Consider the following 144,179-nt stretch of genomic DNA (forward strand, 5'->3'; position numbering starts at 1 on the left):
GACAACCAATATGATTCACAATGGATTTTATGGGTTAGGTAATGCTGCACATTACATGTAATTGGGTTATTACCTTGTGCCGCCACTCGTTAAACAAATTCAAATACAGAATGGGAGCATTGGTGCAGCGGTTCATGAACTAACCTCAGCGGCAACTGATCAAATACTGATCAAAAACCCACGCTGGCAAATGTGACGTGAGGTGAAAATAACCCCCATGACCGGGATGGCACAGAGAGGCCTTCATTCAGCTACGAATTGACAAAGTAAACTGTGTTAATAAGTAATGCCTGGAGCGGCTGCAGGGGGTGCCATGAACCCATTACATATCACATGTAAGAACATTACAAACGTTTGATTCCTACACATGGCATGACATTGCATGCACCGCGAGCTTAGGGATCAATACATAAAGCAGTGCATGGTTACAGCCCCGAGTTTACACATGAGAATGCCCCCACCCCCGTGAAAGAACAGAGAGCTGTGGGAACAATTTTTGAAACCGAGGAGGAAAGTAGCCACGTGGACCCGCGTTCAGTAACCGAGAAGGCCCATGACGCCATTGATAACACTCTGTAACACAATTTTTGTTCCTGGGTACTAAGTGTTATTTTTTAATTGCTTATGCCTAAAAAGTACAGAAAACGGCTATTATTCCCCACAAACGTTGCTTTCGTAACCAGGACTTTACGTGAAAGAATGACACAGATGCACACCACGTTTTCTCATTGAAAATAGGTACATTTCAAAATATCACTGTCCTGATCACAAAAGCAAAGTTTGTGGTGGAATAATAGCCATTTTCTGTACTTTTGAGGCATAAGCAATTAGTAAATAACACTTACTACCCAGGAACAATTTTTTTTTCACACAGTGTAATGGAAGGGGCATTAGACCATACCGCTCCTCTCATGTCTAAAGCTCTGTGGGGGGGGGGGGGGGCTGATTGCCCCCACCCGTTCCCTCGATTCCCATTCGTTAGCGGCACTGCGCATTTCTTCACTTTCGGGGGTGCGGGGTGCGGCCAGACTTTACTGCCCGAGTTGCGGGGGGGGGGCAATCGTTAGATTTCAAAATCCCCCCCCCCCCCCTCGTTTGAGTTGGGACGCACTTAGCATTGTGTCACGTAAATGGTGGAGGTAGCAGAGAGAGAGAGAGACGTGAGAGACGAGGCACTCGGCACACTGTACGTTACTTAGTCGAGATATACGGCTCCGTTAGAATTATGCACGCGATGAGAATGATGGGTCCGACATTTATCGGGCTGCAATCGCCGCGTGACAGATTAGAACCACTTAAAGTAATGGACGAAAGTGTGGTGGGGTTTTTTTTCTCTCGCTCTCTTTCTCTCTCTCCACAATTTCTGATTACATTTCATGATATAGTAAAGGCTCCTGTGTATGCATTCCTTTATTTTCAACATTATTGTGTCGCCCCCCCCAACCCCAGCAAGAGGCTGGAGTGTGCCTATTCCCCGCTTTGTGATATATTGCTGACTGTGTTTGAGGTTGTATAAGGGTCCTACAGAAATACCGTTACAAGGCTCATGCATAGGTGGTGATTTCAAGGGGAAGCATGGACCAAAACATTATTTTTGTTGTATTAAATTCTGTATTATTACTACAAGAACCAATGTATTCTAAAGAGGAAGCGTAAATACCGTATATCGTAATGCGAAGTTAATTGGTATATTGGCGTACAATAATTGACACTGTATATTATGTACATTGAGATTGCTTTTACATGATCGACTTATCTCAAACCTCAGATTTGTTGTGATATTCCAACCAGCATCTCCAGAATCTCCAAAGCTTATGCAGTAATGCTCGATGATAAGTGCTCATCATCATTATCAGCCTTGGGCAGTCTATTTTCTGAAGGCCTCCATCAAAGCCACCACCATCTCTCACGCTCCTGTGATGTAACAATCCACCTGGCAGCTGCACGCGAGTTGATTTCATCGTCCTCTCGGCTCCGTCCCATTACTTTGCCACCATGGTCACCAATCTTTGACGATCGACCATCATCTGTTCTAGCGACGCGTTCGGCCCAAGTCCACTTACTTTACTTATAGGTCTGAATGATGCCAGGCTCGGTGGATCACACACAAATGTTGTGAAACTTCCTTTTCATGGGTGTTGCAGTGCCATGCTCTGGCTTTCCAGGAAAAGGGGATACGGCAAATGTAAACTAATCCCCATATTTCGATTTAAAGCTTTCGTGACTGCAGGGATTCATCTTCTTGGTTCTTTCGGTAAAGTCACGTAGAAGGGAAGTAATAAAATAATAAAAATAAAACATAATAAAATAATTGAATTATTATATTTTATTTTTATTATTTTCTTACTTCCCTTCTACGTAATAATACAAATAAAACATAATAAAATAATTTTATTATTATGTTTTATTTTTATTATTTTATTACTTCCCTTCTACGTGACTTTACCGAAAGAACCAAGAAGATGAATCCCCATCTGTATCAATCTGTACGAGATAGGCTATTGCCCCCTCGCATGTCTGGGTTTTCACCGGGTGGTCTGATGGCCTCCCACGTGTATAAACACATTAACTGGTTAAAAACATCTTATTATATAGAGAACCACAGAGCTTTGGCAATTGTTGGTGTTGGCTCACCGCCTGGATGCGCTTTCCATTGCCGTTCCTCACGCCTCCCTGCGTTACGAATTGTAAAACTTTGTGAGATGTATTTTGCATGAATGATGCAATATAAAACTAAAACATTGTATTATCATCATCATCATCTCATCTAGCGACGTGTTCTCCCCAAGTCAACTTGTTTTCCTTCTTAGCAGACTGAATGATGCCATGAACAAAATACCTCTACGGGTGTAGCAATATTGCACAAGGTATAATTTTTCATGACAAAATGTACATATTAAAAAGAAGGCAAGTGACAGGGTTGTTCAGGACGCTGGGATGCACAAAGATGTTTTCAAATCGCAGCAGCTAAATGCCATTATTATTATTCTGTCAAAATCCTGCACAATTCGAGGCATAAGCAGGGTAGCTGCTCATAACGGAGGCCCTGTTGGTTGCAATGAATCACACACTTACATTTTATACATGAGAACGTTATGAGGCAGACTGGAAGGCTTGTTTACAAGAATGCCCCTAATTGTTTTCAGGAAATGAGGACTTTTTTTGTGCCAAGTTAATGTGACCATGAGGCCCTGATAGCAGAGCACACAGCAGTCTCGATTGTGAGGCTGCTGTTAGATTATTTTTTTAAATTCGGGTGTGCGTGCCATTTAACGACGGGCAGGAAACATTAAATCGCACGAGCGCACTGCCGAGTGGTGAAAAATTACACGATTTCGGCGGATAATTTAAAGGGGGTAAATGCGGTAGCGAACCACCTGATATAAAAAAAAAACACATTCATCCATCATCAGCCATAATCACCGCTATTGGATGCAGGCATCCCCAACGCCGTTGGCTCTCATTTCACAAACGCTTGAGGAATCATTTACAGCTCTTAGAAAATGCAGTGCAGGATAAAGAAGGCATCTCCCAACCCCGTGTCACCATTGTTTGACCATGTTGCATGTGGAGGTGCTGTCTTCCGAGTGGCTAAGATTAACACAAATAATGAGTCTGTCTTAAAACGAACTACTTAATGATTTAGACGCATGCACACCCACTTTGTCACAAGCATAATGAACACCAATGACACTCCACTTGCCTGCAGCGGCCCTATGATTACCGTGTTTAGGATGAGTCACAAATCTACCTAAGCAGACCTACACATTATGACGATTTTAATTTCTACCCGACTTTCATTCCTCCCACACTAATGGGCCAATTTTTTTGCTTTGTGATGAACAGGCGAGGTCTCATTTGTGAGGGCTTAATTATAAAGCAGCATACATGCCCTGCCATTCCTAACCACAGTTCCCTTTTTTCCCCCTTTTGTCAATCCACTCCTGAATGAAGGCCTCCCCACATCACATTCGCCACGGGGGTTGACGATGCTTGACCATGCTCGTTTTTTTTTAGAAAGCATGTCATGAGTAGTTTATAATACTATGGACTAGCCTGTAATTTAACTGGCCTCGTCTGGTATATCAGCGGGAATACCAGGTGTTGTAGCTGTGGGGCTGTGAGCTATCCCGATGATGGCAGGACAGCAATACTTTCAATCTGCAGATTCGCCCTGTCTGTGGATTGAATCTATCTGTGTGGAGCTTTGACCGTTATCCTCTTGTATTCGTGGTGGGTTTTCTTCAAAAATTGCAGTTTCCTTTCACATGCCAAGTAGTCATGAACAATTAAAATTAATAAAAGTAAAATAAAATAAAAATCACGACGTTTCGGAGGCAACACAAGCCTCCGTATTCAGGTGGAACCGTCACAGCACGATTGCTGTATCAAGTAAGAGGAAACGTCATGATTTTTATTTTATTTCAATTTTATTAATTTTAATTTTGTACCTACGTGACTTTACCGAAAAAACCTAAGAATATGAATCCTTGCAGTCACGAAAGCTTCAAATCTAGAGTCATGAACAAATTTGGCCAAACATCCAGATGCAGGAGCACCTGATTGGAAAAGTCTTCAAAAGTCAATGAGAATGTCTGATGTAAAATATAGGGCAATTTTACCACGGTTTATGACAGTATGTTTTTCTTTCGACAACTGCACATGTATATATTTTTTTAAAGTACACACAATGACTTCGAATCAGTGTTTGGAAATCAGCTTAGAATCTCATCGACGATAATGTTGGAGCCAACAACGGCAGTTGAGATAGACGCAACGCACAAAACACGCACCACGAGGACGCGAAACTTGCGCGAGTTTAAGTTCACTTAAGTTTATTTACAAAAGGTGTTACACGTGTGCAAGCACTCTCTGTCCAGCCATGCAGAGCCAATGTACACATGCCACAGACATCCTGGCTCCAATTATGGAAGCACCAAGTACAAAAATAACATGGCTACAAAGTCTGGGCACAATGGCGGCAGCGGTGAAAGGTGTGACACAATAATGCTTGGCAGGTTTGCACTACCCCCCCCCGTCACACTCGAAGCACACCGCTATAGCAATACTATCGTCGATCCAGCAGCATCAACAGCCTCGTCCGCTATTTCTCTTGCAACGACACCGCAGGGTATGCGTGTGCACACGACGCTCGCAATCGTAGGCAGCGTCGGGAACTCCTTAACGCGGAGAGAGTTGCCGAAACGAACCTCGAAGAGGTCACGAGATGTAGCCTTCGAAAAATGTCCCGAGACAATTTACAGAGCGTTGAGCAGAGTAAACCGGTGAAAAATCCTTCATACCCACCATGGGGAATAGCTCCTAAATCTGCATCATGTCCTCATCTCAAGAAGTCGCTAGATATGTAACGTAGTCGTTTCGACAAGCTTTCCACGAGAGAAACCCAACAAGTAGCTAGATCTAGCAACAAGATCGATAAGTTGGCAACACTGAATACAGGCCCCTAAGTTAACGACATCATATTTATGTACTGTATTTTTATCCTGTTAAGTTTCCTACTTTTGGGATTTTATTTATATTGCATAAACGGTTGTTTTATATGCTGTATTGTGTATATGTATACTATGAGGACATGTGTAATATGGGAAATAGATCAAAAATTCTCAGTAACATAATGTCCTTAATTGAAAATGAAAAAAAATTACAGTTGTGGACTATGAAAAGCATCATGTACGACGATCAATTCAACTACAAACGGCGACTTTTAAAACGCTCAGAAGTGAAACATAAGATTGGCAAATTGCTTTGTATTAATTATTGCTAAAATATTAATACTTAAATAAATAAAAAGGGAACACATATTCCAACACGTTGGAAGCCTCAAGGCAGGAGAGATAAACAATTGAACCCACATTTAAACTACAGCTCAGCTTAACACACCAGCTGTTGTCTTAGCCATTTACTATTTGAAACATGGGTCAAACATTACGAGTTCTGAGGGCAGTGGCTCTCAACCTGTGGGATGCACCCCCTAGGAGGCCTAGAGGGCGCAGGCTGCGGCGTGGATACCGTGCAGGATGCATCGTGAATGTGGCCGGGGAACGTCAGCGTCACATCACATGATGTGGTAACAAAACACTAATGCAGTATGGGAGTCTGAGGCTGAGGGGGCGGAACAACAAAATGGTTGAGAACCACTGTCATACAAAAGGTGTTATGTGTTTACACCCAGTCGCCAATAATTAGCAAACTATAAAACCCAAGTAGCCACAATCACATGACACAGACATTTTACACAATCACCAGCTGGAAACATTCTGTGAGATTTTGGTACGTACAAAATATGTAATTTCTGTAGTTAGCCTCGAGTGGACTCTTTTGAAAAATGTTGAGTATGAGGTACTGTATATACCAAATCGAGTCCATATGCAGAGTCCCCCGTGGACTTTGGTGATGAAGCAATTTCTATCGAGTGAAAAACAATAAGCAAACATTTACCGTACAGTGTATATAGCAGTGCACCAAAATGTGTACGACGTCTTTACAGAGCTTTGACTAGGCGAGCCTGAATCCACGGCACTGTAAATGAGCAGCACCACGATATTGAAGGGTGTGAGAATCATGGCCTTCAAAACGCATTTAAAGATATTCACGACTGGCATTTTTAGACGTATTATTTTCACGTACAAATGCGAGTGGTCATTAAGCCGCGACAGTCGACGATTATACGAAACACGCTCGAAGCCGCATAAGTACGGCGGGGAAGGATGTAGCATGTTGGACAAGACCGCCGTGTATTCGAGCGAGCAAAGCTAGTCAGTTAACCGCCGAACACGGAGCGCGTCTTCAGCGGGGATTCGGAATTCTTTGGAAACTCGCACATATGGCACCGACGACAACTTCGTCTCGTTCATCGTTGACACCGTTTGCGGGAACACATGCACATTTACACAACGTAATGGTAGGTTTTTACCCTTTTAACTGGTACAAAACTGACACCTTTATTCAAGGCATCATGTTTGCAATGACCACAACACAAGTAGTCAATAAAGCAAACAAAAAGAAGCAACTCTGATAAGGATAATATATTTTGCCACTGTTAAAAGAGATCTCATAGTGTAAATGTTTACCCCGAACTCTCAATACTCTGATATTGCACTGTTTTTGAGTTGTACGCCTTCTGGTGTCATCTGGCCCTACACCAATGGGGACTAGGCTCTAAAGAAAGCCGTCTCGGGTGTGGGCCAATCAACTTCAAGGACAGTGCATATTATCATTCTTATCAGAGTTGCTTCTTTTTGTTTGCTTTTTTGACTACTTGTGTTGTGGTCATTGCAAACATGATGCCTTGAATAAAGGTGTCAGTTTTGTACCAGTTAAAAGGGTAAAAACCTACCATTATATTTTGCCACTGGTAAAAGAGATCTCATAGTGTAAATATTTACACAACGGTTTGACGTTAATTCAGCAACAATGGGGTAACCATGCAAGCACGTAGAAAAAAAACACGCACAAATATTCACATTTTCGTCATGACGGTGGTAGAAACATGAATGTCCACGTAACCTCTACAACGTAGAAAAAGCTACATTACAAACCTACACAAGGACATCTGCGAGGGTTTGACAGCCATCACCAATATATACAAACCGGCGAGCTGCAATATGTACACGTATAATGGCGGTCATGTGCTTGTCCAAACCGAACTAGATGTGCTTATTCCACTGTCTGTTTACAGTAAGTGCAAGCGAACACTGATGAATAAATATTGCCTCGGGTTATGGCAAGAGATAAATACTGTACTGCAGAGAATTAACGAAGTACAAGGACAGACAGATACACACACACACACGCGCGGGTCAGGAAAGTAATTTTCACAATGAACTATCTGTAGCATTTTGGGGGTAGAATATTCCATCCCCCATCACAGCGGGCATCCCGTTTACCAGGAAGTTGAATTAAAGTCATCTCACGGACTTTGCAATGTAAATATTTTGCAATGTTAAAAAGAAAACTGGTTTCGGTGTGACAACATTCTGCTCTTGGCCATAAGGTCAATAGAAATCAATCATTAATTAAGGCTCCATTCTTCGTGGTGCACATTTCTCAGGGGCAGAGATGGCGACTGGTCGATTGTCTGTCTGGCGCTCCCTTCGTAAACAAACGCGCCAAGTCCCTGCCGTGCAGCACAGCCGTCGAGCGGTGCCGTCAGATTTCAGTCGGAGCCACCGCAGAGACCACGGCGCCGGCAGTCGCCGCGTTCTTGTAAGAAAACTCGCTGTGAGCGTCCACCTCCTCCATGTCCCTGCTCTCCAGCTCGGCCGCCATGCGCCTCACCTCGTCCTCCAGCGCGCGGTTCCTCTGGAAGGTCTGCAGGTAGCTCTGCTGCAGCTGCCGCTGGTAGCGGATCACCTTGTCCTTCTCCTCGAGCCACACGCGCCGCTCCTCCTCGAACGCGCCCGCCTGCTCGCCGAGCTTCTCGCGCAGGGCCTCCACCTCCACCTGCATCCTGCTAACGTCGCGCCGCAGGCCCTGCAGCCGGCTCTCCGCCTCCGACCCGTCCCCCGCGCTTCCGCTGCGGTCGTCGCCCTCGGGCGGGAGCTCCGTCAGGCCCCGCGTGCCGACGGGTGGCTTCCCTGGCCCCGGTTGCGCTCCGTCGGTCCTGTTTTCCCCACGGCGGTTTTCGGCCTCCTCCGCCTCACCCTCTTCGTCGTCCTCCTCCTCATCCTCGCGCACCCTTCTGTCCGCGTCGTCAATGCCACGGCCGCCGCCACCGCCGGCGGGGGGGGCGGCCGCGACGTCCGCCAGCTTGCGGCGGAGCTCGGCCGCCTGCGCCTCGTTTTGGGCCAGCTTCTCGCGGAGCAGCGCGGCCTCGCTGGCGCGGCGCTGCAGCTCGTTGGCGCACACCTCGAGCTCGGCCGTCTTGGCGTGGAGGCGGGCCTGCAGGGCGCGCGTCTGCTCGTCGCGCGAGGCCAGCTCGGAGCGCGCGTCGCGTGCCTGCGCGCGCACCGCGAGCAGCTCGCCGAGGCGACCCGCCAGCTCCGCCTGGGCCTCCTTGAGCTGCTGCTTGAGCAGAGAGATCTCCCCCGACTTCTGGCACACCTGTGGCACGCCGTCGTCAGAAACACACCGAGGACTCTGAAAATTAAAATTTTTAAATTCGAGAAAGGGGGGGAAATTATATGAGGGACGAACGAAACCCGACAAAAAAAAAAAGGGGCACACGCGTGGGGGAAGAGACGAACGTGACGAGTCAGGGTTTTCCAACGTGTTTACACCTGAGATGGACCACGAGAACGTACGCAGTCGTATTGTCGCACACCTGGAAATACAGCCATACAATTACCGTAGCTTACCGTAGGTTACAACGTTGGCATGCAACATCTCTTAACACTCTGATATCCGTGATTGAGAAGAGAATGTAAAACATGAAATCGTACTGTGCCCACCCACACGTGTACACATTGCACATGGGTTTGCCTGTATCTGGATCTGATAAACCCACGCTAATATTGACACTGCCGACACTCATTCCCCTCCACGTAGGCCCCGAGCAAAACATAAAAGGAGCTATGCTCTGATTAAGGGATACTGGTCGCAAATGGACTCATTGTGTCCTGGACGGAGAGAGCGAAAACAAAGACAAAGATCCTCTCCGTACAGCGCTAACAGACTTTTGGGGCAAGTGCTGTTAGCGAGTAGCACCGATGAAGGCCGGCACGGCACACGAGGGGGTGGGGGGTGGCCAGCACCACACAGAGCAGATGGCAACACTCACTCAAAGTGCGAGTGGTCACAACAACAGTCGTCTCCATGCTAATGGGGTGAATGCAACTCCTTCCATCGCTACAGTATATTTATTATCCATTCCTCCTAAAATCAATCAGTTCACGTTCCTGTTATCCTGGCCGTCAGCTGCCGCACGACACAAAGCTTTTGACCGGATAAGTTTTCCTCAATATATTCGTTTTCTTTGTAAGGCAGTGTTACTGAGGAATGTTTCGAGCCGTTTGTCATTTCTGCTTGTGCACCGCTGCGCCAATGCAGGATCGCCAAATAAAGTGTCCGGGTAAGATGGGTGGCCGATTCGTTGTGGCAAATGTTTTTCTATACTCCCAGTCTTCGCACGGACGGACGAGTGCTAAATGCATCTCATTATCTTCGCCTCTCGAGTTTAAAACGCACCTCTTCTCCATTGCCCATTCTCTTCCTCTTTCCTCCCACCCCTCAATACCCCCCCCCCCACCATCCACTCCCCTAACCCCAAACTCACCCTCCTCTATCGTGGTCACCCATTCCGTATAACTTGAACATCCCGCGCCATCTAAATAATATATTTATACAGCTTTATTTTATTATGTGAAGTGCCTTGAGCTGAAGTGTTCTATAAATATAAAATAAGGAGTCAGCTGGAGGTGATAGCACATTCTTTCCTTTTACGTGTTCATCTGCACTCTGTGTATACATATACTGTGCGGGTCACTCGGGTTATTTGACGAGACTTCATCACACTGGTCAGTGCAAATTGGCGAAGGCGGGGAGCATGAAAGTACAGTATAACGATGAAATGTGTTGCATTCCCTCCGACTGCTTGCCACGTAGCCACGGAAACTTGTCGATCCAAGCAACATCCAGATTCACCCCTGCTCAAGCTTTTTAAGCCTAGTGAGATCGGACGCGTGTCAGCCGATTTGGTCAAACTGACGTTTCACCGTTTGGATGAAGAGGAGCAATCTGTGCGGACACACACACACACGTGACAGGATTCGCACCGAACACGCCCGGAGAAGTGGCGTCTCTCTTTACTCGTACATGCGCGGCCGCTCTTAATGCGGCGGTGCGTTAAGCGATGGCAGCGACGCGTTACGTCGTAGTAGACAGCAGCGGTGCGTTTCGCCGAACTTCTTTGCGCACCGTACGTAGGCCAACCGTGCTTAAATTGGAGGTGCGGGAACACGGGTGGCGCAGCTGTGCGTTAACGTCACCTCCCACTTGGTCTCCTCCAGGCGCGGGGCCAGCTCGTTCTGCTGGCGCTGGAACGCGGAGCAGTGCTTCTCCAGCGTCTGGCAGTTCCCCTGCATGCGGGCCACCTCGTCCTGCAGGCGCCCCACCTCCTCCTGCAGCCGGCGCTTCTCCTGCGTCAGCTGGAACACCTGCAGCTGCGCCATGTGCTGCGCCCGCTGAGCCTTCTGCCCGGCCTGGCGCAGGCGTGCCCCGTACGCCTGCCTGCTGGTCCACGAGCGGAAATTGTGGCATTGGGGTGGGGGGCGGGGGACGGGGGAGGCAAGGGTCAACAAGGAATGGTCGGGCGTGAGGCTGGTGGTAGTGTTGGGTGGCAGAGAGACGTACGAGAGGTAGAGGGTGCATGTTTGAGTTGAGATGGACAGCGGCTTTTGGCGAGCGATAGAACAAAGACGGGTACTGCATAGCATCCCTTTCAGATGCGCTTCTGCGGCCGTCTGGAATGCTCTACCTTCCGATGTTAATAAGCCACTTGCAGCTATGCAATTTTAAATCTAGAATGAAAACGAATTTCTTTAGAACTGTTGTGTTTGTTGTCCTTCCCCCGTACCTCTGATTAGCACGGTTGGCTACTTACAGTGCAAAAGAAGTTCAACATACAGACACAATAAGAAGAGGGCATGAAAATACAGAAGGTGGCAGAGTGAGCTCCTAAGAATGAAGAGGAGATGTGTGCATGGGAAACAATATGTATGTAAATATAACAAGTTACATAATGTCACACTCATACATTATATGAAAGCAGGGTGGGAAGTGGCATTAAAATAAAAGCATCCTCTACACATACGAATACACAAAGATAAAGATCCCCCGTGTAGCCTGAACAGATTTTTGGGTGAAGTGCTGTTCGCGAACACCTATGAAGGCCAGCATGGCACGTGAGGGGGTGGGGGGTAGGCAACACCATGCCCTGCAGCCTTTGTATCCCCAGTGGCGATGTTTACACACTGCACCAGGTACTCATTTGAGGCCAAGCCGACCTAGAGGAAGCCCAGGACCGGTTTAGATAATCGTCACTGGTGTTGACCGAGCGGGAATCGAACCCAGGCCACCACTTACTACCAACTGCCTACAGTATTGAGTTTGTCTTAATTCTTTCGCAGCAGATGTAACTATTGCTGCACACATTGTTTTTTTGCATATGATCACACAATTTCGTGCGGTGATGGATAAATATTAATTAAACCTTTCCTTGATATGCAGAGTGCTACACTATTTTCCAGCTTTAGGTAATCCGCATCACTTTACTATAGACTGTACTTTCAATTGTGCTGGAGTGATGTTGGAAACAGTGAATATACAAACTTTGACATAACATTCCTATTTGTCATGGTTTTTTCTTGCATTATCACATTTTTGGGAGATCCCCAAAGATCCATATCAGCATGATGTTACATTTTCCTGCTACAAGCATCCTCCCAACATTTTCCAAGTATTACATCGTTTAGAATTCTGCCTCTACCATATATTGTAAATATATTTATAACCATGTTTTTTCTTCCCCATAAAAAACTTTTATCGCACCAAGATGTGGCACGAGCCGTGAGAAGCAAAGACTGGACTTCCAGATGTATGCAGTGAGAGATCTGGAGACATTACAAGGAGATCCATTAAAGGTTTTTTTTGGGTTAGATCGCGTGAATATAAAAGTGTCGTTAAACCTGCCACCGCCCGACACAGCCAATTACTAAGGTTTGTCACGTAAACAGAACATGCCAATTAGTTACTCGTTCAGCACACCAATTAGTTACGAATTACTAATTGGCTGTGCCGGGTGGTGGAGGGTTTAACGACACATTTGTATGCACACGATCTAACCCAAAAAAACCTCCATTATGGATATTGTTCGAGAAAGGCTACTGCGTGTTAAACATTGCAAGGATGTATGGAGGGAGACAAATACAGCATGAGAGGTGTGAGAGGTAGAAAGAGACGAACAGGTTTAGGATAAACAGACAGCATGAAGTGAAGTGTGTTCTGGGAAGAAACATTATTCTCTGGTCCATGATTTTCTCTGGTTCATGATGTAAAATTTCTCTGGAACTCCTGGAGAATCTCGGAATGGGGTTTCGCTGTAATTATAATGCGAGTGCAATTGAAGTTTCGCTTAATTACACTCACAGCCAAATAAAACCAACCGATTTGCATTACAACTGAATGAACAATATTTCCTGATGCTTATATAGCATAAATAATAATTCTTATCGTTTGAGATGGTTTAAACTTTTTATTTTTTGCGATATAATGCTTTGGCTTTGGTGCATTCAGAACAATAACAAAACGTCAAAACATCCATCAATAACTCTGCCCTGAAAGGAACGAATAAAGATATGCATTAGCCAACATTTCAGCCAATGGCCCTTCATCATACCTCTCTGCTTTGTGGTTAATTTGGATAACAAGCCTCATAACAAGCCCCATAACAAGCCCCGATAAGAAAACCAACCTTCGGTTGAGCAGCCATTGCCGTAAATTATCCACCCCACCACCTACACACATTCCATGTGAAGACAGCGGCAGCACAAAGCTGCGCAGTTATTTTTTGTGGGTTATTTAAGTGCCCCAAGGGTCCAAGCAAATCCAACAAATCAGGAATGACGAGAATTCCATGCCAAAGTCACTGACATACGAGGCACAAGTTTTAATGAACATCCCTTCTTTAATTGCATCATGCCACCTAATTTATCACTTGCCGACCATATTTTATACGGCGCGGATGAGGCTGCGGAGGCATGTGTGGAGCATGTTCGGTGGCCGCTATTTTGGGCTTCTCTGAATAATATATTTTTTATGACTGCTTCAATGGCCAGATATAAATCGTTACACGGGCGGAAATTCTCAGCCGCGTCATACCTCAGCTCAGCAAGCCTGGCCCTCGACAGCACTCGGCCCTTGGTATTTGCAGATTTGCAACCCAGAGGAGCCACAATAAAAAAAAGAAATACTACGTGTGAAATGGAAGGATCCCGGACCCAATGGTGCACTGACCAGACAAATTTTTTTTGTATTATTAAGAGAAAAAAAAAATTTCCTTGGCAGCTATCACCACCCACAGTCAACGGCTTATAGAGAGAAAAAGTAATGGTGGCGAGGTCATGTGACAGGGTGCCTCAACCAGTAGAGGTTGTGCATTTTCGTGTTTTCTCTGTACACCTAAAGAATTCAGCTACGGGGAACTTGCCAAATGCAGGAGACAACAACGCGGGAGACAGTCGTATCAACCAAACAACGCCAAAAAATCCATTCCCTCAGCGTCGTACCTCAGCTCGGCAAGCTCAGCCTCCGAGGGCCCGGGCCCTCGGTCGTCGCGGGCGTAGGGGACGGTCGGGCCGCCCTCGCCGCCCGCCTGCCGCGTCCACCGCCGCCGGAACTCCTCCTCCACGTCGTACGGGTCGTCGGAGCACGGCGACTGGTCGCACGAGCCCCCCGCCTCGCTGCCGCCAGTGCCCGTCGGCCGCCGTCCCCCCCCTTTGCCGCCGCTGCTGCTGGAGGAGGAGCCGCGGCCGCTGTCCAGCGTGGAGCCGCCGCTGAGCATCCCTGACTGCGCGGAGGGGTGGGGGGGGGAGAACCACGACGCGAGCGGGGTGAGCGGACGGACGGGCAAACGGACGAGCGAGCGAGCGAGCAGAAGAGGTGGCAGCGCACGGGCGAGCGCGGGGTGCGAGGATAAAGTGTGCGCGCTAGCGTGGGCGGACGCGCGCGGCAAACGACTCGCAGAGATGATGCGTGCGCGCTCTTGCAAACGTACATCGGAGAGAACAAATCATGCGGTCATGAGAATGGGTCCACGTGCCTCGTGGTTTTAACAGCTCTGAGTGTGTGCGTGTGTGCGTGTATGTGTGAAACGCTCGTGAATGCACGAGCATGGATGTGTGTAATTTCCCCAAAAATAGACGAACAAATGGAACAAGAGGCACGTGTGAAACAATTGTCTCTTCCGCTCACAAGCTACGAAAAGCTATGGGATCTACAGTCAGGTGTTATGTGTGGATTTTCAGTACAATGTATTCAGTTGATAAGACATTTTTGAACATTGAATTTCCATTCTGCTAAATATATAAGGCACAATACATCACACAGCCAACTCCGCTCGTTCACAGTTTGGAAAAGCGTGCACTTCATTGTAATAGTGCTCGTGATTTTATTGCTACGTACTTAACAGCTCCCCCGATTGTGTTGTTGGGTTTTGTCGCTTGCTGTTCGGACAGTTTACTTTATGTTCTTCTTGGTTCTTTCGGTAAAGTCACGTAGAAGGGAAGTAATAAAATAATAAAAATAAAACATAATAAAACAATTCTCACGACGTTTCGGCCACAACGCAAGCAGCCGTCCTCAGGCGAATAATGAAACACCACCAAGCTTGGAGCGTATATTTAAGCTGGGTTAGAGGGGGGGAGGTGGGAAGAAGAGCGCCTAGACAAAATAATTTGCATATCAAGAGGAATTCAGCATATGGAAAATGCGTAGGAGGTGGGCTGGGGGGGTTCCAAATCAATACTATGCCCGTGCATTATGCAGGATTAGCAGCATCAAAGGGGGGGGGGAGGGGGGTAGCATTAACAAAGGAAAGGAATGTTAATAGTATGTAGCTGCAGTTACTAAACAACCACGTAAAAAACTAAAGTATAAACTGCATAACAAACTAAAGTATAAACTACATAGCATCATCAGTATACTTACTATATTCTACAATAAGCTGAGTTACTAACAGTAAGTAATACATACAAAATTCTACGTTGTAAAAAATTATATAATATGCTTCCATCTAAACTTTATTCTCTTACATCACACGCGTCTATACCGTACTATATACTGCCATAGACAAACCCAACATTAAATTACATACTGTATTGCTATAAACCACCCTATACCTTATACATTTTAATGTTGTTTAGCCATGTGGGAAATCAAAGAGACCAAAGATAATCCGATTTGCAAGAGTGACTCGGGTCACCAAAATGACGAAAAAAAATAATGCAACAACGTAAAACCAACTTCAACAATGGGGCAAATAACCAATTAATTTCCTGAAGCTCTCGGCACGTGCAGGGAAAAAAAACATCATGCCAAACAACAGGCAGTAAGACCCAAAAACACGTCAGAGAGCAACGAAGAAAGGCATTAAACAGTGTGGGAAACAAATCCAATTGTCGTGTGCGTCACAAACCTCAACGGCCGAGGCCTTCCTGCCGGATGAGAGCCCATTGTGGTGGTGATGGGACATCATCGTGGCAGGCGGGGGCGGTTGCAGCGGCGCTCCGCTCGCGATGTGGTCGATGTGGCCCGTCGAGGCACTGATCTTCCCCACGATGTGCTGATGATGATGATGTAGCTGCTGCTGCTGGTGCTGCTGCTGGTGCTGCACCCCCCCGGGCCCTCCCACCACGCACAGCCCGTCCACCCGCCCGATGGCACCGGCCACTCCGGCCCCTACGGACGTGGGCAGACTGGACAGCGAGTTGCGGCCCGAGTCCGACAGTAGGCACTGTCCTGCGGCAGCCGCGTGCTGGCCCACGTTCTGGTAGAGGCCCTCGGTGGAGCTCCACTTGCTGGGAGGCGCGATCGAGTTGGGCACGGCGCACTTGACCTGCTCCAGCGGGAAGATGCCCTTGAGGGGTCGAGGCCCCGAGGTTTGCGAGGGCCGCTGGGAGCTGCTGCCGCCACCACCACCGCCGCCGCCGCCACCGCCGCGGGAGGAGCCGCCGCCGCTGCCACCGCCGCCAGACAACGTTGTCGCCGCCGGCTTGAGGGCGATGGGACGGATGAGCTTCTTCTCCACACTCTGAAACAAAATGGGTGGTGGTGGTGGTGGGGGGGGTAGAGGAGGTACGAGGGATGAAGGCGGAGAAACGAAAACAAATAAATGTCAGAGAAAACAAAAGCAACCTTTGTGTTGCGTGGAAAGACGCTACGCAGTTATTGCCAAAAACCTGGGTTAATCTAAAAAGTATTTTTTGCCTAGAGCCCCTCACCGTTATGAATGTCACCGCCTCGTGCGATCCTTCTGAATGCTGACCGATCGGATAAGCGAGTTTTAACTTGCCCCACACCGCCGCGGCCGAGAATTCGGTCATTTCATTGGAATGTGGGCGGCATTGATAAGCCGAGTCAGTGAGGCGGCGGCGGCGGCGTGTGGCCATTGTCTGGGTGACGGGTGACACCTGCGAACGCCCACAGGACTCTGGCTGTCTCCACAGCGCATTCTGCCCAAAAAGGAACTCGTCCCACTGCAGTGTGAACGCCGCCACAACAACGTTGGCCACTGCAATTAAGACGAACGTTTGGCAAGCAGCCGGGGTGAAACGATTTTAAACGCGACGGTTGTCTTCTGCCCGTGTTCAAGAGTAATACTTCATGGTGTTCATATAACTCTGAGCTAAAGTATTACCGATTCGATTAATTGAGTATTTGTATTTACGATATTTGTACTAACAAATACTTACACATTTTCATTGTTTCTGTGCAGGGTGGTCTTGACAAAGAAATGTATATTCGCAGCCAATGAAATGGGCGAGCGTGTGTTTCTGCATGTAAGCAATCCATTATTGCTGACAGGCGAGGAAGGAACGCATGCGATGGATGGAATTTATGAAGACGCCCTGAAGAATTTCAATAAGGGCTTACACAGTAAGTGCAATGGCTTCCTTCACCTAGGTGAATTAGCTTACGTGTGGCTTCGTTCACTAAAAGAAAAACCCAGGAACACCCTGGTGCATGTCCAAAATACGTAGGATGAATAATGAGACAAAGTGACAAATTACCTTTGCATTTAATCCAAAAATAACTTTTAAAAAAACCTGTTCGGCTCACGCTGTGCTTATTTATAAAATAGGAACACACGGTATTGTTATTAATCTTTACTCAGGAAAATGCCCGAAAGCTTCAGTCTTAAATACGTTATAGTTATGTAAGTATTGCTTGCAACGTTACAATTTTTTTATTCATCAGTAAAAAGGGATGGGGCGGGTGGTGGTACAGTGGTTCGAACTCCGTGATATACATTCAGTGACCCGAGTTAAATTTCCGGCCGTGGCTAATAACATCAATGACGAGCGATATCTGAATTGATTTGGCATCGGGCATCCGTCATCACCAACCCACACTGACCAATGTAGTGCAGTAAGGTCAAACAACCCCCACGCTTGAAAGGATGTGCGGGAGAGGGGGGGGACTCCATCCAGCAGTGGCATGACAAATGGCTGTAAACTACAATTCTTAAATAACTTTGATGTACATTAACATGCATCACGACCATCAATGCAATCTTCCTTAGTTGTGGTGCATTCTGGTTTTATTAATGTGGGGGGTGTGTCTGTGGAGAAAAGTTTGGGAAAGGCCCTTCATGATGAATCTGTTGCAAAAAAAAATGTAAAACCTCAAAATGTACCAGAGCTGCCTTTTTCACAGAAACTGTCAAGGTGATTTCTAAAAAAACATGTTTTTATTATTTTCCGAATACAGTACTCCGCGCTAAAAATAACCTGAATGTTTGTTTATGCAGATGACAAGGATGTTTAACAAGTTAGGGCAGGCCCTCGTCACAAACAAAACAGTGAACTTAAAGTCCTCCACCCTAACGCCTTCGGTAAACACATTTCTGAAATGCTATTAGAATTGAATTAAATAACGTACTACTTACTATGAAATTACACCAAAAACACAATGAGATTGGTTGACTTCACCTCTTGGTTATTTTGCTCAAGGGGACCGTCCATAAATGACGTCACGCGATTTTGGACGATTTTTGACCCACTCTCCATCGGCACACGGCGTCACAAAAGTCAGACCCCTCTCAAATATGACGTCACAAAGCTCTGCCCCCCGCCCCCCAAAATAAGAACATGCTTCAAATCGCTTTAAACTATTGTCATTGTAGTGCGTATTTAATGTGGCGCTGCACTCTGATGTTGTAGGAGATCGTCACAAATGTCTGACCCCCCCCCCATAGGTGTGTGACGTCATTTATGGACGGCCCCCAAAATCTACTGGCACCATTGTGTGTGGCACTGTCACCCCCTCTGAGCAAGTGCACATGCTTTAGCACCCATCAGTTTGTTTTTGTTTTTCCTGCAAGGAGATATTTATTAAATAATACATCAGAGATCTTATATAATGTAAATCTATAATATCTGTATCCTGATCTTCATCCACACCATTGGAGAGGGAACGCCGCTGAGGCGAGAGGGAACCACAGACACGCAATGAAGGCAGCCTGGGGGCGATGAGCCGGTACCAGCAATTGCCAAAGCTCTGCATTCCTCTGTATATTAAGGTGTCATTGGGAAATTCATGAGTGTTTAAATGTGGGGGGAAACTGGAGCATCCGGAAAACCCCATGCGTGTGAGGGGAGAAACACCAATTCCAAACAGAACAGGCAGTCTGCTGTACTGCCCTCTCCTGGCAAGCCAGAGGATTAGCGCCTCAACGCCGACGGGAACGGGGTACGATTCACCAATACTTGTCTCCACAGTGCTGGACAATAGGTGTGTGCCACGACTGCCCGCCTAAGGTTGCCGTCAAATGTAAGCTCACCAACCATGGACACGAGCATACACATAATAATAACTAGCACTGCCACAGCTGGCGTGGGAGGTGTCACATCAGCGTGACACACGGACCGTTTCAAGGCTGTGTGATTTAGGTGATGTCACCGCCATGCACTTGCCCGCCGCCTGTGGGCTAGCCAGCCAGCAAAACTTTTTTCAAATAGAGTATGATAGAACTCCGCGTAATCAACCGTTCAAGATAAGAGAAAATAAATACCTTCACAACTAATGCATTTAACAACCATGGAACATTGAAAGTTGCCTATATTATACCAGATCATGTTAAGGATGTCAGTCACTATAAACGCCAAAAAGGCTCAGTCAAACTGAAGCGACTTGTCAAAAATTCTAAGAGCAGCGTGAGAAACCTCGCAAGCCGTCCTTGCACAGCCACCTTGTTCAAATATATACTTGTTCACACATTTTTTTAATTTAATTTATGTAGTTTCTACACAATACAAGGAGTAAAACAGCCTTGTGCTGTGCCACCTTTTCAAGAGCGTCATGAGGCATTTGTACAGACAAAGAGGCAGCAGCAGCATAAAAAGCAACTTGCGATGATAAAGGAAATCTAAATTATGCATTAGCAGACACGATGGATTGCAGCACACCACAGCGAACATCCCACTCACACGCAGATAATTGCGCACTGATAAAATATTATTTAACTTCCATTCACATGTTACGAATGTCACTTTTGATTTCCCACACCGCAGTGGCTAACCCTATTTATTCTTTAAGGCAGGGTTCTTAAACTATATTTTATGGTGGGCCACATAATAAGATTGCAATGTGCTGGCATCGCGTACATGTGCCTTCTAATCTATACCCGTGTCTTCAGGTCTCTCAGATATATTTTGTTAATCTTTATCTCTTGTATACAGTGCTCTCATCTCTATCTATTGTTTTCTATTTTTAATATCCGTATATCTCCGTCCGCCTGCGAGCCAAATCTCTTGCTGGGTCACAGTTCGATTAGCCACTCACAATAAACAGCCTTCACAGGCCACATCTGACCTGCCGGCCGCCCAGTTGAAGAACCCTGCTTTAAAGGCAGGGCAAAGATGAATACACGTCTCTTTCTAAACTCCCGTTTGTGATAACGCATTGCCAACCGAACTGTGACCCAGCAAGAGACTTGCATCCCACTGGGATTTTTGCACACAGCATTGATATACGGTGCTTTTTTCCGGAAAACGTTGCTGTTTTTTCCCTGGATTCTTCTGTTTGCGAGTAGTCACTTTAATATGTTTCTTGTTCATGTTTTTATTTGTTGCAGTTGCACCCGATTCAAGGAGCCGAATGGCTCACAGGGCTATACCAAATAAATGAAACTGAACTTTTCTGCTCACCTTTTCCAGCCTCCCAGAGATGGGCACGATCTTGGGCGGAGGCCCCCGTATGTCCTTGATGAGCGGCACGCCGGCCACCTGCACGCCGCCCGCGCCGCCGTCGGCAGGCTCCATCGCGCCCCTCTCGTCGCCCCCCCTAAGGCTGCCGCTGTTGAGCTGCACGTACTCGCCCTGCCCCAGTCCGTTGGCGCCGCCCAGCCTCTCGGCTGCCGACCGCTCGTCCTTGATGAGCCGAGCCACGGCCGGTTTGGCGGCCGCGACGCGCTCCTCGCTCAGCAGGTTCGCCACTGACTCCTTGGAGGAGAAGCCCTTCTTGAGCAGCCCGTTGCGCTGCAGCAGACCCTGCTTGAGGTGCGGCGCACGGCCCGCGTTGCTGCGCAGGCCCTTGGCTCCGGCGTGCTGGGGTCCGCCGCTGCCACCGCCGCCACCGCCACCGCCGCCCGAGATCAGGCTGCTCACGCTGCCCATGTTGCCAACACCGCAGCCGGCCCCGGCACCGGCGCTAGCGGCGGCGGCACTTTGCGCGAGGCTGGGATCGGAGGCCGAGGTTCGCAGGGGGGCGGCCGGTGGCGGTGGCCAAGCCCGGGACTGTGTCTGTGTCTGTGCTGGCGGTGTACGCGGAGGTGGAGGCTGTCGCACGCCTTGCCGGCGGTCGGAGAGCAGCGGCGGTGGAGAGGTTGGGGACGTGGACTCAGCCGAGAAGAGAAGCAGAGCCTGGAGCATGGCCATGCCGAATGCTGGACGCCACCGGGGACCACGCCGGACTCACTGGCAAGGAAAAGACAGGGTGGGGCGTTATTGAAGGGGTAACGTAAGAAGAGCAGCAAATTACACCGAATTCAGCCTTCAGAATGTGGAGGGAAACTACAGGGTGAGTGCTTTGGAAAGTAAAGGTATGCATCGCTTTGTTGAGCACTCCGAGTTCTACGTTTAAACTTACACATTCCCCTGAATCTCTACTATACCTGTAAGACGAGTTATTGATACGTTCGAGTTAAAAGTATGACGCTGTGGTTTGGCCAGCCTAATTGAATAGCAACATTTTTTTGAGTTGGTTGTCTCCATGACCTTTCGTAGCCTATTTATTGTACACATGCTGTAGAAATAATTGGCAAACGATAAACCTATTTATGAAAAACTGATGTAGAATGTTTAAGATGGAATAAGGGTGGAATGTGGTACATGCTTCTCTGGTAATGAAAAGACAACTCTTCCGTGAGGTTGGTAATTGCTCTCTCGGTTAAGAAGTCACGACTCCCTGCACATTTCCACGTTGGCAGACTATGGCCAACAGTCGGCTCTTGTCTCATGCCTTTATCCTTGGCCTCCTCATGGACAAAGACAAAGATCCCCCGTATAGCCTTAACAGACTGTAGGGGCAAGTGCTGTTAGCGAGCACCTATGAAGGCCGGAACGGTACACGAGGGGGTGGGTGGCCAGCACCACGCCCGACCGCCTTTGTCTCCCCAGTGGCGATGTTTACACACCGCACCAGGTACTCATTTAAGGCCGAGTCGACCTAGGGGAGGCTCAGGACCGGTTCAGATCATCGTCACTGGTGTTAGCCGTGAGCGGGAATCGAACCCGGGTCGCCAGGTTCATAGCGCAGCGCGCTAACCGCTACACCACCGCTCCCCCTCATGGACACACACACACAATTTATAGCATGCTCCTTCCATGAGATCCAACTTTATTCAATAATCTTAGTGCCAGTGCTATAAGCAAGTGAAACTAAACAATTTTTTTTAATCTTACCAAATAAGGCCCACTGAGCTACAGCAAACTCCAAATATACAGGCGTCAGGATCGGGATCGAACCCGCGATCTCCTGCATAGCAGGCGAGGAAGTTAACATCTCCCAACCACTGTGCCCCTTTCGTAAACAGACAAAGTGTGGGGGGGCAGGGTGGCTACCCTGGACACCCCTCACTCCCGAGGTGGGCACCGCCTCAATGCCCAGGCCTAATTGTTGGATACTGAAGTAAGCGGTGGCGGCAGGTGGCTCAAAACATTTGGCGAGGTGGTGCTGCAGGCGCCTAAACAGCCATCTTGCTGTGCGCTGAACCCATCAATTTGAGTTCAATTCCTGGCTATGGCTAACAAAAGTGGGAAGCACAATCTGACACCGGTCCTGGGCCACTCCTTCACCAACCCATAATGGCCAGAGTGGTGAAGTATGCTCAAGACCGACACGGCATGGGGCAGACTTTTTGCAGCAGTAGTTAGACGAATGGCTTAATAATTAAAGGATAGAAAGACGATATTTGCATATGAAATACAAATAACTATCAGCATAAGGGCCTTTCACACCAGTGCTTCACAGCAGCATTTGTTTAAACAAGCAAACTCAGGACTGGCTTTTACTTCTTGTTCTCAAATCAGCGGAATCAGGATTATTAAATGACAAGTGCTGGGTTAAATTTCGATTTAAAGCTTTCGTGACTGCAGGGATTCATCTTCTTGGTTCTTTCGGTAAAGTCACGTAGAAGGGAAATAAAAAAAAATTTGTATTTTTATTATTTTATTATTTCCCTTCTACGTGACTTTACCGAAAGAACCAAGAAGCAGTGCTGGGTTGCCAGATATTACATTCAAGATCTCTGCACTTTGATGTTTGGGAGTCCGGTCACCACTTTGACAGTCCCAACTTCGTTGTGGTTCGTGTGCATTGTGGTTGAGAATCGTGGGAAAATAAATAAACTAATGTTGACCGAATAATGAGTTTTGTACACTTTTGAGGGGCACAATTTTCACGGAGCGCTATTTACTGTAACATCTGGCAACCCAGCACCAATGTGCTGATGAAACTCGGTAAATCGAAACGGGCTCGGTTTTTCTGATGGAAAACACTGGTCCGCCCACTGGCTGATGAACAAAAAAAACACCGCAAAGAAGGGTTTCCTGTCCGTCCATGATTTATGTGTTACCCTTGGATCTCCACCACAACGCACAATGAGTTTCATACATTTATTCAACTTATTGTTCTGGACCACTGGAATTTAGACGTAACATTTGTCAACCCCAAGCAAGTGTGTGGATGTTTTGAAAGCTGGACTGTCATGTAAAATGTCCAACTGTCCTCACATCGTGGGATAAGCTTGGATATGCAGCCATCATCACCAATGACCAGTAATTACTCAAAAGACATGCATGGTATGATTTTGCATTATTTGACATGAGTTTATATGTTTTATTTAGCTTCAGGCAAGACACAGGCTCCACATTTCGAGTATATAAATTGGAGGGTATTAAAATGCTTTAATATTACATAATTAACAAAAAAACTGGCACAGAGATTGAGGGAGTCGCGGAGGCATTAAGCACGATTCATTAAAATTGATGTAAATAATTAACGCGAAATCACTCGCCACAAAAAGAGCTGTTTTTGTTGAAATAAATGAAAGCTGTAATGCATAAAATTACCCGTCGCCAGACCCAAATAATAAGTATTAACTTTGCATTTTTTTTTTGCCGAATGTTGTAGGGGTTTCCATGTCTTGGGTTCATTGGCTTGCCATATGGTGTGAACGAGCAAGAAGGTGCGACATCACAGGCCAGCATCCTCGTACATGCGTGTGCGTGCACTGTGACATCCCCCTCGATGTAACACAACACTCAAAACCAACATATGGCCTCACGCGCTACTGCCACCGGCAACTGTAACTTCGTTACTACGACGAGGGAGGTGCATGGGGGTGGGGGTGGGGCAGAAAGCACATGGCACTCAGTAAGCATGTCACTGTCACTCTCCCTGCAGGACAAAGATCCCCTGTATAGCCTTAACAGACTGTTTGGGGGAAGCGCTGTCAGCGAGCACCTATGAAGGCTGGCACAGTAGACGAGGGGGTGGGTGGCCAGCACCACGCCCGGCCGCCTTTGTCTCCCTAGTGGCGACGTTTACGCACTACACCAGGTACTCATTTGAGGCTAAGTCCACCTAGGGGAGGCCCAGGACCGGTTCAAACAATCGTCACTGCTGTTGGCCATGAGCAGAAATCGAACTCGGGTGACCGGATTCGTCGCGCAAAGCGCCAACCATTACACTCCCGCCTCCCTCACATGACGATGATGAATACTAAACCTAAGAAAACATCCGAGATTTTAGTTTCTTCTCCACACTCTTGCTCTTATACCGGGTTGTTGCCATGACATCATCATCATAAAACCTTTCCAGAGCTTTGCCTACCCATCGATGGGGGTCCCATGCTGTGTCACGGCCATGGGGGTTTGACCATGTTTCACCACGTAGGTCACAGTGCGTCACCCATCACTCACGTTAGCAGCTCTGGCTGAGAGTCAAACTCATGCCCGTGGGATCAGAGCGCAGTGCGCAAAGCCTTGACATTATATGCAAGACATAATCGACCTCATGGTACTATTCTGTACGTATTACATTAATAATTTGAAGCTATAGAGCATAGGGGTTGAGCCGTGAAACGATGGGTAACCACCGGACGTTTGCAGGTGTTGTACTTTTGCAGGCGGCGAGTTGTCCAGGTGATGATAGTGCCGAGGGTCATCCCCTCATATCCACGTGGTTTCTCGAGGTACGCCACTTGCCTCTAACATGAAGCCACTCGTTAAATGGTGCTGACCAAACATCTCAATGCTGGGCCTCCCTGATTTTTCATACAAATTTGCATTTGCGAGGTACTGTACTACACCTTTTAGAGAAGAAATCAGTGCACAAGTGGTCACAGTGTGCAAAGGCGCCGAGGTGGTGGGCCGTTAACTACCTGGGAGTTTGCATGTTCTCCCTGTGGTTGTGTGGATTTTTCTCCTGGTTTTTGTCTCAACATTAAGAAACATGCGTTTAGAGTTATTTGGCTGCTATAAATTTCCACATGATAAGCTATCATTTGTGGCCAGGTCGCTTCTGAAAAAGAGCTATATAGCTCAGTGGGCCTTACCTGGGATAATAAAAAAAACTGTTTTTTTAGTTTAGTAAAAAAAAATTACACTGAGAATATGTCCCCCACGAAAAGTGCGCAATCACAGTCACACGAGGCGAGCACCACCCGATGACTGCCAAGGCAGCTGGTGCTGTCCCATGAACATCCCCGTGACTTGCACAGGTGCAGGATGTGAATTCCCTACGGTGCCACCACATCTCACTCGGGGAGCTCCGTCGCACAAACAAAATCTCACAAGCCACAGTGGTGGAAGAGGAATGGGGCAAGTCCAGGCCTCGTGGGGCAGGGCCCAGGCGGCCTTTTCAAGATGGCCACGCTTCTCCATTCACGTGTGAAGTGGCTTGCAAGTAGTAAACCGCGCTTCCTAATTGGACGACATTGAAAGACTGAGCTGTGCCTGGCCCATGGGGCCTTGTGTGTTGCCTATTCATGCGCTCCACAGTCGGTTGGGAATTTTTACGTAGCTATAATTACGTGCACTGTACATGTTTTTTTTTGTGTTTTCATCTGGGAAATTAAATTGTTAGTAAATGTACAGAACCCATTTAAATGATACCACGTGAGACGTGAAGTCATGAATTGGATTATGAGTACAGTAGCCTATCTGAAACATATATGGTAACGGACTGTAAACAGTATACTGTTATTATAACTATCGAACATGGGCATTAATGCTTAACACTTGTCAACCTTAAAAAAAAACCTTGTCAGCGTTCTTACATTTTTAACGGTTGAGCTAAACATTTTGTCCAATTTTCTTTCTTAAAGCAGATCATATTTAGGTGATCGTGTTGAGTCTTCTTCCGACCCCAAGAATTAGTCAGTTTACTGGCCTTTAAGGTCTCCCAACTAATATAAGCTAGCGCTGCAGGCTCAAGTAATAAGTATGAAACACGGGATTGTATTTTGAATGGCTACAACCTCACAAAAAAACACAGATGAAGGGGCCCCATTTGTTGGAACGAAGAACCAAATGTTCAGACCTCAAACAAACAAGACAAAACGCACACAAGTGCATTGGAAATTGCCAAGACACTCTTCTGCCAAGCACTCAAGGGGGCACCATAAATTCTACTTCAAAAAAGGTTTGGGGGGGGGGGCTAATTCAACACAAAGGGTACAAGGAAAGGGATGGAAGCCACCCATTGCCTCTCGTCACTACAAAACCGCACAGGTCACTGCACAATATTTACTCCCCCAGGCGTGGATGAGAAACTGTGCCCTGATAAAAAAAATGACAACGTGAGAGTTTGTTTCAAACTTAGGGTCATTTTTTGGAGCAAGTTAACTCGAGGTATTCACCAGAAACAAAGGCACGCGCGCAATTTAAACTTGCGCGTCAACGGGCACAGCAATAGGCCTCATAAGAGAATCTAAGAAAAAAATATAAGCATCAACAACAAAAAACACTTTGCCTTCCCTGCGAGCCTACAAAGGCAAAACGTTCCAAAACAGCACACGCACAAAGCAGCTCTTGTGAGCTTAAAACACAAAAAAGCCCCTCAACCCAAAAACTTGGACACGGCCCTCTACCCTCTTTCACTAATGACCTTCCACAAAATGGTGCCAACAACTCAGGTGCGATATCCTCCTCCAGCGCCCCCACACACCACACACCCATGTTCTCCCCCATCCATCCCGACTTCCCACCTCCCATCCACGTCGACAGGGACAATCGGAGCCTTTCATTCACCCCCCCCCTGCCCCCCATGCCCCATGCCTCCCTCCCTCCATCTCCTCCCCAGCTCCCAAAATCATCCAAAAACATTCCTTTAAAAAAAACACACACACACAAGCAAGCAACACACGCACCTGCCACGTGCCAAATGAGTGCACCCGATGGCCGGCTCCACAGCCGGCATCGGCAGCAAGTTGCCAAGCCGCAGGGAGAGAGTTGCAGTTGCACAGTCAAAGCGCACCGGCCGCTCTCAAGGTTAGGATAAACTTGTGAAGGTGTTACTGAAGCGGGACTCTTCATTTAGGTTTCACAGATTTTAGTGTCTTTTCCATTTCATTGTGTATTTCAACCGTCACCTTGCCAAAATAAGCCACGCACCGAATCCAACATCACCACTGTAAAGTGACAATGTTTTATTTGCAGACTAGGTTTGGTACGGTTATCCATCTCACATTTTATGACCAGCTATAAAGTGTGTTTTAACGTTATGGCATCGCAGTCATTCCACCACAGTACAGTACGAGTGTGGCTCTGTACTTTGACAAGCAATTCCATGAGAAAAGAAGAGAAAAAAACTGAACTCGTGTTGGTATATATAAAACAATCTGAACATCCGATCCAAATCACAAAAAGCTTTAGAGCAAAACTGCAGTTTGATGTAACGACAGTAATAATTACCATAATGCCCATGCACTATGATCCACTAAAGAACTCGGCAGAGCTGCCTCAAAGTATTGGATTACCGAAGAAAGATTTCGTCCTTTTGACAACTTAAGCAGTAACTTGTTGCAACACGAGCAAAATAAAAAAAATATAAACTACGATGCCGCATTTCAGCACTGCACCTCCATTGGCGCATACCGATGTTACTAACCATTCATTTCCAAGCAGAAAACAAATTCCTTGGAAGCGTCACCTCTTTAATCCGCCGATCACGAGCACGTCTGTTGCCCCGCGTGTCCCGTCTCCGGCTGCCCCCCTTCCACACGTGAACATCTCAAGGCACAAAGCCCAGCGAGGCGGCTTGGGCTGTGTTTGTCCACTTCCCGTGCAGCCACGCAATCATGCAATGCCCCTACAGGGCAACGAATGAGAGAGGAGGAGGAGGGGGGAAAACACAGCTCCAGCCTTCTCGCCACCGCCGCTACTTCTCCCTGGCCCCTCTCAGGCCAGCCTCCGCATGGATTTGGTTGACTTCCTGATTGGCCAGGCCACGCAAGGGTTCACGAGGGAGGAGGGGTGGCCACTTGCGCTGGTGGCCGCTTGTGCGGCAGAGGTTGCAACCGGGTACCCGATACCCGTACCCTACCCGATACCCGGCTACCCGTACCCGCCACGGATACCCGTTTGCGACCCTGGTGCGGCCGGGTACGGGTACGGGTAGGCCGTGAGTCACTGGTGAGTAACCGTTTGTCACTCATTTCGGGTAGGGTACGGGTAGCGTATGGGTACCCGTACCCGGCCGGGTAGAGGTACGGGTTCTCATTTGCGACCCTGGTGCGGCCGGGTACGGATACGGGTAAGGAATCAAAACCCGTTTGCGACCTCTGTTGTGCGGGCCGTCGAGACGGCAGCGTCGTGCTGACGGATCGAACTAGGATGTTAAGTTCTCCTTTTTAGTTTATTAGGCTAAAAGGTGTGCAAATATGAGCAGGGTGCATTTTTTTGTTTCTTTCTCTCCAACGCTTGGGAGGCAAGAGTGACCACTGCGCTGGCGTGTCAAATAATGTCAGCTTTCAGAAACAAATGTGCATTTTGAGATAATTATAATGTGAATGTTTTCAAACAATCACATTTTCAAGAACACCTCCTGGCTTCGCATTATCCCGGCAGCAGTTATTGATGATAAACTGCATCAAACCTTCCCATGGGCGATCTAAAATGTCTGATGCACAAGTGGCAATTAAAAAAGAATTCCCATCACAACTGTGGCAAACTTCATGCAATCGAACAGTCGCCCCTCATATTGACTTCTCTGGCAGACGACACAAATTGATTCCACATCCGATGTTCTTGACTAAAACATCAAAACCTGATCTACCCACGTAAATGTTGCTATTGCCATGCGACAGAATAATCTCATCATTAGTTGCTGTTCGTTTTTGTTGTTGTGTAAATTCTAAGGGATGGACAAACTTGGCGCTGGCGACTGGAGTGGACAGCTAAACACGTGAGCTCTTTCGAATGGCACCAGAGCCCCAACGTAATTAGGCTGATCAGCACTGATCGATTTTGGTAATTGCCCACTGAAACCACACTCCTTTTGCTTGTTAGGGTCCTAGATTGGCTCAAGCACAATTACCACAATCATTATTGTTGCTGTGGTTCTCTCCAGGTGCCTTTCGCTCATTATGCACCCATACACTCATGTGACCAATTCCTTGTACATGAAGATGCAAGTAAAACTGATTATATATATTTAAAAAACGGTCATACGGCGAGTGCCGATGATGCACGATGGTGCAATGACATGGGCACGAAAGAAGAGCACATGAAAGGACAGAAATACGACGCTGACGATGGATGTTGGGAATATATCGCAGGGAAAGAAGTTTGAATGAAGAAGTTAGAGCCTTCACAATGATCTCTAATATTGTCAAGAATGTAAGGGAGGTCGAGGCTTAGCATGCCGAAAAGAGAGAGAGACGACGGTTTGATCGTTGTGTTGAGAAGAAATGAAGGAGCTACAGTTTCCATGGAGTGCGAAGCTACCAGCGCAGGGCAGGAGTAGAGAGACCAAGGGTAGGATACTAGGATGTAAGCATTTGGCAGAACGATATTGGAGGCTGGTGGATGTGACGAGAAGAATTTTAATTTCAAGGGATATAGACTTGTCATTTAAATTAATTTTAGCATTATAATGATCTCCGAGTGCACAGCTAGTGTAAAATAAAATAGTTTCGTTTTATTTGTAGATTCTTTAAGCGACTTACTCGCCTTTCCTATACTTTGCACTCCTATCGTGTATTGCTTGTTGTTGTAACGTTCTGACCCACTGCCACTGGACATCTGCGACGAAGAACTTTATCAGCTCATCGGATTCCTCCAGTATAAATAATACATATCCTGATTCTAAATGTAATCAGCATACGCGGAAACGCCTCTACTCAAGACTTAAACGGACTCAAAATGACCGCTTTATCATTTGCGAAGAAAATGCTCCAGATCAATAGACTACAATCAAATGAAATGTTACAATGCAAATTCATTAATATTTAGCCCCCACAGCGTAAGATTTTATTTCTGAATTAATCATCGTCAGTATTCTAGCTTTAAGATGTGGTCAATCTTGGCGATTTGGGACACCCACGTGCAGTGCCCTTCTTTTGTCGAATGACGGCACTCTAGATGGCATAATTTTAGTAACAAAAAGTGTTCTGCAGAAAATCCAAGGCAGCAAAGAATCCAAACCGCCAAAGCCGACCAAAGCGGCTCATTGGCAAGCAGAGTGACTGCTTTTGTTTTCCTTCCCCCACACCTTCGATTAGCGCGATTGGCTGCGTAGGGTGCGAAAGAAGTTCTATTTACATACATAGGATGCTATCTCCCAGCCACCGATGTAGATTTCAGCCAGGAACAAATGTGTTCTATGTGACCGAGTTGTGTATGCATGTCAAGACCAAAATACACCTATAGATACGCATGTATGCATGCATGCGTGCAGGAAAGGGGCACAGCTTGCAGCCTGTGCGGTGCAAGTGATGCGCAGGTTTGTGCCAATTGGCAATCTCTCTCTCTTAGTCTTAAGTTTGCACCACCAACGGCGGTCATCGTGCCAATGATAGCCGAGTGTTATTGCTGGGCGGCAAAACAATTACATTGTATGCATGCTTTTGTTAAAAACAAAAAATCTTGTCGCAAGAGTGAAATGCTGTTTAGCGACGCAGCTTGAAAGTATACTTGTTTTAAAAACATCAATGCAGACTAAAAACCTCATTTCATTCTCAATCTTCTGATAATTACTTAATAGGCATTGGAACATTTTACCTTCCGGTGATTCAGTCGATCGTCACAATTTGGGGCCACGATTCCAATCAAGAGTTGGTTACATTATCACGATTTTAAAACGGTCTCGTTTGTATTTTGTAGTTTTTTTTCCTCCTTTACACAGTTTTCTTTTGTTCCAATGGCCAAAATGTCAAACTCCTAGAATAAGCCATTTGTATACAGTATACATACATTTTACTTTTTGGTTCTTTCGGTAAAGTCACGTAGAAGGAAAATAATAAAATAATAAAAATAAAACATAATAAAATAATTCTCACGACGTTTCGATTGCAACACAAGCAATCATCATCAGGTATAAATGAAATAGAAACAAAAATCTAACCAGAAAACTATAGACAGACATGTAAGTATACATACATTGTAAATTATGGATTATCCCACTTATTAATTGGTGTGTGCATTTTAGGAAAAACAACTGATTACGATTGACTGTAAAAGACCAATTAATTAGTATATCCAGCACGCATACATGTTCTAAACTTGGTACATCTGACAGAAGGACAAGTTACCATCAAAGCGCAACAAACGTAACCAGAAGCACACTTTAGCATGATGCTACCATGCGTTTTGGAGCTGTAAGTTTAAACATATTTCAGTAAATGAATGGGCACGTTTAGAAGCAAAAAAAATCAAGCATAAACCCATAACCAATCAACGAGCGTGTGAACAACTTTCAAGCATTCTTTATCTCCACTCGTGCCTGCATGCATACTTGGCACGATTTATTCGCATTCTCGCAAAAAAGCCTCTGCCACCTGACGTTTGCAAAGCTCATGGTGATGATTATCAGTTGTTGTGCTTGACGATCAGTCGCCATGCTCAAACACTGTTCCTCTATTTCGATTTAAAGCTTTCGTGACTGCAGGGATTCATCTTCTTGGTTCTTTCGGTAAAGTCACGTAGAATGGAAATAATAAAATAATAAAAATAAAACATAATAAAATAATTCTCACGACGTTTCGGCCACAACGCAAGCAGCCGTCCTCAGGTGGAGAACAGGTCTGTCGGGAAGACAGAGTCTGAGGACGGCTGCTTGCGTTGTGGCCGAAACGTCGTGAGAATTATTTTATTATGTTAAATTTTTATTATTTTATTATTTCCATTCTACGTGACTTTACCGAAAGAACCAAGAAGACTATTCCTCTACTCATTGCCTGCGCGCTGCATAAAAAAAAGAGGCTAAAGGCGCAGCCTTGAACTGCTCGCTCAAGCTCCTGCTGGCAGAAGGGTCTCCGAACAGGAGAAAGTTCTTGAAGACGCACTCTAAAAAAGGTATGTTGGCCTGCTCTTCCACGCCGGGCAGATGTCTTGGAAGAGGTGGGAGTACTGCACCTACACATACCTCCACCATACACGACAAAGCCAATCGACCAACTGTGGTGGACCCATCTTCTTGGTTCTTTCGGTAAAGTCACGTAGAAGGGAAGTAATAAAATAATAAAAATAAAACATAATAAAATGAAATAATTCTCACGACGTTTCGGCTACAACGCAAGCAGCCGTCTTCTTCACCTGAAGACGGCTGCTTGCGTTGTAGCCGAAACGTCGTGAGAATTATTTCATTTTATTATGTTTTATTTTTATTATTTTATTACTTCCCTTCTACGTGACTTTACCGAAAGAACCAAGAAGATGAATCCCTGCAGTCACGAAAGCTTTAAATCGAAATGTGGTGGACCCATTTATGCTGTTGAGTGGACAGAGGTGGAAAGATTTAAGAAACTTGCCGATTATTTCAAGTGCCACACCGGGAGGTTGAACTGGTGAACTCTGCATTGCAAATCCGCTGTGCCAACCCACTACACCGTGGCTGCATGCCTCAGTGACCTATTCAAATGGACTACTTGTGTTTTGACATCGCTCTTATCGGTAAATGAAAATGAAACCTCCCCAGTTCCATTATCTACAGGTGGTGCACTTCACTTTGCGTGACGAGCGAGGGCAGACACAAAGGTCTACTTGCTTGATATTAATTCAGAATCTTGTCTGTCAAATGGGATTTATAAGTGAAACAGCTGCGCTCTGCAAAACAAAAGAGCTAGCTCTAAAAAAATAACCCCGGGGTATGTACTCTCACTAAAACTTAATTATAATTATGCGCCATTGTTGAACACTGCAGGTCCACGCGTAAACATAACTGTTGATCGGCCTATGGGCCCATTCGGATTGTACTTTCACGACGTAAAAATTAACTCCCAAAAACGCCTCCTCACCACCCCACCCCCAATTGGTCTGCCCTGAGCTTGGTTGGTGAAGATCCCTGGCAACCCAAGGGATCTCCAAGGACCCTGGTGCTGCCCCCGTTTGTCCCTGGTCTCCCGTTGCCGTCAGCTGGGCCCTTGGCAGTTTCGGTAAAGTCACGTATAAAGAGAAAATAATAAATAAAATACTAGCATACGACATTTCGATTGCAACACAAGCAATCATCATCAGGTATAAATGAAATAAAAAGACAAATCTAGTCTACTTAGAAATGTAATGTAATACAACAGAGAGTCGGATAACATAACAGTAAACACCCTACCTGGTTGATTACGTTCTTCCTGAGAATTCTAAATTTGAGAGAGAGATAAAACACAGAACCAGAGACATATAGGCAGACATATAAGCAGACAGATATCACAAAGATACATAGAGAGAGACAAACATAGGCACACAGAGAAACCACGCCTCTGTGTCGAGGCATTAAATAGAGAGAGGGGGCTAGTATTTAATTTATTATTTTCTCTTTATACGTGACTTTACCGAAAGAACCAAAGAGTAATTCCTGCAGTCACGAAAGCTCCAAATTAAGTTTGGGCCTTGGCTGCTTTGTCGCAGTGCTGAACCCTGTCCTCTCTCGCGTCTTTCTCTCTCTCACGACCCCAACTCCAACCCCTTACCAGCAACAAATGTAATGTTTCACCTTTGCAATGCGTCTCGGGATGCGGTTGCATTTAGCCACTCTATAAATTGATAAATGCATTTTTTAAATGGTAAACGAACCATTATTACAGAAACTGCCCTCTTCTAAACCTAGCAGGTGAAATCTAAACTCACGCCAGACAACCGCCTTCAAAGGTACGCCAATTTTCTGCCAAAGGCGAGATGGATTGCTGGGTTCTATCAGTGTGACCACAAAGGCAAGCAGTTAGAAGCTACTTAAAACACGAGGGTGTGGAGGCTGTGGGGAAAGTGCAGCTTTTGTAGATGAACGACATTCAATTCGAGACAGCCCCGTGCCCTGTAGCCTTACCTTATTCACAAGTTAGCTTTCAAAATCAGGTTAAAACGATTCACCGCTGTACACCTGTCATACAAGTTACGTTACGTTCATGCTGTAATGTTAAAGCAGCGAGCTGGTGAGCAGTGCACAACCCACGGAAGCAAAATGTGCAATGCCACGAGGGATTTAACACACACACGCACAGCAAACGTAAGTGGCATATTGACTTTCACCAGATCACCAGACAGCTCGTCTAATCAGTTGACAATCTGCATTATAAAATCAGGCTCACTTGCTGCACGTGCACTCAGCACGGCTACAATTGTTGCACATCAAGACAGTCGATTGACACACCAGAGCAAAGGAAAAAGTGATCTGCAGAAAACGACACGCGGGAGTGTTTCAAAAGCATCTGCAATGGCCTACGAAACCTCGGCGTTCATTATGGAAGTTGTCAATCAGCACTTACTAATTAGCACTTTCGTAGTTGCTACATTTCTAAAAAAATGTTTCAGCCGCAAAATAAATGACGACAGACTTGAGTGAGTGACCATGTCATGATACTCATTGGAAAGATAACGCAACAATATAACTGGTGTGTGCGTGTGTGTGTGTGGGGAGCCGTAGTGTAGTGGTGCTCGCTAACACCACTTGCCTCAACAGTCTGTTCAGACTATGCGGGGGATCTTTGTCTTTGTTTGTGTGATTGCAACACGAATTCGATGCCCGCTCACAGCCACTATCGGTGACGAATATCTGAATTGGTTCTCACCTAGGTCGACTCAGCCTTAAATTAATAATTAGTGTAGTGTGTAAATCAGCACTGGGAAAACAAAGGTGGCCAGCGTGGTTTTCGGATGAGTGCTCGCGAACAGCACTTACAAAAGGTATTTGTCTTGTGCTTGCAACTGGTGTGTGTGCATGCATGCATGCACGTTGTTGAGGCTAGTGTGGATTTAAGTGGGATAGATTATCTTGTGTTGTTGCATTGCTCCTTTGTGTAGAAGCACTCTGCTGATAACACGGAGAAAGTCGAAACCAATCAAAGAGTTAGTCTGCTTAAAGAAATGCATGAGCAATGGTTTGCAAGGCCCATAGGTGAGAGGCGAAAACAATAATGCACTTTTATTTTTTATGCAGAGATTAAATATTTTGTCTGATTTATGTGCATAGCACACGTTTTTAAGAAGGCATCATCAACTCTCTCTCACCTTTCACTCACGGTACAATCTCAGGTGTACTATGCGTGCGGGGCCATTATGTTCTCTCTCACTCTCCAGTGGTGGCTTTGAGATAGTGGAAATTATACGTTTCTAATGCCAGGGGCCATTCTCCACTGTGGCAGAGACCACCTGCGACGTCCCACTGTGCAACTCACACACTGGGAGTAATTGAACAGCTGCCTAACTTGCTCAAGTCCATTAAATGAAATCCAGGATTTTCGATCCCCCCACAGCGGTGTAATTTTCCTAATGGCTGTACCTGTTGACTTGGCACAGCAAATTACCTGAAACATCACCACAACTGTTTTCCCAAGTGCCGTGAAGCTAAATGTATGTATGTTGAACGTAGCCAACCGTGCTAATCAGAGTTGCGGGGGAAGGACAACAAACTGAACACAAAAAGCAGTTCTAAAGAACCAAAACAATTTCGTGTGCGTGGGCTGAGAAACAAACAGGTCAGCGCAGATAGGGCAGGCAGGCAGGCTCCCATCACTCTCCATTGACATTCGTTGAGCGAGTAGCAGAGATCACGACCCATATGGCTGGGAGACAGCAGGATAGCGGACAGGACGGTGGGATAGATAGAGGAGGGGGGCGAGCAGTGTTCACGCCTGCGGTCGTCATGCACAGTTAACAACAACAAGGCTGCAGACACAACTGCAGCCTATTATAGGCCTGGCTTTAGCAAGTACTTTCGGCAGCTAGCTGTGGTGGGAATTTTTTGAAGAGATGGCGAAATGATGGAGGCAACAGTACTGGCTTTAGTGGGTCGATCCCTGGGGTGGCAAATAATGAGAGTGTGAAAAAAAAGTGAATGTGAATAGTTATTTAATTATTACAAGCTGGTGGGTCTAAGTGCCAGCTATACTGCCCTCTTCTCTAATGGGCAGGCACTAAACACATATAAAGGCATGGCTATATTGCCATGATGTAGGACTTGCCTAAGGCAATATAAATAAATCACAGTCCAGTCTTTTGTTTATCATGTTTAGTTGCCTGCAATAATTACAACTGGGTTCACCCTCTCTCCGTACCATTGTGCTAAAGTGAATCAATTAATGACAGGCCTTCCCGCCGAGATGTCCGCGATTTAGAATCGATATCATTTGTTTGAAAATGTTGCCCGCGAGATGTATTCCATGCGTGCTATTGATGTCGTGTCAGCTCTGCTTATTGGGCACAAGCCGCGATGGTTATTCCAGCTGCTGCGGCTGGATCTCTTGTGCCAAAATGTCACAGGCGTCGCACGCCACCCATGTACTTCCCAGTGCTCAGAGCCATCCAATAACTCTCTCGAAATGACGGCGCTGAATGATCTGTTTAACAAGTCCCATCTATTTATGAGCTGCACATAAACACTACTGCCCTGTAGGGTGGCACGGAGGCCACGCTTCAGTGGCCACACACAATGGATTTGATGCAGCCCTGTTGCACCTTTGTATGCCTCTGTATACCGCCACAATTCCTGCTTCCTTTTAGGGATAATCTCCGGAACAAACACACTCCATAAACACCCGTACTTAACACATATATATTCATGATTATTTTTTTGCAGACTTTTCATAGCATAGTAGTATAAAACGGTTCAGAGTGCAAATCTATTTCATACAAAGTTAAGCAAAGAAGACTCCAGTGGTTTGAACGCGGTGAGAATGAGAATCCCAGGCTTGGCGACGGACACACAAGTAGAACGATAAAATGTGTAGGGGAAGCCAGAATACCCGGTAGGTAAATGCAGTGGTTACAGAATTGGAACATTGAGATTGAGCCAAGCAGTAAAACTGGCTAAGGAGAGAGAGAGAACCACAATGGAAATTAGTTCAGCTTCATCATTGATAATACACTTATGATGATGACGATGACGATAATGATGTAAGAGCAATAAATCCGTGTAAACCGAGTGCTATTATAAAAATGACATACGAGTTAAAATGTTTTTGACAATCTAATTTACTTTAGAATTGTTACAAGTAATAGCTGCAGGGAGTATTCGCATTTGGCAGAATACCCGGCGATTGTTATAATTCACCGTACTCAGCCAAACTGATGCAGGAACAAAATTCGACTTGTAACGTTTACAAGCGGCTAAAACACGCGGCAGAGTCTGGCACGCCACATTTTCCAGTGAACAATGATCCGTTGTTTTCACAATAAGCACCGGGCTTACGTCAGATATGTTCTCTGTCTGGTATCAACAAGAGAGTGTATTGTAGTGCGTCTCCGCGTGCCCTATGCGCCCGATCGTATCAGCGGCACGGAAGACAGCTTAAACCCACAATTTCTGGACTATATTGAGGAAACCCCCACACACAGAGTGTGGAAATGTCATCGCTCGAAAGGTTGCACTGAAAAAAATAAGATTCTAAAAATAACACGGTGATAACGGTTGTAATTACAAGAGCTGTTGAAGGTCACGTTAAGTAGATTTTTTTCTCTCATGGTGAGAGCCATGCATTTCAGTCATATACATCAAACATTATTCTATTAAACTGATGATCACTTTTTGGTAACCATAACCCCAAGTTGTGAATTCTGCCACAGTCCCATAATTCATGTATACCACCAGCTAGATATATTAAAGAAATCGATATATTTTTTCATCTGTTCGAATTCTAAATTTTTTAAAATAAAAAAATAGACATAAACACGCGGTAACTTTTCATAGCTTCTGTTTGTTGCCGATTTAGAGCGTACATCATTCAAATGTTTTTGGACGAGTGCCTCTCCATGCCATGAAGGTAGTGGAGGTTATTTGACCATACTTCACCATGCTGGTCAGTGCAGATTGGTAAATGTGGGGGTAGGACAAAACAATGGATATTGCTGCCCTCACCAGAACGCCTACTACACCTGTTTGATGAACAGTTGTCACCCACGCAAGCGCTGTCCAAGCTCATGCCGGCTTAACTTCTAAGGTCGGACGGGATCAGGCACATTCCGGGTGAATTGTTCACAAGCGGTAACAAAGTTAACTTGCAATTAATCCATTATACTACACTTTCATGTTATCAAAGTGAGCGGTTCTGGCAAACAGAGCGTCTCACTTGTGTCAGCGTGAGATGTGCGGCCAACAGTTAGGTATGTAAAGCACTCCCACGAGCTCACAAATAATGTGCCCCATTTATTTCACCCCAAATCCGGAATTTGCCATCCCCACGCATGGCTGCTCAGGAAGAGAGAAAACAAGACCAGAATTGCCCGAACTGAGCCACTAATCCGGCCATTATACCCCAACAGCGACAGCAGGCTGGCCCAATCGGCAAAATAAAATCCCACTCTCGACTGGTGGCCGCTCACCGTTGCCCAGGGGTCGTGGCCTCTGCTCTGCATCCGCAGCTACCGCCCCTGTCCCCAAACAAAACGTCCAATTTTGTAGGGTCAGCACAATGTCTGGCCACTTATTACAAAAAATAATGCTTTTCATCCTCAATAGTATTAGCATCTATGCAAAAGGAATTGTTTCTTCTGTATGGCATTCAAATGGTGCTACCGTGGTGTAGAAGCTTATCAATGGCCTCGCGCAGTTCATGTAGCAGCAAGTTTGAGTCTCATTAAACTGTTCAAACAAATGGTGGGTTATAATATATTCTTGCAGTGCCTCTATCCACTCCGTAGACTGCAATGCACCGGTTCATTGATTAATATTAATTCGTATGCTCCTGACACATGCATCAAATTGTGCGTGTATGATAATATTATTTACAATTTGCATTCGTTGAATAAATTAGACTGACGTACCCACCTGCAACCACTATAATAAAATTGTGGCGATTCATCGAGTTGCCAGGAAATTCACTGAGTTGGAAATTACATGCCTACTATCTACCAATAATTATAAAATGCTCCATTTGGGTATGGATGGAGTGTTGGTGCTACGGTTTCACGCGCTGTGCTATGCAACCAGTGACCAGCATTTGATTCCCAGGCTACTGCTAACATCAGCAACATCAACAGCACGTGATATCTGAAACCATCTTGAGCCTCCTCTTGGCCAATCCATGCTGATCAGCGTGGTGGCAAATCGACAAATAACCCCCCCAAATGAATGGCATGGGAAGGCCTTCATTCAGGGGTGGACTGACATAGGGGTGTAAATTATTAAGTTAGTTACGTGACTTTAGTTACTCCATTGAGGGATTCTGTGTGTTGGGTGCCTCGCCCCCCCTCCTCCCTCGTCCACTTTCTGGGCAGTGCCGAAGAAAAGTGGCACAAATACCCCTTGAAATATTGAGGTGCTTCACTTGTAGTGGAATGATCACTATGTGATGGGCTGACCTTTACCTTCAGGGCTTCAACGTTCCATTAGGCTGATTGTGTCTGAACATACGCTGGCTGGCTGGGGGTTATTCTGTTGTAATGGATATGCGGTGGCTATCGATGCACCATTGATCCACAGTACAACATTATTAATGTTACTGTATTCTAAAAAAATGGCAATGTATGTTTTGAAATAAATACGACCTACCGCGTGTACATTGTGGCCAAATACAGTACAATTAAAGTATCAAACACATCCGTGGTATGATTTACCTTTGCAATTGCTGCATAATGTTACAGACAGGATCCAGTCAGCCCCAGGGGCAATTTTAGTCAACAGGCCTATTACGTGCTCAATTACACCGCTGGAAATGGACACTGTAATAAGCTACGGTTATGTGTTCAAACTAACATCGCATAATAACCTTTTCACATACCAGTGGACATAGCACGGGCATTAATGTACAAGGCTGAAAGAACCCCAGCAATGGATGGAGGCAGCATGCCCATCGTTAATATTAAATGAACGTAAATGACCAATCTCAAAGCTTATATTACATTTTTGGTTTTCAAACAGCAGACGTAAAGTTATATTGACTAAAGGTACGGCGTAATTGTCAATTATAATGCTATCAACTGGAGATCGTGGATTGAAAAAGACAAAAAAATCTATTTGCAGGCATAATTATAGCGGTGAAATGTAATACCACAGCATAATTAGCCTGTCATTTACAATGATTAAAACAAAACTCTGCTTTTAAATGTTACCTAGTGGGAGTTTATATCCCCTCTTGGCAAAGTAATGCGCTCACGTTGCCTCTTTCCATTCATTCTAGATTTGAAGCTTTCGTGACTGCAAGGATTCATACTCTTAATTTTTTCGGTAAAGTCACGTAGGTAAAAAAATGAAATTAAAATTAATAAAAATAAAATAATAAAAATCACGACGTTTCGGAGGCAACACAAGTCTCCGTCATCAGGTGGGACCGTCACAGCCAGATTTGCTGTATCAAGTGAGGCAGGGATTCCAAGATGCAAGTTCTTAACCTCATCCTCATGCAAGGGAATCTCATGCATGTGATTCATATTCTTAGGTTTTTTCGGTAAAGTCACGTAGGTAAAACATTAAAATAATAAAAGTAAAGTAAAATAAAAATAAAAAATCACGACGTTTCCGAAAAAAACCTAAGAATATGAATCATTGCAGTCACGAAAGCTTCAAATCTAGAATTCATGCAAATGAATCGGAGTCAAGAAGGAAGCAACGGATTGAGCAGTCGGAATATGAATCCTTGCAGTCACGAAAGCTTCAAATCTAGAATTCATGCAAATGAATCGGAGTCAAGAAGGAAGCAACGGATTGAGCAGTCCAAGAACTGAGAGAATACATTTCAGCTGGTGCAAGCATAATGTGCCAAATGAAGAAAACATTCTCCTTTAATAATTTAAAAATATCAAACAATAACGGAGAATATACCTGCTATACAGGTGTACAAATGAAAACACGATTACGACCAAGCACTTCGATTATCGCCAAGAAACCAACTCTTTTTAAAAACGACAGAAGTGTGCCAACCAATTTTGGGTTCAGATTAAATTACTGTTCCTTTCTAAGCGCTGTAGCACAGGACATGAATAGGCACGGCACGCATTTTACGTTAATTCGATGAAGGAAATTAAGCACGTGACGGACACAACACACTTACCGCCACGCAAAGCGTCAGAGGCCACGGATTTCAGGCAGAGGTTAGGTACGTGGCCATCAATTGGCCATCTGTTCCGATCGATAAGCTCTCACTAAGTGCACTTTTTTGGAAAGCGACGAAGAAGAATTTGACAAAGACACTCACGTCAACTTAAAACGTAGAGACGCCGCGCGGCGATCGTTCAATGTCAAACGTCTCCTCCGTTTATGCATTAAGACACACCGCGGTGACGATAAAAACAACGCCTCAACTCAAAATGCTGTCCAGTTAAACTCCCCGAACCTTTTTTCAGTCACACGCTAACGCCGGTTTGTCTGCGAAAGCAGATACGCATCTGCGGCACGTGCGCCGTGATAGTCCGACTAGATCACTTTGGCTTCGAGCAGTTCGTCTCTGCCTTTCAACCCACGGAATGCCTCAAAGTCCACGTGCGTCTCCAGCACCAGGAGAGCTACGTAATAAATGCTTTTCACAATGCGCGAGACAACAGCTGGCATTGTACATGGCTCAGCTGCTGCCGCTGCTGCTGCTGGCTGCTGAAAGAAAGCTGTTGCATTTGTATGCTGCAGACTTTGTTTGGCTAATGGCTCAACTGTCCTGAATTAGTGCTGTAGGGGACAATTACTGCGACCAAATCAGCCAGAATGTGGCCGATCTCATCATATCTCAAAAGCTAAGCAGGCTTGAGTATGGATCCTGCTAGGATGGGCAACCACCATGCATGACATGTCTTACAGGCTATAGACAGTCTATCCATGGTGGACAGCATAGTGCAGTACCGCACAACAACATCCATTCTTGGACTGTACTTCTATGCTCTCCGTCTTCACCATCCCGCACGGACCAGTGTGGTTAGGTACGGTCACATAATTCCCATAAGCCACACAGCATCGGCAGGCACTCATCCAGCAGCGGACAAAGGGCTGTACACGCACATGTCAATACAGTCCAGGCAAACGGTATTTATTGAGAAACACTTAAAAGTAATTTGAGGGTTCATGACACACAGATAACCATTAACACGTCCCACAAGGAGAAAGTAAAATGAGCAAAAACCAAGGGAAAATCATTTCACACCCCTGTCTAACAAACCCGGACAACACGGCACTCGTTTCACAGCTGTCACTTACATACCGGCTGTGCATCAAGATGCCCTCATTAACTTTCCAGCAAGAGGAGGCATTAAAAGAAAAACACGCGTGATTAATCACGAGCACAGACAGATACATGCCTGGCCTGTAATCGTATCTGACCATGGTGGTGGACGGTCCACCCAGCTCTGCACGTTAGCACCCACCCACCCACCGTGCGTTTTTTTTTGTTACGCTGCCTTTTGGCAAACCCCACGCAAGCCAGTATCTCAAACACTCTGTTTATTCTACACAGATAGTGTTCTCTTTCTGGCCAGGGTACAAGGTATGCAAGGGGTGATAAATCTGTGCAAGGTTTTTTTTTTGTTCCACCAAACATGATGTTGTTAATGAAACACACATTCATAAGGCACACAGTGCTTTGCATTCTTCAAGTTGTATATATATATTTATATTTCTTCATATACAACCTTTTGCCAATCCACTTGCACGAAGGCCCCCTTATGCCATTGTCAGTCATGTGGGGGGGGGGGGGTGTTTGACCACACTGTAGCACGATGGCTGGTCAGTGCAATTTGGTGAAGGGAGTCGAGGAGGGGGGGGGCAGGACTGGTTCAGATATCACCTCGCTACTCCCATGTTAGTCACGGCCAGGAATTTAACCCAGCTCACCGAGCCCACATTGCATTCCGCTAACCACTGTACCACCGCTCCGTCCCTGAAAGATTGCTTCATAACCGGAAAAAAACATTCCCAGAATGTCACTTTTTCTCTCTCCCACGTGTGGATTTAAAGTATCTGCACAACGTGTTTCAAAACAAAGTTTACACTGCTACAGTGTCCATTGATATATATTAGGATTTATTTTAATTAGACAGGCTAACACCCACGTCTGTACATGCACATTGCAGTAACGCAATGTCACGAGGCATTTTCATTAAACTACTGTACTGCCAATCCATCTTCCTTCGCACTTGCCAAAATTATTCAACGACATAGATTGTATTTCAGCAAGAAAAAGGCCCAATACGCTGGTAGCCTCTTCTACATGCACGTCCTGTGGCATTGTCACAGGACGTACATGTAAAATAGATCTTCGTTACAATCTAACGTCATGAAGTCATTATACATCTGCACTAAAACACGTTGAACAATTCAGCAACAATTCCTACACTGCACGTCTTGGTCACGAGCTGTGCATTTACAATTCTTACACAATCTTATAAGCTCTCAAAATGAGCATCTGTTTCATGCTGCACTGCAGACCAGTGGACTTGAACCAAACATCACAAGCACGTTTTGTTAATGATCAGCAAGAATAGCAAACTGGCATCTCGTTACTTCTGACTCACCCATGAATCAGAAAGCATGTCCAACAAAGAGGGCACTAAAAACTCAAGACTAACCACAGTCAACTGATGGTAAATGTGAATGCTCTGCAGCCACACCGCTGTCTAGAGAGTGTGGCTGGCAGGAGAGCCGTGGGCAGACAGTGTCTGATCAAATGGCTTTCAGGAAGCCAGCAAAGCACACGAGAGTATGCGGCGCCTCTCCCAGCCTCCCCGGGAACTTTGTACTCATGTTCCCACGATGACGAAGAGCGTCTCACGATGAGGGTTTGGCAGCTCCCTCCTTGTGCTGAATTTCGTTGTTGTGCCCGATCTCTTGGTTCATCGAAGAATCGATTCAGAACTCTCAAGGAGCAGTGCGTGGATGCGTGTGCCAGAACAATCATTCGAAAGGCGATGTCACAAAAGTAGTTCTGAAATCTCGTCAAGGTAATCTCACATTCCACATCACCCAGAATGTTTGTCCCATGAAATCGAAACCAATATTTCGAAGGTAGAGTATTCACCAAACTGAGAGTAAATCGAGTTATCGGTGACCAAAATAAGACGATAAACTTACGAAACTTGAGAAGCCAGGTTAATCATGGGCAGCTGCCTGGATTCAGACCCAGGAGCTCAGCGATGGCATCTCAACAACATCTAAGCCATGTACTTTATTTTCACAAACATCACTTTTCCGTCAAAGTAGTTGCTGAAAAATTGTGTCATCGAAAACATTTGTCGCTCAGCTGGCCTGGGAACGTCTGGGAATTCCCCAAGAAGAGCTACTCGACATGCTGCAGCCGCGACCCTCACCAGGACAAGCGGACTGAGAAACGAACGAACTAATGTGCTCACCGTTTGTTATTACAGTATGGCAATTCCTTGTTAAATACGGTGGATGCGTTCTTGAAAAGTTGCACGTCAAGCGAGTGATTACTGCTACTGCATTACCCCTGCACTATGAAATTGGTCTGCAGTCAACTCATCATGGCGGTGCAAAGAACTGAGATGAGCGTTCATGAAATTGCTGCATTTTTTCATTGTATAGAATGTTTAATGAAAGAAAATAATGATTCCATTACCCCACCCAAACTGTCAAATGCGAGGACACGCAACACCCTCTCTTTCACAAAGCAACATGATTTATGAAGTACCCGTATTAAAAGTTAATAATGACAAAGCCACAGACTGTTTTAATGGGATGAACATACACATATCTACGGTTGCCACTCACGTTTGGAACGAATTGTACTTGAGCATAACGTAGTGCGTGCCCTATTTACGTTTGCGCAAGTATACCTCGGCAACTCGCATGGAAGACGCTTATTTTGCTAATGGTTAACGAAGGCTTTCTGTTTTTTAAAATAAGCCCCTCGAGCGCCAGTGTTTTCCACAACACACAGCAATGAAGACACGACATCTCCCAAACCCACCTGTGAGTGCACATTGAGGCTGGCTTCCAACAAGGGGAAGGGACGATGCCATGCAAATCGTCAGCTGCACGTCCCAGCATTCATATGCCCACTCATCCTTAGCCATGAGCTTATCGACCACTGGACGATGACTTCCCCCAATCCATCACCATCTCCTCACAGTCTCACGAAGTATAACAAATCAATCTCGCCAATGCATCTCATCTCTCCATCGTCGCAGTAGATACTCCGCTCTGTGCCCCTTACCTTGGATGCTGTTTCAGTCTTAGTCTCGACCACTGGCCATTTTCAATTCAAGCAATAACTTGTCTGAACAGTCAATGTGATGTATCTAATCTGTGTATATTCTCTAATCCATGTGGACAAATTGTGAGTCATTTATTCGTATGGAAAAAGATGCGAGTCTTATCTAAACTAAAATGTTATTTTACCAGGTAAGGTCCACTGAGCTATACAGCTCTTTTTCAGAAGCGACCTGCCCACAATTAATAGCTCAGCGAAGTGGCTTATCATGTGGACTCGGTGAAAAATCCATGCGACTACGAGAACATGAAAACTCCAAATATAGAGTTGTTGGGATTGGGATCGAACCCACGACCTCCTGCATACCAGGTGGATAGTTAACATCTCGCCACCATAATAAAATTTCTGTCAATTGGCCTATGAGCCCTTCTGGGCCCATGTTTTCCAGAAGCATTTATTTAATTCGGCCAAATTCATGGACAGGTTTGATTTCCTGAGTCTCATCTCCAAAGAAAAAACGTATTGGTTGTGTATACTGCATGTTGTGCTATGCTGTGTGTATGTTTGATTGTGTATGCCTACCATCACTGGATTAAAATGACTGTGAAATAGTTGTAAATCTCATGATGGATACGACACTTTTAATATAGCCCTGCTCGAGATGTGAGAATTCTGGAAACCTGCACTTTAAGTCACCCTAACACAATTTTCCTAATGTAAACATTACCCTGCACATGAATAAAGTATATCGCCTCTTTAGAAGGCCACAGCTTGAAAAGCTTTGCGTATTTTCACACACTTTTAATTGAAGGTGCGTTGCAAGTGTAAACATACATTTTGGCCCCTTCATTATTATAGTTGTACAAAGTCCACACAGCATGTGCAAAACATTAACAGAAAGGATATGCAAGTATATTACTGATGGCTTTGAGAACGACACATTTTTAAACATGGGGAATTTTAGTGAGCAACAATCGCAAAAGCCACGTCTATGATTCTCCCTTCTCATAATTCAATTCCATTTTCGTGATTGACAATCACAATTCATTCAAGAATGAAATGTGTTTTTTCTCAAAACTCATCTATTTTTTTCAACATTGTGATGAAAGCAGCAGTCCTTAGTGGGGTCATAAAAAACAATTACATACAATATGTGCAATTAGAAAACACATCGATTCTTATACACGTGTGATTGACGCATTTTTTTTTATCCTGAGCTTCAAGAATCGGTATTAATGTATTAAATATGTGCATCAATACACCCCCACCAATCAGGCTCTTGATTAAATTGTTTAATTGAGTAAACAACAACAGTAGCTTCTTGGTGAAGTACCGACGTAGGGATCCCACCGATCTGCAGGGCGCGGCCACGGGCACCACCCGTGGCACGATGTTCACTACCTCGCCTGGTATACAGGAGGTCGTGGGTTCGATCCTGACCCTAACGCCTGCTGTATATTTAAGGTTTGTATGATCGTCGCGTGGATTTTTCTCTGGGTCCTCCGGTTTTTCCCTCCACATTTAGGAAACATGCCTTCAGAGTATCTGGCTGCTATACATACCCACGTGATAAGCCACTTTGTGAAGCTATTATTTGTGGCCAGGTCGCTTCTGAAAAAGAGCTATATAGCCGAGTGGGCCTTACCTGGCAAAATTAAAATAGTTTCGTTTAGATCCCCCCAGTGCACAGGATTCCCACCGACGAGGTGAGAAACCTACCGCTCTCGCACCCTCGCAATACCAAGTTACTCTCCTCGCAGCCCCCTTCCCGCAGCTTACGCTGTGCACCTCTGGGAATGGAAAGCTGAAGGACCCACGTTTAAATCATGCTTTAGATTGCACCCGATTGCATTCAGTGTCTGTGTGTGAGTGTGCAAGCTTATGTGTATGCATCAATGTGTTCATTTTTGAATTCACAAGAGTGTGGTCGCTGTGGGTGGGGACGAGTTTGGCATCGTCAAGGCCGTGCGTGCATAGAATTTAAGGGCATCTACCAAGGTGCAATCAGCTGCAATTGATCTATGGAGGTGGGCAAAAAGATGGTAACACAATTATTCTCTAGAAGGCTGATGTCATTGCATTCTCTCCCCCTTAAGGGCATCTTCAGATGAAGGTCACAGCTGAATCTGAAGTGCAAGCCCCCAATTCGAATGGTTCTCCTGCACTTGAAGTGGTTAATTAGAATTCCAAGTATTTTTTGTATTAGCACCTGGACATGGTTCTGCCTCCATGGCAGACAACAAACCATGCAGTTGCTTCCCACGGTGTAATTGCTACCTGACTGAACACGTCAAGACCAACCACGTCATTTTCTTATCAGGGCTAATAAAGGCCCAAATGGCATCACAACGAGGCGTGTAAACCATGCAAGACTGACAGTGATGTATGGGCTACCCTCCCCACCCACCCTCGCTCACAATGCACCAAGGACAAAACAAAGCGACGCAGATAATTAAAACAACATTGCTACCATTAACACAAGGCGACCGCTCTGATTAATAATGGCCAATGGTGAAATGCTGATCGATGACACAAGTCCGAGCTGAATGTGTCCATAATTGCACAGATTTGTGGACCACGCATAGGATTAGGATGCCGCCTGACGTGGTGTAACCGTTTGCAGACTTGACATACTATCTAAAATGTCGCCAAGTTCGTTTTCCCGGTGCGGCAGATGAAATAAGGGGCCAGTTTCGTAAATCGCCCGCGCCTCTTTCCACCACCGCGAACAGCATAATTGGGTATGTCCGCACCTCCGATTGGCACGGTTGGCTACGTACGGTGCGAACGAAGTTCAACATACATAGGTACGTACATACGTCACACTTTCGATTGGGAGTTCGCGTTTGGTGGGTGAAATGTGGATCCTACCACCTCTTCCAAGATGTCTGATCAGAATGGAAGAGTAGACCAAATAGACTCTAAAGGGGGTCTTGCTAGTTGAGGCCCTTTTGCCAGCAGTGGCATAAGCAAGCAATTCCAGAGCTGCAGCTTTACTTTTGACAGACTTACGACGGTATTTTATAGGGTACGCACAGACATCAAGTATGCGTGCATGTGCATTGCCTGCGTGTATCAATATGCTGTAATGTGAAAGAATACAGAAACGACTTTGTGTAGTTATGCTCTAGCCAGAATATCCTGAAAAAAAATTAATGTTTTCAAAAGCTTCATAATACTGCACACAAAGCCTCACATCTGATGAAAAAACGTAACATCCCATTTGTCCAAAAATGCTATGTATCCTCAGGAACTGCAAAAATGACAAAGTATCGTGCGCACAACAGTATGTATAAGACGCTGGGTGGAGTGGTATACACAGGAGTGGTTTCTAGCACTGTGCTATGATCTGGGTTTGAATCCCGGCCAAGTCTAACATCACTAGCCAGTGATATCTGACACGGTCATAGACTTCACGCCCCCAATCTCTTCCTCAACCCGCGCTAACCAGCGTGGTGAAGTATGGTCAAACAGCACCCATGGTCAACATGCAATGGGAGAGGCCTTCATCCAGCAGTGCATTGACAAAGGGCTGTAATAGAATAGCTAACAAGTGTTTCTGCCACAGATGGTTGGTTGATGCTTCATGGCTAGGTGTACAGTCACTCGAACTGCAGCCTGCAGGTTATCTGCCCCTAAAATTGCACGCCGGCTAAACAGCATAAATTCCCAGGGGATTTGCACTGCTGGTTTTAATAACACTTTCACACCATTACATGTCGCACGATCAACACAATGTACATCGTCCAAAGTTAAATGAATGTGTTGCCAAGTGCCGCATTCGGCAAAGACCCACTGCCAGTCCCGTTTCACGTTGAAGGGCGACACAAAACGTACCTTTCGGAACAGGTCACAGCACCACCGGCAGATGTTTTGGAAGGATCTGCACTTGCCCGTGGCAGATGCTCAAGCTCGGCCTCGAGCTTACCAGGTCAGTACCGCGCCGCATTATTGAGCATGAACAGCCAACGCACTCGTTTAAAACGCAACAACGATACGTTTAAAACAAAAAAACTTCGACGAACAAATTACGGCAAGAACGCGCACCCCCCCCCCAACCACCACCACCACCACCCTATTATACGGCACTTTCAAATTAACCTTTGCTCACCGATGCTCAGCAAGAATGGGCCCAACGATAGGGAACGTCGCATTAAAGGAGGGAGCTGGGGCGCCACACCTGGGAGACACCCGCGGGGGGGAGAGGTGTGTGGGGGGGGGGGGTGAAACTCCCCTGGGCACTCCGCCCCCCCAACGCGCACGCACGCACGCACGTGTTCACTGGCTCATTGTCGTCGTCTCAGTCATCCCCCCCCCCTCTCCACCTCGGTCAGGCCACAACGCACGCAACCCAAACAAAACAAAACGGTTCGCAAGTCCCAACGGCACGGCGGAGGGCGAGCGGGCGAGTGAGTGGAGCGGCTTTTGCTTTGCACCTTGAAGAGTGGGTGCGTGGGTCGGGTGCGTGGGTCGGGGCGACGCGTCTGCAATAAGGCGGGCGGGCGGGCACATTCGCACCTGCTTCATTATAACACGGGGTACGCGTTACAGCGCCCTTTGTCCATCCACTGATGGATGGAAGGGCTCTTGCGACACCGTATGGAGCGCGAGGGCTATTTGTTCGTAACATCACAAAGCCGGTTTAGTTGGAGTTGGGGTTGGTGATGCTGGGAGGCATAAAAGTGGGAGCATAGAAGCACATGACAACATAGCCCTGCTGATATCTATCTATGACAACCTGGCACGAATGGTGGTCACCAATACAAGCACAAAACAGGCTCAAATGCGCTTAGCTTCTGAGGTCGGATTAATTTTGGATGATTTGGTCATAGACATTAAAAAAACCTAGGAGATTCGAATACCATTAACCAACAGCCATCAGGTTTTTCAGAGGCACGTGAATGTGGACGTCAAGTGAATATTTATCGCTACATACTGTCTGCAATTTATGAGCATTAATGCTTTCAGTGGGAACAGGTCTTTCCACAATGTGTCATGCCAACAGTGGCATGAAAGTTTAATAGAGGCATTCACATGCATTATATATTCCCTACAAACGAAATTCAACAAAGGCTTTTTCTCCAATAACAGTGTAATTATGTGACAATGGTTCTATATCCTAATTTTGTTGTGAGCTCCACATGGATCATGGAACTGTGTACTTTACACTTCTCCAAGATGCAAGTTCACAATATTGTAAAAGCCATTTTAGTGAGATCCTGTAATGCATATTTCATATTCACTCTCATGCCTTTTCCATTTGTAATTACTGTAGTCTATTTATGACATCAAATTACAACCCTTTGCTAACCCTCTGCTGGATGAAGGTCTCTCGCTCTCTCTCTCCATGCTACAGTCGATGGGGTTGTGTGAACACTTGGCCGGTTCGTGAGGGTTGGTGAAAGAGGCGGGGATTGCCACTGATGTTGGCCACGTGGCCGGGAATAAAACTTGGGTTGCTGGGCTCATAATACGATGCACTCACAACCACTATACCACCAATCCACTTTGCCGTAAACAAGTATAAACTGTATTTTTTTAGGAGTTACAAAACAACACAAAATGCAGAAAGTCGTTTTCTAACCTATGGGGACAATGGCACTTAATGAATCGTTTGTTGCTCCTGTTACCATACAGCACCAAATTGCATTGCTTCCCATGCGAGTAAACAAAGCACTGCAAAATGCAGCGAAGTAAGGAGACTATTTATTAAACCTAATAAACTCGCCCTTTCACGCAAAGCATTTTAACCATTATGTCCACACACCCGTCACCTACATATTCCACATCTATTGCCTTTCATGCTTTCTTCCCTTTCTCAACCGGATTTAAACGGCGAGTTGGCTCGCCCATGCAAAATATTGAATCTCCCACGGTTCATTTGTCAAAAAGAACCCCCCCCCCCCCAAAAAAAAAAATTCCTCATTGTGGTGAAAGAGAGGCGTCTACCGCATGCATCTCCCACCCCTCTGTTGCCAGACTGTGCAGCCTGCAGTTGCTGGAGCTTCCAAAAGATACCTTGCCTCATACCACGCACAGCGACGGGGGTTTGGGGAGACGGAAACAAGCAAAAGAGCCGCTCGTACCAGGGAATACGATTGTATGTGCCGCTCTTGCCATACGCCGTTTCCACCCCCGCTCTCAAACACTTAAAAGCTACCAACTTAACCTTGAAAGGCAATATATATTTATATATACACTCCTCCCGTTACCTTCAAAATTGCGCCACACAAACTTACGCTCGACCACCCAGCAGATGATTCAGTTACATATTTTGCTGAACATTTGTCTCGACATACGTGGGCATTGTTTATTGTATTTGAATTGGAGCGTGGCTTCATATAAGCAACAGCTGCTCCACTGTTGTTGTGTCCTCTACTTCGTAGCCATTGCTAACCAGACGGTACTGCACTTGCAGGAGAGTAACACGTAGTAGTTCCCCAAGTGGTCACAAAACGACTGCGACATCGTATGGCTGATGTAGACACACAACCTTCGGTCAGTGGGATGTCGCTCTTTCTCCTCTGCTGCCCTCATTATGCTGAACACCCTTCCCCTAGGAAATCCGTGCTGTCGACTCCAAGAACCTGTTCAATTTCAGGCTCAATTCCTTCAATTTTTAAATCCTTTGTATTAAGTTCACTTGCTTGCGCGCTTACGACCGTGCAAATATTTCGGTCGTTTTTTAACCCACTTTCCGTGATCCAATCGAGCTGACATTTTGCACACAGACTCGTTGTGCGTGAAAATTTTTTTCCAAAATTTTACACTTTTAGGAATTTTTTTTATATTTAATTACCAATTGCTTAATGGTGGCAGGCAATCATCTGACCCATAGGTGGCAGCCATCTCAAGCCAGAGGACGAGAGGACTCTAGCCGCCACGCATATAAAGGATTTATAGTGAAAAACTTTGTTTTTACGGGTTAATTTTTTTCCTTCCGTCTATGACTTACTGGCAGTCTATATAAAATAAATATTCCCACCGTTTCTGTACAGCATCTTGAGATGCGATCACATTTATAGACATCATATGAATCCAAAAAGTCTCGTATTATTCAGTTTACTTAAAATGTAAAACAATATACCTCCGATTAGCACGGCTGGCTACGTACGGCGCGAAATAAGTTCAGCATGCATAAAAGTGCTCTGTGGAAATGTCACACCGTGGGCTTTTGTGGAAAGCAAAGGTCAGAGAATGCAGCCAAAATCATAACTGCCCTTGGCATGATCATAGACTCAGCATTGATAGAGTATGAGATTGAAAGGGCATATGTGCTTAATATCATCAATGCATACAGCGACAGAGGCAGCAGATATATATAGGACCGATGTTGCTTAAAGCCACATTGAAGTGCCATCTTCCAGAGCTATTTGGACATCAGGTACCGACATCACTGGTGTTCTGACATAACTGCTGACTGTGAGAGTTCCAAACGGACGTTTTATTAATCCCATGATGTGACACCTTTTCAAAATTGGAATACAATTGGGAAAAAATAAAAAGGCAACATTTTAAATCAATTGTAACCAACTCAAACCAATCACTGTACTGTAATGAATTCCCTATATCTTCATGTTGTGACACAATACGGGAGTGGTTAATATCTAGTTAAGGAATGGTGGATCCCCCCCCCCCAAATCTGCTTTAACCTTCCACCTGGCCTGCCACAGATGACAAATTCAAAAAGTGCAAATGCAGAAAGTGGAACTAACGTGGTGACACGCATTCCTTTTGCATTGCAGCTCTCTAAACAGAGGATGAATGAGCCTTCCTAACAAAAAAGTTGCATTGCTCGACTCACGCTCATTTCCTAATTAAAATATGTATACATTTAACACACTGCTTCTTAACCTTGACTGCAGCCTTGCACCCCCTTTGGTTCTCAATCGTAATTTTTTTTATATAATGTTAATAAATGCATAGTTCTAGATTTGAAGCTTTCGTGACTACAATGATTCATACTCTTTGTTTTTTTTGGTAAAGGTAAAAACATTTATAAATGAAAACAACTAAATTAAATCACGACGTTTCAGGGGCAACACAAGCGTGGGGACAATGTAGCGAAAGCGCAAACGCTTAAGTGTGTCTCACACTGAAGAAGGACGCTTGTGTTGCGCCCAAAACGTCGTGCTTTAATTTAGTTGTTTTCATTTATTTTATTTTATTTTTGAACCTACGTGACTTTACCGAAAAAAACAAAGAGTATAAATAAATGCATAGATTTGATTAAATACAGTGAATGTACTTACGTGCCCTTCTTAATTTGTCTTTCGATTATTTACCTTCTAAAAAGATTTGGCCATGTCTCACACCCCCCGAGAGGGCATCTCGCACCCCCAGGGGGTGTGTGTGCACCAGGTTAAGAAGAAGAGCCACTGGATTAATGCAAAACATAGTTTCGTCAATAACACCGCCTTAAAGCACAACGTATATAGTCGGTGGCATTTCTGGCAACGGACCTCCTCCAAAGCACATGGGGGGGTCCCATTGCCGAAATCGTCAACTATCTATATTGTTTTAATTTAAGGCGGCGTTACTGATGCTGTTGCTTGTGCACCACTGCCAAACGCAGCGTCACCAAGTAATTAGTACATCTAATACAATTTATTAACGTGGCAAAAAAAAATTGCCCGTTAAACAAACGATACCTTGTGCCGATCAGCATTCCGTCAGGAATCGAAACAGGTTCTACTTCTTCAGTCAAAGAGGAGGCCTAATTATGCTGCATACTGTGTGTGTGTATATATTGCACCTCCGTATATGTATATAGTGTATGTAGATAAACACTCTGTATACACCTTCCCATACTGTGGTGACTTGCATTAGCATTTGGTAGGGAGTATTTTGCCCACAAATCACTTCCACGCCTTTAATTGTCCAATGTTTAACACACCGTTATTTCCCAAAGGAAGGTTTCTCTGCAGCACAATAAATTATGCGAAGCTGCACAGCATATGAAAAACACCATTTATTACTGAATTTAATCAAGTGCCTATTCGGTAAAGGGGGGAAAAGAGAGATGGAGGGTGGGAGTTGGGAGAGGCGAGAGAGAGGGCCGTTAGAGAGGAAAGGTAGCACCACTCCCTCTGGATTTAGCAGTACCACATTAGGCACCCATGTAATGAGACCCGTGATATTGGGTATTTTAACCCTAAAGAGTGGGCGTGGAGTGCAATGCGCTGCGAGCCGGCTAGAACCTTCCTTCGATTCACGGTTACTGCTAACGTTAGTGGGTCTGGGATACCCTGAATTTGTCCTGGCTGCCCTCACCAAGTCATACGGGACCCCTGCGACCAACATGGCATGTCATTACTAACCCTCGAGAAGGAGCGAGGCTTTTCGGTTTGAAATTTGGTAAAAATTCCACCCGGTGTCATTGTGCATGAAAACTAAAGCACGACTGAAATAAAATAAAATACTTTATTGTACTATGCTTGCATACATTACGATTGTGCAATGTCTTAATGTGTTACCGTGCTTTGTGAATGGCACTACAGTGCTCTTAAACAGCTTGATTGGTCATGATGGAGAGAGAAGCTCATTGACATGCTCATATTCCCGTTTGCAGAAACATTGGACGCTGGACTTTGCTGGTCCAGGAATGGCCCAAGAGAGGTGCAGAAACGGCACCAGAGCTCAGATCTGTGGCTCCACGTACCACGAGGCTCCGTGTGGAGCTTGGTCCCTCCTGCTCTTTCCATGCACTCCCTAATCCTTGACCCCTCCACCAACTGGGGGCTGCGGGTAATCGCCAACACACTGAACTTGCATTGCAGAGGTTGGCAGTTCAATCTCCCGGCATGGCAGTGGAACCAATGGAAGATTTATTCCACCTCTGCCAAGACGTCTGGCCAGCATGGAAGAATAGGCCAAATAACCTCTAGAGGGAGCTCTGCAGAGTTACCTCTTGCCTTCTGCCAGCGGTGGTCTGAGCGAGCAATTGCAGGGATGTATCTTCTTGGTTCTTTCGGTAAAGTCACGTAGAATGTAAATAATAAAATAATAAAAAAATGAAACATAACAGAGTCTGTCTTCTCGACAGCGCTGTTCTTCACCTGATGACGGCTGCTTGCGTTGTGGCCGAAACGTCGTGAGAATTATTTTATTATGTTTTATTTTTATTATTTTATTATTTCCATTCTACGTGACTTTACCGAAAGCACCAAGAAGATTAATCCCTGCAGTCAGGAAAACTTTAAATCGAAATGCAGGGATGTACTTTAACTTTTTAATTATAAAAAAAGCACATTATACTTGCAGTGGCTGGCCCTTCTTCGGGGTTTAGCAAAATACCACATTCAGGTGCCACAACAAATCAATCAGCTAGAGTCAACAGCCTGGGGCCTCTGAGAAAAATTGCATAAGAATTTGATGTAAATAAAATATCTATTTGCCACACTGGTGGCCCCAGGCCAACAAGAAGACACATTCCATGCACTCTCTAAAAGTCACCATGAGCTATGTTGTATTTTGCCAAACAAATCTGGGCTACAACACGCCTTGTTGCTATGAAATAATAATAATAAAAAGCAACATCTGCTGCTCTCATGCCACCGACGATAAGTGGAAAACATGGTGAATGGCCTCGTACAAAAATAATGGGAAAATAAGGGCGGTTGTGACAAAGCTTCTGCTAAGGAGTTAACTTCTCTGCGTTTTCATATTTTACCAAGTGTTGTTTGGCATGTTGTCGCCCCCCACCCCCACGTGCTGGGAGCTTCTTCAGCTCCAGCGCATCGAGTGAAACGTCAGACATCGTGCCGAGCAACACGCGGTACAAACCAAAAAACACATCAGAGAGCTATCGAGCACAACCGTGAAAACAAGGTTAACTTGTTCTCATGTAACGCACCGAGGTCCGTAAATTTGTTACGTTTGCCCTGCCACTCTAAGTTCTGGTGCCCCCTTGCGTGCGTCTTTTGTTTCGTGTCGTATCCATGGGTTATGCAACAGCTCGCACACAACGGAGCGCCGCATCAATGGCTGGAAGAAATACTGCGCTGCACTTAATGTTCTGCCGGATCATGTGAAAGGTTAAAAATAAGTGGCACAACAACAACATGAAAAATAAGGAACAGAACCACCAAAAAAGTGGATGCATCGACACTGCTAATCCCTGAACGAGCTACAACAGCCAGCCGGGGAGTTGTTCTCATTACAGAGCTGGTGCAATGTTTTTTTTCATAACCCTCATTATCCAAGGACAAGTAAACTCAAGTGCATTATTTATTGGTAGCCCAGCCAGTTATGTTAGCTGTCAGCAAAGGTTATATTTATCCCTACCTTTATAGTGCTTCAGTAATACAACCCACCTAATGATGCCATTCATTACAGGGTTCTTTATTACCTGTAATGGCCATGAATGCAGCTGCTCATATATATAGTGGATATAAAGGCTGCCTAGTTGCACCATCAATGCTGCTTGGTAGCAGATGCAGCGGCTTCTCCACGGGGGATTGTGGGAGGGCATGTACAAACCCATTTCGCTGCTGCGCTGGTTTGTAAGACACGGCTTAAATATATTTTTGGCCAAAAGCTGGGGTTCTTTCCATGCCAATTCTGTACGTCAAACACGAGACGACCGAGCCGGGACATGTTATAGGAAGGCCCTCTCTTTAAATGCTCTGGATCATGGCCAGCAACACCATGGCATGTGGTCGGACCTCAAATGGACAGAAAGGCGGCATTATAGCAACTCTTCTGCACCAGTCATTTCTGTCACTTTTAAAGGCAAGTGTGGCCTTGTGATTAACGATCAATAAATACATCTGCGTAGGTTTGCGCTGTCATTTCTGTAGAGCTCTCCCGATGTAGTTTTTGGGTTGTGCTACATGTACCTCGACATGATGTCCAACATTTAACTCCATGTGCTGGGAGCTACTTTGGGAAATGAATTCAGTTGTTCACACATCATGCCGAAGAACACGTGGTACAACCCGAAAACAGATTGGAGGCCAATGAATCTTACCTTGCATTCCCTCGGCATAAAGCATAAGCGTAGACAAAATAGGCACATGCTTATTAAATAAAAGCAGGCTTATTAAAAAAAAGAATGGTTGTATTTAACCATGCAACCATCAATTTAAAAATATGTTGTTTTACTTTCACTGCAGTATTTTATTTAAATGAATTCCTAAAATAAATGCTGTCTCAATACAAACTCAACATGAGCAACCAATCATAGCAACATAAAACACTTTACACACTTAACAGCACACATTTTAAACACTTGCAGCGATGTAATACATTTTATGGCACTGGGTGCACTAATAATTATATTGTCAATATAACAGTAGTTGCTAACATATATTGATAGAAAATTAACTGTACGTTTTTATTGCACACCATATATATAGCCTCCTTAACTACCGACTGCCATCATTTTCCCCTTAATAAACGAGTAGTCTATTTTAAGATTATAACAAAATGTACGTACACGCTGGGTAGTATTTTACTCATCATCATAGCTAATCAATTGTTACGACGACAATCATGAGGATTGTACTGTACGCATCGATCCATTTATAAACACCACACTAAACGGTATAACTGCTGAGAAATTCGAGGAAATAAGGCTCCACATGTCACACAGCAATCTCCATGCGCTTGTTAAATATTGCAACTCTCCTCTGCAAGATGCGGAGCTATCGCATTCATAATATTCAAATCGCCTATTGAGGCAAAATTGAGCCATTCAAAATCGGTGGGAAATAACCATGGACCTACATTAAAACCTCCACCAGCCCTTCATGAAGATGTGATCATAATTCATTGTTTTTTTTATATTTACAGCCAACTGAGAATTTACAAAAAAAGGTTCTCTTTCGATTTAAAGCTTTCGTGATTGCAGGGATTCATCTTCTTGGTTATTTCGGTAAAGTCACGTAGAAGGGAAATAATAAAATAATAAATAATAAAACATTATAAAATAAAAATTCTCACGACGTTTCGGCCACAACACAAGCAGCCGTCCTCAGGTGACGAAACAGAGCTGTCGGAAAGACAGCGTCCCAATGAATGTTTTTTTTATTTTTTTTCCCTTCTACGTGACTTTACCGAAAGAACCAAGAAGAACAAGGTTCTCATCTCCTGTTCGAAGCTTTACTTACTACTTAAACATCTTACCTTAATCTACTTAACACTGTATCCTATCATAACAACCGTATCAAGCCATTCATTTCTCCACGAAAGCCCCAGTGTCTTTTTCATTAGAATCCTGCATTTGGGTGGTTTGACCATGCAAGTCCATTTTGAGGAGTGTTTTTTTCATTTTTGGGAGGAAAACGGAGCAGCGTATCCGTAGAAACCCCGTGCATTCAAGAGGCAAACACTAAACATCCAAGCAGACGTATTTGTGAACCGGCTTGCTTTACTGCCATTTCATGGCCACCTTTCAGCCCAGCAGATATAGGGATGTCATAAACATACATGATCCACCACCCATTGGCCTCAAACTGCTAGATTACATGCCACAACACCTGGTTTTAAACTCACAACCTTGCCAGTAGATTGATGATATTAAACAACATATATTAATGCCACGTAATGCAATTGATTCCAGTAGTGCATTGCAATCGTGTGAAGAAGTTGGATCGCGAGACTGGTCAGAGATGGTCTTCATCCAGCAGCGGATAAATCAAAGTTGATGATGAGGACTGCACTTAACTTTGACGGTTACACAGACGTTTATAAATTACTAGCCTTTTGCCCGTCCAAGGACGGGTGTATTGCAGTAAATCTGAAACTTGCAAGCGAAAAGCAGACCTCCGACGTGATATTCATTGCATCAATTCGTGTGCAATTTGTAAGGGCGCGGTGACACAGACCTATTTCATTTTAAGGTTATAATCTCTTGTTCATCATGACGTCATTTTTACTTCTATGTCTCAACAGCGTTACGGAGATCGCGTGACGTCAGGGTTGTGAGTTGACGCCGAGGAGGGGGGAGGAGGCGCCTCGCCCCCCCCATGGGGAGCGACGTCACCCGCTAATTATTATTAATGAAGAGGGGTGTCCATTTGGAGGACGTCACCTTATAATGATTATTAATGAGGGGGGCTGGTAGACGTGGAGTGACGTCACGAGCGTTGCACACAGACATTCTTGGTGGGGTGTCCATGTGGAGGACGTCACCTGCTCATGATTATTAATGAGGGGGGCTGTTCGATGTGGAGTGACGTCACTTGTACATGATTATTAGTGAGGGGGGGTACTCCACATTGAGTGACGTCACCCGCTCATGATTATTAATGAGGAGGGATTGGGGGGGGTGTCCATTTGGAGGACGTCACCTGCTCATGAATATTAATTAGGGGGGCTGGTCTGTGTGGAGTGACGTCACGAGCGTTAAGGACAGACATTCCTGGGTGATTATAGTAGGTATAGTAGAAGCCAATTAATTGTGTGGTGCTTCAGTGACTGGTAGGCGAATGTGCAGTAATCAAACTCTGTACTGTACATGACCTCAAGAAGTTATGAATGAACAAGGCTGTCCAAGCAGAACATCTCGTGTAGTGTGTTCATTTAAAAAGTTTTTTTTACATCAAATCGTGTACAGCAAATTAAATTTCCACTTGTACAGTCGCAGTATTAACTCGTTGTAAACAACCCTACGGAAAACGGGGGGGGGGAGGGCGGTGGTAACAAACAACGTCGAGTGCTGTAGTTTTGGTGGTGTACAACAAACACGTTATGTGCAGTTGGGTTGCCACCTCGGCCCAATATAAAGACACTGGGTCCCTTTGACGTGATGTCGAGCCGCAATGCAAGAAACATTTGGTCATTGCCAGGAAATGTCCGAAGGATAACAACTCAAAACGCCCTTCCACATTGACCCACGCATGAATTTGCCGATTCAAAATCTCTCAAACACAAACCATAATTTCACACATTGTGCCACTGTATAATGTGAATAGACGGTACTCCCCGCTGTGTAAGATATGGAGGCTTCCCTCTTACAATATTCAATCACCTGTTGTGAAGAAGGTAAGAGGGCCGCAAGAAATTGGTCAGTAAGATCACTCTGTCCACTGTATTATGGCTCATGTGCGATGCAGCGCTGTACTGCTCTGGTTCAACTAATCACTGACACTGCAACAACAAAAAGCAAAGCCATTGAATCATTCAGTTTTTTTATGTGACATTCCACACAAATGACAGCAAACACGGGCAAAAGATGTAGCAACGGATCCTGAAAGCTGGAAACCATTTTCATCTCTCTCTCGAGAACATCATCTCTCTCTGTCGAGAGTGAGAGCGAGAAGAGAGGCTTCTTTTCCACTCCCCCTCCCCTTCTCTGTGCTCTCTTTCTCTCTCTGGGCACTAACGATCTCCCCGTCTCGGTCTACTTAGAGCAGCAACACCTGGGCAGCTAAACGCCAAGACAACAGTTGCTATGGGGGAAACGCAGACTCAGCACGGCAGTGTGGTTTTTTTATTTTTATGAATAAGAATGGAACCCCTCCTCCCCTTCCCAAAAGGAAATTGTTCTTCCTTACTCCCCGTCAAACCGATTTCTATTTTCCAACAAGTAGAACGTAACGCTGCGCATCGTATTCTTAGGTTTTTTCGGTAAAGTCACGTAGGTAAAAAATTAAAATTTATAAAAGTAAAATAAAATAAAAATCACGAACTTTCGGAGGCAACACAAGCTTCCGTCTTCAGGTGGAACCGTCACAGCCACGACAGCTGTATCAAGTAAATGAGAGATTACAAGAGCTACCACTCCGTATATATATGCGCATCGTACAGTATTGCTGTTAAGTGTATGGCTAATTACGGTACAGGTCTTGATATTTTATTTTAATTCAATTTCCGGTGTAGAGGGGCACCTGAGATCAGTCGTATTAGTAAGCACGCAATTATTTTCCCTCCCATCTCTCAGTGTGATGAATTGTCACAACGGTTCATGGTTCTATGCCAAGAATCAATTATTTTTGTTTGACAGCCGTAGTGAATGGACTGTCCCTAGTGGCTGCAGAGATGTATGCAAACCAATTTGTGTACGAATAGAAAATATTGTTACGCGGATGACTCGATGCATGCATCTTGAATGCAATAATCAAGTTTTATTCATGAATTGATGAATTGTTACGCGTCTACTGGTGTGTGCCCCGCGACCTATTTACCACAATTGAATAGCTAATGTCACGGGACCGTCTACTACACATAATACGGTAACACATATGGTACTGTTATTCATATTTACGAGGAATCCCATTTTCTAGGGAATGTATTTATGCAGGAAACATAAGATTTCAAGAGATTAAATCCTGTCATGTGCAAGGTGCTACGATGGATTATTGCTTTGCATTGATGTGAGAGGTGGCGGCAGCTTGGGGAGGCCTTCATCCAGCAGCGGACTCATCATGGATGATGACAAATAAAATGAATGTTGCATACGAAGAATTGTCACAATACTGGGAATGTTATGGAAATAAATAGCACGGAGCAAAATACATATTTATTTTGATGTGGTGAGACAAATGGAAGACCATTTATTAGTATTTCATTGATATTACCCATAATGCTCCACATTTTTGAAAAGGAGTGCTGTGTGTCAAACAAATGGGATGAATTAAGTAAAAGATAAAGGTGCAGGCCAGCAATTACATGCTCACTCTCCTGCTAGCAAAATGGCCTCCACAAGAGGGTCAGGGGCTTAGGGAGTGTTTGGCCTACTTTTCCATGCTGGCCAAACTTCTTTCAAGAGCTGTGCACACACACAATTGTACCCCACCACGCGATACCAGGCAATCGACTACGACTTGGTGGAACGAGGCGAGGGGGAATGACAAAAACCTGCCCATTGTTTCAACTGCGTGCTAACCATTACACCACTATGGTAACCATCCCCCTTGATTGAGTGTTTGCCCGAAAATCGTACACAATGCACGCACCGGCGGCATTGTCTATCCCATGAAACCTGAGACGTGCAACCCGATAACGCAAGAAAACAACGCGTTTGATAAAAAAAATCGACCTTTGTGGGCAAATAAAAACGGTGGTCTGTCGCGCCAATCCTTTAAGACAACAAACGACCCCTCCCCACGGCGCAGCGTCCAGCAAGAGAAGTGAACGCCACACAGCTGTGTCAAATTTTACCCAGAAAATCCTCACCAGAGCCTTGAAGACCCTTTGTTCAGGAGGGCCCTACATTGCAATGTTTGCCCAATACAGTGCCGATTGATGAGTGTTTGGTTTCTTGTCGGAGGAAACTATACAAGGAGAAAACCCATCACCCATACGAGGGTGGCCATCAACAGCCTAACATCGAAGACACCAGGAAGACCCTGGTGGTCATCGCAAGCAAATGCGAACCAGACTCAAAACCAAAATTTCGATTTAAAGCTTTCGTGACTGCAGGGATTCATCTTCTTGGTTCTTTCGGTAAAGTCACGTAGAAGGGAAGTAATACAATAATAAAATAATTCTCACGACGTTTCGACCACAACGGCTGCTTGCGTTGTGGCCGAAACGTCGTGAGAATTATTTTATTATGTTTTATTTGTATTATTTTATTACTTCCCTTCTACGTGACTTTACAGAAAGAATCAAGAAGAAGACTCAAAACCTGCTTAACTTCTGAGCTCCGCTGGGATCAGTCGCATTCATGGTGATTTGGACATAGGCAGAGAGAAAGAAAGAGCTGTGTGTCGCTGTATGCTAGCCACAAGAACAAAGGTCAGCCAAGAGTAATTGCCACAGCTTCAAATAAGCAGTCTTTCTCAACGTTAAAAGGGGTTGTCTTATATTATTTTAAAAAGCACACAATCTATAGCGTTACATACATCTGATATCTTCTCGGTTAAGCTTCACGAATATAAGAACCGACCTACATGGTTAAAAAGCTTGACTTAAAGCTTTCGTGACTGCAGGAATTCATATTATTTGGGTCTTTCGGTAAAGCCACATAGATAGAAAAATAATTACAAAATATAAATATCACGTTTCCATCGCAACACAAGCAATCGTCATCAGGTGAAAAGATATAGCGAGGGAGCTGCTGAGGCGATCGAAACGTCGTGATATTTATTATGATTATATCTACGTGGCTTTAACGAAAGACTCAAAGAATATGCTTAAAGAGCATTTGTATTTTGAACTCCCAATGCCGCATACGGTGTCATGTTACATCTCTTTGTTTAAAGTTTGAGAGGTCAGTCTCAGTGCTGCAGCAGCAGCAGCAGCCTGGCCACGCGAACAAGAGAATGAGAGGTCGCACACCCTCGCAGCCATTCTAATTATCTGCTCGGCTGGCACCGTGAAATGGCTTTAAAAGATGCGGCGAGCTTTATGGAAACCTGCAAAAGTCGTTTCGCATTCTCTGTCTCGACTCCACATGCCACGAGGTCTGGTCAGGCGAGACCTCACAAAAACTTTGTGGGGAAGGGGGTGGGGGAGTAAGAAGAAGGGTGAGGACTGAGGGAGAGGATGGGAAAAACTGTGCACAGCAGAGCATTTTGGTACAGTGCTGTTGTGTGAGAGGATGGAGTTGTGTACAAGGGAACTAAATAATGTGATTTTTATATTCTTGGTTCTTTCGGTAAAGTCACGTATAAGGGAAACAATAAAATAGTAAAAATATTAAACAATAAAATTCTCACGACGTTTCGACTGCAACACAAGCAATCATCATCAGGTGTGAAAAAAACACGGCAAGAATTTTTTCTTGCAAGAAAAACACAGCAAGAAAATGTGCTTGCTGTGTTTTTTTCACACCTGATGACGATTGCTTGTGTTGCAGTCGAAACGTCGTGAGAATTTTATTGTTTTCTATTTTTTTTATTGTTTCCCTTCTACGTGACTTTACCGAAAGAACCAAGAATATGAATCCCTGCAGTCACGAAAGCTTTAAATCAAAATATGATTTTTATCGAAAGTGGCATCCATCTCTAAAACTGTTGGTGGTGGACCAGACAACCCACCCACACCTGCAGCAGCTGCTCCCCTAGGACACCGTGCGCTCTTGTGACGGAGACGGAAGACTTTGGGGATGTGGGGAGACAGGCCTAGCGTGCCACTCGGAGGAAGAGGAACATTCTTCAGGAAAACCTGTTGGGGGTTTTTTCTTGTTTTTCTTTGATGAAATAACAATGCTCAAACCGGCATCCTAGGTCCGATGGGACGTCAACTCAGGAAAGTCTAAAACAGGAAGGATCAGCAGTATTTTTTGGCGAACGTTAGTCTCAGAAACATTCAAATCTATGTTAGTAACTAACTTTAAAACACTGTACCGTTCTTGCCAAATATTCTTTTTAACATGATCAAATACATTGCTAATGTTTAGTGTCAGTAGATTTTACCTGCATAATGGTTATCGTTTTTTGTTTTAAACGTACGATGAGCCAGTTTATTTTTAAATACGACAAAAAAAATATTGCTTAAGATTTAACGTCTACTTTTCACAGTTGCTTCGGAAGAGAACGTTTTGGAGCTCAACATTAGGAAAGTATCTTTTTTTTGCCGCTGCGGGTAGGTAATGGGTTTAAGAGGCAGGCAACTGGTCTCCTCCCGTCTGTAACTGCACGTCGTTTAGTTTTGACAGGTGGTTTTGGCCTTTCTGTGCGAGGGCACACACATGTGCTGCTGGGCTCGGCTGTGTACCTCTCGGCACGGACGCACAAATGTTTGTTTTTTATCGAAGGTCGGATTATAGCTCCGGAGGTCTGGTTGACAGCGAGCGGTATTTTTTTCTTTTTGGAATGGTTTGCTCGCTCGTTGGGGTTTATTTGATCTTTTCTTTTCGCTCGCAAAAAACACTCCTGCGCGCGGGCACGCAGGCACGCACATACACATCTTTGGTTGCTCAAAAGAAGCGAGGAAAACGCGCATTCCTGTGCATTGAATCATGGTACCACTCAACACAACTGTTGCATGGAAGAGGTCAACACGTCTCATTAATGCCAAGAACTGCATCTGGTCAACGTGCAGGGCTTGCCGGCGTATTGTTGAACGTTTGTAGATTGCGGTGAAGCTGATCTTCCAAAATGCAACGCATGAAAGCAGCACATCAAACAGGTTGACAGACGTGAGAATGTAAACTACACTGTAGGTAGGTAGGTGGAATAAAAGCTTATACAGTGCCGCATAATTCCTCTGATCCACATCCTATTGTTCGCGATTCCTATACCTGCCCTTGATTCGATCTGCAGATGTTCCTATTATTCACACTTACCCACAGTTAAGAGAAGTAACCCAGAAGCGCCGTAACATTTATCCTACTATCTGCGCTTATCCGTGGTATTGACCTGCCTGCAATTGACTCCAGAAGCAGTCTCCCAGAAGAAGTAGATCCCCACAAGTGTAAATAAGACTAGAAACCAAAAAGTAGTGGAAAATTCATCCGACTACAGTATGTGCATAAGATAAAAAAAATAGTAGGCAGATAATAATAGCACCCCAATTATGTGCAAATGAGACAAATTATACTCTCTAAAAAAGTGTATTGTTATGATAATACAATAACTTTACTAGGAGTAATTTGGATAAGTTGTTCAGATTAGTTTTCCAGAAAAACAAAATACCAAATTCTTGATTTTTAAAGATTCATATCCACATGAAAATCTATACATATACTTGAAAAGCTTACATTATAACATCTGAGGTAATGACTGCCTTCAAATAAATGCTGAGTTGTAAAATACTAAATCCACGTACAACAGCGATGTAAAATCAAGCTATGCAATCAATAAATATCAACTGGCGAAGGTAGCATGCTTCATACGTATAAAAAAAAACTATCCAACTAAAAAAACCTGTTTCATTAATATTAACTGGTGAAAATAAAAGGCAAGGATTTATACCCCTTTGGTGGGCAAAAGCGCCATATTTTGCGACCGTGTGCACGCGGCCTGTCAAAGTGATCTATTGGAATTGAACATCTGAGGTTATTTTAGATTAGGCTGTATAGCGATAGCCACACATTGATGTCTTCGCTAGCGCTGTACCTTGGATTTGTCCCGGGCGTACAGCCAGCTCGCTCGTACAGGCCTAGCATAACTGCGAGGTCTGTTACATAGGCCGCCACATTCACCCCGATGCCACAAATATGAAATTCCACTCCTCTAAAATGTGGCCTACGCTTTTAGCACTTGCCCACTGTGTATCACGTATAAACATGCCATAAACAGAACAAAGCTGCAGGAGCATTTCATATCGAGTGGCCTGCGGCCGGATAGCGTTGCAACACACATTATGGACAGAATGACCCTGACCCCACGATGTTACGTGAGAACCCATAATTGGCACAGAAAATATTCATAATATTAAAGGGCAGCGGGCAGAAAAAAATTAGAAAATGAAATTGAAAAACAGACGCATAACTGTTTCACACAGTACTCAAATTACTGTAATGCAATAGAGGCTTGGCGTTTTAGTTTCCACGGTAAAAAAAGTATACATTTTCTTGATTCAGACAACAGAAATTATTCCCCCCCCCCCAATTTTAGGCATATGATCCTTATGGCGGTACCCCGGGGTACCAAATAATACAAAACTGGCCGAGGCAATTAGATATTTTATTTCTGGGACACTATTTTTTCCAGGGGTGTACTAAACTCCGCGACTGGGGTACCAATCAATCCGAAATCGGTGCTACTCCTCGATGTCGAAACGCAGCGAGGACGATTGCGCTGAAACCCTGAACGCTCGTACGCACCGTAGTGGTGCATCGTGTACAGCTCGTCGAGATGAGTCGATTGCCGCATCGCCGACCATCAACAGACTAAGAATGACTGCATCACGGACATTATGCGAGAGCCGGGGTACTATGTTATCCCGGGGCACCGCCATAAGGTTCAAATGCTTTCAGGTTTAGAGGTTGTATGCATTTGTGCCAGTCAATAACATGTGCTACTTTATTATCATCCCTGATCTATCCACGACTGGATGAAATTTTCCCCAAGTGGTCTCTATCTCTCACGGCATTCTAATGCACCAATCCATCTCGTATTTGCAAATGAGCTGATTGTGCAACTCCAAGGTGGAGGACCCATCCTCCTTTGGCTGCCATTTCATCATTAGTTTGAACACTGGCCACAATACCTTCTTGTAAAGGGTCATGCCAAGCCCATGTACTTTTCTGAACAGTCCGTATGATATATTTACTGTCGTATGCGCTCCAATCTGTTCCTCTTCCATGCTCTCAACATACAGTAATTCTTAGCATGCACCTCTCCATGCTGCTTTGTGCACTTGAGCTTTTTGTTCCATTTTGTTTGTCAGTGATCGATGATGACCATGTCATAGCTGGGTGTTGTACAGTCACTGCCCGAGGTATATGCACCCTCGTGTGTTTTCCAGCTGTGTCCCTCGAACAGATGTATTCAGATGTTGACAACTTGCACGTGATTTAAATTGTGCTCATTCATCTAGAGACCCACTTTGCAGCTTTCTTTATTAAATTATTGTCTCATTTCCTGTACGGTCGTTTATTTCGATTGCTTGTTATGACGAGCAAGTCATCGGCACATCTCAGATGGTTCATATTTCCTCCGTCTATATTTTTCAGTACAATTTTGAGAAGTTATCTTCGAATCTCACTTTAAATAAGTAAAATTTGCATGTCTCCTTGTTCCAATTCCCTTTGCAATACTGGTAGAAAGAGTATTTTGCGGATTTTTTTTCATGGTTTGTGAAAGTTTAGGTGACTGCATACATTTCCACCGAGTTGGATGACTTTTCCGTGTCTACAAATGCCAGGCATAATTGGTCATTAGTGTTCATTTTTTATTAATATTGTCATCTTTGACAAGTCATTTGGCAATAAGAGTGCTCAAAATGGTGCCCTCTCACTTTGATGGTGCAGCACTTCATTCTGATATGCAACAGCCTATTCATATTATCATCATGTACGGTACAGCACTGCTTGCATCAAGTACGGTAATGTGTGACCGCGAAATAAATCTGGGACGTCAATGTAATCCTAACTTTAGTCGGTGGGATTTTTTGTTTTTTTTAAGAATGGAATCTCATTCTCGAACATGCGGGCCACCTCCTTGCATTTGTTTCAATAGTTACACAGAAGACATCACCCACTGCTGGAAACATTCCTTGGACTCCATTGGAAGAAAAAAAGCAACTCTTTGTAGGCCTCATTAAACTTTGAGCTATGTGATAATCTATAAAGAATGTTTGCCATGACTTCATCTCTTCCAAAAAGCACTTCAGTTCATGTTTTTTATACGTTTCACTGATATGGCCCCTGCGGTGACTGCAATCTTTACGGAATCATAAGTACATGCCACCAACGAGTGTCGGGCAACGCCAATCAGCCAATCAGCGTTTGACTATAAACAAATAAACATATGACTGATAAACATCAAACTCATTTGACTTCTTCTTTGGTGAGGCTATGCAGCAATGTGCATCAGGACCTGGCTGCAATCAGTCAATGTTGCCCACAATGCGGATCTGATAGAGAGAGCACTCCAACTTGCATTGTTGTCCAGGGACTGTTTGGAGGCGTCTTGACGACATGTGCTATGCACATCATGCACATTGTTACTTGGTAGACATTGCTTCCCCAGTTGTTATTTGAAGCATATTTGGCATCAGTCAAACATTTCCAGGTACCGCATTAACATAACTCAAAGGCCAATCCGTCTGTGGGTATTTTTATTCTTTGTGATTAGCACGGTTGGATACGTACGGTGTGAAAGAAGTTCAACATACATTCTACTGTGCCAGCTTTTTTTTTTACTAATCTACGACAGCACAGTTCGTATACTAAAGCAGTGTTTCTCAACTGCGGGACTCTCTTGACTTCCCACGTTGCAGCTTTCCCCGATCACCAACCATCGGATGCACGCGGGGAGCCGTGCAGGCTTGATTTGCATGTGAATATAAAATACTGGGTTCATCGAGAAAATGCGGGCTCGTGGGGGAGCGCGGGAGGGATGGGTGGTCGCGAAGACTTAAGACAAACTACGAGGGCATGACGGGGGTAAGCTGCCATTTAAAACGTCTGAAATTGTGATTTTTTTGTTTAACATGTATCTGTTCTTTTTTTTTAAACAGCTATGCACTTGTAAATCTTAGCTGAAACGAATTTCTTTATTACTGCTTTGTGTTTGTCGTCCTTCCACCGCACCTCCGATTAGCATGGTTGGCTACATACGATGTAAAAGAAGTTCAATATACATACATTTTGACCGCATTGTTATGCCGTTATCCCATTGTTCACTCAATTCCTGCACAAAATGCCAAAACAATCAACTTTACCATCTTGCGCCCTCTATGCGTCATCCTTCTAAAAGTCTAGAACTGTAATAACACAATAACCATAAGTGAAACCAACGATTGCCAACAGCTGCATTACTCAGGCCAAGCCCACACTGAAAGACACATCACGTTAAAATACAGTTCTCTGTAGTACTTGACTTGGAATCTTGCGATAATTGTATTCTCTACATAAGAAATTGAAAATTTAAATACAGTACCTGTATCTCCCATAACACAGCAATGCCCTTTAACCAGGAGAGCACTACTGAATATCAAGACTTTCAAAGGAGGGGTCCCTCTTAAATTTGGATTTAAAGCTTTCGTGACTGCAGGGATTCATCTTCTTGGTTCTTTCGGTAAAGTCACGTAGAAAAAAAATAATAAAATAATAAAAATAAAACATAAAATATTTCTCACGACGTTTCGGCCACAACGCAAGCAGCCGTCCTCAGGTGAAGAACAGGTCTGTCGGAAAGACCTGAGGACGGCTGCTTGCGTTGTGGCCGAAACGTCGTGAGAATTATTTTATTATGTTTTATTTTTAGAATTGTATTATTTCCCTTCTACGTGACTTTACCGAAAGAACCAAGACGAGGGTCCCCCTCTTGTTTGGCCAGTGCCATTCGCGCATGTGGGAGGAAACCGAATTGCCTCTAGAAAACCCCAAATCTGCTTCAGACACCAAGACACCAAGGTCTCAAGCTGTTAAGAGCCTCACACGTCGGTTCTTTGCCGTTGCTGTCTAGGCGTGGAACTCTGTCCCGTTGCACATCCGCAAGATCAAATGCACTCTGACCTTTTTAAAGAAACATCTGAAGGCCTATCTGTCTGAGTCAGGCTTTCAAGCAGCCCCCGAGTTTGGCTCCGCACCTCTGAGTTGTTGACTTTTCTGCAAATTCTGGCGCTTTATAAATGCCATTATTATTAATGAGAGGGTAACAGTCGAAGCATTCCAGATGTATTCAAGAAAAACATATTGTGCTGCTATATACTGCACACCCTTCCAGTGCAGGACGAACCAGGCTCAAACCTGCTTGGCTTCCAAAATCTGACGAATTATTTGGCGATGTTGAGTTGGAGTGTTGCACAAGCACAAACAACAACAAAACACATTAGTCAAAAACACATTACTCAATGAGAAAATATATAAAATTAAGTTGGTGATGTTTCGGGCAATGGTCGTACTTTACAGCACATAAACAGAGAGGGCAGACAGACAAAGTTGGAGACAACACCATGGAACCCAATGCATTTTAAAGCTTGTTTTCGGTAAGACAAACCCTTCAAAAATCTAAGTATTACGAGATCAGGCACATTCGGGGTGATTTGGTAGTACAGTACTGTGTTAAAAGGGCAACGTGTAGACTTGTTTGTGCAATTCGGCAAACAGTTGGCACTTGCCTGTGAGATTAACCATCTCACTTCTCTGGTTAAAACACATTGTCCAGAGTTAGGGGCACTGTTTGTTTCCAGAAGCTGTGTGGTGGTTTGCTAGCAAGGGCATGTGTGTGTGGGGGGGAGGGTAGTTATGTTCCCAGATACCTCAGGTCAATAGATCAAATAAATCACGTTCAATTTCAGTTGTTCATAGTTATTAAAGTTGTCGTCTTCTACAAAACCGAGTTATCTGCATAAATATGACCAAAAAAAACCTATGTTGTACTGTTGTGATATATTTAGAATTATGACACCATGATTAATCAATTAATATTGATGCTTAAAATACATGACAGATGCATCGGATTACGTGTGCAGTAAAAATCTTGATTCATTGTTTTATTCTGTCCTGGGTCACATAAACCCGCCAGGCAATGGAGGCTGTTTCATTCACCAAAATGAAAAATTCATTATTTCATAGAATCACGATCCTGAATCCTGACAAACGAATAATTACACCCTTTGTAATCACATGCTGATTTTTTTTATATATATAAAACCAAGTTTAAAACCAGTGATACTTACTGATTGTTATGTCTAAGTACTGTAACTTACAAGTTAATTAATAAAACATGTAAACATCTACAGCACTGCAGGATGTGCCTGTATTGCACAGTAATTTATAGACAAACACGAAAGATATCCTATTTTGCCATGTAGGCTACTGGGACACGTGCGGGTAGAACGCTGTAAACTAGTAAGGCCGGAGACATCAGGATATAGGGGACCAACACATGTCTCCCAATTGCTGAGATACACACACACACCGTACGAGTGACCCATTTTAAGCTGAACTTACTTCACAGGAGGCCCAGACCATATTCAGAGCATTGTTTACAACCCTTCGTGTCACTGATAGATGAAGCCCTGTCCTTACCATGTCGGTGAAGGTTGTTTGACCATACTTCACCATGATAGTCAGTTTTGGCTGGTAAAGGGGGTTTGGGCGGAGGTGTCCAGGATTTATTCAGATAACCGCTCGTCACCGATGTAAGTTGTGGACTGAAATCAACCTCGGGTTGCTGCGAGTCATAGCGTAGTGTGCTAACCACTGCACTCACCACACTATGTTAAGATACCAATTGCCAATTACATCAGTTTATGTGCATGGCCAGTAATTTAACCAAGTTTACAGGATCATAGCATGATGCGCATACCATTAAGTCCCACCTCTGTGAATCACTAAATACATTTTAATGTGTGCTGGGTAAACGTGTTTTTTTGTAGGAACAACACAGCCTATTATTAGAGAATCCAAAACCAGCTCACTCTGGCTTTATTGTAAATAACAAACTCATGTACAGCCCTTTGTCAGTCCCGCTGCTGAATGAAGCCCTCTTTGGTCAAAAGAGGAGAGGCCTCACGACCAGTAGTTCACATGTCACTTTCAACTATTAATATATTATCAGCTCTTTTTCAGAAGCGACCTGACCGAAAATGATAACTCAACGAAGTGGCTTATCATGCAGAAATCTATAGCGGCAAAATACTCTAAACGCATGTTTTTAAATGTGGAGGGAAAACCCGGAGGACCCAGAGTAAAAGCCACGCGACCACCAAGAGAGGGCACATGCAAACTCCAAATATACAGCGGGCGTCAGGGTCAAAATCGAACCCACGACCTCCTGCATACCAAGCTAGCAAGGCAACATCTCGCCACCGCTGGGCCCTGCCACCGATGTTATATTTTTTTTAATGGGCGGGAATCAAACTCATAGAGCAGTGGGCTGCACCGCACGTGGGAAGAGTGGTGATGCAAGTATTCGTCAGCAGACAGCTTAGGCTGCGATTCACCGCTGATGCCGGCTCCGATTCCTCAGCAGAGCGCTTTTTTCTCTCCGTATGTCGACCGCACAGCTATGAAACGCTGGGTAATTCATCCTTGCACGTGACATTTTTAGGAAGCAAAATGATAACATCTCAAGTTGTGTTTTCACACTTTGGGATGGCATAATGGCATAGGGAGTTACATTAATTTTGCAGTATTTTACTAATGAACATATATTCATGTCAGTCCTTTCACTTACATTTGAAATGAAGCAGACTCCACGGGTGCAAAATCTGGACCACGGTTTCATGTGGCACAGTTGTAGACTCGGTAGTATTAAAGAAACCCAAACATATTGCATCGAGCACAGTACTGCATATTTATCAATATCGCACAGTGTTTTGTAAACAGCACAACGATATATACTCTGCATGTCTATGTATGTGCATGTATGTGTCTTTTAGAAAATAATATTAATACATTTCCTATTCTGATAAATTTTCTACAATATTCTTCAAAACATCAACTCTACATTTTGTGTTTGCGTAATCCCATTCCTATCCCTATCACTAGCTGTAACCATAATGATAATCCCAACACTCAAATCCATCCATAATCCTAAACCTAACACTAACCAGAGCCACTAATCTAACACTAAACATAACCCTAAACCTAACATTAAACAAGGGCCCAAAAACAAACTTCTAACCAATCATCTACCCAAACATCTCATAATATCCATAACCTAACCCGACTACAGTAATACCCATCTCCTTAAATCTATCAAAAGCGTAAAATTAAAAGCTAGCCAAGCCAGCCACAATCCCACCGAAGCCCTTTCACCACCCATAATGCCCCAACACTAACGCCAGTTCAAGTCCACATCTCATTTTTGTTTCTCTAATTGGAGGAGTGAATGACGGTTGCATATACACGATACTGTACTGCATACACAACACACCAACACAGCTTGCACCTTACAGGAAGCCCGAGACAATAATATTTCACATTCGTAAACGTAAGAGGGCCATCAAAGACCTCGTCAGACAATGGCTCTTAGCAGCAAACGTCAACGAATGCCCGCACACGGTTTTTATCAACCCGTCTGAATGACTTGACTGTCCATACAAAAAATAACAAGGATGGGGAATTGTAAAACATATCTCACGGTGACATCATATCTAGAATGTGTATGTCACGTACACCACACCATCATCTGCGTGGCACGTACGAACCGACCCAAATCAACGTTTGCCGTCTTCTACACATACAATCTCGTTTAAAAAAAACACATTCCCGTGTCTTATGAATGAAAGAAGATCCACCAACTGGCAAGCAACGCGTCGTGCAGCTGCTCGCTCGTAACAACACCACCACCACCAGCACCACCAGCACCACCGCGTTATATAACAGCGTGGTCACACTGGGGATGCCGTGCTTGCTCTTCTTGCAGGGATGCGTTCCTCTGTATATTTAAAACGCTCAACGAATAACGACGACGACACCGGGGGATGAATGAAGCAAACAATCGCGAACGTCTCGCAATATCGCTAGACAAGGCGTCCGCTCTCTGATCAATTGCCCATTGCGTCACGCAGTCGGCAAGATAAACACGACGCGTGTGACCTGTTGGCTGCGCACATCACAGCATGCATATGCACGCGGTAGTTGTGCGATTTAATTAAAACGCACACTTGATTTTCGCCTATTTTCGAAAAATAAATGTCAAAATGCGGACAATTGCTTTTACAGTCCACGGTACAAGCGTAAAATAATCTTTCGAGCTATGATATCGAAAAAAAAATCGCTCCATTAATAAAATGAATTCAATTCATAATGAAAAGCTATGAAATCAGGAATGCTGCAAAGTGGTGCTAAAAGTGTTTCGAGTGATGGCACAGTCCCAGCCAGGCTCGAAGTGATCAGTGTTACAGCAGCAGCGGTGGCAGTAACGACGGAGAGTGAACGAGGAGTACGAATTCTGAATGTGTAACGCGAGCCACGTCCAGCGCGGTCGGTGATGATGGTGTTTCGCTGGTCACTCACCTGCACACGATTCCATTGCGAGCGCTGACGCAGATTCATCCAGAGCGGCTGCCACGCGCCTCCTCCGATGACTGCTCCTCCTCCTCTTGCCGCTTCTTCTGCTGCTGCTCCCGACTGCAATAGCAGCAGCAGCAGCGCATAGCCAGCCACGATATATATTCACAGCACCCCCCCCCCCCCCAAATTGTGAGCCACGCCGAAGCCTCTCTCGTTCAAGCCCCTTCCCACTCTCGCGTTGTTCCTCTTTGTCCCACTTCCAAAGCTCTCCCTGCCCGCTCGCTTGTGTCGTTCCTCTTGCTCACATATACATTCTCTTGCTTACCCACCCTCCCCGAGGTCCTCCTCCTTTTAGCCGGAGATGATTTTGCGTTCTGTTTTGATAGAGCCGGTGAGGTTTTGGTGAATGGGTGGGTGGGTTGGCTGAGCGAGTGATGATGTGACGACGGCTATGGGATGGCGAGTTGAGTCGCGGCGTGGAAGTGAATGGAGGAGGAGGATCCGGTGAGCTGGGACTGTGGCCGCACTGGCGCTGCGCAATGAGACGGGAGGCGGCGGTGGCGGCTGCTGCTGCTCATTGTGATACTAATGAAGAGTGCGGGGGAGGGACGGAGCAAGAGGGGAGGGAGGGAGGGAGCGATGGAGGTAGGGCAGCACGGAGCAGGGGGGCCAGGGAGGGAGGGAGGCAGACGGATAGGGAGGGATAGGGGAGGAGGGAGGGAAGCTGGCCGGGTGAGAGGGATTGATTTTGGTGGACAAATGTAAAGGAGGGGCAATATCCGGACTGGACTTGCCATGAGCAGGTTGGAGGATGTGCAGTTGCTGTGTATAGACAATATATATAAACTGTAGTCACAACGCCACAGATGTGCGTCTCTCCTATACCGGTTTAGTAATTTTCTTATTAAAATAATATACAGTGGTAGTTTTTCCTTCGTATTTATTTAAAGTCCTCTATTGTTATATGTTTATCTTGGTCGTTGAGTCGTTGTTGTACCCTGCCTTCTTGTGCTTCCCTGTACAGTACTCGATTGTTGAGTTGAAAATAAAATAATAGAGTGGAAGCATTCACATTGAGATACACGGCCTGAATCCGAGCCTTGACAATATAAACTAGCAACCCGCACGTACTTTATAAGTGACCGCCCTTCCGTCCCAGTCAGCCAGCAAAACTTTCAATCTTACATACAGCCCTGTCTCTCTCACCCTCACTCTCCCTGTCCCATCTATTGCCTCTCCCATAATTCTCCCACTGCTTGTTGATTTGCCTCACTCTCCTCTTTCCGTTTTACTCTCCCTCTCCTCTCCGTTTCATGCCCTTTCACTCTTTCCCCACGCCTCTCCGTATTTTCCTCCTTCCTCTATCTCCCTCCCTCACCTCCATCTACGTCTATCACATGTGTAGGATACACGGCCGGCTTTATGCTGTGGAATGCAGGTGATGTCATCTCGCAAATGTGGACACGTTTCGCCCGCCAGGAAATCAACCAGTCAGGAATCCAGCCAACAAAACTTATTTCTAATACAGTATAGTATGCTATTTTCCACTCTATTGTGTTTTCACAGATAAATGGTTTGATCTTCAAGTGGCAGGAAATCCATCCGAAATTAGTTTATCTGTAGATATCACCCGAAAGTGGTCTCCTGGAAGCGCTACATTCATCATATTATCCACGTATTTTTGTATAATCTAGAAATTGCACAAAATGAATTAGATTAACCATGTTTATTCATGAATGTCTGCGTGAATATCATGGGTTATGTTTGTAAATAGGGACATATTGTATAGCTTGTATGGATCTGGCATACCTGCTATGCCAAATCGATTGGGCACATTCCCACTGACAAAAACACATCAAATAAAAGCTGATAAGTGTCTCTTGTGCACTTATGGAAATTGCAGGAGGAGGAACACATGGATCAGGGAATCAAACACTAATTCGAGACATCACATTCACTTAAGAAGAGTAGGTGGGAAATTGCAGGAGGAGGAACACATGGATCAGGGAATCAAACACTAATTCGAGACATCACATTCACTTAAGAAGAGTAGGTGGGCTTGGGCACACACACAAATACTGCACCTCAAAATGGAATTAGCCAAACTTCTCAAACACGACCCTGCTGAAATAGCCTTGAGACATGGGCCTTTGGCGAAGAAGTACAATGCTATTCTTTGGTTCTTTCGGTAAAGTCACGTAGATAGAAGAAGAAAAAAACCATGACGTTTCGATCGCAACACAAGCGGTCGTCATCAGGAAAAGGGGGGTTAAAGCCTCCAAAGGCAAACTGTTTATAAAGGTTTAAAATGGACGAAGCCCAAACATCAGCAACATGGGCAGGGCAGCTAATGTAAGTGATGGTCAACGACGACGCTGGTGGTGGGTTTCCACCAATTAAAGGGCTGCCAGGTAAAAATTAGCATGTTAATGTAAGATCGGTGAGCGGCCTCCACGGCGAGCGAGCTGAGGTGGCTATGTTAATGTGAGAGATTAGCATGTTAATGTGAGAGATTAGCAGGTTAATAGAAGATCACAGAGCCACGCCACGTCTAGGTCTGCACGCGGAGGTGGCTGTGTTGGTGTGAGAAATTTAACCTGTTAATGTAAAATCGGAGAGCCGAAAATAACAACTAACATCGGAAGGTGGCAGGATGGGAACATAACAGCCAGTTATGACTTAAACTGATTGATAACGTCCTTCCAATGATTGATACGTTTGTACCCATCCTCTCAGTTGAAATCGTTTTTTGTGTCTGTATATAGGAATGGCTTCATGAACGAGTCTTTGTTGATAGCCAGTGGGTTTGCAAAGTACCTTCGTCTTAGAGAAATCAATTTCGGTGTACGCTCACAATATTGCTCTCTTGCATTGTTACTCATGAAAAGACAAATAATTAATCACTACAGCTTACCGGGAGTCTCGCCTGGTCCTAAAGGAGACTGCATATTTTTATATCTCTGAACACAATAAAAAGCTACTAAACGTGACACCCTTGTTCATTTTGGGATAAATATACACTCGCTGGTGTTTATGAATCACATCAGAGTTAGAGGGTATATTTGCCATCTCAGTTGAGCGCATGGATCACAGGGAATCAGAGAGCCACAGGGGATTGCAGCTTGTGAAATATTTATAAAGAATGCGGCCCACACAAAGGCTTAACGTATTACTGGCTCAGATCCCACAATATCTCCGTAATAGGATGCTGAAACGTGCTTAAGCCTACTGCAGTAAACGTCTCCTAAAGGCATGATCTTTTCTTCATGTGCATGATTTTTGTTTACTGTGTTCAACTCGATGCATAAACTCAAGTGCTTGAAGTTCGGGGCAGCAGAGAGGCTGAATGAGTGACTGAGCTGACGGCATCAATAGTAAACAGCCCCTGAGCACATCCGTACTCTTTCTAAAGTGGTATCTGATCGAACACAAATTAGCACTTTAATATACATACCCTTTAAAAGTGAAAATAAAGTATGCAAGGAATGTACAGTTTTTACATACATGGACAAATATTAATGTTATCATGATGTAACAAACATTTTGCTCAATCATAAGATCATTATATCCTAAAATAATGTACTTGGTATGGTATAAAGTACTTATTAAAGCAACATTAATGGAGTAAGACAGAATAGCCCACCTCCCCGTTACAACAGAATTAACCTTTAAATTAAATATAATCATTGCATTGTTAGTTTGAGTGTGTTTTGCAAAATGAACTGGCTGGCAGCATACATAATTTCCACGTAACTATTCATATATTTTTTAGATTGGATAATTTAGAGTTGTATATCAACATTTGAGTACCTTCTATTATAATAATGCAGGACAAATGATGCAATATTAACCGAGCAACTACTGTTTCAGAACAAGTTAATAAGATTTTTTTTTACTTTAGCAATTAGATGGTAATGGACAGGAACCGGAGAAAGTATTGTCTCCGTCATCTCGAGTTTTTTTTACGGCGAATTTAACAAATTTAACGGTTAGCCGGGTCTGCAGGCCACTCCGTGCCCACTTTCTGGAGCCAAGCTATTTACAAGCCAAGACCATGACCCCTCACTTTGATCCATTCATATCCCACCGTTTTTGGCTGGAGAGCAGAGCAAAGCAAAGCTGGAAACAAACCAGAAGTTGGCAAATGCAGTAACGCCGACTCAGGCGGTGGCCGAGGTTGTGCGCTGTGCGACAACGTCAGGTCCCAATGCAGGCCTTTTGTGACAACAAATAAAAAAAACCACGGTGCTTCACAAGCTAACTCTGCGTGAAGGGGGTTGGTTGTCTCCACTTCTCTTTAGCTTTAGTGGCTTCAGCACCACTCACGTCTGGCACCTATCCGCTAGCGTAATTAAAACTAAACAACCGAGACCATATGCCTGCAGAGAAGCCGTGCTAATGGTGGGCAAGGAACAAACCCATCGACCCAACGTCAAAAGTCACTAAAGTCATAAAAATGCCACTCTCCGAGATAAAACAAATAAAGAGGCAGGGAAAAACAGTCTTTGTTTATAAGATGTTCTGTCAATGATAAAAATGATTTAGGACCTCATTAAATGGAGGTTACACAAACTAGTTCAAGGCAGAGTAATGTGCAATAGTCAAGGATCATGCGGGGTGCATTTGAAAAGGTAATTTAACGTTTGATTTGAATCTTTAATTATACTATTATCCCTTTAAAAGTAAAAACACCCACTGACTTATTTTCTAATGTAATTATTATTTGTTTATATATGCGCAACATCTGATCTCTGTGAATTCAGTATTTGTGTGCAGTATGTTTTGGGCATACACACTGCACAGTAAAAGCTACGTATTTAAACCAATGCATTTATATTGTAAACAGATCCAATTGAGACACAGGAATAATACGTGACCAAGGAAATAGTGTTCACAATTGGTATACACAAAACAGTAAGTGTGCCAAATTAGCACACAATTATCATATTACACAATTAAATATTAAAATTGTAATTGTATTGAGTTCAAAGATATGCATACATAGAGTACTAATAACAACACTCGACTGGAGTAGTTAGTAGCTCACTGCGCTCTGGAGCCGGGGAGACCTGAACTCGATTTATGACCATGACAAACACGAGTAGCGAGTGATATCTCAACCAGTCCTGGGCCTCCACTCCCTTCACTAACCAGCACTAACCAGCGTGGTGAAGTATGGTCAAACAAGTGCCGTGACTGAAGGGTGTGGGGAGGCCTTTATCCAGCAGTTTGTTGACAAGATAACTGAACTGTAAACAAATAATTGTGATAATCACCAACATAATGTACGTAAAGGCTACAAAACACACAACTATATACTATTTTAAATAAGTGAACTGTTGAGTCACTGCTGGGCTATATTTGCTAGCTTCTGAATATTTCCAGTAGTATTTTCCAACCATCGATTCAATTTGGGAAGTGAAATAAGTGCGATGAGATTTGAATACTGTTCTGCAAAGATCTCATTAAAGAGTGTTAATCGCTAGCAGATGAAGTCCAAAGAAAGCCTAAGACCTGCCCTGGGTCTTATAAATTACGATGTCATGGCAATTAAGTCATGTCTCCTCATTCAATCGGGCGTGATAAGTTATCTCTTCGCAGACCGGCCTCTGGACATAGCAAAAGGAATGGCTGTTTTGGCTGTGCCACAGATGCCGTCTCTTTCATTCAAGTCACGTCACACAGGCAGTGCCAGACATTTCGCATGATTCAAAAGTCCCGTGGCTGTCACCGAACGACCAGTGGGGCACATGGGGCGGTGTGGTTCTTCTCCTGCCCTTCCTGACCCGCGAACGCCATTAGCAGGCGCCGGCAATTTGTTCAAGAGAAGCCACTTGTCTCCTCTCGCACAAACAGCAGGCCGATTCTTCTCTCTCTCTCTCTCTGGGCTGAGATTTTAATCACCGAGCCAACTGTCGGGCCGAATTATAAATATTTCAGCAAAACATGATCCTGGTACAAACTATTCCAAATATCTGGTGACTTTCTGGAGGAGGGGGGTTCTTTTTTCCAAGAAATGTATTTGTCTTTGAGGTGGTGTGAGCTCAGCCTATAGCTGCAGGCTCAGAGGAATTGCTTTGCTTCTTTGTGTGTATATGTATCAGTGCATTGCTGCCAGCTAAATGTACATGTGCATGTGACACTGTTAGCGTGTGGTAGACTCAGCCTTAAATTATTACCTGGTGTGCCATGTAAACATCAGCTCTGGGAAGACAAAGGAAGCCGGGCGTGGTGTTGGCTACCCAACACCACGCTGTACCAGCCTTCTTCATAGGTGCTCACTAACAGCACTTGCCCCAACAGTTTGTCAAAAGCTATCTACACTGAGGCTCATTGTCTTTTGTTTTTTTTGTTCTGAAAAGTTCACCTTTTATTCAATGCACATGTGTAGAGCACCAGATAATTGGTGCTTTAAAGTTCGTTTTCGTTACAATTCAGGCTTTATTTAATTGCAATCCTAATGTGAAGCCTGCCACCCTCGGCAAGATTCCCTCCACTGCCTTCTCATCACCACCAGGGTCAGCTACAAGATCGCCTGTCTGCCCGTTCCACCACACTTGTACTTTCGGTCGTCCACTGCATCTCTCATCGCTGCCGTCACCCTGCACAGCAGCTCACGGAAGAACTCACTGCAGCGTGACTCACAGCCTCCTTCTCTCCACGCCAACGTTCAGGGCCGTCAATGCCATGCCTCGTTTCTCCGTGGAAGCGTCTGTCATCTGGAACACCATCTACACCGACTTTTAAGAGACATTCAAAGACCCAACTTCTTTCAGGTGGTTTTCGAGCGGCGCTCAGCTTGACTCCACACCTCTGAGTCACGGTCATGTATGTCTGTGAGTATTGTGCGTATTATAAATTACATTATCACTTCTAATTAATGGTATTATATTGATTTTCATGCCAGATGTTTTACTTTTTTTTCGAGACCTCAAAGCAGCAGGAAAAAAAAATACTGCATACGTATGACATTTTTTTGCATGTAATCTTTGGCGACAAACGTTTTACGATCAATAAAGTACTGCTGAAATTACACAATGCGCATTTGCTTCAGTTTCACACTTGAATGGTCATCGGCAAGCCACAGAAGGCTACATTGGTGATACTATCTGTGCCTATGTGTGAGCTAACTAGGAAGAGAACGTGAAAGCTGTAATTGAGCGGATGCAAATAACCGCCAATTAAAAACAACAGCGAGACACTTATTGGGCCTCCATCAGAGGTACCGCCAGCACCTGCAATGCCTTGATCTCGGCATGCGGGTGTCAGATTGCAAGCACATGGCACAGTTTGTGGCGACATCGCCATGACCACTGCAGACCCCTCTGAGAACTGCCCTAAAGTAAATTGCACAACGCCATTGCCCACGACTATAAGAAACTACAAAGAGGAAATCATTAGCAGGGAACTTTTGACATGATGTATCTGTAACATGTTTTATTTCAGCTCTTAGTCAATCCACCGCCCTATATGTACGTTGAACTTCTTTCGCATCGTACGTTGCCAACCATGCTAATCGAAGGTGCTATGTTAAGGCCTTTCTACGCGATGACAGTCACCATCATAATCATCATTTATTATTCATACCACAGCTTCCATACGGTGCATCTTGAGACGCCGTGAAGGTGGTTTGAACAGACCTCAGCATTGCTCGTCAGCGTGGGTTAATAAAGGGCCAGAAATATCAATGACCCGCTCAGAAATCACTCGCCACAGGAGTCGAACTCAGGCAGCTGCGTTCATAGCGCGGTGCACTGACCACTGTACTACTGAATTAAGGGTTATAGTGGCGTTGGCTTGTTGTTTAAAGTAGGACATCACTTTAGCCACGTCAAATCACTTGTTCAACAAAATATATTAATAGGTTTTCATTGGAGACCTGCTGACTGATTGTATAGCACCTGTTTTTAAAGCTATCACTATATTTTTTTTATCTTCATTCCTATAAGAGTTACTCGACTACATTTTGTACATGTGTATGTACGTATGTATGCATGAATGTGTACTTCTGTGTGTGGCTAACAGTGGTGCAGTGGCAAGCACAACAAGTACGAGTTTGAATCTCGGCCACGGCTAACATTCACAATCATTTATATCAGAACCGGATCTAGGCCTCGTGTAAGTTAACTCAGCCTCGAATAAAGTACCTGATGCAGTGTGTAAACATCAGCACAGGGGAGATAAAGCTGGTCGGGTGTGGTGCTGGCAAAACCATCACTTTGTTTCTCCATGCCAGCCTGAAACGGTGCCAGCTAACAGCACTTGACCAAATAACTTATGCAGGCTGCACATGACGTGACCTAACGTTCACAAAGAATTGGGTCGATATTGTGAGTTCACGACAGTCGTCAAGCTCTGTCACGGTGCCTATTAGGCTTCAGCCTACCTGGGGTCAGGTGGCGAGGGGTCTGAGTGACCCCACCTCTGCGTCGTTCCCTACGCCCAGCCAACAGCATTCTCTGAGGACCTTGCTGCTGGGCCCTCCGTGCGGTGAATGTAACGCCAGGCGGAGCCGCCGCTGCCCTGCTTGCCAAGCTCCGCGAACAGGGGAATGACGCGCGGCCTAATGCCGTGCGGGCGAGAAGGGCCTCACTAAATGCCCGTAATGGACCTGCTGTCCGGCACAGATGGACGGGAGACTTGTGCGGCGGACGGGCCAGGAGCACGACACACACACAGCTCGTCTCGGGGTTTGAATGCCATGCGCTTCGTGATGCCAAAAAACATAACCATTTGATTTACGTTTTCAACATGAATACACATAAAGCACATAGAGCAGCATCGTAGTTTTTGTTTAATTGTAGCTAATGTTTTATTCGATTGTATATGGTAAAGCATTATATACTGTATATTTCTTTTCACATCAGCCAAACAAGACAAATCAGGAATTTCCAGACATTGTGTTCAATAGCTACTGGAATTTTATCCAGAATTTTGTAGATACAGTAATGGAATTTTGTGGACCAATGCCAGGCATTCCAGAATGGCCACGTAACAGGCAGCAATTTGGGTTATTGGGGTTTTTTGTCCCACACAATGACACCTCAAACGTAACCGTGTCTGTACCGGGACTGTGGCTCAGCTTTCGATCAGAGTATGTCTCTGGCTAATACATCAACACCACTTTCAGCTTAAATATATATAGCAAGCTTTGTTATGTGGCTAATGAGAAACCAAGCTACATGATACTTGGTATATGATACCTGAAAAGATCATTATCGAAGATGGTGCTATATATATTAGTAACCTCTACGAGCTACTGATGATTTTTTCTACAGTATTGAACGGGTGTGTGGAATTGTTCCTAATTTGGCGACTTCAATATTGTGGCCACCTTTTCATCGTAAAATAATTTATCTGAACAAAAATCTCACCGCTGCTTTTGATAGAGCAACATACATTCCAATGTGTTTGATGTCATATAACCTACTATTTTCTTATCATTATCTTGGCTGAAATAGCATATGATTGATCGTAACATCCTGCAAAAGGTTACATAGAAAATGAATGCATATTCAGTATAACATTAATATTTGATTAGAACTATTATTTAAAAATGAACCTGTCTCACATTCGAGTCAAGGTAACAACATTTTATAAAAGGTTTGTGTATTATTATCACGAAAAGCATGTGAAGAATAACTATAATAATTTAAACTCCCTTTTACAAACTTTAATTTATGGAACTGTCCAATGTAAATAAATTTTCACCGTATTATCTGTTTCCATCTATCCCTCCTATGACGATGTGGTTTATGTGATTACAGCCCTGCGGGGAGAGACCACAGGCAGCCACAACGACCATTACTTTTGTAGAAGTCCGCAGTGTGAGCCACTGGACTATGCTGTGTTATGACGCTCACTCCCCGCTGATATGAAAACAACAAAAATACAATAATACAGTGGAGGCATTGAACAAACAAAGAGCCGGGTTGAAATTACTCATTATAATACACTAGCCTTTTGCCCGTCCTAGGACGGAAGCTGTAATATTTACGAAAATTGTTTGCAGAGTATAATTGTATCTTGTGTAAATTTAATGGCAGTGAATCTTGCACAAAAGTATGTCATCAAACACTTCACTGCAGTTCACTGTAGCGATGTATATAACTGACCTTCAGTTTGTTCAAATTCACTGCTATGATACTTTATTCTGTTCTGCTTTCGGTCGCTGAGGTTGAAATTAATTGGAAATCGATAGAATATCTGGAAAATCACCAAGAAATGTATATTTCACCATAATGTAGAAGCATAAATTAGACTTACCTTTTGTCTCAAGTGCTAAAAAAATAAATAAAGACACCAAATCCACTTTGTTGCTACGTAGAATTATTTATTAGATTCACTTTCAATAAAGATACGTGAAACTTAAAGCGAATTTGCCAACAAAATGTTTTTCTTTCCGCTCGACCTTCCCGCTCATGAAGATAAATGATGGGGGGGGGGACATGTGGGGTGGCGTCACGCGCGTTACACACAAACACACATTCTTGGCTCATTATAGTCGCAATAATTGAAATACTTTGGTGTTTTCTTAATATGAACTTGTATTTCCTTATTCGGACTGAGCATTGTCAGTGTAAATGTATTGAATGTTATGTTTAAGGATTTTCTTAATATTTCTAGACTGGGTCGCGTTGTTTTTTGTATGCTGAAGCTGTCTTAATCATTCTACATTTGTCAACATCCGGATCCACGATTTAAAATTCAGTGTAGACGTACAGGATGCAGATGTGCAGGGAGCCAATAACCTTATTTACATCAGATTATATGGGTGACAAATCTTAATTACCTTCTCTTGTGTTGGGCTCTTCCGGCAGCTGCGATGAGAAGCATCGAATGTATTGTGTCCATTGGCACTCATGTTCGTGTTTACCATTATTGCAAGGCAGGCTCACAGGCAGCCGATGCTGCACCCTGGACTCAGCACAGAGGTGGGGGCTTCTCTGGCGCTCAGCACCACCACTGCACCACTGCCCTCTCTTTGTATAAACTTAGACGTCACCCTCAAGCCACATTGGTGCGTGGAATAGCGAATTTAATTGGAAGGCTGTCTGATGCCATGACCACCGGGAAAAGGTACTGGTGAGGGTTGCTTTGAATGGCAGATTTGTATATACAGTATGCTGAATTTTTTTTGCACCATGCATAACCAACCATGCTAATCGGAGGTGCGGGGCAATGACACAAAACGCAGTTCAAAATCAATGAGAACTGCTTTTTGTGTTTAGATTGTTGTCTTTCCCCCGTGTCTTTCTGTGCCAGAAAGGCACCACGTGTTTAAGCAAAATAAAATTGACTTGATTTGACTTTGCCATTTCCAAGTTACAAAATGTGGCAATTATCTCATGGGAAGAAAACGTATGATAAAAAAGGAAGAGGGAACAACTGCGCATGTAAATGCTTTTCTTGAGTGTTGCATTGTTATGCAACTGACAAAAAACAGACTTTAATGCTTGAAGGAGGACATATATTTCCCAGGACAGCTACCTCAAAAAGAGGATGATTTCGGGAAAACCGGGACAGGTGGTTACCCTCGGAGTGGCTCTGTACGCGAATTGAGCTATCAGGGGCTCGGCTGGGCTACTCACAGCAGCCCGACTGAGACAACTTGGCACCAAGTGGGCTCGGCAATCAAACCCACTTTCTGACTTACACAAAGGAGCTGCGGGCGATTTCCAAGACCACCCTTGGAACCAGTCATGATATCACGGGCTCAACAAGGAACACCATCAGCGGTCTTCCTTGCCTAGTTCGACTTCAGGGCTGCGTTTTTTGTTTCAAATAATGGAAAAAAATTGAAATATAATAGATCTCAACTTTGGATAGCCCAACCAAACCCAAACATTGTTTGAATTTTTGGAGTGGAAGCGGCTGAGCTTACAGAGGAGCGGAGCTTAGAGAGTCTCATGGCTCATGGAGCATGGAGGCACAAATCGGAGCCACAGTGTTGATGCTGAAACGTATTTCCTGGGCCACTGGGCCCACTTGTCAATGGTCATTGAAACACAGCAATTGCTTTCCCCATGACACTCGGTGCTATTCCTAGTCTATTACAAGGCCATTCTGGGATAATAGAGCCTGGTTCACATTGTTCATGGAAAATGAGGCGTCGGAGATATAAGAGAGTTGTTAAAGTAGGCCATGGATCATTTGTTTGCACACTCGTGATAACCTAGGCTGAAAAAGGTGTGTGTTTATACATATACTCACCTTCTTAATTGGCTCACACGGTTTGTCATTCATTGAGGTCCCATATTTGTCAAAACCAAACGTAAATGCCCTTCTCCCCCGAGGAGCCAAGCGTCGTATTAGTGACAAGGTGCAGTGAATGGCAGCTGCAATCCTAAACTTGATGCTTAAGTCTGAAAATGCAATATTGTGCCCATGGGAAATTATTGTATACACCTAAAAAGTGGCCAAGTTGAGCTGCACATCTTGCAACACTAATGTTATCGGATGGCTAAATGTCATCCCTACCATTACCACATGCAATTTAAAATCTAACCTTTCCGATTCGTGAATCAGAAATATAAAAACAAATTCAAGGGATGTTGCAGCTTGAGAATATTTAATTTCAGATTTGGTTGCAATGTTGGCCTTAAATTGAAGAAGGCTCAGATTTTTCCAGAAGCAAAGGGTGGAAAAAATACTACAGGAAGTACACCGTAGCTAATGCAATGCATGCTTTATTATCAGATATTTTGGATGCCTAAATTGCATGCATAGCTCCCCTTAATCAGTCCAATTTTATCACAATTTTTGACAGCACATTTTTGTAGATAATGAACGAGTGCTGCTTCTGGCGTCTAATCGTGCCAAAGACCTTAATGTGCCACTGCTCCATTACAAACAAGGCTCCCTCCCTGCCCAACCAAACGCTACAATTAGTCTGTCTGGCGAGCCAGGACAGAAGACTCCGCGACGCATCTAATCTGCCGTCACTAATGCACCATGAAAGAATAAACTTTGGCAGAGCCGGCGCAAGAGGCCCGTGCCATCCGCGGCATCGCAGGCGTCTGTCGACTCCGCAACAGAACCAACTTCCACTTTAAAACATCGCCGTTTAATTGCCCGCCGTACCAATTATTCAATTACCATATTGGTATACAGTGGGCTATTAATTGGGAGAATGGGGGGGGGGTAAGGAGGAGGGGGGTAACGAGGGAAGGGGGCGAGGGATTTGGCAGGGACTGTGGGGAAGGGAGGGTTGCGTGGATTCCCATTTTCCCTTTCGAGTTCCTGCTCATACCAACAACAAAACGGCGGCTGTTGGCAGCGTGCCAAGCGCTCTTTTGTTCGCTCACGATCCCCAACCAACTCACCCCGCCCCTACCTCAACTGGCCCCACTTCAAACGGTATTCAATTCGGAGCTCCTCACCCACCACCCGGGGTTTCTCTTCACATTACAATTTTTTTTGGGGGGGGGAGGAGGGGGGAAACAACGGCCAGTGCAGAGAATGTAGTGCCACAGAGTAAACTGTACGCCACGTATTGTTTTCCTATCGAATAGCGCGTTCACTCTGAACGACAAAGAAGTATGGCCCAGAGAACACGCAACTGCGCTGCAATTTTTCTTCTTCTTGGTTCTTTCGGTAAAGTCACGTAGAATGGAAATAATAAAATAATAAAAATACAACATAATACAATAATTCTCACGACGTTTCGGCCACAACGCAAGCAGCCGTCCTCAGGTGAAGAACAGGTCTGTCGAGAAGACAGAGTCTGAGGACGGCTGCTTGCGTTGTGGCCGAAACGTCGTGAGAATTATTTTAATATGTTTAATTTTTATTATTTTATTATTTCCATTATACGTGACTTTACCGAAAGAACCAAGAAGATGAATCCCTGCAGTCACGAAAGCTTTAAATCGAAATTGGCGCTGCAATTGTCAAAGTGCAATATGTACTGTTGGGAAAGTTCGCTTCGTTTTACTTCTGTAAATACGCCTACATTTACGGTTGGGTCATATGGCTTAAGCATCCCGATGTGTTAGTAATTGTTTTCAATTTGTTTAAAAGGTGCCATGCACAAATCGGTAACACGTGACTTAGAGTTGCCGTCACTTTGACAAAAAGCACTTACAGTACACTCAAAAACAGAGAAGAAACCGCCCCTGCGTCCACAGATGACCGTCAAGGATTTTATTTTAAAATGAAAAACTAAAACTGGCAATTTCTGAGATAAAAAAAACTAATCTAGAGCTTGTTATCAAACCACTGATCGATGAAGGCCTCACATCGTTCGGACCATGGCGATTGTTTGACCATACTTCACCGCACTGGTCATTCGCCACTCGTGTTCGGGCTTGGCCTGGAATTTAACTCAAGTTGCCTGGTTCGTAATGTGCTAAGTACACTATCACTGAACGAAAAATCAAGGTACTAATCCCACTGAGATGCATTATTTACAACTTCTTACCGGAGTCTTTAATGTTCACATTCGAGTAACCCAATGCGTTTCGGTAATTCGCAGAGGTTAATCGGGCAAAACAGCAAGAATCGAACCCTCAGCTCAATGCCAACTGGCTCAGCGGCGAGTGGAATTAACCACTTGGCTATCTACGCAGCTGGCCACGATAACTGTCGAGACGTAGAAGAATAAGCCACGTGTTATTTGCATAACCCGACTCCTTTCTTGCAGAGGAAAGGCTCCTGCTGAGACCCATGTCGCCGGGGTGGAGCAACCCCTGGCGATTTGTGCCGACTTGATCCAGCAAAGACAGGATGACGTGCGGGAGGGTGGCACTCCGGGAGGTTAGAGAGAGTGGTGGGGGTTTGGCGTGGATGGGATATCCAAACGAAACCCAATGGGTAGCAGCAGGCCATCGAGCCAAGCCTCCTGCTTCTTGGGCCTCCCCCCGACCAACTCCTTTCTCCCCCCCCACCCCTTTGCCCGCACGAACAACCCCCTGCGTGTGTTCCTCCCACGTGTGAGACACCACCGTGGCCATTACGTCCGGATCGACCGTGAGTAATCACCGTGTGTGAATCATTATTAAATTTTTAAAAAATCCCCGCCACCACAATTCTAGATTTAGCAGCTGCCCGTGGAGTCGTAATCCCGCGGAGCTCGGGGGTTGTGTGTTTTGTCTTAACTCATCCTACAGCAACTTTAAAGTACAGGGATTAAACTCGGTGTTCTGTGCCAAACGTGTGCGCTGGAATTAAGCTATGACTAATTTAACTGCTCAATTCTTATTTATCTCCAGGCCAGGGTAGCATGATTTCACACGATGGATCTCACCTTTACTGGAGATTATTTTGGAAGGTGTGACCCGCGTCACAATTGCAGCATTTGCCCTCAATGAGACACTGACATTGATCAATGGGTAAATAGGGGGCAGGTCCATTGTCGCTTCTGTTGGATGAAGGCCTTGTTAGTCACGATGGTTGTCTGACCATACTTCACCACACTGGCTATGGCAACGCGAGTGTGTGGGAACCCAGGCCCGGTTTAGATACCACTCACCACTCACGTTGGGCATGGCCGGAAATTGAACCCGGATCTCAAGGTCCATAGCCCAGTGGACAAACCACTGTGTCACACCGCTCCATGTTATCACTGAATAAGACTCGTCAACGAAATATAATTCAATTTATAATCTAATAGACGACAATAATCTTGATTTGAAGCTTTCGTGACTGCAGGAATCCAAACTCTTTGGTTCTTTCGGTAAAGTCACGTGGGTATAAAGTAAAATAAATCACGACGTTTCGGGCGCAACACAAGCGTCCGTCACCAGGTGGGAAAGACGACAATAAATTACAGGGATCATCTTACGTCCCACATTTTCACATAACACATGGAGCATTTGTGTTAGCCCAGACTTTGGAACAGTTTCGCCTTTCCAGAGCTATCTCTCGACAGCGTGGGACACAGCAAATGATCTCGTATACAACCTCACTAAGCACTCTCAGCGAAGCATTCTGAGGAATACATTAATTTGATCACCTATCCTTTCCATCATAATCATCAACCATGATCACTCCACTGCTGAATGAAAGCCTCCCCAAGCCATCACCATCTTTCATGATTGTGGAATGTAAAAATGCACCTAACACCTGCACAACGAGCTGATTTCTTTGTCATATCTCCACATCCATTTTTTTTATTAGATTTTATTACCGGTGTCAAAGACCCTTATTACAGTATGTACTGTGTAACCTTAGAGGGAATTGTATTCTGTATTTAAATGCAGAGTGCATACTTATTTGCGTAATTAAAGTATGTGGAGCATGGTACACACACTCCACTATGAACTTGACTACCTGAGCGTGATTCCCGGCCATGGATAATGGTCGCCTCCCACTCCTCCTCACCAACCCACACTGTTCAAAATGGTGAAGTATGGTCAAACATTCTCCTTGCAAACTAAATTCGGAACGCATAATTTGATCAAATCAATTGTACGGATTAGGGATGGAACAATGCACGTATTCATTAAAATCTATTATTAAACTCACGATGCAGTTATTGCGGTTGATGGATTTCGATGCAGATATATTGTGTATAATGTCGTCACGTCACATCAGCAACCATTAGAGGCACTACCATGCATAGCAATTTTTTTTTAAATAGATTTTTGAGTCGAATGATCGTGAATTAGTAGAGCAGGGAGTGAATTGTTACACCCCTAGTAGATATGGATTATCTCGGGAGAGTTACAACTTGGAAAGAGTCCATTTCCTGGGTTTATTGCTTCACGTGGCATTCATCTTCGGCATCCCTTCCACATCACTCGCTCCCATTTATTTGGCAACCCTCCGACATATAATGCATGCCCAACGAATTTAACTTTTCCTTTCTCCTGGTGGAGAGTCAACGACACAACAGGGGAACGTGCCCCAACGTGCCCCAGCTAGAGTTGTTCAAGACACAGCTTGAAGCAACAGCATAATTCTGCCACACAAACTGCAGGCTTTGCTTCTGGCCAAGCTGTAACGCTGTAATTACCGTCTAGTTCGCTGTCAGAAAAAACGACGCGGTTGCCCTCGAACTCTGTGGTCTGAATCGTTCACGTCAATCGAGAAAAGTCTCGTAACTTTTCGAGCAAGCATATATCAAGAGACGAATATATTCTTTGACTCAAGATCAAAATCGAAGTAACTCATTCAATGCTTGTGGTCAGTGGCTCCTAGTGAATGCGGTTAAACAGAATAGAATCACTTCGCCAATTGAACCTTATGGCGCGACCCCGGGGTCCCATAAGCCCCTGGCTCTCGTTGAAACATTATATTATAATGTAAACAAAAACGTTGCTCTTTTTCACCAATAGGTTTGAAGGATGGTGGCAAGTGTTGTCTTGTAAAACTATGCCTTTAAAACTGAAAACGACTTGCCTGCAGTCGCCCTATTTAAATACACTATCGAAAAAATAATTTAGACCCCTCTGTCAATCATCGTGTTTCTCAGTGTGGATTTGTGAAGACACTTTGTAAACAGTACATAAAATAGTACGTGTTTTCAATGCACTGTTCATATTATAACAAGCGTTTATACCAATGTTACTCTACAGAGTAGTGGGTCGCCACTCCTCTTATCCGCATTGATACGAGCGGTATGTGGGGACTATGGCTTAACCGCAAAAAAACCTATCTGCACAGATGCATTACGGACAAGAGAAGTATTATCAAACAGGAGGAATTGACGGTGCAACGCATCTCATCTGTTAAATATCTGCAGGTAATAGGATTGTCATCGATTGATCCTGGCTGCAGACATTGGTCGGTCACAAATAATAATGAAGATAAGAGAGCAGTTTCACTGTATTATTATGCATATCGTTATGACAAATAAAGCACTTAAGTCGTGTAGGCAGTTTGAGCAGCTTTTGATAAGACTCATGATCCTGCCCATACCCGAGCGTGGAGTGCATTCGCTTGTTCAGCTCTTTTGCGCTTGGACACGACATGACAACAGAACGATCCGCGCCACGTGGGTCACGGCGTTCATGTTGTGCAGTGGAACGGAGTCGCCAAAAATAGATTAATTAATGACGATTTTGACTTCCCTTTATTCAGGACCCCGGGGTCCCGCCATGAGGTTCAATTACGATTCACGCCAAAGGCATCAGAGAGCTTGGCGATGAGAGATAACCACGTGAAAGCTCTTCACAGTAGCCGTGCACAGCAGCCTCTATTTGTAAGGTGGGGACCACTTAATATTTCAGATAGCACGTATCGGCAGGAGAAGCAGGTGCAACTGGCGCATTAACTCAGTGGCACGCTGGTCATTACAGCCAAGCGCTTATTAATAATTCAAGCACACCCCCCCCTCTCCCGCGACTGCGACTACTGCACCCTGCGATTGTTTCCATTAATCACGGACTTTTTTTCTTTCTTTTCTGTACGCACGCATCATGTGCCCGCTGCAGTTCGCCTCGAAAATGTAAACGTGATCGCTGGTTTCCATTGTTCGCACTCAACCTATCGAGATGGAAATGCACATGTACCCCCCGTGCTGCTCATTACAGGCACGTAGTGTGTATTTTGAGGTGTTCTTTTTTCACATTATTCACGCGATAAACTGCAGTGAGTGGCCCTCACATTCCAGCGCCTACGCAAAGTAAACAAATTCGCTTAAAGTTGTATTCGCATATTCATGGTCTACTGGGCTCTGAATGAGAACAATTCGCCTGCACTCAGGTGGGGGCCAGATTTAAACCCAGGTTCTTAGCAGCGTGGCTCTAACATGGCAACAGCGTGAGAAACAGACACCCTGTGCCATTCAGCCACTTGTCCAATGCTCCATTACACTTTGACCAAGCAGCGGTGGTTGCAAGCCTATTGAGCATGGCCACGGGTCGGCGACCAAAATAACAACGAGAGACATTTTTTTGGTTCGGATTCGGTACAGAAAAAAAAAACCCTTCAATATTTTGAAAAAAACCGCGATGGACTACGTTGTCTTTAATAAAAGACGGTCACGGAGCAGTCGCTTAAAGATTGACGCACACTGCTCCGATGGTTTGCCCGAGCCCTGAGCGTGCCCCCCCCCTTCCTGCTTCTCCCTCGGCGCTTACTCCACCACATCCCCGAAAACATTAACGTTGTATTATTTTCACACAACATAAAAAATATATGTGAACTCGACATACGACTACGCCTTGTTACAAAGAAAAACATCCGCAGTAAATAAGGGGAGTCAATAATAATACATACAGATCGTTTTGATTACAAATATTCAGAATCGGCAACCCCTTCGGTTGCTTTGGGCACTAAACAATTTCTTAGACTGCTTACGGCTAGCGCCACCACTAACTCCAAACAAGATTTTTACTTTAATTATTGTTAGACAGGGATTAAAGTATTGCAGATGAAGATTGGTTTTAGAATCTTAAAAAACCAGCCTCAATTTAACATAACGAGATTATTCAATGCAGTTTGTGTGTGTATTAATTTGCTGTTTTTACATTTATTGTATCTCTTCATGATGCGAAACAATCTCTTTTTTTCTACAAGATTATCGAAACAATACCATTTCTACTTTTACAAACTCGTTGGGTCTCTGGTTATTCATTCTAGTTGTGAACAATGCTCGTTATGCTGCCTCCTATATTAGCAGGGTGGTAAAATGTAAATGCCTTGCTGGTTGCGACCCTTGAAACAGCCCCACACACGGCCACTCCATTGAATTTGCATGCCCACACAAAGACAAAGACCCCCCACGGAAACCGCTTTCAGCAAGTTGGCGAGCACCTATTAACTGAGGGGGCAAGGCACAAGCCGGAGTGGTGTCCACAAACGGTCCACGTGCCCATGTTACGGCTAAGTCGACCTAGGCGAGGAGCAGGACATGTTCAGACACCACTTGCCACTGCCATTATCCATGGCTAGGAATACAATTCTGATTGCCATGTTCATAGTGCACACAAGCACATAAAGAAGAAGAATCCCCCGTGCAGCCGAAATCGATTGTTGGGGCAAGTCCTGTTAGCGAGCGCCTATTAATGCACGTACAGCACACTCGGAGGTGGTGTAGCCAGCGCTATGTGCAGTCACCTTTGTCTCCACAGTGATGATGCCGACACACCACGCCAGGCACTCATCATGGCTGAGTCAACCTAGGGGAGGCCGAGGACTGGTTGAGGTATGACTCGCCACCGACATTAGTCGTGGCCAGGAAACTAAATTATGTTGCTGGGTTTGCAGCAGTCCACTAAAAACTGCATCAAAGACAAAACAAAGCCCCCGTATAACCTAAACAGGTTGTAGGGGCAAGTGCTATTAGCGCGCACCTCTGATGAACACGGTTGGCTGCATACGGTGCGCAAGAAGTTCAACATGCACACACACATTGCTACTTCATTCAAATACAATCCCCTTTCATCCTAGCTCCGTTACCACTGCACATACCCACCAGGGTTTCCGTCTTCCCCCACTCCTTTCTCAATTCCACTTTTGTGTCCATTCCCAAGCAGAAATCCTGAATACTATCTATGCGCACCAGAACAACAAAGTGGCACAGACTGTGCGGCTAAAGGGAACAGTTGAATGCGATGGAACGCTCTCCAGTGTATAAACAGCACTGCTCACGCCTTCAGGGCAACCTTAGCCTGTGGGTAACTGCACACATATGAGATAGCCTATATCACTGTGGAAGTGGAATTGTGTGCAGGGATGACACAGATAATTCACTCAAGCTCTCTCCCGTAACCACAATTCCCAACACACGTACACATACATCCATGCATACGAACGCACGCACATGTATATATTTATCACGCAGCAATTGCCGTTGCGGGGCAGTTACATACATGAGATGGACTGCCCCAGCATGAACATCGCATCCACACTTACTGCATACACCACGCCTCCGTGTTCATAGGGAAAATGATTGCTTTAGTATTGTGGCTACTGGAGGCTTAATGAAGAGCGGCATTGCTATCCATTCATCTAGGTCAGGAAGAAATAAGCTCACAGATATACACCTAGAGAGATAAGGATCGTGTCGTTTGCCTGATTACACACCTAGCCATGTTTACCTCTCCATTATTGATGTGAACGTGTCCTGCAAAATGCGAGTCTTCGATATCTCACCGACACCAGACTTCACACACACCTGTAAATGAGACCACATCGCACCTCGACTCCAATCTGTTCACAGGCTCTTAATTATGGGTCAATTTCAGGATCTCACTGGCTATTTTCAAGATTCTACTAAGCTACCTCTCACTCTACTCCCCCTCCCCCACACTCTCTACACCGGCAACCAATGCTTTCTATTGAAGGCCCCAGTCAACCTTCACTCAGTAGGAGGTCAGAGATCGTTCATTCCCTTCTGCTATCCTCATAGCTGCGGGTGTAGCGCTACCATGGAATGTTCCCAGAGCATGCATGGAAAATAAATTATTTCTGATATGCATATCCCCACTCCACAGGCATACTAGATATTGTCGGCTTGACATGGCAGTACATCAATACATTCCTGACAACATTTGTGTGGATCTTTGAGTGTTACATACTTGTATGAATATATTTTTTATTCTTCTTCTGGGTACTGTACTTCGGTGTTCTCCCACATGTTATCTCTACACTAATGAATTGGCCATACATCCCAATGTAGTACTTGCCATACGAAAATAAAATCATTCTTAAGACTCGTTGATACTTCGCAGGATAAATAAACAACAGAGTCTGTTTGATTAAACATAGTTCTCTAAATACAAAAAACTTTTCGACACACACAGAACACATTCCAATGCACAAAGACAGCGGCGCAAATACCGATGGGCTCACAAAAGACCACCCAACCTTTGTCTGAAGCATGGTAGGGATCCCGGGAGAGTTGGACTACCAATTACCTTCTGAGTCTTGGAAATCTCAATCACTCTAACGTCAAGGGGCTTCGACATTTATTCTATCGCAAGGCACTTCGCATACCTCAACATTCAATCTCCTTCATATATTCAACATTTTTCACTTAAAAAGACTCAACATTGAGAATCTAACTTACTAGGACGATAAGTAATCTCATTTTAAATTTGTCTAGCACCCAAATACGGCGTACAATTTTTTAAAGTGGCCGGTAAACTAATAAAAACCAGTATCAGCAAAGTTTGTAAGGGCAGCCTGTGTTACACCAGGATGCAACACTTTAATGGAATCCTTACACACGTGTTTTTCGGGCAGATTTTGTATTAGATTTTTTCACTGCACATATATATGTAGTAGTATTAATAATAATGTACAGCCCGTTCTCAATTCACTGAAGGACGAAGGCTTCTCCATGCTGTGTTGATCATGAAGGTGATTTATTATACTGGTAGGAACCACCTGGTTCCACCAGCCTACAGGGGATATTGTGTCCGTCCGTCCGTCGTTGTGTATCCAAAAATGGGAGGGGTGGGGCTGGGTGGAGAGGGGAGGGTGGGGAGGGGCTGGGTGGGGAGGGTGGGGAGGGGCTGGGTGGGGAGGGGAGGGTGGGGAGGGTGGGGCTGGGTGGGGGGTGGGAGGGGTGGGGCTGGGTGGGGAGGGGCTGGTCACCCCGTGGTGCCCTTATAAAACTCAACGTTTAACCTACTCACGCCGGCTTGTGCCCGCCCTCACAGTCGGGCATATTTGCGGAATACACCACGCCGCCGTTGACCCTGGCCAGTGACCGAGCAACCCAACGTTCCTACCAGCTCCCTCCGCAGGAATCTGTCATTGCACCATACTGGTCAGTGTGGGCTTGTGAAAGGAAAGGCCCAGAAACAGTTCAGATATCATAAGCTACTGCTGCCTGCCGTAACGTGGAATAATACTCAGGTTGATGGATTCAATTTTTGCTGTTTTTTCCTGGATGTTTCTGTGGCGCGTCGTCACTTTAAGTTGTAGTTTGTTCATGTTTTTGTTTGTTGCGGTTGCACCCGAGTCAAGGGCCGCATGGCTCACAGGGCTATGCCTAATAAATGAAACTTGAAACTCTTAATCCACAGCGCAGAGCGCCAACCACTTGCACCACTGCTGAAAACACATGGTTTTCATCTCTCCTGCCCTAATTCTAGATTTGAAGCTTTCGTGACTGCAAGGATTCATATTCTTAGGTTTTTTCGGTAAAGTCACGTAGGTAAAACATTAAAATTAATAAAAGTAAAATAAAATAAAAATCACGACGTTTCGGAGGCAACACAAGCTTCCGTCTTCAGGTGGAACCGTCACAGCCACTTGATACAGCTGTCGTGGCTGTGACGGTTCCACCTGAAGACGGAAGCTCCTGCCCTAATTGGCTGAAGACAAATTAACATATAGAGGGCTAGAGACCTTGGGCGATGTTGTTACCAGCTCACTGCCTGGCTGCCTTCCAGTTTGTCTTTGGTTCCTTGCCGCCTCTGAGTCGTTTTCTCTCTCTTCTGCAAAGAGCGAATACTGTGTGGCATGTTACAAGTTAAAATTATTATATACTAGCTGTACTACCCGACTTCGCCCGGGACTTGGATTCACCACACCCGGCCGCCTTTGTTTCCCCAGTGGCGATGTTCACACCACAACAGTTACTCGTTTGAGGCTGAGTCGACCTAGGGGAGGCCCAGGACCGGTTAAAATAATCGTCACTGGTGGTGGCCGTGAGCGGGAATGCGTTACGCTTCCACATACGCGGGTCACGTGACAGATTTGACGTCACAGCTCACTTGCCGTGAAAAAAATAAATGCATTATTGAGCTCCCCCCCCCCCCAAAAAAGTTTATTTTTTATAATGTTTGCATGGTGTACAGTCTGGAAAGTACCCACATGGCAAATTTGCAGTTTGTTGCATGTCGGGAAGTACGCTAAACATTTTGAACAGACACACATTCACAACTTTGCCTTTTATATATATGGAGAAAACACAAGAACGAACACAATTGATAGCAATATATAGTTATAAAGATATAATATTCACTTTGTATTTCGTTTATAACAAGGCAGGGCATATACAGGATGTTTTACATCTGTATTTGCATAGACTTGAATCTCCCATGCATAAGCCTCTGCTATCTAACCTTTAGAGGCATTAAAAATGCATCTAAGCATTACAATGTAGAAAAAGCGCAGAGTCTGCGGCAACAACAACAACACGCATTAGACAATGCACTCGCCAGAATCTCATAAATAAAACGTAATAACCTACCCTGGAGGAGGCACTTATCTCACTGGGTAAGGGCCAATGTGCCATAATCAATTATCTGCGTAACAAAGAGAGCCATTCTGCTTCTTTTGCAAATAAGTAAAGACGCCACCGTGAAATGATGAAACGAACCGCGTGTTGTGTTTGAGGTTTATTGCAGCATTTAAGGCAATGAATAAACATAAATCACGATAGAGGCTGCGATGTTTGGACAAGTAAAATATTCCACGTGTATGCCACTGAATTAACACCTGTGCCGTTGTAAACGCAATCTTTAACGAGACACCACGTGGCTATCCAATGGAATCCTTTTCGCACCCCTCCATTTCCCATTCTTATTCCTCGGCCAGGCTTTTCACGAGTGTTTCGATTACAGTGCCATCAATTACGTTAAGAGCCGCCCCTGCCCCCGCCACAGCGGCGCGGATTTAGCGGCAGTCATCGCCATTCTATTGGCGCATTACATTTCCCTGGGACGTGGACACCGCTGTCGTGCTTTCGTGTTTTCGAGGCCGGTGGGATAAACGTGGGAGGCAATCAGAAGAAATTGATGGACAGGATTCTCCTCGCTGAGTAAGCTGGGTGGTACTATGCGCCCTTCAAGGAGGATGAGCTTCCCAGCCGTGTGATCTGATGAGGCCGCGGTCTTGCTGAGCCAGAATCTCGGCTGTCACTTGCACTCATTACGAAGAGAGCAGAGTGTTCAAAGGCCGTCGACCTTCCGCGAGACGGTCGTGAACATGTTATCCCGTCCACCTCACGCACATCCTTTAATCGCAGAGCCAAAGGCGACAGTCGCAGATCCAATTAAAGCTTGTATGGATTTTGAATATTGCTGTCCCGTATACATTAACCTTTTGCTCTACAGATGCTCAGGGATTTTTTTTTCCAGAGCTTTAAAATAATTCGTATAATATTGTAAGTGTTTTATTTATTCATTTCATACCTACAGCTGTGAAAATATCACATTTTTAAGTGCAGAAGTAATTGCACGTCACTGTCACCTCTAAACACATTAATCAGATATTGGTTTGAAATCATATCGTCTGAATTTAGAGTTGCGGTTAAAATATATCTCATTGCCGTCTTTTCCACGTGACGAAAATCAACTTCAAATACAACTCATGGGGCAACATTGATTGTGGTGGTCAAGCAAAAGGCAGAAATTTCTGCACTACCATCATGATGAATTCTAAATGTGCACATCTGAGCGGGGTGCCGCACTGGTGCTCAGATTGAAAACCATGTAACTACAATGCAAATCCAATTTTGCATGACCAATCATTTTATGTTTTATATCAAGCGATACGTTGTTAATGTGACATTAATTAGATTTCTAATTAATTTTAAAATGTGGTTACTGCTTTAATTGCTAAATTGAAATTGCAATATAGCAATGCTTAAGAGTTTGTAGGACCATTTACATGATCAATAACAGCAGCTCACTGATTGAATTTTCCCCAAAGGGCCACACATTATGTATTTTGTTTTTTTATGGAGTTTTTTCTTCATCACAGTCGCAGGAATACATTTCTACCCACAATACTGAGGTAATGTGGATTATCATACTCATTGTTTTTCATTACCGCTTGAATGCCTCACTCATCATGATAATTCAGCCTAAATGATCCATTGACCAATAATATATATTCAGTATTGCATGTCCTAGACGTTTTACTGTGAATGTAAAATACATCTTTTTTCTGTTGCTGCATGCCCCCAGTACCGTTCCCTTCCCACTGCCATGTACACCGATGCCTACTTTATTGCAGGCAATATTGGCACGTAAAATGAAGGTTGATTGATTGAATCTCCACCAACATTCCTCTGAAGTCAAGCAAAGATTAAGTTCACAACTCAAAATAATCATGTGACCAGAAAACGCTTGTACGATCCCAACTTTAAGTTGGAACACACCAACTTAAACACTGCATGCTTCTGCTGCAGCAGCATGTGCCCACCTGGAGGGTGGAATGGTGGTGTAACTGTCGGCACATTGCCCTTCAAAAACCGAACATTTGAGTTCAATTTCCAGCCTGCCGCCCCCCCCTCCCCCCTACATACTTCACGAATCTGCACTGACCAGCGTGGTGAAGTATGATCAAACAACTCTCAATGAAAGGTGTTTGGGGGGGGGGGGGCTTCAAATGCATGGGGAGGTCTTCGTTAGTGAATTAATAAAGGGTTGTACATCTATTAACTTTTTTATTTCATGTCCATCTGCAACTGTGCAGATGTTTTCCGTTTTACGACTGAAGTTAAGGTTTATGCGGGGTAACGAATTCCCCTCTGCCGGCGATAGAGACTACACACGCAGACTCTTTTTAGAATGAGCTCAAATATTTCCACTTTCGAGTTTCCGAATTACCATCCTTGAGAGGAGCTGATGGAGAAAATGAGCAGAGCACAGATCCGCCAACACGAATCTTAATCAGTCTTTAAGACGGGCGACATTAACACGTACGTGCAATGCTTTTTAAAACTGCTCCCATCAAACGCAGTCGTAACATCAGCCCTTCTATCCCCCCCCCCCCTTATTTATATATTTCGTTCAATGAAGCGTAAGAAGACAGGATATTACAACGTGTGTAACAATCCGTTTGATATATGTTTTATAATCCTTTTTGTTGCTGTACTGGGATGGAGTGGCGGCGCAGTGATGGGCACGCTACGTAGTGAACCCGGCAAACAACCTTTGTGCAATTCCCCATGCCCAACATCAGTGGTGAGTGACATCTGAGCCGGTCTTGGGCCACTCACTCTTTTTGTTTGACGGGATTGTAAAGTAATCTTTCAGGGAGGGGTGGAGCGGTGGCACAGTGGTTAGTGGAACGGCCACTATGTTCCTCGGTGACCTGGGTTCAATTCCTGGCCGCAACCGAACATGAGTAGCGAGTGATATCTGAACCAGTCCTGGGCCTCCACTCCCTTCACTAACCCGCACCGACCAGCGTGGTGAAGTATGGTCAAACAACCCCCAAGACCGAGACAGCATGGGGAGGTCTTCATCCAGCAGTGGACTGAGTAAGGGATATCAATTAATTTATATTTTATTATTATCATCAATTATTTGTACTACAGTATACATAGACGACAAAATAAATACATTTCTACCCCCTTTATCAACAAGGCTTGATAACGGCACAAATATAACAATCGGTCATATATGGCTTGCGAACTTAGCTGCTTAATTAACTTCAAGATTATGCCATGGCCAAATAAGAATTCTAAAGTTGCCCATCAGACATTTTGCATCTGAGAACAACTGTGTTCTCAACAGCTTATCATGGCACAGTGTTAGATCACAACGTGCTGGCTTAGTTGAATGGCACCCAAACGATGAATGCAGGTAGTCCTCGACTTACGATGGAGATGCGTTATGACGACTTCATCGTAAGTCAAAAATATCGTAAGTCGAAAATATCGTAAGTCGGGGACTACCTGTACTTGTGTAAAGACAGTGCGGAGCGATAGTGGGACAGTATGGTTCCCCGGGACCATGCATTTGATTGTTTGCGTGACGTGTTGGCCAGTTTTGTGCATGCAAACTACTCAATCCATTGAGAAATATCCACGACAGAGCTGGTTAACAATGCATCAATAACGTTGAGAGAATGTACCAAATGAAAAACAAAAATGTATCAGTGAACACAACCACAGCTCTGTAGTGCATTTGAGAATGAGTTTTGTTTTAATGCGTGGCACACACCAATATCGCAGACGTCGCTCTAGTTGCCTAATAAAATAACACCGAGTGTAACAATATGAATACAATTGGGGGGTCATTTTTCAACAAAAACTGTGGGGTTTGGGAAGGACACAGAAGAGATGATTGCCAACTTTTTGACGTGCCCCGAGTGGACATCTGTGCAAAATGCTTCACGGCTCATCCAATTTGTCCAGGATAAACAAAGATTCTGATTCTGAGAGAAGTTACCCGAGATGTTGATCATCACTGAGACGGATTGTGGCATCCCAGGGGCACGAGGTGTTGGAGAGGGCTTCATCCGGCAGTGGTCAGACCATGGCCCATGACGATGTTATCACTTATTGGCCCTTTTGCATGTGTCAATATATTCGTTTTTTTAATTCTCAGCCATTTGTCTGTTCACTGATGGACGAAATCCTCCCCACACCATGTCAATCTCAGGGGTGGTTTGACCATATTTCGCCACTCTGGTTAGTGTGGGTTGATGACTGGTGCAGATAACTCGCCACTAAGATTAGCCGTGACCATGAACCGAAGGCAGATCGCTGGGTTCATAGTGTAGTTCATTAATCACATGCGCTCCACTCCATTTCAATATATTGAACGCAAAAAAAATCTATTAAAATACTGCAGTAATCTTAGCATCATTATTTAGTGACAATAAAAGGTTTATAAAATGGCGTTTTGCTGGATATTGCAAATTTTTCCAGCAGCACCTTTGAACTGTGTTTTTTTTCCGCACGACACGACACGATCTATTATTAACGTGAGCAAACCCACCTCGGAGGAGCGATCAAAGCAACCGCGTTTCCCAAAGAAAACAAAACAACAAAAACAGATAAACGCTGTACAGTGATAAAAAAATTTTCCTGTGCTCCACAAGCTGGCTGTCTAAAGCAGCATTTCATTTCGTGGCATTCGTTTTAGACACACAAGAGAGCCTCTGGACGTCACACGTGCACACGCGTGTGCTTTATTAAGCAACGCTCAATCTTCTTGGTTCTTTCGGTAAAGTCACGTAGAAGGGACATAATTAAATAATATTAATATAAAACAAAAAAAATTCTCATGACGTTTCAACCGCAACACAAGCAATCATGATCAGGTGTGAAATCCACATCAGGTGTGAAATCTTGATTCTTTCGGTAAAGTCACGTAGAAAAATTTCTTTCTGTGGATTTCACACCTGATGATGATTGCTTGTGTTGCGGTCGAAACGTCGTGAGATATTTTTATTGTTTTATATTAATATTATTTTATTATTTCCCTTCTACGTGACTTTACCGAAAGAACCAAGAATATGAATCCCTGCAGTCACGAAAGCTTTAAATCAAGATTTAACGCTCAATCTCTTTGTGTCGTCTCACTGCTTCTCCCTGTCGCGCGTAGGCCGTGTTCACAAAGCCTCGTCCGGTGACGTGAAGGTGACCTCCTACGTGTTTCTTCTCCATACCCCCCTCCCCTAATTCCGCATATATTTAGGCTCCCGGTGGTTGGTATGCAAGAGGTCAAAGAGCAGCTTGCCGGGGCATTTCATTCGTTGGCAATCAGCCGGCTCGAAGCTGTCACAACCCATCTGGCGTTGAGGAGATGAAGATTCTGCGTCAAGCAATGGCGACTACGATGAGTCCGTCTGTCAACGCGCCGCAAGACGCAACCGGACGGTGGTCAGCAGCCACGTTCATAACAGAAGCCCCGATTTATAGCCGAGTGCTACGAGGCAAAACGTACATTTTCACGTTGGGAATTACATTTTAAAGAAAAGCATTTTTTGGCAAGTTGCAATTTGATAGTCAATTTTATCCATCAAAATGATTGCTTTGATGGATAGTTTATCATATGTTTTCCCTTCCGATTAAAAGTTTTTACTTTCATCTGTCAGGGAAAAAATATTTCTTAAATATCAAGAATCTTTGATCTTTTTATCCATGAGGGATTTAAGTACATTCACCAAAAACTTAACTTGATTATCTTTAAGGTAGTTGATATTTGTATCATTCCAGATCAGATGAAAGGGGTTCTTTATGAGAGATTCCAACATCGGTAGCAGAGCATTCATCATCTTCATTTACCTGAGGAGGCAAAAAAAAACCCCAAGGCACACATCCACAACCGCATGACTCAAATATATTGATAAGATGATGTTATTATTGCATACGTTGCTCATAAATGCTGCTCTGCCTTCATGAATAAAACTTATCCAGCAGTGAAAAATAGAAGGTTACATAAGACCACTTGTTTCCCTCTCCGAGAAGGCTATTAATACAAAAATGTCAGTTCACTTTCCAGGTCAGTGGTTAACCAATCGTGGTGGTGGTGTGCTATGGGCCTTGATGGCACCTCGAATAGCAGTGGGTACATGTCTCCTCAAAGGGTCCCATAAATAACGTTTGGATTTAAATTATGATATATTCCTTTTGACGGCTGGCGTTAGGAGGCTTGTAATGTTTGAAAACCTTTACTTGCTGTTGTAAGACATTAATAACGTTTTAACACATGTTTTACACTTTCCAATGTACGTTTCTCCATTTCTCTATATCTGTATAATAAACCACATACACACCCACCAACTTAACTACCGAAACACCTTCCTGTTTATTATATTATCATTAAAAACTCGACACCATTTAAAAAATTGCTCATGAGTTACTTGCAGAAATCAACTAAGTTCAAAATATTATTTTCATTGCCGCGCCTACGAGACATTGAAGCATATTTCATTTACACAATAAATAATGTTTAATCATCAAAGAACATTACCACATATACCAATTGACTTAGAGGATTAGAGTGACATTTAAATGAACAAGTTCATTGTAATGAGCAGCTCCTGCAATGTTAAACTACCGATCTGGATCACCGACCAGGTTTTAAAATAATCCTGTTTGATGTTGCAATGTTGCAATGCTTCGCACACTGGACTTGCAATACGGGGGGTCACTGATTCAAGCTCTCGGTCTCCTGGTGTGGCATCTAAAACAAGTGTACACGTTTCTCTAATCCCCCTGCCACTATCCATCCAACAGTCTAAATGAGTTCACCAGGAGCGCCATGATGGCGAGATGTTAACTACCTTGCCTGTAGGCCTCGGCAAGTTAAGGTAATTGTACCCTTTTTACCGGGTAAAAGGGTAAAGGTAAAGGGTAAAGGTGTCGACATGCCAAGGGGTAAGGGTAAAGGGTAGGGTAAAAGGTAGCCTCGTTGCTTTTTACCTTTTACCTTACCTGCTAAAGGGTAAAAGGTAGGGTAGAGTGATTGTATTGTGGTAAGGTAAAAAGTAGGGTAAAGGTAGGCTCGTTGTTTTTACACTTGTACCTTACCTTGCCGAGGCCTACTTGCCTGGTATACAGCAGGTCGACGGTTCGATCCCGACACTAACGCCTGTATATTTGGAGTTTGCATGTTCTCACCGTGGTTGTGTGGACTTTTTCTCCGGGTCCTAAGGTTTTTCCCTCCACATTTAGAAACATGAATTTGAAGTATTTTGGTTGCTATACATTTCCACGTGATAAGCCACTTTGTTGAGCTGTCATTTGTGGCCAGGTCGCTTCTGAAAAAAGAGCGAAACAGCTCAGTGGGCCTCTTACCTGGTAAAATGAAAAGTTTAGTTTAGTCTATCAGCAGGTCACATGGTGGCTGGGTAGAGCGTGGCGACTCTCACCTCTTGAGAGACGCCTGACCCGCGCCGAAGCACAGCACAAATACCGTCCAAAGAGGCCCCCTAGAACCCCCTAAAGTGAAGGCCTTTCCGTCAGCAGTGGCGTGACCAAGTAATTGATCCACACGGCACCTCACGTAGTAGTTTGTCAGCCTGCTTAGCACGAATACGATCTTCAAGAGGTGATAGATATATGGAATGTTTACACATTATAGTGCGTATGCATATGAATAGTGGACATACGTAACAAACAAGCGTGTTGTTGAGCGCAATTTATCACGTGTGTACATAGCAATGTTGGATTATAATGAATATAATACAAGGCCCCAAGGATATGGAACTATTGGACATTATCAGAGTCCCTGGAGCCACATATCAGTGTAAACGTGCCAGAAAAGCCTGACTTTATTATCTCCCAGAGACCAGTGCCATCTAAAGTAGCTATTCGCTTGCCAGCAACCCATGCCCCCCCCCCCTCTCCCACCGCCACCTCTCATTTTCTTCCCTCACATCTCACGCCAAGGACAATGCAGTTGGACGGGACTCCGCATGAGAGTCGCTGAAGAGCGCAAAAGGTGTAAGGCTTCCATCATGGGCATCAACCCTCAGTTACGATAACGATGGCGATCATACTGCATAGGCAGACTAAGGCAGGGCTTGAATTCGGCTCGAGCTGTCTAGGGCTGTGCTCCTGAAAATATTTCGTCCAGCTGGTTATCGAGGTGGGAGTTTGGGGGGGGGGTGCAGGGAATTGTGGGTTTTTGGGCACCCCATAAAATATCCACAAGTAATTAATCCCTGGACTAAGTACTAAGAAGTGCATTTCCGCCACTCTAAATGAAGCGCAACATGACAGTGAGATGAAATCAGTGAGGGATTTCGGGACTCGGGACTGACCTTGCTCTTTGTGGACCCAGTGTTATTCCAAACGCACAGAACGTCATCATTGTCTGCGACTCACGCTGATCCATGCCGCTCATCGATACAGACAGATGTCCTTCAGCCATCGGACACACGAGGGCATCAGTAGAGCCGGGTTTCAAGTTATATCGGCTTTTGAAGCTCAGTTGTCAAGTGCATCAATTGGCTCTGCCTGCATTGGGCTGAGAGGTGAATGACATTGAACCAGAAAAAGTTGACTGAAGACGTGGCGCCTCTACATGTACTGCATCGGAGGTAGGGTATAAAACAATTCATGATGATTTTTAAATTTCGATTTAAAGCTTTCGTGACTGCAGGGATTCATTTTCTTGGTTTTTTCGGTAAAGTCACGTAGAAGGGAAATAATAAAATAATAATAAAACATAATAAAATAATTCTCACGACGTTTCGGCCACAACGCAAAACGGCTGCTTGCGTTGTGGCCGAAACGTCGTGAGAATTATTTTATTATGTTTAATTTGTATTATTTTATTATTTTCCTTCTACGTGACTTTACCGAAAGAACCAAGAAGATGAATTCATGATGATGTCAATTTCTTATAACCTCCTCTCTATCTTTTGATTTATAAATGGTAAACAACAGCAATTAATAAAAGAAAAGTATCATAACAACATAAACTACTATACTGTATGGAATACTACACTTTATTAGAGTGAGATCGTAAACTCAATGCTAGGCATTTCAAACTAATTATTTGGTGATACTGTGTTTAAAATGGTGCCTCTTCCTTTTTGGCCTCTCGCTGTGTACTTTGAAAAGGGGCCATTGTTCAAAACGTCACCTATTGTATACATTTTTATTTTACAGGCAGTATTATTGATTAATGTTTTGAGTGTTTTACTTGTTATCTATGCATATTTAGCATTATTGTAATTGACTTCAAGTCATTTAGGATGCTTGTGACAAACAACATAATTGCGAAAAATTATGAGTTAATATATTGACAATAATATGATAAAGGGTGGTCAGGCATTGCATAGAATTTAGCGTACTGCCTTATAAACCCAGCGACCAGAGCTCCATTCCTGGCCACGATCAACATCACTGGTGAAAACCAACTCTACCACTTCGTGTAAATGATGAGAAACTCATCAGACACAAGTGAGTGCATGTTGGAAACAGAGAAGAGTCGTAATAATAATACACGCAAAAGATAATTTTCAGACAGCAAAGAGGAACAGGGCACGTACTCCCATCATGCCTTGCATATCATGTAACATCACCGGACTTGGAGTTTAATGCACAGAGCCTTAGTTTTATATTGTGGCCGTATTAGTTTAGACAGTAGCAGGATAATAAGACGCCTAAGATACCAGTTTCATTCTTGTTAGGAATCATCGGTGAGTTATAGCCATCTTTGCCGCCCTATGCCTCGGGTCTTTATTTGGACAATCCCTCCCTGCTTACCATGGGGACGGTTTGGCACTACCTAAGGATGACAATCAGCGTCGAGCGATGCCTCAACTCATCCTGCCCCCGCCAAAGCGTGGTGAAGTATGGTCAAACAATCCCCATAATCAACATGGCGTAGAGAGCCTGTGGACTGACACAGAGCTGTAAAAATATGATTTAAAAAAACCCGTTAACACCAAAGAGGCGCATGCATAATTAATGCAGCGTGTACCTTGAAAGTACATAAAGCAAATCATCAATCAACTGTGGAGAGAGAGCGATTGCCATTGGGGATAAGGTCCTCGGTATCTGTGCAAAGCCTGAAAGCTGTTTCATTTCAATTCACTCGACTGGCTATCCTGTGCCTTCCCCCAGCCCCCTACACCTCTCACTCACCCGACAACCTGCCCACTTCCTCCACAGCCACTCTACTCAACCCCGTCACGTTTCCAACCACGAAACCCCCGCTCCATGATCTTCTGACACTTTGCCCTGCTCCGAGGGAAGCGTGAACACGCTGGGAGATGTCGAGCAAGCGAGTGTGACTCGTGGCTTCAAATGATGGCCACGTCCGTGTGATGGCTGCAACAGTGTGTCGCTTTCCCTACCCACTGCCCTGTCTGCAAGTGCTCTGGTGCGGCTCTGAGGCCCCTGGTCTCCACTGAGACACTGACGTGGCGCCGCTTAGCCCCAGTGACACGGCTCTGTGTACGCGGTAGAATGGCACATGCTGCGCGCAAAGTGACGGCTGAACTGTGTAATGTTATATCCAGTAAAATAATCGTCGTCATTATCAATATCATCGATTGTGATCAATCCACTGCTGGACGAAGGCCTCCCCAGGCCATCGCCATCTCTCGTGGTGGTCCCGTGATTGTACAATCCATCTGACTCTTGCACGTGAACTGATGTCATCGCTCCATCTCTGCTGTGGGCATCCTCTTGGTTACCTTCCCTCCTTTGGGCTGCCATTCTGTCGGGGTTTTTTTTTCCTCCACCACATGCCATCGTCCCTTCGAGCAATGTGTCCGGACCAAGCCCACTCGCCTTTGTTCAATAGCTTGAATCGTGTCAGTAACCTGCATATCTTCTCTAATCCACGAGTTCCGCTTTTTGTCTCAGTGTCATTCAAAGCACGTTTGTGTCGGTTTCGGTTTTTGTTCCATTTTCCATTTAATCCATGCGTTATTGCCAGCAATTGGCACTGATTACGATCATGCTTTTGGAAGCACATGGGTTTTTGTTGCTTTTCATTGTCAAGTTCAGTTTCCCAAAATATCGCTGTCACCTGCCGCTATTCCATCACTCTGGTCCCGTTCCACCTTCCATAACTGTCTCAGGTACACGTCCTCCGCAGTGCATGGGCAGAGTTTGGCGGGGGTGGGGGGCACATGGGGGCTAAGCCCGCCTCCAAACTAGACACCTTTATTAATTTATTTTCAGTAGTTTACAATTAAGATAAAAAATAAATGATATATTTCGAAGTCAAACTCCACCTGCGCCGCAGCGTATTCAGTTGTGTCCCTCCAACAGATCTCGCCAGTTGTTTGGCAAATTGTGGCAAATAAGGATAATTGATTTTAAAAAAATAGCTTTTTTTTATTTTGCACGTGATTATCGACAATGCTAACATTTATTTTAATAACATTCGTCTTGAGCCAGGACTGTACGGATGTATGACTATGTGCAGATATACATTTACTCACAACGTGCACACATGTTGATGAAAACCACAACGGAATATATTAAGGCTAAAGTGAAATGTGGTTGCGGTGAATATCCAATTCCCTCATTGTCATGCATTGTAAATAAACGTAATATATAACCATAACTTATGTATTCTGAACAAATAGCTTTAGTTTATGATAAAACAAAATACGCAATTCATTTGGAAAAAAATCGCATTTTTATATTGACACATTTGTCATTGATTATTTATATATAAATATATTCAATTCCCCTTAAACATAAACATCGTCAAAATCAGCCTGGGCTAAAACATCAAGATTTTGTTATTCCAACTGCTTGGCAACATTACACGAGGCCAGTGCCTGGGGCAATGCAAGACGGTCACCGGAAAAAAAAAAGAATTCTCAGAGGCGGCTGCATTAATACTCAACGCGAATAGAAAAACATGGGAAAAGCAGCGACGTCATTACACGCTTTTTTGTTTTACTGTGGAAGCCGTGACGAGACACAACCCGCCAAAAAATCGGCTGCTTGCCAAATAATTTCCCAGCAATTAGTCGCTTTCACGCTCTCCCGGGAAGATTGCACGTGCGTCTTTGGGTTTTAATTAGAAGGCCACCAAAATGTGCTGATTTTGTCTACCCTGTGTCAGCTAAAGCTACTCGTAATTGAGTACTAATGTAAACACTGTTTTGGTGAAATGTCTGCATAATTTCACAACTTGTAATATTCAAATGCATTTATCAATGCCAGGATTCCTTTCTTGACAAGCAAATGTCTCTCTAGTCACATGATCCGTGTATTTGTTTTCATTACTAACTCTTTTTTAAACGTCTTTTTTTTTACCAGCTAATGAGAACCAATTTTACTTTAATGATGAGCAGTAAAATATATATCTTTCAAAACTGAACATGGTTTTGTTTTTTCTTCTTGGTTTTTTCGGTAAAGTCACGTAGAAGGGAAGTAATAAAATAATAAAAATAAAACATAATAAAATGGTTTGTTTTTATGGTACACCAAATTCCGAGGCTCATTTTAAAATTGCAATATCACGTAATATTGAAAACACACGACAATAGTAATCGCACAATCATGTTGACACATTGCTGCAGTATCTCATTCTCTAAACCTCTTCACCATCCGTCATCCATACGTATTTTTCCACAGCGCTGTGAGAAGGCTTGCACTGGCTGTCTGCGAACACAAAGGCTGATCAATCATGACACACCCAGGAGAAAGACGCAATGGTTACGATGGTGCTGCGGCCATCACACAAGCTGTTGTCAGGACGCTCTTCAAGGAAGAATCTCAGCCTCTGTCCATTGCAGTGTCTTCTCACAATGGCCCTAACATCACTCCCTGGCACATTTCACAATAAGCCTCGTTCTGAATGCACAACCTCTTGCCTGAAAAGATGCCACACCAATCAACATCAACAGCAGCATCATCAAGCACATCCCAAGTTTTGTTAACAATGATTATTATTATTCACCTAATCACATTGACCAGTGTGGTCAATCATCGTCACATAACCCCCATGTTGGATGTGGAATAGGCTGGCTTTGTCCCAGCATTAGGTGGTGCAAGTGGCAGTGTGCCTCACAGTAAGAATAGTCTGGGTCAGATTCCCGACTCGGACGCCTTTCTGTCTAGCGGTTGTATGTTCTCCCTCTGTGATTTTTTTTTTCCAGTTTCCCCCATACAGAGCCATCCCTGGGGTACACGGAGATTCGGGGCGACCGCCCCGAGCCCTGCGCTTTGGGGGGCCCCGCACTTCGACAACACGGTGTAAAATGTTATTGGTTTGAATGTGTCGGGGGGCCACGTGGTGGGATTTACCCTGGACCACACACACCCCCCCATGGATTACCCTGCCTCCATAAATAAATAAATACAACATCAATATCGGTTGAAATTTGCAAAAAAATTGAATTCTACACAAATTACTTACGAAACAATCATCGCCCCATGTTGGCAGACGAACGCCATCGCCAAGCCAGTTGTTCAGTCACCTCGTGACGCACAGGGACTGCTGCCAATAGGAGGGTCTGTGCTCATAAGACGTTTTGTTGCGTGATAGAGCACAATATTAATACAAGTACACTCGTTCAGAAATCCATTATTATTTCGATTTAAAGCTTTCGTGACTGCAGGGATTCATCTTCTTGGTTCTTTCGGTAAAGTCACGTAGAAGGGAAATAATAAAATAATAAAAATAAAACATAATAAAATAATTCTCACGACGTTTCGGCTGCTTGCGTTGTGGCCGAAACGTCGTGAGAATAATTGTATTATGTTTTATTTTTTATTATTTTATTATTTCCCTTCCATCATCATTATTATTATTAAGAAAATTTGTAAGGATGTAAAAACACATTTATTTACCAAGTTAAACTATTCCATTCAACTGAAGTACAGTAGTGTATTAACTACACCAACATTCATGTTTAAAGCAGCTTTGCGAGTTTGACTACTGCAAAACAAACAAATTATAATTCTTTTAAAAGCGCTACCTTTTTAGGTATCATGCAAGCACTCTCAAATGCACTTGCATTAAAAGTGTTTTTTAAACCGAATTGAGTTGTTCCACAGCTTCACTGCGCTTGAATAATATCATTTACTTTTGTGCAAAATAATACTTCCACTGCCCATTAGAAGTCAATGCACATGCATGTGTGCAGACCCTATCTCCCTCATGAAGCCCCCAAACTATTTCACTCTTCATCGACCCTTCAGGCTTGAGTTATCGCATTCTTTCAAGCCGTAATGTGAGCCTGGCTATGTGGTCTTTATTGCACCTTCAGCGCTCCAGCTGTGCTTGCTTTATAGGGAGACAAATTTCTCTGCCTGTCTTTCCCCTGCGTTAAGTCAACGATCTGGTCCAGTGAGCCTAGTGCCTGGAGGTGACCCACCCATGGTCCACCACGCGGTACCCGTCCGATGCTGCACGTGCAGAGGCATCGCGTCGTAGTCGCCAACATCGACAATGCATATGGCAGCAGAGCGGCAGCGTGGCCGTTAGTGCGATGCACTCTCTGAACTCGGAAAGGCGAGTTCGATCCCCGGCCACCGCGAGCATCAGTAGCAAGTGATGTTAGAATCGGTTCCTCTCTGATCCCGACGCGCCCATGGTCCCCCAGACACCACCCCCCCTCCCCCCTGCGCCTTATAAACCATCACTGACCAGTGTGAAGTATGAGAAAAAACACCCACATGACTGGCATATGGCACAGGGAGGCCTTCATCCATTGTCAGATTGAGAATGGTTGTACAGTTGTTTATTATTTTAACTGCAAACTGACGGCACATTTTTTTTCATTTGCATACGCGTTTATATAATTTGGACATATTTAGATAGCGCACTCAAATTCCATGATAACTCATGCCCATATCGTCCTCTTTGTAAAGAGAGAGAAAATGGAAAAAATATATATAGTTTGTGTTTTTTATGCCACATTATTCCGAAACTGATGTACCCTTAATCCAGAGGCAAGCAAAATAACCAAGCAGACCACCCAGCCACCTGCTATATACAATGCTATCCCAATGGGAGCCCCATTCATTCCAGGCTACTAGTGTTACTAAGTGTAACATCATTCACACATCAATCACTCACACCCTCGAGGAGAATTACGCTCCGCTGTGGTCCATTTCTTTGCCGGGAGGGAGCTTGTGTATCAGCGTTACTAATGTGACGGAGGGGCACCGTTTGAAAAGCGGCACCACCTTTGCATTCCTTGAAAAACAACGCCCTCAATTTTACCATCTATCCTCGGTCAGGTGCCACGTGCAGTACAACAATGGCGGCTTCTTCGTTCGCACGCTGCCACAATGGCTGACTCTATGGGAACCTCATTTGCCAGTAAAAATATGATCTGGTCCAACCCATGTGAGACTAGGCTCTAAGGAAAGCTGTCTCGGGTGTGGACCAATCAACTTCAAGGACAGTGCACATTATCAGAGTTATGTTCTTTTGTTTGTATTATGACTGCAGGTATTGCGGTCTATGCAAACACGACTCCTTGTAAAAAGGTGCCAGTTTTGTTGCCAGATAGAAGGGTAAAAAACCAATTATCAATGGCTGACTCGTCAGAACATGCTCTCTGCCAGGCTGACGTCTTTCTAAGGCTCTGTCAAGTGTTTCGTAAACCCACAGCGGTGAGAGTGGATGGCTCGAATGTTTGTTGGAAACTTTGTGATAGATATTTTATGAGCTCCATCTGCTCTTTCTCCCGTAATAAATACATGTCTACTCTGGGCCTTTCAGAACGCTCCCATTAAATGTCATTGTTACAGCTCCCACGCGATCAACACATCAAATACTCGATACATGGTTGTGTGCTAACTGTTAATAGTGCGTGCGGTGAGTGCATGTGGCTGGGTCACGTAGCCCGCATGCCCAGCCACCGCATGCCCAAGCAGTTTCTGTTTGGCCGCAAAGAGGGGGCTAAATGGGCGCAGTAAGGGCTGATGAAGATATGCGCTGATGCGGTACAGGATGATGTGGAGTTGAGTAGACTTTGGCGATGACTAGTACCAGCAGTTTCAAGATCAACCTTTATGGAGGAGCATGAAAAGGACGCTACTGGGCAGTTGGAGGAAGTCGCCCTCACAACAACAAGCGGAGCGCCAGGCGGCTAACATGCAGCAGGTTGGCACAGTAGCGGGCACAGGTGGTGCATCTACCCGTCATCTCAGTCAAGTCAACCCATGACACCTGGGACTGTCCCGTGACCTCCTGCCAGAGAGCCTTCGACAATTCGCGTGGCCTCGAAGTGCACTTTTCCTGGCACAAGCGCCATGGTTACATCACCGCTACTGAGTGGCGAATGGCGGTTGTTGTTATATTTGTATTAGTGTGTTGTTAAAGTGGTAGCGCAGTGGTTAATGTACTGCTTTATTAGCCTAGCCACCTGAGTTTGAATCCTGGTCACGACTGAAACAGTTTTGAGCCTTCTCTAAGATGGCTCAGCCTTAAATAAGTACCTGCTGAAGTGTGTAAATATGAGCACGGGGAGACAAAGGTGGCCTGTATGTGATGCTGGCCACCCCCATCCCCCCTCGTGTGCTGTGCCGGCCTTGATAGGTGCTCGCTATCAGCACTTGCCCCAACAGTCTGCTAAGGCTATACGGGGGATCTTTGTTTACATGTATTAGTGTGCGCGGTCAACAATGAGTTGATAGTTAATTGAGCATCAGAGCCACCAAATCACTTCCTATAGTTTAGTTTTAAAATAAACTGAACATTATATCAAGTCATATTACGCATGCAAGGAGACACGACCCTGTTGGGTAGATCCATACATTGCTTGGCATGATTCAATGCACGAGTGAATTCTGCGCAATTACATGTCACGGGGCGATTCCCGGCCACAGCTAATATCAATGGCAAGTGATATTTGAAATCGGTCCTCCCTCCCATTTCACCAAACCATACTGGCCAACGAAGTGAAGTACGGTTAAATAATCCCATGACTGATAAGGCACGGGGAGGTCGTCATCCAGCAGTGGATCGACAAAAAAAATGTAAATCATTATTAATATATATAATTACATGGTTGTCAATCTTCTAACATGGAAAAGTATATGAACAGGAACTTCCTACGCTGCCCAAATATGGACATTGGTTTTGGTTTAACTATAATAGAACTATAACACAGTTTCAAACGTTAGAATGTTGAGGGTCATTCTTTTGTTATATTACTGAGCATCCATGCCTACACCTGGTGTGAAAAAAAAAATGATTACTGCACTGGACACACATACACACACGTGCCACTCACTCGCTCGCTCGCACGCTCATGTGGAATTACATTTGTAACAATGTTTTTATAAGCGTTATTCATCAACTCAGAAGTCCAAAAGCTAGCGGCGCATGAAAAAAAAACACTTAAAAGAACAACTCTAAATATGCGTGCTATTAAAAATAAACAAGATGACTCTATGTGCTCGTGCAAGCCCGATGAAAGTGACAGCTTTTAGGAGTTCAGGGTCGAGAAGGTGACCCATGAACCACTATTCCACACCCACCTCCATGCCCAGCCTCCACCGCTGAAGCCTCCTATAAGTTCAAAGCAAATAACCAAGTTATATAACTTCACAGAAAGCGATTTTAAAAGCACTGTGAGAAATGTACAATTATCTCACTCCAGTTCCGTGTACTCGATGTATTTTAATCTGCCATAAATCCCGCAACACATCGGATGCACTACTTGTTTTTGTTGCCAATTTTGAATGATAGCCGTATGAAAGGTTTTCGTAGAAGGTGTATATATATATGGTGCACTGGAGGTTATGCAAACCTAACCCTGGTCGTAAAATCATGCACGTGTAGCATGCATGAGGTGCCCTCTGCTACGCTTCTTCACCGGTCCCTCGTTTTGACTTTGAGAGTGATTTGAGTGAACATGTCTGCCTGGAAACATACATTACTGTTGACAGCTCCCACAGCGACTCCAAAGTCATGCCGACTTCAAATGACCGTGCCTCCCTGCCTCTACATGCAAGGTAAACACACCACGTCTCTACACAGCAGCAACTTCAGTCGGCTTAATGGAGCCGGACTGGTCGCGGGAGATACGCTCGAGGAGATGTTATCTGTGGAAGGTGAATCACGACCTCCGCTTCAAGTTCTTACGTTGTGTAAAATGGACGAGTGTTATCTTTCCCGCCCATTCGCCTTCGCTGTCCCGTGCAAACCGAGCAGTCGCTTTTCAAACATGGAGATGCATACATTCGGTGACCCCGTGTCATTGATTCTTAACAAGGGCAGAGACACACTTTGATCTCAAGGGCTATTGCCTCGAACGTAGGCTCTGTGTCTCTTCTGCAGTGATAATGTGCTGGAGAGAAGCATGCTTGGGGGCAACAGTGAGAGACTGATGGAGGAACGCATGAACCAGGCAACAATTTAAAACCAGGCATAATACTGACTGTAAAAGAAGTCGGCTTGGGCAGAACACATCGCAAGATGGATGCAGGCTGATGGCCGAGAGTGGTGATGGAATATCAGCCAAAAAAGGAAACATAACTGAGAACATGGCCATCGTGGAGATGAAGCCGTGAGGTCAGCTCATGTTCAGGAGTGCAATGGATTGTGGGGAGTTCTTTCCCAAGCTCGCGATGATAAAAAAAAATTAAATTTTAAGTCCCGCCTTCTATAACATATACATCTATAAAAGTACTGTTCATTAACTTTGTATTTTAGTTACATTAGTAATCAGTTGTCCAACATACACATACGTTAAATTAATATCTGTTAGTAGAAATATAATCCACTGTATGTGTGTGTATGACTTGGGCTCAATATGTCAGTCTCAACAATTGTTTTATCTGATTGCCTCCAACTCTGCGAGTAACGAAATCCCACGATTCCAGATGTACTGTGTTCGTAATGACAAATAGGATGAAATCCCTGAATCACAGAATTTCCAAAAATAAATATTTTGTCAATGGTTTGCATTTTAACCAGCTGCTTTATCATACCACGATTACAAATAATCCATGCCTCGAGTTTCCTAGCTGGCTGCTTGCTGGGCTCCTCCCCACCTTAATGGTAACTCCGTAGTTAGTGGCGGCGGGCCGTTGCCACTGAAACTAGCGACACCAAAGAGGTGGGAGTAGTAAATACAGAAGACTGAGAATAGTGAATTTAAAATATGCTCAAAGTTTTAAATTTTTGCTCCTATCGATGCAATTATTTCGCAAGAATATTCTTTAAATCGTAGAGAATACGTGTTATATTCACGTTTTATGACGTCAAAAAATATTACTGTACTTTTAGTGGTCCAAAGACATGATTGTGAGGAAAATACGAAAATGTGTCATATTTATGACGTGTCTTATTTTTCATTGCAGAACAACGGGTTCTCCACGAGCTTTTAAAAAAAATATGTAGAATGCCCAAAGCAAGAACCGCTGTGTGATGTATCGACTGCTCCCTTGATCATGTGCACAGGTAATTACAAACCGTCTCGCTAAATTAATGCCAAGGATGTGCGAGGACTTGGGGCGTTCATTTATTTTACTCGGGAGACAGATAACAGAGATCTCCCATAGAGCCTGTAAATATTGTGGCTTGGCTCTCCAACACACCGGTGTTGCTGTACTAGTAACGAATTGGCATGTTTTGTTTACGTGACAAACCTTACAAATTGGCCGTGTCGGGTGGTGGCGGGTTTAACGACACATATGTACGCGTTCTAACCCCAAAAAACCTGTATTATGGAGGTTACGTCTGTACAAGAAGTCGAATTAAGTTTACGTTTATGCCAGGTGGAGATTGTTTTTTGTGCGATCGTGTTTAGTTTCTTTAACACGTAGGATTTCGCGACCAATATCCATAATACAGGTTTTTTTGGGGGGTTAGATCGCGTGGACTTCTCCACTAATCTGGCTGTCGCCTGCTGAAGCTGGTTGTAATTACTGGCGAAACGTCGTACTCAGATTGTAAATATTGTGTCTTGGCTCTCCAACACACAACCGGTGTGCTGTACTAGTAACCAATTGGCATGTTCTGTTTACGTGACAAACCTTACTAATTGGCTGTGTTAACCGTTGGGGCAAGTGCTGTTAGCGAGCAGCACCTATGAAGGCCGTCACGGCACACGAGGGGGTGGGTGGCCAGCACCACACCCGGCCGCCTTTGTCTCCCACACACACACACGCGAACGCGCGCGCACCTTTGTTCCCTTCTCGAAAGTTGACTTGTGCATGGAAGCTTGCAGGGGGGCTCTCTGGTGGGTGGCTGGTCAGCACATTAAAGTGCCGTACATCCGCAATGGGAGGTGAGTGGGGGGGTGGGATCAAAGTCGACCGTCTTGCACAGCTGCTGCGTGGGGTGCCGGGTCGATTTTTGTTTTTGACACGTTGCGACAGGCGCTTCAAGGAGGGATGGTCCCACGTGGACATGCTTAGCTGACGGACACTGAGTTATATCGTCGATGCCGGAATGGCTTTGTACTTATTCGAGGGTGGATACAGGCTTACCCCTAATATAAGCACGGAAGGTCGAAACCAGTCCAGAGTTTAGGGGTTTTTTTCTTAAATACATGGTGCTTTTTCGATTTAAAGCTTTCGTGACTGCAGGGATTCATCTTTTTGGTTCTTTCGGTAAAGTCACGTAGAAGGGAAATAGTAAAATAATAAAAATAAAACATAATAAAATAATTCGCACGACGTTTCGGCCACAACGCATTCAGACGCTGTCTCCCCGACAGACCTGGTCTTCACCTGAGGACGGCTGCTTGCGTTGTGGCCGAAACGTCGTGAGAATTATTTGATTGTGTTTTATTTTTATCATTTTATTATTTCCCTTCTACGTGACTTTACATGGTGCTTGATCATTTTGAAATGAAAAGCCAATATTATTCATGGGCTAAAGCATTATTTTCATTTATATCTGGAGACAGAGAACAGCATCCTGGGTAGAAATGCATTTACCCATCATGCTCTGCAGCAATTCATACTGAGTTGTTCGTTTAATAGTATCTATAAGCAAAGCTCTCAAATGAGCAACACGTCCTTAAATTGCACCACAGTAGTCGAGGGAAGGAATAGAGCAACTTCTGATACAAGGACACTACGTTGGTTATAAGCACAGTTGGCCTTGCTCTAAATGCATGTGCTTGTTTATATACAGATTTCACGACACCATACAGCCCAGAACATGTTCAGTTGTTATTCAGACGTTAAAATAACAATGATGCAGTATGGACAATTACTTTTTTTAAGTGTGAAAAAGGGCAAAGTACACTGAAAAAATGCGTGTAATTTTGCAGTCCAGTACCTATGTGATAGCTGCAGTTGAATCCCTATTGTTCTCGTTATGTTATCTCAACACGAGGTCCAAAGAATGGCAGTCGAGCTCTTATCGCGTCCAAACACAGAGTGAACTTTAACCATCACAGCGCAGTGACGGCAACAATCTATACGGGGAACAAAACTCCACTTAGTTGCAAATGCTTCCTGGTAGAATGGAGTGGCAGTGGTGGTACTTTAGTTGAAAGCTTTTTCTGTTTTATCAGCGCGTGTAAAAAAAAAGCAGAATTCGTTTGACACCAAGTTTGCGTGTAAGTCCTTTTCGCAGGTACCTGTGTAAAAGCACGTAAATGTAGCTACCAAGCATTAGCTCTGATGCTTATACAAAACTGATGAGTTCGGGCAATGGCCCTTTAATTAACTTCACGTCATATGTCTGCATTCTCAGTAAACTGCTAACACGTGAAAATGCCATGCTTGTGTGATGGATATAATGAACTTACACATTATATTGAGACCTTTATTTTGTAAAGGAGGCCCACGGATTGAAGTTACATCTTCCTACATGCAGAAGCATGCAGAATGAGAAGCATAAAAACGCTCTTAATTTATACCCAGGACAGTGTTATTGAGTGTCAATAGACTACGTTCTCTTATTTATTTGGGATGCTTGACTGATTCCCTCAATGAGCATTTTGGCATGTGGGAAGGTACCTGGGTACCCTGAGAAAACCCACGGATATGCGAGGGAGTAGCCCTCGGCACTGTCATGTCCTGGCCACTCCATAGTCCCATGTCGACAACGTGATCCGCTGGTCCTCCATATCTAAGTACGACTCTGCTCAGCTTCCTAGAGACCCCACAAATGCATGCAAATAAAAGTTTCACTCAAACAATCCTTCCAGAACACGAAGGCTCGCGTCACTTTGCTTAACGATTTGTCCATCTTGCTTTTTTCGTTTCTCAATATCATCGGAGGTGTTTTGCAGTGATCCATTCCAAATATTTGACATAATGCACACGACAGCATTATACTTTTAAATAGATAGCCAGGGAGCGGTGGTGTAGTGATTAGCACACTTTGATATAAAGTCGCCTACACGACTTTGAATCCTGGTCATGGCTAACACCAGTGGCGAGTGATAGCTGAACTGGTGCTGGCTCGCCACCCCTTAACCAACGCACACAGACCCCAGCATGGTGAAGTATGGTCAATCAACCTCCATAACGTGCATAGCGTTGGGACTGACAGAGGGCTGTACACTCACACTTAAACAGATAGCAGAGACTGGTCTGCAGATTATACTGGGCTGCTATCTGCTTCATCAGAAGTTAATGGGAGTGAGGGCTTTGAGTTTGTTGTGTCGGACGAACAGCCACGCTGGGATAACATAATTGTATTTCAAATTAAATCATTCTGCGGCCAAACAGGCCATTATTTCTGCGCATTTTGCGGAAGGCAGCAGCCAAATGTCCACGCAAGGTGACCTTTTGCCTTTTATTTGGTTACAGAATATATCCATCAATGAAAGTCCAACAAACACCACCGTCAGCTTTGCCATGCTCTGAGATAAGCTTCCCCGTACCATGACTCGGACAAACTATGATAAATGTTGGACCGTGCAATCACACGTTGGTGAAAAGCACTCAATCGCTAGAAGTGGCCTCAGTGCAATAACTAAAATCAATTGTCCTTTGATTTTGTTTACATTGTTTTTCTCCACCTTCTGCAAATTGTCATTCATCATCGGTCATCGATCATTGAGCCGATGTAAGCAGTGGTACGCATTTGTAATCCAGCGTTATGGCAGCCCGGCAGGAAAACCCAGCAGGAAAACCTGCGGGGCTGCGAGATAGCCAGTACAATGATGGTGCAGCAAGTGAATTGATTATACCTATGCAGAGGGTTGAGTGTTATGCCGTGGCACGTAGCTGTTCTCTGATCAATCCAGCTTCTTCCCATATTCTAGATTTGAAGCTTTCGTGACTGCAAGGATTTATACTCTCAGGTTTTATTTTTCGGTAAAACCACGTAGGTAAAAGATAATAAATAATATGCCTATTACTTTTTTCTTAGTAAATCTTATTATTTATTTATTTATTCCTACATTACTTTACCGAAAAGAAAACAAAACTAAGAGTATTCTTCCCATATGCCAAACATCAACTCAGTAAAGGCAGTGTCCAATAATCAAATGACAGGAACATCATGAAAATAGTCTCAAGACTCAATGAGGCTTTCTGGGATTATTTGTTTTATTAGACCATGTGTTATCAATTGATTTCTGCTATATTTAAACCTAAAACCTGGCCGTCTGTAAAGTCGTTATGTTACGTAACATCGCGTTTATCTTTGTCTCATTCTAGACAATACATGTTCTGTAATATTAAATACCACAGAGAGCTCACACTAGGAGCAGAACAATGCAGAAGTTGGCATTTTTGACATTTTTGGCCAACTCATTCAACCCCTCTGGGCTTTTGATTCAAGCCCTTTGGGCCCTGGTGAGAACAAGGCATCTGTACGGCTGTCTTTAATAGTCCCCTATTTTCAGCAGCCCTGACTGAAATTAAACGTGCATTCACCCTAAAATTCACTTGCTCACCACTGGCCATTCCACCAATTATATTATTTTATTTTAAGCAGATATCGTTCGGGATCGGTGACCCGGAAAATATTTCCACACCAGGCACACCACATCCAGTATACCTCTCACTATAACGGTGGCTAATAGTCACGTGCCTACTTCAGTATACCAGTGACCTGAACACTACTCAGTGAGAACTTATGCCCTGGATATGGTCATACAAGATTATGCATGTTTTCCTATGTTGTGCATGTAGCCTGGCACAAGCGTCACTGTGACGTCACCGCCACTTAGTGGCGAATGGCGGTTGTTGTTCTTATCATGACCAAACAAAAGCAGAGATCCACGACACATACACGAAAAAAGGGTCTATATTATCCATACGTAAAATCTTACATCCCAAAAAAATACACAAATAACATCTCATCCTGAAAATATAATTTTAGTGTGATTTTTTTTAAATAGAAGAAAAGCTCATTCCAATTGCCTTATACATCATCTGTTGACCTTCTGACAAGGGTTTTCATATAAAATAGGAATTTTTAGTAGGCAATAACTGGCAATAAATCTCTCTGGAATTAACGTGAGCATTGAAGCCTGGCTTTTGATGCCAGAATATTAACTTGGTGGCCTGTTTAACATGCAGAGAGGAGCTCTCCCGGTATCCAAAAGAAAATCTGATTTGCAATCACAGGTCAACCAGCATATTCATTCATTCACCTTAGCGCAATGTTCCTACGTTACATTGATTTGGAGTTACTACCAATAAACGGGTAAATAAATGAGCTTACTAAGGAAATGTGTGTTAGTATAAATATAACACACCAGTGTTCATTCTCCGGCAGCTCAGGGTGTAATGAATGGTGCGCTGCATTTTCAGAAGCCTCTTGTAAATGTAGCATTCAGCTTTTGCTTTACACAGCCAAGCAATAAACCCAGCACAATGAGGCCCTACGGCAGGGGTCTGCAACCTTTAAGACATAAAGAGCCACTTGGACCCGTTTCCGAAGGAAAAAATAAACTGGGAGCCGCAAAACCATTGCAACTATTAAAACAAATATAACACTGCATATATTGTTTCTTACCTTATTGCTATATACAGGATCGTGCAGTCAGCTGTCAATCTGAATAAAAAAAGGACTTTTTCACTTAACAATGTAAAATATATTTTTGCAAATTAATAGCTAAATTACCTGGTTAATGGGATTTTTGCTCCTGAACCTCAGTGCACAGTGTCTGCACATCAGGGCTGTAAGACGTCACCTTCATTTTCACACAGGCTTGCAAGCTGTCATCTGTGAGGCGTGATCGATGTTTGTTTTTAATATAGTTCATGTTGGAGAAGACCTGCTCACATACATATGTGGAGCCGAAGATCGACAGGACTCCAAATGCATACTTTTTCATGTTTATATAAGTGTTGGGGATGGCATTCCATGTTTCGAATACAAGTTTGTCCTGTTTGGGAAGGTTTTCAATATCACTCCATTTATGATTCTGAGCCAGAATGGCCTTCTGACGGGCAACATCCTCAAGAGTAGCGGTCAAGCATTTGAACTTGGACACCCATATATCTTTGTCGGCTATATCGGCCAGTTCCATCTCAAGATCAGGTTGACTTACACCTGCAAATGCAGTCATATTCAATAGGGATGGATCGATCGCCAGGGGAGTGACAGGGAAGGATAATGTCGTTTTTTTCCTCTCTGAACTCACAGAATCGTTTCCCAAACGAACTTTGCATTGTGGTGATTGCAGACTTGAAATATTCCAAATTTATCGTATCATGACTTTGTTTGAACTCTCTCAAAGAGGGAAAGTGAGACAGTGTACCTCTCTGTAAATCTTTGACAAACACTGTCAACTTGCGCTCGAATGCCAAAACCTCCTCCAGCATGTGCAGGGCTGTGCCTCCTTTCCCCTGAAGGGTTGTATTTAGCGTGTTTAGATGTGCTGTCATGTCTACCATAAAATGTAATTTTTCCAGCCACTCTGGCTGTTCCAGCTCAGCAAAGGTGAGCTCTTTGCTGCCCAGGAAGGTTTTTACTTCTTCCAAACATGTGACAAAGCAACGGCAACGTTATTGCCTGTCACCGGGCGGGCAGTGTGGAGCGGAGCGGCGACCTGTCAGCAGCGGCAACGCCAGAGCAGGTGTCACAGTGCGCCTCCTCCCCTCGCTAGCATCCGCCCCGGAGCCGCGGTCAAGGTTCAAAAGAGCCGCATGCGGCTCCGGAGCCGCAGGTTGCCGACCCCTGCCCTACGGTATTAAATATGAACCTCAAAATGCCCGGATAAGTCATTAAGTTTAATTTACACAGCGGTAGAGTTCCCCCCCCCCCTCCTTTTCATTTCGTTTTAAATATTTAATGTTCTTGATGCAATAAAAAACACCATCCAGCTACTTCTAAATATATAAAATAACCTTGCACCAATTCCAATTTCAGCGGTTATGTATCATATTTCAACCAGATTAGGTCATGTGCCAAAATGAATTACTGGTTAAGTGAAGTAATTAAAATGTTTGTAATGCGAGATGCAATTTTACAAAAATAGCATTCTCCGTTGTGTAGTTTTGAGAATTCTATTTCACCGCTGAAAGTTTTCGGATTACGGTGAGCAATACCCTCCGAATACTCCACAAATCCACACGTGTACACTTGGAGTCTCTGCAGTCAAGACATCCCTTCATTGTGCAGGTCTTTCACAAGGTTGTGGCCTTCGCTGGTTTATATCCCATAAGCCGTTACCCCTCAACCCCTTCCCAACACAGACAAGATATTACCGTGCCAGTCACGATGGCCAGGATTTGAATATTATCACGTACTTTTTTTTTAACAAACGGAAAGCCCAGAGGGTGCAGATTACGCACTCTCTACCCCCTCCTTTGTTATTAATGGCTTGAGACCAACAGCAAACCAAATTAGCTTTGCGGGCAGCCAGGCCACTGGGCGTTAATGAGCCTGCTGTCACCATCCTGCGTTCATATTCCTGCAGCTCTTTAATTGGTCCGGAGACAAATCATGTCGCACCATCATTACAAAGGGCGATGGCTGTAGAAACACTTTAAACAGTGTAATGCAGGACCGGAACTTAATAGATGTTTTTTTTCCGCAAATGAGTCACAAATTAAAATTAATTCATAAAATCCACTAAGCATGTTTTGATATCATCATCATCGTCGTCGTTGTCAGCCATCGTCAATCCACTACTGGATGTAGGCCTCCCCAAGCTGCCAACAATCGCTTTGATCCTGCGAAGTAACTGTACTTAACATAAACGTTTGTTAAAATTGTAAGGAGAGACTTGCCTACAGAAAAAACTTTTTTTTCTGGTGTTGTATGTTATGGTGGCATCACAACATGAGACTTTAGAGAAAGAGATCTATCAAATTACACACTCAGTCGTATGTGCATAAGTGGCGTATCAGGATCATTTCCTGAAATTTTAATCACATCTTTAAGACGGCTTTAATTTTGTCCTCAGGCATTCACCGCACGGTTTGGCAAAGCGGTTATTTTACTGCAAGGCAGATAATTATTTAGAGAGCGCTGAAATGTGATTGTCAGTTTGTATAGCAAGCACGGCCGCATTAATCTTCCGTAAATTAACGTTCTTAATTATTTATTGGGGTATGTAAAACATTACGATTAATTAACTTTATCTTTGTAAACTTAGACAGAACACTACTATTTCACGAAAGAAAAGTATTAATTAAGCAACATTTATGTGGATTGTTTTTTAAATCCTCGTAATTTATTAGACAGATTGCCATGGCAAAGTATGCATCGTCTCTGTTATTCAAAATTCATTCGCACGCACTCAGCAATGGTAATTTAAACAAAAAAGGCGGAATGTTCTAAAGGTCAGCATGCTCGCCACTAAGCCAGTTCGCACTGGCCCAGCAGCTTGAGTGGCACGTGACGCTGTGGAACTTTGACAAAAGCACGGCCTGATTTGTAAATTAGGACCGGTCAAAGTCCAGGCGACGCCGCTTGAAAGAATAGAGAGAGAGTTTGTTGGTGTTTGAGCATAAACACATATTTGAAAATGACCGACAGCTAAATTATCATATCATTACAAATCGTTTGGTTTCTTTCTCAAACAGGTCTCGAAGGTGTACCTTTGTTTATTCATTTTATCTTTTGAGTCGGGTTTTATTGTGCTGTTTTGTTTCAGGTCTATCACCAGTATCCATTCAGACACCATGCAGAGCATTTCATCCTGGGACTGGATGCCTAAGAATGTGTTTTTACACAACTTTTCTGAAAAAATCCTTCATGATTCTTTTCAATGTAGGGGTTGTTGCATTTCCCCACACAATCTGCTATAAGCCTCTCTAACACATGACAGCAAAACTGATATTTTAAATTATCTGGGCTAGCATTTGGTCAATTTAAGCGCGAACCCCAAATTCAATATGACGGTGCAATTTTAAGTGCAGTTATTGCTAACTGGGCTGAGTCTATTTACTCAGTACATTTGAATATAAAGTCGACCTTTGGAAAGAGACAGCGTGTAAACAATGTGTTCCCCGTTCCTTTGCAAACGACGGGAAACATACTTGGATATATACAATACAAACAATTTCAAAAGAACCCCGACCTCCCTCGCGGTGACGTGCAGTAGCGACTGACAGCTGCACAGCTGTGCAGCAGCTGCTGTCAATCGGGCGGAAACGTAAATCTCCCTCCTCGGGGATTCATCGCAAGTGCCTGCCATTGCGCAAATGAGCCAGGCCAAGGAGAGAACACCGCAGGTCGGGTACAAAGGTGCCGAACTGACTGACGAATACAGGATGACGAATGAGTTTGGCTTATGCAAACTATTAATGGACTAAACCCGCGTTTTTCAAGTGGAAATTTCAGCATTGAAATTCGGGGGACATTTTATGAAGATTGAGAAGGTGGTACCCCAGTTTGATTTTGTAGTGTTGTCGCTGCCTGCAGTGAGCAAAGGCCATCAGAATGGAAGACAGTGGATTAATGAGGCACTGGTCACTCAGCCGATGAACCTATTATGTGCAGGACCCATTAACAAGCGCAGTTTTTTTTTCCTTCTTGGCTGCTGTAAGATTTTCAATACGAGGATGTGGCATGGTGGCTCAAGAGTCATAACAGTGACAATTGATATTCTTGGTTCTTTCGGTAAAGTCACGTAGAAGGGAAATAATATAATAATAAAAATGAAACATAATAAAATAATTTCCTCACGACGTTTCGGCCACAACACAAGCAGCCGTTCTCAGGTGAAAAAACAGAGCTGTCGGAAAGACAGCGCTCCAATGAACACTGCTAAGCTTGGCAGCGTATCTAAGCTGGGTGGGAGGTGGGAGGAGCAATTGAGCCAGCAACACTGAGATCCTGATTTTCAATCTATATTTTGACAACTTGTAATTCAACCAGGCTCTCAAGTGTAGTCAGTTGATGATCTCAGCCTAGCCACCAAGAGTACACGCAAAAAAACATCACGTTAAATGTGTTTTCACCAACACACAGCACTGGCACTTCACTGGCAAGAGCTCAACATGAACAACTTCTTCCTATTCGTGGCATGACATCATGCCAGAATCACCATCCAAATAAAATTGGCCAATAAAGAAAATACATTAATATCAATGAATGCCAAAATGGGGGTCTCCCATCCCTATTGCACACTGCTGCAGATAAAACTAGCATTTTATATCGAATATATAAACCTTAAGATATACTGATCCTATCAAAGTGTGTCCATTTACTTTGTAAAATGCATGTTAATTTTAAATTACTGTCACTGATAAAAGTTAACGCTCACCCTTTCTTGGTGTGTGCATACGTCACCTTGGATGCACGACTGTACGCGTGTACTCCGTTCTCCCAGCGTTCGCTACAAGACTTGATTATATTGAAAGCAGCTGAAGACGCTTCACCATAAACAGCGAGAGGAGGAGAGTCGCTATTGATTGGAATCGCGTGTAACCGAGCATCGAAGTGAGCTCAAGAATAAAGACTGAGCGAGTGGACGTAACCGTCTGTCCCGCGGCTGATAAAGAGTGATCGCTCTATTTCTACCCTTTCATTACAAATACAACCAGCACTGACCACCCCAATAACATTGTGACCTGGTCCATTAATATGGATCACAGCTAAAATCAATATTAGGTCAGGGAGTCAACTCGGTCCAGAATGAAGGAGAGAGGGGTGGGTTGGGGGGGGGGATTGTGCGTACGGAAATCGATTAATTCCACGGCTCGAGTGACTGGAGCGTCTTTCTCCAGATGCTGGTCTCCGAAGCGAGATGTGTGGCCACGAAACTGGGCGTGCGCGCGTGCCCCCCCGCCCCCCCCCCAAAGTGGCATTGGATTTCCTCACACGGAGCGCCCAAACACACACATCACTCCATCCCGGCAATTGATTTTGGCCATCGTGTTGGACATGCGCAGCTAAAACGCTAACGAGGCACATTTGTGCACGTCTAACGAATGCGGAGGAGGAGGAGGCGTTTCGACGTGATGTTATATTTTTCTACCGTAGAGCTGAACATAACCATTTTAAATTCTACGGTTCATATTAGATACACGTCACATGTAGGATGACGACTTGTGGGGTTTTGTCAATGCCACATTAAAGACAATCAAAGACTCATGTTTGTGGGGGGGGGGGGGGGGTTATCATTGAATTGCAACAAAAAATGTATTCACATAATTCACACGTCTTCGTCAAACCACTGCTGAATGAAGGCCTCCCTATACCATGTCATTCGTGGGGATGAATATTTGACCATACTTCACCATGCTCGTTAGTGCACGATGGTGCAGTGGGATGGGGAGTGCGGGGGGGGGGGCAAGATCGGTTCAGATGTAACTCTCCGCTGATGTTAGCGGTGGAAGGGAATCAACGCCGATCGCCCGATGCTACGGGTGCAACCCAGCGCGCCACTGCTCCACCCCTACCTATTTTATTACGCTACGGTAGGGTTTCAAAATAAGCCCCAATGTAAGATCACACAATTTTTGTTAGTTCCTGATACTAGATTTGAAACTTTCGTGACTGCTAGGATTCATATTCTTGGGTTTTTTCGGTAAAGTCACGTAGGTAAAACATTAAAATTAAATACAAATCACAGCACGCTCGCTGTATCCAGTACTGATACAGCGAGCGTGCTGTGACGGTTCTACTTGAAGACGGAGGCTTGTGTTGCCTCCGAAACGTCGTGATTTTTATTTTATTTTTATTTTTTACCTACGTGACTTTACCGAAAAAACCCAAGAATATAGTTCCTGATACTCCAAAATGTTAGAAATGTATATATATGTGCACTTACGCGCCAAATAAATATGGTACGTAAAATCCAGTAGGTATATTGTATATTAATATTTATAAACAATACCACCAAGTGTAAAATAAACATGCGCTAGTAAAATAAATGTTGGCGGCTGCGACCATTACTCAAGGTTTTTACTGCAGACAGTAAAACAAACGATGGCGTCAAGACATTTTTTTTCACACTTCCAATTAAGACTGCACTGCCACCTGATCCCACATTTATGCTTCGATATGTACGTATGTTGAACTTCTTTCACACCGTACGTAGCCAACCGTGCTAATCGGAGGTGCAGAGGAATGACAACAAATTAAACACAAAAAGCAGTTCTAAGGAAATGAGTTTTCAACTTAGATCATTTAGAGTGCATAGCTCCAGTAGCTTCCTAATATCGGAAGGAAGAGCGTTCCAGACGGCTCGAGATATGCACCCGATACACCGGTGGTAGACCGTGCAGGTCCACAGTGCAGCATGTGTGGCACCAGTAGGGCAGCTTGGTCGGCATGGGTCCTGGTGCAAGAAAGGAAATTGGCCCCCCACAATCCAATTTATCTCCCTCTTCAAAGCCCAGAGCCTGGCTCCCTCTGACCCGTGGGTCCAGAGCAGTGGTGCCGTCTGCACAACTCAATAGCTATGCCACCGTGTGGCACTCTGATTCATAATCTCTACATTTTCATTACTCAGCCTTTTCGTGCGGTCACATGCACGAGTAAAAAAAAGTAATCTTTTAAAAAGCATTTACAACCCTCTGTCAATTTGCTGCTGAATGAGGGCCTCCCGAATTTGTCGGTAATCTCGGTCGTTTGGCCAGACTAAAATTGTTGTTGATGCTTCCATTCTACTCTAAATTCTGTAAATAAATGTTATTGGATGTGATTTGACATGTTTTATTAACATAAAAGACAAATATCTAAGCAAGCAGACTGCAGTGTTTATTCAAATTATACGGCGTTTTTTTTACCAAATGAACCATCTGTCTTTGGGTAACACATTTAAATAATTTCCTGAGTCGTGGGCAGGAAGTGTTTTTTTAATGTAATCTGATGTCATATGATATGCATCGGTCTTGGCCATTTGCGGTCAACCACATCTCTGACTGGTACAGCATTGTCAAGTGCATATTTTTAGTCTTTGTCCCATTAAGATATTAAAAAAGGGTTTATGTTACAAACTAGTGTGCAAAAGGAATAAAAATGATAAGCAAATGGAATGAAACAGCCGCAATGTTGACGGATAAGCTTTTTTTCCAATTAAAGATTAATTAAATAGTCGCTTTCTTTTTCTTTCCCAATATAATTTGAATTTTCTTGCAGTTTTGATAATAGATAGAAAGCACTATCACCTGTCTATTCAGATTTTCTACCATTCACACAATACAAATATATTTAGATATCACTTTGAGGGCTATTTTAACCATGCGATTAACACAAATTCAGAAACATGGATCATGTATATTTTCAAACGCAAGCCAATCAGCTTGTCAATTAATTTTCACCACCACAAACCCAATTGATTTCTGAAATAGTGTGGTTATCTGTGTAGAATTCATGTTGCTGTGCTACGGTATTGCGTAGCGAGTATTTACAGGAAGGTATGCAGCTTCACGACATTATTCGAGCAACCATCACAGGCTTGGCACAAGATTAACAATGTGTGGCCACGTGAATGGCAGAGATTAATAGCTTTGAAATGAAAGTTCTATCACCTAGACATCTCCCCATACAGCCATAAAAACACGCGATCCAGAAACCAGCCACAGGAGTGGCTCTGCGCTGATCCAATAAGTCACAGACCAACGATTTTCAATCCCCGGCCACCCTCCAGGGTTTTATAATGTGGCACAGCCTCTAATCAGCAGAGATTGTTTGCATGTATAGGAAGCCTAAAGTAATGGGAGTAACCTTGCAAGCTTGTATACAGACAAAGACACATACGCAATGTTACGCTGCTTATGGCTAGTTTTTGGGGGGTTTTTTTATTTTAGAAATCAGTCACAAACGAAACTTGGGTAGAGACCAAAACTACGTGCTCAATTTAGGAGATTGAGTTTGTCTGCTGCTCGAACAGGTTTTGGAGTGAAAGCTTTTGTTGTGCACCAATGTGCGTTAGTCGACCTCGATGTCACACGATGTTATCACCACAGCAGCCTCCCAGTGGTGGCCTCATTGCCAGGGTGGAGCCACATTCATTCTCTATTGAGGCGATTGCACATATTGCATGAATTGTGTGCGTAATTTTGGAATTAAATACACAACATAATTGTGGACATTAACAGCGTCATTTCAAATAATGTTCATAACGAGATCACGTGGGTTGCATTTTGATGTGCACGATAAACCCCAAGCCAATGTTGCGGAACACACTTCTCAGCTCAAGTCGTCAATCTTTCTGCATGTTGGTGCATCTCTATTCTAAAATCGCGCACGAAAAACCAGGAGCCAACCCCATCGCGTGCGGTCACGGTGGAGACGAGCGGTGACAGTGAGGACGAGTCGTCACAGTGGGGACGAGTGGTCACAGTGAGGACGAGTGGTCACAGTGAGGACGAGTCGTCACAGTGGGGACGAGTGGTCACAGTGAGGACGAGTGGTCACAGTGAGGACGAGTGGTGACAGTGAGGACGAGTGGTGACAGTGAGGACGAGTGGTGACAGTGGGGACGAGTGGTGACAGTGGGGACGAGTGGTCACAGTGGGGACGAGTGGTGACAGTGAGGACGAGTGGTGACAGTGAGGACGAGAGGTCACAGTGGGGACGAGTGGTCACAGTGAGGACGAGTCGTCACAGTGGGGACGAGTGGTCACAGTGAGAACGAGTGGTGACAGTGAGGACGAGTGGTGACAGTGGGGACGAGTGGTGACAGTGGGGACGAGTGGTCACAGTGGGGACGAGTGGTCACAGTGAGGACGAGTGGTCACAGTGAGGACGAGAGGTCACAGTGGGGACGAGTGGTGACAGTGAAGACGAGTGGTGACAGTGAGGACGAGAGGTCACAGTGAGGACGAGTGGTCACAGTGAGGACGAGTGGTGACAGTGAGGACGAGTGGTGACAGTGAGGACGAGTGGTGACAGTGGGGACGAGTGGTCACAGTGAGGACGAGTGGTCACAGTGAGGACGAGAGGTCACAGTGAGGACGAGTGGTGACAGTGAGGACGAGTGGTGACAGTGAGGACGAGAGGTCACAGTGAGGACGAGTGGTGACAGTGAGGACGAGTGGTGACAGTGAGGACGAGAGGTCACAGTGAGGACGAGTGGTCACAGTGAGGACGAATGGTGACAGTGAGGACGAGTGGTGACAGTGAGGACGAGTGGTGACAGTGGGGACGAGTGGTCACAGTGAGGACGAGTGGTCACAGTGAGGACGAGAGGTCACAGTGAGGACGAGTGGTGACAGTGAGGACGAGTGGTGACAGTGAGGACGAGTGGTGACAGTGGGGACGAGTGGTCACAGTGAGGACGAGTGGTGACAGTGAGGACGAGTGGTGACAGTGAGGACGAGTGGTGACAGTGAGGACGAGAGGTCACAGTGAGGACGAGTGGTGACAGTGAGGACGAGTGGTCACAGTGAGGACGAGTGGTCACAGTGAGGACGAGTGGTCACAGTGAGGACGAGAGGTCACAGTGAGGACGAGTGGTGACAGTGGGGACGAGTGGTGACAGTGAGGACGAGTCGTCACAGTGAGGACGAGTGAGACGAAGGTGGTGGGCAGCCACAAGGCCACTGCTGGGAGAAATGAGAAGGCAACGCCACGGCTTACATCAGCAACCAAGTAAAGAGGTAAAAAAAGCCAAGCAATATTTTTTTTCCATCTTAAGACCAAGCTAATAAAAAAAAACTCCCTCTGCTTGTCGAATAGGAGTTAACCAAACATGAACTCAAATCTTAATGCACATAAAACAGATAATAAACATGAAAGGCAACTTAATATTATATCCCTATTTGTTCCGTATCTCTGGTCTCTCATCTCGCTCCATCTTCATATCTTATCTCCATCTCCCTCATTTCACTGGATCTGTATTATCTGCATCTCTCTTATCTCATATCACTACAGCTCTGTCTTTTGTCTACACTTCTCTCATCTCCTGTCATCTCGATAGCTCTTGGCAATATTTCTTCTGTCATCTGCTTAGCGCCTTCAATGGGCAAGCATCATTACCGGGCCCACGGCATACCAACTTTGACAAACAAAATTCTCAGGTCTTCAAGCTAACCATAGCACAGCCATTTATAGGTAATATACACACTCAATTTAACACGTAGGCTTTCGCGACCAATATTATTCATAATATAGGTTGTTGGGTCAGATCGCGTTATTTATAAATGTGTCGTAACCCTCCACCACCCGACACGGCCAAACAGTAAAAAATGTGTCACATTTAGTCCTTTGAAAATGTGACACATTTTTTACTGTTTGGCCATGTCGGGTGGTGGAGGGTTACGACACATTTATAAATACCGCGATCTGACCCAAAAACCTATATTATTAATAATATACACACTGTGTACACTCCAAAGTTTAATGGAGCCTTGCCTATTGGAGAAATCGGTGGTCACATGGGGCCCCCGGACTGATGTTCAACGCTACATTAACGCCATGGTGGCCACGGTAGCTCCATCAGTGCTTCTTGCCTGGGCGTATCAGAAGCCCTTAAAGTGACAATTTTCCTTAAATCCATGCGCCCTGTTTAGCAGTGCAGCGCTGAGTGGCAGAAAGTGATGAAAATGGACCATCGATATATAACAGGAAGGGAAGAGACGTTTTGCAGAGTGACTTTTGTTTGTTAACTGAGCTGTGACCGGACGCTCAAACGAATCGCTGAAGTCAGATTGGGCATCCCACGTATTTTGTCTGAGAAGACAGAAAGTAATTTGCAGATGATTCGTAATGGAATTATAAATCACTCCTTTCACGTGTTTTTTTACCATGGGGTTTGTATAGTTAATGTCCTTGTTTAAAATTCACAAACGTCCATGATTTATCTGCACACCTTCAACACCTGTCACTGTTAATTATATCTTAATTATATAGTGAATTGGCTACAACTAGTTTCATCAGGACCTATTGTTTTAGTCATTATGACGTATTTGCTATTGAATTAATGTCCAATTCCTGCAATATTGTTACCAATATAGAAATCTGTTTCGAGGGGCTTTTGCTCTATAATGATGCTTTCTTTTATTTAATCAATAGAATGTATTGCCTTTTCAGGTCCCTAATGCTCACGGTGCCTTATAATATTTCTCAAAATACATGCTTGCACGTGCCTGCCATGCAACAATCATACATTCCGAGTAAATGCTGCTGCTAAGCCACAGCAAATTGCAGCAATCTGGGCGATACTGACAACACTTCAAGTGAGTTACAACACACATCAAGGAGCCTGTGAACCAGCTATTGCTATTAAAGCATTATTCATTATTTAGCCCGAATGCATACTTAGAGTTCTCTCAAATGATTTAACATTGAAGTTTTTTTTTTTAAACAAAGCAAATGTAAAGTAGATTTAAAAATCCCCCAAGAGTCTTCATTTCCCTGGCGAAACCTCCTTTGACTGATGCGTACGCATTTTAATAATATGAAGGCATTAAGTAAAAAAGATAATTTTTAAAGCGAAATAATAAGGGAAATGTAATTACAGTATTCATCGAATTATCATTTGATTTTCACAAAAAACGAGGTAGAAATAATGGGGGGGGGGGGTAATCTATCTGAGCAATAATTTCTTTTGTAGAAAATTGCAAAAAAAATGCTTATTTTTTACTCAATCAGCCATGAAAATTACAGTACGTACAATACGCATTATAATTTCCAATGGCCTTTCAGGCCACAGATGACTTGAGTGTCTGGCGCTAATTTCACGCTTCCCCTCCGAAGCGACGCGTGGGATTTGGGCGCAGACTTTGAACCGAAGCCGGGTTGCAGCTGAACTCTCTGTAATCCTCTGAGAGCCTTGAACTCGGACAACCTCGCCCAGAATGAGCCTGGCGACCTCACAAACATCGAGGGCCCGAAGCAGAAACGCAAATTTGGGGGCCTCTCGCTCTCAATTCATAAGATTCTAGTAAGATCACATAGGAGATATATACAAGATATATAGGTGCGGTAAGATAAGAGGAATGCACACTAAAATAGTCGTAGTGAGATGAGAGAAGAGATATGTGAATAAAATAGAGGCGAGGGTGATTCATTGGCATGTGTATGTTGAATAGTTTGTTATTTTTGGGGGGGGATTTGAGCTGATATTTCATACACCCATCTTTTTATGAATCCGGGTGTCCTTGGACTTCCTGGGACACTGAGTTTTTGCTTGGTGTGTATAAGTCTAAGTGACACCCCTGAGGTTACAAATATAGTTTAGCTTTTGGGGGGGGTTTTCACCAATTGGCTTACCTTTCCTATACTTTGCACTCCTATCATCTTTTTGTATTGTTTGTTGTTGTAATGTGTTGACCCTCTCATACTGGAGATCTGTGAAAAGAGCTTCATTGCTCATCGGATTCCTCCAGTATAAATGCACATTCTGAATGGCACACAGCGGCCCTTTTCCATTCTCCTTCTCCAATGCCGCCACCGGTACACGCGCCCCAAGGGTCATAGCAGTATTTTTGTTTGTGTCTGTTTGTCTATCATCTTCAAGATTATTGCTTTGCCAGGTCGCAGGCCCCTATTGTTGAAGCCCAAGCGTGACAGCACCGGTCTCACGACAGGATGCAATATAATGTGAAGAAACACATTTTAATAAAATACTGTATGCCACACACACACACCATCGTCATTCAGCAGTGTTACAATGCTTGATCTTTACATAAGGGACAGATTTTGTTTGAACAAAACACGTGGAACATTTTACACTCATTTATTTGTCCGGATTATGTAATGAATTAAAATAAGTTTTAAATAAATATGCAATTGAACAGCACTCAATGTGGAAAATTAGACAAGCCTGTACCACTAGTTAACAGGCTATAGTTTCTGCTGATTGTCTTCACTTAAAAATGTATTTGAAGTAAAGGGATGTTACTGGATAATAAATTCGTGATGCATCCTTGGATTTACACGTGTATAATAATTCAATAATATTCATTAATGGGCTCGACCTAGAGGCGTTGTTTCTCTGTGTCTCTGTGTTATCTCTCTCTGCTTATGTGTCTGTCTACGTGTCTCCATGTCTGTGTTTTGTCTCTCAAATTTAACAATCTTTGGAAGAACGTAATCAACCATGTCGGGTGTTGACTGTTATGTGGGGAGGGGCTGATCACCCCGTGGTGCCCTTATAAAACTCAACATTTAACCTACTCACACCAGCTTATGCCCGCCCTCACAGTCGGGCATATTTGCGGAATACACCAAGCCGCCGTTGACCCTGGCCATTGACCGAGCAACCCAACGTTCCTACCAGCTCCCTCCGCAGGAATGTGTTTTCCGAAGTGGAGAAATGAAAACCGCAGGTGTGCAGGTGCGATGTGAATTGGTACATCGTGAGATCACGACAGATGGCGGCATATTGGAGAGGCCTTCATCCAGCAGTGGATTGACCATCGCTGATAATAATTAACATAGCCGAGGTAAATTATTGGCCATAAGTTACCGTGGTGATACTTTCCGAGATATATAAATACTTAACGCGCATTAATCTGACGTATGATCTGTATGTTATGCAGCAAAAAATCTAATTATTTTTCTAGATAATTAACAGGATCGAGGTTTCACCGTGACCAGTGCCACACAAAATAGGGAACTCGTATATGATCTGTCCCATTAATGTGGCCATCAAACTAGTATATAATGGCTATTCTCTTGAGCACGGGCATCATCAAATATTTAACGACTTCAAATGGACGAAACGGCCGAGTGTAGTGTTCCTCCCTGGATTGCTGCACGATGCTGCACCCGCACTGGGAGAGAACTTGTCAGGAAGCATCCATCGCAATCCATTAAAGTGATGCAAAAGACTTGCTCTATGTTTGCCCTAATTCCGAGAACCCACAAGAAACCACGATAGATTCTAGGCCCCTTATGTGGTGAAGGCCTCTCTAAAACTTTCTCTTCCTAAGTAGCCAGTGAAATATTCTCTCACCTCCCCCCCCTACCCACCCTCTTCAAGCCACCTCACTGGGAAATGAGCACCAAATTGACGGTAATATTTTCATCAGGAAACGAGTCCAACCGCAATCCTGCCAAAGCCCAGGAGCGTTGCTAATAACTCATATTGTGGGGCATTCTGGGTAATAAAATACATTATTCAGCCCCTGTTCTGTGTCTCCGTGAGTTTGCGTGCATTAACAATTGCTGGAGATTAAAAGGCCAAAAGGCCTTAAACTATTTTTTTTCATTTTAATGCGGAGAGACAGAATAGGAGGCGGATTTATTGAAGTTATGGCTGCACTGTTAATGATTTCAGTATCCTCCCTTGATGCAGTGAACCGCTGAAATATATTTAACGTTAACAATCGAGCCCATTAAACTAAAAACAAGTTTTAATGAAAAAAATATTGTAGTTATCTGATATGACTGACTGGCTGATGAAAAACATCTCCCATCTCACGTCTACTGCTGTGGAACCCGTAGTTTACAAGAAAAATCCACTCAAGTGGATGTACACGTTATATGTGTGTGTGTGTTAATTTGGCGAGAAAACAGCTCTGCACACATCGATGAGACAAACGTCTGTAGATGATATTCAGAGTGAAACTCATTCTGTGACGTGCCCCTGTGCGTTTGTGTATTTGTGCGGTAGCGTAGCGGCTTGAGCGCCGTGACACGGACACAGCGACCCGAGTTCGATTCCTGCTCACGGCCAACATCAATAACTATTTTCTGATTTGGTGCCGAGCCTCTGCTAGGTTGACTCAGCCTCAAACCGAGTATCTGGTGCGGTGTGTATAACATAGCTAGAAAGGAGACAAAGGTTGTGCTACTGGCCCACCCCCCACTCCCTCGTGTGCCGTGCCGGCTTTCATTGGTGCTCACGAACAGCACTTGCCCCAAAAGTCTGCTCAGGCTATACGGGGGATCTTTGTCGTTGCCTATATTTTGCCAAGACAACTTGACCAGTCGGGGTTGGTGCTCATTGGAATGCACAAAGCAGTTATCGTCGAAAAGAGAACGTGTTTCTGCCAGCAAGCGGAACCTGTTAAATTTCACAACGGCATGTGTTAATCCTTTAAAAGGGACAGCATTCTGGTGTTTTTTTTTAAATGCGGTAAAATTGAAGCCTTGTTGGTGGTCGTTGCGCAAAGCTGACGTGACTCGTGGTCATTCTCCATCTGGATACTGTATCAATCACATAACGTGGGTGCGTGTGTGCAGCTCCAAGTGAAAAACGCATTAAAGGGACTATGTTTTGGTATCCTATTGTTGCACACTCTAAATGAAGGACGTGGGCAGGTGCTCCAAATCGAGGGCAAGCACATTTATTTATTGTGGTTAATATTAATCTTGGGAAGAACAGCACCGTCACTCTGTAAAATGCAACATCACGTGTGTTACAACCGGCCTTGCTCCCGAGCCGCCATTAACCATGTGACTGGTATATCCGTGCAGTTATCCATCAACCCTTTCTCTTAAACCCAATTCTACTACTGATAAACCATCTTTGTCTTTGACAATCACATTTGCACATCACTATTCGAATAAAAAAGAGTGATCCATTCCTAATGTGCCACACTATTCTTTAGTAATCTTATGTAAAGTTAACCTTTGAGTATATCTGTGCGTGCGTTATCTAATTTGGATACTAACCGTGCTTGTGAAAATAAATAAGTTATTCCATGCTCATCCATGTTTTTACCTAGAGCTGTGATGATTCAATCCCGAACGATTCTTACATTGTAAGTATTTAGGATCGTGATTGAGCATTGCATTTTATTTGTCTCATTTTAACCGTCTAATTTTTATTGTTTAAAAATATGTTTGTCCCATTTGTCCAGTTTTGTTTACTCCGTCATCCCTCAATGCAACGTTACACAAATAATCCGCAGACATTTGCATACTCAGTGCATACATTATAGCCAAGGTCCATTATTCAACCAAATTTTTCTAATTGTGCTAAGGAAGCGAAGATGAGTGATGGTGGTATCAGCAGCAATGGTTATAATAACCTCTTGAGTTTGACTGTGAGCATAAGAATCGCTTTAAATTGATGTGTATATGGAGATACATCATCTAAAAACTGAGGCATGAACAATGATAAACTTTGATTCACCATTTTATTGAGCACAGCTGATGATTAACATTATAACGCTGATATCTCCATATGCAGGTACACAGAAGAAAGGTTTTTTTGACCAGGTCATATAATTTGCCATGATATACAGGTTAATAAATATGGACATTGCATTTTATTTTAACAAAAGCTGCAATATGCGCAATGAAGCATGAAGAGAAGCGTGCTTAGAATTCCACTGAGAGACAGTAATAGCAACACGCGGATTAGAGATTCAGTTACAAAAAACGTCACATTGACTGTTATGAACAGTGAGCTTGCGCAGGAAACATCGTTAGGATGGACGATGGCCGATGGTCAACTGACGATGGAGCGGCTCCTGCGGAGATGGAGCAATGAAATAATCTCGGTTGTAGACGCTGAATTAATTATATCATCACGAGATGGCAACAGCCTCGGTGAAACTTCCATTCGGCAGCGGAGAGAGCACGAGACGATAATAATTACAATGACGGCGCATGTGCCGGGTGTCGTGAAAACTTTACATTTCCCGAAGAGCCAACAATGTCCTTGTGAGAAACTCGGCTGCCCTAGAGAATAACGAAGCCAGTGCATTTAAGTGTGAATATGCAGGAGGCACACATGAGGTCCTTTAAAAAAACATTTCTTCTGTCTGCCTTTCTCAGCACGCTGATGCTCGTTATCCAGCTGGTGGCCCTCAATTTAAATACGACACGACATGCTGTGTGTACATTGTGAATATATTATTTCTGACAAGGCAACAACAGCAATTAAACACACTCACCTGTTTGCTCTTCACGTTGTTGTGTGAGATAAAGATTACAGACGTAATGCAATGTCGGGTTTACGAAGAGGTTTATGGTACGTGTGCATCGCGTAAAACGGTGTTCTTCACGAATCCATCATCAGTGTGTGAACCCATTGGGAGTTGACAGCAGCATGATGATGTCGGTGATGATGATGATGATGGGGGGAGTTTCGATTTAAAGCTTTCGTGACTGCAGGGATTCATCTTCTTGGTTCTTTCGGTAAAGTCACGTAGAAGGGAAGTAATAAAATAATAAAAATAAAATAATTCTCACGACGTTTCGGCCACAACGCAAGCAGCCGTCCTCAGGTGAAGACCAGGTCTGTCGGGGAGACAGCGACCAATCAATTTCAAGGACAGTGCATACATTATCAGAGTTGTGTTTTTTGTTTGCATTCCGACCGCAGGTATTGTGGTCATTTGTTCGCTTTTGTTTGTCAATGTTCATACATATGAATCCCCTATGTCATAGCAGCTAATATCCACTAATTAAAACCGTTTGTCTGTGTGCACGCATATGTATTTTTCGTAACTATTATCTTCATAACTATAATAAAAGTCATCATCTTTTCTCAATCAGCTGCTAGATTCAAGTTCATTGTTGCTGCCTCGATTGTAGATTGTGTACCTCTATTTATAAAACCAGCCTCGTAATGATAACTTGAATAAGATGATAAATGCTGATGATAAACGTCATTAAGTCATTTTATTTGCATTTTGTTGCATTTTCTTTGTCAATGTCCACGTTTCCGCATCCACATATCATAGCGGGCAAGATGCACTGATTAACAACTTTTTTAAAATCTGCAAACAAAACTAGTTACGCGATCAGCAGGTTGTGCGTGGCGGGGTAAAGTGTGGGCAATCTCACCGCTTCCAAGACGGCTGGCCAGCGTGGAAGTGAAGGCCAAATACCCTCCAGAGGGGCTCTCTAAAGATCCCTCGAGTGCAGTGCCCTTCCACCGGCAGTGACATAAGCAAGACATTGCAGGGCTGCACCTTTAACTTTTTAAAAAGGTAAATTACTCGACGAAATTTGCCGCAAATCGTTGGATGTGCTCGGATAAAGAGAAGCTGCCTGCTCTTTTCCACGGGCGTGCTGCCACCGTGGCTGCCACCCTGGCCGGAGGGCCTGCGGGAAGCCGGCATCCCAACAAATCGCCCTTCGTCTTGCCCGCGGCGACGTTGCCTTCTCGGAAAGCGGAGACCGGTGCCAGATCCTCACTTCTCACGCGAGCCTCCTCGGCACTAATTAGGCGCACGAGACGATGAGCCGAAGTGACACACCGAGACGCAATGCCTCCCCCCCCTTTGCGTGCAGGCACACTGGGGGCCCGGCGCGTTACACATCAAAACCACGGGGCCATACCCAGCACGGCGAGACGCGCAGATGTCGCAACATGTCTCGGCTCTGCGAATTATTTAAGGTTGGGGAAACAAATAAATCAACATGTTTGACTGCATACACAAACATTGTCACTGTGCAAGATTTGAGAAAACACAGTATAGTAATTTTTTATGTTTTATTTCTCTCTGAAGGACGGTTGATAATGGCACGGTGCATAGTGGTATATTAAAGTGCTCTTTATATCTGGGCCACATTCAGGCAAGTATGGGAAGTAGTCATTATCAGCCCTGATCTATCCACAACTGGATGAAGGTCTCCCCCAGCCATTGCTATCTGTCAGACTCTTGCGATGCCCGTTAACGCGTGAGCTGATATCACCAATTTCTTCTCCCTGTTGTTTGCCCTCTCACGAATGTTCCCTCCTTTGGCTGACATTCCATTGTTAGTCTTAACAAATGGCCATTATTGCTTCTAGAGAAGTGGTTTTGCCCGAGCCCACTTTGCATTTTTTTAACAGTTAATGTGATGTCTCTATGCGCTCCGATCCATGCGTTCCTCTGCTAGCGTGCACTACTCCCTGCTTCGTTGCGTCGCTCAAACGCTTTTGTTCCATTTTCTTTGTCACTGTCCGTGCTTATGATCAACAGGAAACAGTGGTATGAGGCATAGAGGATGACATTAAAGGTTTGAAAAGGGGTACTTTAAAATGTACATGCATTATTGTCCATTTAAATGCATCACATGCAGCCTCTTAAATGAGCATTAATATGTATTATCGAGGCTATTACATGTGGCGCAATAAGGAGCTGCGGAGTGCAATAGCTTTAACTTATGACGGGGAGACATAAAGTACAATATAATGTTACATTGTATACATATTGCAGTTTAAGAAAAATTAGTTTTCATAAAAAGGACAGTTCTTAATAAAGTGCTAAATTACCTTCGTGTAATATTATTAATATTATCACACGAAACAGTAAGGCTAAGTGAGTGTATGAGGGCAATGACGCGTTATTTAAATATCAAAGGAGACCTGTGTAATTCAATAAGACTAGCGACGGACCAAAGTGAAGTGACTTGATGTGGCAAGGGCGTTAGCTTGGCCCTGCCGTCCCATAATTAGGATCAAAACTTATTTAATAAGTGCGACAGCGCTTTTGCGAAAGATTATTATTTCATTAAAATGCATTTAATTGAGTGCCACTTACACGGAAATTCGTCCCATCCCATTCCATCTTCCAAGACCTATTTTGATCATTCAACA

General features: G+C 44.2%; 1 protein-coding gene across 5 annotated transcripts; it reads right to left on the bottom strand.

Moving 5' to 3' along the window:
• Positions 1–7,314: 7,314 nt before the first annotated feature.
• Positions 7,315–76,021, bottom strand: LZTS2 (leucine zipper tumor suppressor 2). 5 transcript variants are annotated; one of them, XM_078861600.1, is made up of 7 exons: positions 73,660–73,694; positions 25,334–25,444; positions 20,883–21,650; positions 16,151–16,765; positions 14,244–14,524; positions 10,947–11,190; positions 7,315–9,063 (listed from the first exon to the last, which is right to left on the bottom strand). In XM_078861600.1, exons 3-7 carry the CDS (start codon positions 21,609–21,611, stop codon positions 8,170–8,172), a joined length of 2,763 nt encoding a protein of 920 aa, XP_078717726.1. In that variant the 5' UTR covers positions 21,612–21,650; positions 25,334–25,444; positions 73,660–73,694; the 3' UTR covers positions 7,315–8,169. The 5 variants fall into 5 exon arrangements, with proteins under 5 accessions (XP_078717726.1, XP_078717728.1, XP_078717723.1 ...); XM_078861602.1 differs by lacking the exons at positions 25,334–25,444; positions 73,660–73,694 and adding an exon at positions 75,447–76,021 and having other exon boundaries at positions 10,947–11,187; XM_078861597.1 differs by lacking the exons at positions 25,334–25,444; positions 73,660–73,694 and adding an exon at positions 75,447–76,021.
• Positions 76,022–144,179: the final 68,158 nt, after the last annotated feature.

The sequence above is a fragment of the Lampetra fluviatilis genome, chromosome 12, assembly GCF_964198595.1.
Source record: "Lampetra fluviatilis chromosome 12, kcLamFluv1.1, whole genome shotgun sequence".
NCBI classification, from domain to species: Eukaryota; Metazoa; Chordata; class Hyperoartia; order Petromyzontiformes; family Petromyzontidae; genus Lampetra; species Lampetra fluviatilis.

What these genes read in the sequence shown, in the direction of transcription:
- LZTS2 (XM_078861597.1), bottom strand. Translation starts at nt 21,611, where the DNA reads ATGGCCATGCTCCAGGCTCTGCTTCTCTTCTCGGCTGAGTCCACGTCC. An exon ending in TCTCTGGGAGGCTGGAAAAG is followed by an intron (nt 16,766 to 20,882) that starts GTGAGCAGAAAA and finishes ATTTTGTTTCAG; the next exon opens with AGTGTGGAGAAGAAGCTCAT. An exon ending in GCTGAGCTTGCCGAGCTGAG is followed by an intron (nt 11,191 to 14,243) that starts GTACGACGCTGA and finishes CTCGTGGACCAG; the next exon opens with CAGGCAGGCGTACGGGGCAC.